The sequence below is a fragment of the Miscanthus floridulus genome, chromosome 15 (genome assembly GCF_019320115.1).
Source record: "Miscanthus floridulus cultivar M001 chromosome 15, ASM1932011v1, whole genome shotgun sequence".
In the NCBI taxonomy this organism is placed as follows: Eukaryota; Viridiplantae; Streptophyta; class Magnoliopsida; order Poales; family Poaceae; genus Miscanthus; species Miscanthus floridulus.
The window spans coordinates 85,539,544-85,680,600 of record NC_089594.1 but is presented as its reverse complement, the minus strand read 5'-3'; the positions used below and the strand labels follow the sequence as shown (position 1 = coordinate 85,680,600).

The window sequence follows — 141,057 nt, the reverse complement described above, 5'->3', positions numbered from 1 at the left end:
ACCAGACTTGATCTCCTCGGTCAAATGAACTGACCAGAACCTGCGGCCACCGTCTGGTCGCACCAGAGCCAGCGTCCGATCAGTATTTGACCCTCCATTCACTTCCAACTTTCGAACATATGTGAATGAAGTTTGCTCCAAAGGATCTTAGGCATTCATAGGAGCTACCTAGAGCTAGTTTTAACAAGTGTGCACCACACCTAACTCACTAGACTCAACTAGGTCAAGCTACCCGTTCATACCCCCCTTAATAGTATGGACAAAGGAAAAACAAAGTCCTAAACTACTCTAAGTGTCTTTCCAACTCCAATCGACACTTAGAACTAGTTATCCTTAACCTTGTCGTCCATCCTTTGAAAACCGAAACGATTTCCATCAGTAGGGGCATGACAACCTTGATTGCCCAATCGATCTCCATTACCATGACCTAACTTAATTGCCTCTGCAAAACACACATTAGTCATAGTAATCTTGTATTGACATTAATCACCGAAATCCAACTAGGGGCCTAGATGCTTTCAATCTCCCCCTTTTTGGTGATTGATGACAATACCACCTCGAGTATGTTATGGAGTGAGGATTTCTGACGGGTTTGGTTCATATAAGCTTTTGTCGATAAGAACAAAAGAGTTAGGCAAGCTTATATGATCCAAGCCAACACAATGTACTCAAAGGATATGAATTAAGCATGAGTACAAATAACAAAGCTCATTTGCTTCGAAGTTTAAACGCAGAAGCAAAAGCAAATGAGCATTACACAAGTGATATGACATGTAAATAATGTGAAGTGGAAAGCACACGTCATATATCAAAATCACACAGATGGCACTATCACATATATATAATAGTATGCATGAAGGTAAACACACGAATGTATAAGTAATAGTGTATCACACAAATAAAACTCCAAATTTATATAATAAGCTAATACTAGATAACTAGCTCCCCCTAAAACTCACTCTCCCTGAGTCTACATACTCAAACCCTCTCCCCCTTTGGCGTCAAACACCAAAACCTAAGGGTCGGTCGGCGGGGCTGCAGCGGACTGAGTCGAACGCTGAAGTACGTGGAGCAATATGGAACTAAGCGCCATCATCATCTGACCCTAAGCTCTGAACTGACTGACCCTCTGTGGCAGGAAGTGTCGCTGAAGCGGTCTGGGTCTGAGCTAGGGCTGGTGCTGCCTGCGAAGCTGCTAGTATGTCTGTCGTAGGATCTGATGAGGACGACAGACGAGGGGAGCCTCTGAGTAGTCATGATAGCTGGAGCTGTTGTAGATGGACCGGCAGTATGCATATGAGGCGGTGTAGGCATGCCGGTCAACTCGCTAAAGGATGCTCCAAGACTCCTGGAGACTGACGTGTCAAGCACAAATAGCGAGGAAGACTGCTCTGGTGTAAAGCCCGTCTGAAAAGGCGTGAACTATGGGGCAACCACCGATGAGGACAACCACTGGGACACCTGTACAAGAGGTGAAGCAAACTAAACTGGCGGCTATCCCTGACTCTGAAGCCCGCTGGGCTGTACTGCTGGAGTCGTCGAAGTGGTGGCAGGCGGAGCAATCTGGGGCAAAGACTGTGGCAGTGGGGCCCCAAGAGCTGTCACTGCATGCTGCATGAATCCCATGAGCTGTTGCTGCATAAGTAACTGCTGGTGCTGAAGGAGCTGCTGCTGCTGCTAGAACTCGTCCTAACGAGCCTGAAACTGCGCAAAGTTGGCAGCTGTCTCCTATGCCTGTTGTGTCTGGTCCTGCTGCATCCACTCAAGAATAGCTAATCAATGCGAGGTCTGTCTATGGAGCAGGTGGAGCAGAACTGGAGCTACCGGCCTCTACATCATGTCTGCGTGGAGGCATCTGAGGAATAGGCTGGTAGTCGTCATCAGAGCTGTCACTATACTTGCTCACCTCCTGCTGTGCCTCTAGCTCCTCCTCCTCAGTGGCTGCTATCCCTCTGATGATCTCATCCTGCTGAGCTGCGGACTCTAGAACGTCGGGACGATGGCTAGGCTGTCTGGGATACCTGAGGAGTGGTGTGTCTGATCCTCTATGATAGGTTGTAAGCTAGGAACTCTGTGGTGGCACCTGTACTCATCCATCATACCAGGGGGCTTATCAAGCACTATTCTGCGGATGAGGAACGTGATCCAGTGAGCATAGGGAAGCTGCCTACGACCCTTGAATCCCTCAGCTATAGTATCCTCCATCTCTGAAAGAAGGAGGTCCCAGATATCAAATACTGTCTGCTGCATGATGGCATTGAGAAGCCAGAGCTATAAGCGAGTCAGGCCCTCCCTGTATCCCAACCTGGGAAGTAAGTGTCCTCCTGATGATGGCCTCTAGCACTCTCGCTGTAGGAGTCAAGTCACTGGGGTTCCTGCTCGACCCCTCACCAAAGAGGCTCCTTGAAGCAATGTCGCACTAAATTTGTAGGGGGCACCAACCCTCCATGAGGACGCCTGGGAGGCTCCTGCTGTCCATAACAAACCTCATGCATCTTGACAGGCTGCTCCTGTAGCCTCAGTATCTCTCTGGCTCTGCCACTCGTCACTCTGTAGTCTTTGCCTTTGAAAGCAAAGTGAATAAATCTGTGATGTGAATCGATGAAGAGTGAAGCATAAAACTGTCGGACCCAAGATGGTACATATATCCCCGTCCGTCCAATCAAATCTGTCAATCCTGGCAAATATGATAAGTAAGGCCGAATGTGCTCTCCGGCGGCTGCCACAATAGACTCTATCCGACAGACTCTCTGAGATCTGAACACTGCCCCACTGTTGAGATAAGCATTGTAGAAATCTTCCTGCAGTGGCGTGTAGAAACCCTCAGCTGCTCTCTCATCCCTCCTCGGAGGAAACCAAACTTCAAACTCAACAAAACGCAGCTGCTGAACCTGCCTGGCTGTAGTGGCCCTCAAGTCGAGGTGTACCACTGGAGGCGGACCCTATGGTCTGGGCGGAGGGCGTGACCCCCTGTGCTGTGTAACTGGCCTCGGTGGACTGCAGCACTGGTACGACTCGAGCGGCGTAGCTGAGGTGCCGGCTCGATCTCCTCGGTCTGCTGGGTCTGCTGTGCCTGCTCGCTCTCCTGAGTCTGCTGAACTGGCTCCTGCGCTGCTGACGGACCCTCCACAATGGCAACCCATCGTCCTACAAACGTGGCAGTCCCAGCTGGACTACCGTTACGACGCTCAACATCCTCAATCGCAGCTCTCAGTGCTGGTGAAACCGGCTGATCTGCAATGACAACTCCGCTGCGGGCACCACCTCTCTCGGCACGCTCTACGGCCTCTGCAATAGCTGCTGCCCTCGCTGTCTCTGCGTCGGGGTACTTCCGCTTCTTGGATGTCACTTGCTTGGTTGACTTGCCCTTCGATCCTGCTGGCTGGCGAGGCGGGGGCCTCCTATCATCATCACCTGGGCCACCACCAACATTCTTGGTGCGAGCCATCTGAACTGACAAGATGATGAACTGACGCTGATGAAGATCAACAGACAAACTGAACCTCTCGAGGCTTGGCCTCGATCCTAACTCGCGAGCTTGGCATAAGTTTGATGCGACGGAAAATCTTCTTTTTGCATAGTGTATTTTTGAGAAGTATGGTGGGAACTAAACATGGCCTCCGTTGATTCACTGGGTGTGGGTGGTAGGGGTTGACTGATTGGGTACGGTGGAGGTGGAGGGAAGGAGGAGGAGCGGGAGGTGGGGGACGACGTGCCGTTGCCCACTGGGCCCGTGCTGGCAGTGGCAGCCCCACACCTTCTTCAGGCGTCAGGCGAGGGCCAGGGGAGATCGCGGCGCTTTCCAAAATTGGAACTGACTGGCCATAGTTCCACTTCCGAGAGGTGCCAGCATTTCATTTGTATTTGTTAATTATTATTAAATATTAACTAATTAGGTTTAAATGATTTGTCTCGTAAAGTACAAGTAAACTGTGTAATTAGTTATTTTTATTACCTACATTTAATACTCTATGTATGTAGCCAAAGATTTAATGTGATGGTGAGGTGACGGAGAATCTTTGTACTTTTTGCATTTTGGAGAGGAACTAAACGAGGGCTGAAGTTAAAAAAAATGGAACTGACTGAGGTGGCTGCGTTTGAGGTGGTTTGAACTTCCAAACCTGAAAGAGGAGAGATGGAACTTTGAATCAGGCCTTGTTTAGCCCTTGTTTAGTTCCCTCCAAAATTTAAAAAGTGCATAAGATTCTCTGTCACATTCCTATCACATCGAATCTTTGACATATGCATGGAGTATTAAATTTAGGTGAAAAAATAACTAATTACACAGTTTGCTAGTAATTTGCGAGACGAATCTTTGGAGTCTAATTAGTCAATGGCTGGACAATAATTGACAAATACAAATAAAAGTGCTACAGTATTTCTAACGCCTCAGTTTAGAACTAAACAAGAGTTCTAAACTTTGGAAAATACTGTAGCACTTTCGTTTGTATTTATCAATTATTGTCTAACCATTGGCTAATTAGGCTTAAAAGTTTCGTCTCGCAAATTACAAGCAAACTGTGTAATTAGTTATTTTTTATCTACATTTAATACTTCATGCATGTATCTAAAGATTCGATGTGACGGAGAATCTTGTACACTTTTTGATTTTGGAAGGAAACTAAACAAGGGCTCAGTTTTGGCAAAAGTTTCTTCCAGACCCACAAAGCTGAATTGCGTGCAAAAGAGAAATGGTGGTTATGCATCCCTACAACGTCCGACAAGTTGGGTTCCACGAGCTACCACCTCATATCATATAGTACCGACCAAATATGTAGTGAAAACCTTAAAAAAAGTATATACATATATATGTATAGATATTTGTTTTAAAAAAACAAATTTCTTTTGTTTGAAAAAGGAATATGAAAGGTAGATACATCCAAACCTTAAAAACGCTTTTGTTTGATAGCATCCGATCAGACTGCCTTCATAAAAGATAGATACATCCTGGAGAGTGTAGTTGCTGTCCATGAGATTATTCATGAGGTACATAGGAATAAAGAAACCGGAGTGATGCTTAAGCTAGATTACGAAAAGGCTTATGACAGGGTGAATTGGGGTTTCCTTCAGGAAATGCTAAGATCTAGAGGATTCAGAGAGAGATGGATTAGCTAGATTAATAAGGTAGTCAGAGGTGGTTCCATCTATATAAGGATTAATGATGAGAACAGTGGCTACTTTAAACCTGGGAAGGAGTTGAGATAGGGGGACCCTCTCTCCCCCTGTTATTTAACTTAGTGGCAGATGTCTTCTCAAGAATGCTCATGAAAGTAGCTAGGCAGGGCCTGATAACTGGGCTTCTGCCTGAAGTAGTTGATGGAAGCATTATTAGCCTCCAATATGTAGATGATACGCTGTTATTTTTGGAAAATAATCTAGAGAAGGCAGGCACTTTGAAGTGGCTGTTGACCATCTTTGAACATATGTCAGGCATGAAAATTATCTATGACAAAAGTGAGTTGTTGACCATTGGGTTAGATGTGGACTCTACAAATTGTTTTGCTAGAATTTTTTTGTTGTAAAAAAAGTGATTTCCCCATTAAATATCTAGGAGTACCCCTGCATCACACCAAACTGAGAAAACAGGACCTTCATCCTGTGATTGATAAAATTATAAAAAGTATAGCAGGTTGGAGAGGTAGGCTGCTGTCTTATGCAGGCAGACTTACCCTTTTGAAAGCTTGCTTGGCAAGTATACCCATTTATCTTCTTTCAATCATTAAGTTCCCTAGGTGGGCCATAGATATGATAAACTCACATATGGGTCATTTCCTATGGAATAATACTGAAAATCACCATAAATATCATTTGGCTCATTGGTAGTTAGTGTCCCAGAAAAAAGAGGTTGGAGGTTTGGGTATTCCAGATCTAAGGAGCCTGAACCTTGCACTGTTAAGTGCCTGGATCTTTAGATATCAGCTAGGTTCAAATGCTATTTGGACCATAAATATAGGTTAGATAAGCCTAACATGTTCACCTGCCCTGAGGCTGGGGTGTCTCCTTTCTGGAAAGGAGTTATGTGGGCTATGAAAGCTGCTCTTTTGGGGATCAAGTGGGTGGTAGGTGATGGCAGGAAGGTGCGGTTCTGGGAAGATCATTGGATTGGGAACTCTAGTTTGGCGATAGTTATTGGCCCTTGTATGTGATTTGTGATCAGCAAGGGAAATCCACTAGGGAGGTTTGGGATGGGGAAAATCTGATGTTAACGTTTAGGAGGAATGTAGAACTTATGGTTTGAATTGTGCAATGTGATTGAGGATATATCCCTCTCTGAATAGGAGGACCAAATTATGTGGAGCTATACATCTTCTGGTAAATATACAGTGCAGTCCTTGTATGCTGTGATTAACCAGAGAGGAATTGTCCCTCAATTTGTGAGCTCCATTTGGAGAATCATGATTCCCCCAGGGTGCATTTTTTTTTAACGGTTGCTGTCCAGAAATAGATTACTAACGCGAGATAACATGGCTAAGAGTGATCCCACATGTTTGTTTTGCTGTGAAGGTGAATCTGTCAATCATTTATTTTTTGAGTGCTGCATGAGCAGCAATGTTTGGAGTATTGTTTCTGAAATCCTAGGAAGAGAAGTGGGGAAAAGCTATGAAAACACAGCGGGTCTGTGGATTGCTAATAAACGGCATGCTGTCACTTCTGCAGTTCTATGGGCCATTTGGAATGTTTCGTGGACAGGATTGATGGTGTTACTGAAGATCGTGGGTTTGTTGAGAAGATGGATGGCGTTGTTCAGGCAGGAGATTGGAGCGAAAGTGGGGGAGTTTGCAAGTCGTCTGGAGGTCCGAGCTTGCTCTCCTCCTCAGATCCTGTGGAGGCTGGCCAGAGGAGACGAGGGTGTCATCAGAGTTGGAACAATCGGCTGCTCAATTAGTGTAGCTTCGGGTCTTTCTGAGAGCCTGCTAAGTGTGGATGGGTTGCCAAGTTTGAGTAGTAGACGTGATGCAGTTTTCAGGTCTTAGACCTTTTGGCGGGCGCGCCTGGTACGCTTGAACTTTGAATGATGTTGATGTTGGATTTTGATAATACAAAAGCAGGGGACCCTCCCTTTTATCTAAAAAAAATAGAAAAGAAAAAGGAATTTGAAACGATGCACGCCAAAATGACTAGAGTTGTTTACACATGCTACTCCTACGTCCTACGAACCAACGGCGTTGACCAAACTAAACGATCTCGATTTGCCTTGCGCATGTGCAGCTAGCGGTGGCCGGTGGTGGCCAAGTGTGAACGCCTCCGCGATAATGGTGGAGGCGGTGATTTGCTATGCTAAGTGTCGTTTTCTTGTGCATCTGCATCTGGTCATCGCCTCGACAGTGTCTGCAGATCTCGCCGGCCGCCGCGATTTGCTAGACAAAAGTGAATTTGCATTTGATGCATCGGAGGAGAAAGAACTTTTTTGTTGGAGCCTGATCTGATGAAGTGGTGATGATGATCTGAATATGATGCGCCGGCCACCGAAAAGTCCGAAAGCAGCAGCAGCAGCAGCACCAAGCCGGCGGCCGAAAAGGAGCTTACCACATTACCACACTCGGAATAGAAATAAGGAGTCCTTTTGACACTGGCGGATCGGACGGGACGGACGCCTGAAAAATCCAAGATGCAGGGAAGATCGTGTTAGTTCGTAGCTACTACCTCTGTCACGTTCGTGTATGACGTGGACAAAAGCGTAGGCCACGTACATATTATTGTCAACCGCGTGAAGTGTGAACCGCATCTTCAACTAGCCGTGTGTCTTCCTCTTCCCTCCTGATCTGATTGCTTAACGCGATTCGCTTTTCCCCTTCAGCTTGCAAGTTGGAAGAATGGAAACCATTGACTTCACAGAGAATATATATATTCCACGTACTGGTGTTAATCACTCGACATATCCCTGATAATCCGGTCTTCCTCAAATCTCCGTCTCCCGTCCACAGACACATCCCAGCGGCCGCTGCGGCCCACGAGCAGTCGAGACCAATGCCGCTCATCAAGACCCGTGCGTCCGGCGCCGGCGAGGAGGAGTTGTCACACTAGTGCAGCAAGGGTTTTTCTCCCGGTTGGGAAACCCCTTTAGTCCCGGTTTCCCAACGGAGAGCACCAATCCAAAACTAAAGGTACCCTCCTTTAGTCCCGGCTTGGCGCCCGGGACTAAAGGGGGACCTTTAGTCCCGGTTGGAAACACCAACCGGGACTAAAGGGGGGTCTCCAGGGTGCGTTCAACGCCACGCGGCAGGACTTTTAGTCCCGGTTGGTGTTACCAACCGGGACTAAAGGTCCCTCTCTTTTTTTCCTTTTTCTGGTTTCTATTTTTTGTTTCTTTTTTCATTTAATGATTAGTTAGTTTTGATATTAAAATATATTTTCGAATACGCTGCTAATAGTAATATATAATAGTAATATATATGTGTACTTCGCACGCGTAAGTTTTCGTTCGAACTTTGTACATAAATAACAAACGAATATACGCGTCCTTACTTTGTACACCATACTCTATATATATTACAAATGTTTGATATATAAATTGTTTAGGTCCTTAGGAATTCACTCCTCCAGATTTGGATTCCACGTTTCGTTCGGGTCATTGTAGAACTCGCCGTTGGGGTTGATGACCTGGTCATTGAGAAATCCTGCTATAGTCTCTCGAATTGCTTTAAGTTGGTCAAGTCGTATGACTCTTTTCCTCAACCATTCAGTCTTCAATAAAAGTTAAAGGAAAAAGTATTAATATATATATATATATATATATATATATAAATATATATATATATATGTATGTGTATTGCTCATGTAATTACTTATACAAATGAGAGCAATAAAGAAATTGTAAATATACGATCGAAATAATATGAAGGAAAAAGTATTTATATACGTACTTTGAGACGCTCTTCAGGAGTTCTCTTTGAGTACGCCATGATGAACTCGCAAACATAGTATCCGCAGTAGTTGTTACCTTGCTCCTGCCTTAGAACCCACTTTTACGAAAAAAAATCAATTAGGGTGAATTGAAATCATCATATGGTGTTAATTGAATATAAATGTGTAGTTATAGTACTTACTTTGTGTGCGATTACATCCCATGGCTCTTTGCAATGTTTCATTTTTTTTCCTCAATTAACCTTTTTCAAACCCTGCTCCTAATAAAATAAAAAAATAATTTAACCTTTAATAATTGTTGAGAGATCGGCGCCATTATATATATATATATATATATATATATATATATATATATATATGTTGTTATAGAGAAACTAAATTAATTACCCTTGTATAATATCTATCATGTCTTGATACTCCGTTTGTGATTTTCTCAACGAGTCTAAGATTTTCAATCTACTATTGGCCATATCGATGACCATCAATATCCAGTGATTGCTGCATAAACATATATATATATATATGTGTGTGTGAGAGAGGTAACTAGCTAGTAAGGAAATATTGATGTCCCATATATATGATCGACATTAATTACTTATAATAACACTCACTTGAAGTTGTAGGGGAAGAGTATCTTCTTCTTGTCGCGTTGGTTCACTAAGAAATTCATGAGATTTCTCTCAGGTTCTGGCTTATAATCCTTCGGGGGCTTAGGGTGTTTGAATACACCATACGGATCAACGAACCCAACATCATTATCCTTTCTCTTTCTAAGTTCTGTCATCTCATATCTGCATACATGAAAATAGTGAATATATATTGTGAATATATAATAAAGAAATTGTGAATATAGTAGAAAATAATCACACTTACAGACAATAGCAGCTAACGATACTTTTGTCGAGAGAGTCCAGGTGGCATAGTTGGTGTAATTCTGGAAGCTCGACATAGATAATGTCATTGCCACGGAAGTAATGGTGGTTTCTAATTCTGACAGAAATATAGATTTGTCCCGCAGCAGACGCCGACATGTACCACTCGTTTAGCAGGTACATTTGCGTACCCAGTTCATCTAATTTCTCTGGGTTGTATAGACTCTGGCCTGCTACAAACTTCTTGTAAGGATCCACTTCCGGAGCAGATGGTCCTTCAGCGAGCACTTGGGCAAGGTTCAAACCAGTGTCGTGATAAAACTAAAGCAACGACTCATAGCCGCCTACCTCCTCCATTAAGTTTAAGTTTGAACCATATTCGTTAGGAACGATAAGGGGGGGGGGATTGATTGTTGCGATTGTTGTTCGAGTTGTGCAACACCTTTCTCTACTGTCTTCTTTTTTTGCGCCGCCTCATATGACTTGGTGAGAGAGCGGTCATAGTCCGATATCGGTTGTTTCGCGGCGCTCTTAAGAGAATCCTGTTTTTTTTGTTCCACCTTCTTTCTTAGCTGATCCGGAGGTAGGTAGAAGTATGATTTCTCCGGGTTGTCCCTCGCTCGTTGTGCCTGTTTTACACCTTCAAAGAAATCATGCACATCTTTTTGTACTGCATCCTTTAATTCCTGATCACTTTTCTCATAAGATAGTTTTTGGGGAACTGGATGAGTACTTGCTTTCTGCTTCTTTGCCGACGGGCGGGGCAACGGCTTCGTTTGCGGGGCGGACCTCTTAGGGGCTGGCTTCCTTAGAGGCGGGGGAGGCGTTGGAGACTGCCTTGGAGGCAGTGTAGACTTTGGAGGCGGTGGAGGCATTGGAGACCTCGGCGGAGGAGTTGTGGACTTCCTTGGAGGCGGCGGAGGAGTTGGAGATGGTGGGGATGCAGCAGTGCCTTCGAAGGCGTCATCATTGCCCTGAGCACTATGATGGTCGGGAGAAGCAACAACTGGACTTAGGTTGGCGGAGGCCCTGCTTTGTGAGTACAAAAAATAATGAGATATAAGTAAATGCTTATTATTAGTCATGCCCATAGAAAATTATCAAAAAAATGTTTTGTTAACTTTTGTCCGCACCTAATGTCTGCTGGCGGTGGAGCAGACGCCCCAGGGATAATGATGTAGCGCTTGCGCCATAGTATATATGCTTTCTCTGCTTCTCCTAGAGTCTTCTCTCCATCACCTCTAGGAATGTCAAGAACTAGATCCTCATAACCTTTGCTCACTTGGTCCACTACAACCCTAGCATATCCAGGTTGTATTGGTGCCCCATGGATTCTTGGTGTCTTGGTAGGGTCTGGAGGAGTAAAAACACCGACAGCGACCTTGATTGTGTCATTCCCCCTTGGAACATGTAGCTCAATTGATGTCATTGGAATAGTGACATCATCCACGAGGAAGCGCAGCGCTGCGTCATCTTGCTTTGGCAGCTCAGTGGAAGCGCAGCTGCTTTTCAACTGACCAGGGGGGCTAATATTAACATTCATTCCTGGCTCTGATGCCTGCCTCTGAGCACTCATTGCTATCTACACTTGCTTTCTGATTTCTTCCTGCATTCTTGCTTCCATTGCTTTTTCTCGCTCCTTTGCTTCAAGCACCATTTCCTCCAACACTGCCACCCGCGCTGCTTGCTCCTCCTTGCTTCTCTGGCGGCTTCGGTAGGTTTCCCTATCATCAGGAAAACCATGAACCCATGGAGTGTTGCATCCTAAGCCTCTGGTTCGGTCAGTGTGTTCAGCAGTCCCGATGGCATACGTCAGCTCATCCTTCTCTCTATTGGGCTTGAACGCACCAATCTCTTTGGCTTCTATAGCAAAAGCCAATCGGCGTGCTGCTGTTTCGAGTTTTGGCCCATACACTGCTCGACCGGTCTGTGGGTCGAGTCTTCCCCTATGACCGAAAAACCAATTCTTCGAGCGTAGGGGCCACTTGGCTAATTCTGGTTCGATCCCCTTGGCAATAATGTCCGCTTCTATTTTTTGCCACTTCGAAATGGCAGTATCGTAGCCACCTGATCGCATGTCATGGTGGTATACCTTTTTTCGGGCATTCTCTTGGTTCCTTCTCACCCGTGCCTCACCCTCTTCTGATGTCTTGTACTGTACGAAAGCATTCCAATAGGCCCTCTGTTTCGAGATCGGGCCCTTAGCAGTAACCCAATTCGGCGTTTTGTTCTTCTTGATGTATGTGTTGTATAGGTATTTCTTCCAAGTCTGGAATTGTGTGGCCATCTTCTTCATAGCCCACGATCGAACTAGCTCCTTCAATTCATCATCGTTGATATCATCATAATCATCCGCTTACAACGTGAAATGGGCAAGGATATCATTCCAGAGCAAATTCTTGTCAACATCAGGGACAAAACTAACATCAGGCTCGTTGATCTTTTTCTTCCATTCACGGATACTGATCGGAATTCTGTCCCTTACAAGGTACCCACAGTGTTCCACGAATTTCCTTTTATGTGGACCAAGTGGTTCGCCTGTCTCGATCTTGAATTCCAATATTATGTACCGGCCCTCCAGTGGTTTCTTCGGTCCTCGAACATTTTTGCTCTTCGCCATTGTGGTCACCGATCCAGAGGGCTACATATAAAAAAATAATAAATAAATATCTTTTGTACACAGAAATATATACAATATTCCACATATAATATATATTTAGTATATATACCTCGCCTGTATTTTCTTGCAAAACATTTTCTTGCTCATTTTCAAGAGCTAGATATTGACTTCCGTCATCAACATCCTGCGTATCACCTCCAGCAATAATATTCATCATTTCTTCATCCATGTTGTCTCCCGAGGCAGCCATATCTAACAAATTTAACAAAATCTAAGTCACATATATAAACAAGTCATATATATAAACAATTCATATATGTAAACAAGTCATATATGTATAATTCGCCCTAGCGAGAACGACAATTCCCCCTAGCGAGAACGACGATTCGCCATAGCTAGAACGACAATTCGCCCTAGCGAGAAGGAAAAATCGCCCTAGCGAGAACAACGAATTCGCCCTAGCGAGAACGACGATTCGCCCTAGCGAGAAGGGCGAATCGTCGTTCTCGCTAGGGCGAATTCGTCGTTCTCGCTAGGGCGAATCGTCGTTCTCGCTAGGGCGAATTCGCCCTTCTCGCTAGGGCGAATCGTCGTTCTCGCTAGGGCGAATTGTCGTTCTCGCTAGGACGAATCGCGTCGTACGTTGCTACGCATATACAACACAACGGGGCGGCGTTGCTCCGCATATACAACAACGGGGCGGCGTTGCTCCGCATATACAACAACGGGGCGGCGTTGCTCCGCAGTTACAACATACACTGCATACACACAAGTCATATACCATACACACAATGCAAGTCATATACCGTGTGCTCGGCGGTGAGCTTCGGTGGGCGTCGGGGCGGTGATGGCCGGCGTCGAGGGTCGGCGTAGGGTCGGCGGCGTAGTGGTAGTGGGGGCGGTGTAGGGTCAGCGGCGTAGGGTCGGCGTAGGGCCATCGATCCAGGGCGGCGTGTCGGTGTGGCGTGCGGCCGTCGATCCGGGGCGGCGTGTCGGTGTGGCGTAGGGTCGGGGCGCCGGTGGGCCGAACCGGTGGGGGTCGGGGGCCGGCGCGAGGTGGAGGAGGGGCGCCGGTGGGCGCGAGGTCGGGGGCCGGCGTCGGGGCGCCGGTGGGCCGAGCCGATGGGGGTCGGGGGCCGGCACGAGGTCGAGGAGGGGCGCCGGTGTCATCGAGGTGGGCCGCGTCGGCGAGGTGCATCGTCGGCGTCGGTGTCGGCGGCGGCGGCGGTAGACTTAGGGCAGTGGGGAGGAGGAAGAAGAGGGGCCGGGCGGGCGCTTATATAGGTGGAGAACCTTTAGTCCCGGGCTCAACCACCAGCCGGGACTAAAGGTCCTTTAGTCCCGGGCGTTCACAGGGCCCGGGACTAAAGGTCCCTGAGGGGCCGGGGCGGGAGCAGAGGAAAATACCTTTAGTCCCGGGCGCCGCCACCAGCCGGGACTAAAGGTGTTTTGGCGGGCAACAAACATGCAGTTTCACTGCCCGCCAATTCATTAGGATTTTATTTTGCTTTATTAAATACAATTGACAAAATGTTTGTTAAATGCACAGAAAATTAAATACAAGGCATAAAAATGTTTTTAAAAAAATATAGATTCTATTTTGCTTTATTGTACACAGCAAAATTCTGTGACCTAAAGTTTTAATTTTTTTAACAAGTTTTAAAACATAATATTGTGTTTAAATTACTATTTCGATAATGCAAAAATATAATGTTTAATTAAATTCAGAAAAACTCTTGTGTTTCGACTGGAAATTTGTTTTCACATCATTTGAACGTGACATTATCCCACCATCAAACATAAATTTGTTTTCACATCATTTCAACGCGACATAATCCCAACATCAAACATAAATTTGTTTTTCACATCGTTTCAACATGACATAACCCCACATTCAAACATAAATTCACAATTATTACATAATATCTCAAATACACACTATTGAACATCAATATATATATATATATATATCAAGCGGGCACAGTAGTGAACTTCTTCTTGACGTAGGTCCCTTGGTTATGATCGCGCCATAACCATGGAGTGTCCTCATCGTTTAGCTGGATGCTAGGGTCTTTGTTCACTGTGAAGGGTGAAATTCGGTCATCCTTTTCATAATCTTCTGACATGTCTGACTTGTCTTCGATTCCGACGATGTTTCTTTTTCTTGAAAGAACTATGTGGCGCTTTGGCTCATCATTGATTGGGTGGTTGTCGTTTTTCCCTCTCTTCGGTTTTGTAGACATATCCTTGACATAGAACACCTGAGTCACATCCTTCGCAAGGACAAACGGTTCGCCTTTGTACCCAATATTATTGAGGTCCACTGTTGTCATTCCATACTGGTTGTCGACTACTACGCCGCCTCCAGTCGTCTTTACCCACCGGCACTTGAACAAAGGTACCTTAAAATGAGATGCATAGTCCAGTTCCCATATCTCCTCTATGCGGCCATAATATGTTTGCTTGTTCCCACTAGGGTCGGTGGCATCTATGCGGACACCACTGTTCTGGTTGGTGCTCCTTTTATCTTGTGCTACTGTGTAAAATGTATTCCCATTTATCTCATACCCTTTGTATGTGAGGATATGCCACGATGGCTGCCTAGCCAACAAATACAACTCCTCATCAATACTCTCATCACCCTGACATTCTTTTCGCAACCAGTCGCTGAAAGTTTCCATGTGCTGACGCATAATCCATGCTTTAGACTTCCCTGAGAACTCAGATCGGAGGAGGTTCTTGTGTGTCTTGATATACGGATCTACCAAGGCAAAGTTCTATAGAACTGTGTAGTGTGCTTTATTGAAATAATCATCACCCTTACCAATCTATGTTTTCTTCCCTAGTGTCCCCTTTCCACTTAGTCTCCCCTCGTGTCGCGATTCAGGAACACCAATCGGGTTAATATCGGGAATGAAGTCAACACAGAACTCAATGACCTCCTCTATTCCGTAGCCCTTGACGATGCTTCCTTCTGGCCGAGCACGGTTATGAACATATTTTTTCAGGACTCCTATAAACCTCTCAAAGGGGAACATGTTGTGTAGGAACACAGGACCGAGAATAGTAATCTCCTTGACCAGATGAACTAGGAGGTGTGTCATGATATCAAAGAAGGAAGGAGGGAACACCAACTCAAAGCTGACAAGACATTGAACCACATCATTCTATAGTTTCGCTAGATCCGTTGGATCGATTGCCTTCTGAGAAATTGCATTGAGGAATGCACATAGCTTCACGGTGGCTAGACGTACATTTGGCTGTAGAATTCCTCTTAATGCAACTGAAAGCAATTGAGTCATGAGCACGTGGCAGTCATGGGATTTTAAGTGTCCAAATTTCTTCTCTGGCACATTTATTATACCCTTTATATTCGAGGAGAATCCAGACGGTACCTTAATGCTATCTAGGCATTCAAACAAGTTGTCCTTCTCTTCTTTGCTAAGAGTGTAGCTGGCAGGACTTAAGTACTGGCGTCCATCATCTGTCTTCTCTGGATGCAGGTTGTCTTGTTCTTTCAAACACCGCAGGTCCTGTCGTGCTTCAATTGTGTCCTTAGGCTTCCCATACACGCCCATGAAGCCTAGCAGGTTCACACAAAGATTCTTCGTCAGGTGCATCACGTCGATCGCGCTGCGGACCTCTAGGACTTGCCAATAGGGTAGCTCCCAAAATATGGACTTCTTCTTCCACATGGGTGCGTGACCGTTGGCGTCCTTCAAAATAGGTTGGCTGCCAGGTCCCTTTCCAAATATTACTTTCACATCATTGACCATATCGAGGACGTCCTCACCAGTTCGGTTACGAGGCTTGGTCTGGTGGTCTGCCTTACCTTTAAAATGCTTGCCTTTCTTTCTTATGGGGTGATTTGCAGGAAGAAATCGTCGATGCCCAAGGTACACGACCTTGCGACACTTTTTCAAGAATATACCTTTCATGTCACCAAAACAGTGCGTGCATGCATTATATCCCTTGTTTGATTGTCCTGAAAGATTACTTAGAGCTGGCCAATCATTGATTGTTACGAACAACAATGCTCGCAGGTCAAAGTGCTCCTGCTTGTGCTCATCCCACACGCGTACACCTGGCTTGTTCCACAAAAGTAGAAGTTCTTCAACTAGTGGCCTCAGGTACACATTGATGTCGTTGCCAGGTTGCTTTGGGCCTTGGATGAGCACCGGTATCATAATAAACTTACGCTTCATGCATAACCAGGGAGGAAGGTTGTAGATACATAGAGTAACAGGCCAAGTGCTGTGACTACTGCTCTGCTCCCCGAAAGGATTCATACCATCCGTACTTAAAGCAAACCTTAAGTTTCTTGCGTCACTTGTAAACTCGGGGAATTCTCTATCGATTGCTCTCCACTGGGACCCATCAGCAGGGTGTCTCAACATATTGTCTACCTTACGGTCTTCTTTGTGCCATCGCAACAACTTTGCATGGTCTCTGTTTCTAAAAAGACGTTTCAAGCGTGGTATTATAGGAGCATACCACATAACCTTGGCAGGGATTTTCTTCTTGGGACGTTCGCCCTTAACATCACTAGGGTCATCTCGCCTGATCTTATACCGCGACACGTGACATATAGGGCATGCATCCAACTTCTCGTACTTCGTGCCACGGTAGAGGATGCAGTCATTAGGGCATGCATGTATCTTCTGGATTTCTAATCCTAAAGGGCAGACTACCTGTTTTGCTTCGTACGTAGTGCTGGGCAATTCGTTATCCTTCGGAAGCATCTTCTTTTGGATTTTTAGCAACTCCACGAATCCCTTGTCAGATACACCATTCTTTGCCTTCCATTGCAGCAATTCCAATGTGGTACCTAACTTTTTCTGTCCCGCATCACAAGTTGGGTATAGCAATTTCTTGTGATCCTCTAGCATGCGGTCGAACTTGATCTTCTCCTTTTCACTTTTGCATTCTCTTTGTGCGTCACGAATGGCCTGACCAAGATCGTCAGCGGGCTCCTCCTCTGCCCCCGCCTCTTCTTCAGCGGGTTTCTCCTTTGCCCCCACCTCTTCTTCAGCTTCCCCCATTGCAGTATCATTGAAGGCACCATATTCAGCAAAAATATCATCATCGCCCCATTGTTCTTCTTCACCTTCTTCCATTAAAACTCCGGTTTCTCCGTGCTTCGTCCAACAAATATAGTTTGCCATGAAACCCGACTTGAACAAGTGTGAATGAAGAGTCTTTGAGTTAGCATATTCCATCGTATTCTTACATACGGCACATGGGCAGCACATGAAACCATCGCGTTTGTTTGCCTCGGCCGCACGTAACAAAGAATGCACGCCGTCCATGAACTCTTGTGAGCGACGATCAGCATTGTACATCCAATGCCGACTCATCTGCATTACATGACATAAATACCGTATTAAAACCTAGAACATAATTAGTTAACTATACAACATGCATACCACCACAAAAGCTATAAATTTAAGAAAGCCTCGCTACAATGTAGACAATCCCAACTACCACTATAAACACTAAAGCTAAAATGCACTTCAGCGGAACAAGGATTTCGCGACCAATCTCAACTAAAACAAACAGATCTCCCGTTTGTTCAACATCTTTGGGCTTCTTTGGCTGGATCACTGCATCATTAGCCACCATATCTGCCTGTTGTGCAAGATATTTTTGCACGAGTTCAACATATTCTTCCACCCAGTAGAAGCCTAAACATCCAGTGTCATCCCACTGAAATTAAAACATAAATTAGAACTTTAATCACAACCATCATGAAAATAGGTATAAACTAACCATAGTCATTAAATACGATAAAATAACTCACATTGCGATCCGGACACTTATAGAAAATGCGACCCTTGTTCGGACCCTCCTTCTTCACTCGGTACTCCATCACAATCTTCGTCTCATCACAACACTTGCCGCATGCAATGAGTGGGAGGCCCGGCCTAAGTCGCTTTGGGAACCCATGAGAGGCCGAGGACCCAGAAGCAGTTGCCATCTACTCTCTATACTCATTTTTTAATACACTATAAATTTCTCATTTTATAATCAAATAAAATTAAAAAAAAACTCTAAAATTCTCTATATCTCTAAACAATGAAGTGTGCTATGCATGCTACAAATGAACGGTGAATACTAGTTTTTAATAGCTACTTTAACCTTCCTTAATGTAAATATGCAAACTTTAAGTGATTTTGAGCTCAAATTGCTTACAAATGAAAAAAAAACCACAATAAAAAACCATATATATATAATTATATATAGTGAACAAAATGAGATAAGACAATGGTGAAACATGAGAGTTTGAAGTTGGTAACCTTTAAAACCGAAGAATCGACGGAGGAATCGAAGAAATCGACGGAGAATCGAAGAAGAATGGATGGAAGAGCGAGAACACTGAGCTCTCGGGTGGGCTCGGGGAGGAAGAAGCTGGCCGGTATATATAGGGTGGACCTTTAGTCCCGGTTGGTGGATCCGACCGGGACTAAAGGTATGTTTTCAGCCACGGGCCACGCCACCAGCCTGGACAAGAGCTTTACTCCCGGTTGGATCCACTAACCGGGAGTAAAGGTCGACCTTTAGTCCTGGTTGGTATATCCAACCGGGACTAAAGGTCCCCTGCCACAACGACCTGGCGCAGGAGCCGTTGGGCAGGGACCTCTAGTCCCGGTTGGATCCACCAACTGGGACTAAAGGTCTCTCTAGTCCCGGGCGCAAAAAATGCCGGGACTAGAGCCTGATTTGGCCCTTGGATCAAAGGTCTGTTCTCTACTAGTGTCAAGCTTGGCAGAGGTCGGACACGTGTCGACATCGGAGGGTTTGGTGGTTTCGTCCTCAAAACCATCGGAGGGGTTTGGTGGTTTCATCCTCAAAACCATCGGATGCAGGTTTACGGGTTTGGGCCTTAAAACCCGGGCGGAGGTTCCGATGCGGAACGGACGGCACGTGGCGGCATCGGGGAGTTCGCGTCGAGGCGAAGCTACCGGTGAGAAGGCGCGGTGGCCGTCGGATGAAGAAAGAAAAAGTTGGACGGATTTACATCTGGAGCGTATTTGGGTTGTGTGCTTCATGTAAGGGCGTTTTTGTCTTTTGACGGGCGCCTATATATATGTGAAGGGGCTGGTTGGGCAGCTATCCTTGGAGGGTCACTCTCATTTGTGTAGTTTGAGAGGAGGCTAGGGTTACAAAGTGGAGTGTCTCTTGTTCTTAAGCTTTTTGTCATCCTACCTTTGATTTGGCTAGGAGTGGCTTGTAACCTGACCTCATGAAGTAATCCAAGGATCAATTTCGTGCTCCACTTATTCTCCTTTCTAAATCTGAAGTTTTTCCTTTTCCATGATTTTCGGAGCTATTTTAGGGGATTTTTCGTTCTTGCTTCGTTTCATCGTTTTCATTCGTTCTTGTTGCCTTGGATTGATCTATGACATGAGTTGAAGCTTTTCACCGAAGAAAATCTACTAATTCCTCACGAGATCGTAGATCCGAGCAATTTTAGTTCTTGACCTAGTTTTTGGGATTTTTCCTTTTTCTTCGATTCGCGGAGTTAGAGTTTGTCTCGGGCCATGATTCTTTAGAGATAGCCCTTCTACTCCCTTGTGAACCCTCGTGCAAAGTTTCAAGTCATTTGGAGTTGATTTGATCGAGTTATGGCTTGAATTTGATTTTTTCCGAGAAACAGCTCGTTCATACCAGATGCGTCTGGTATGACCTAGTACATGTCTGATATTTCAAACTTTGGAGTTTTGAGCTGAAATTCGGTGGAGACCTTCCCTTTAGTGTCTAAGAGCTATGGTTAAAATTTCATGATTTTTTGACACCATTTGATGGGGTTCTGGATTTTTCTCTCTCTGTCAGTGTAGTGCTAAAAAATACCAGATGCATACCGGACATGTCCGATATCATACCGGACATGTTCGATATTTACAGTTGTAGGGCTGAGTTTTTTTCAATTTGCTCGTTTGGGCTCCGATTTGTGTTCCGTCTGTTGCGTTGGGTTTCTATCATTCCCACTTTATCTAGGTGCTCTTACCACCGGTTGATTTGGGTGTCCGAGATTTGGGACCTTGCTTCTTCTCAATAGAAGTGGAGAGTCCCGGTTTCGTGTCTAGTCCTCGTTTCTCGTTCCGCTTGATTTTTGTGGTGACCCGCTGTGTTATGAGATCCGGTCCTTCAATAATGCTGTTTTCAGCTAGTTACCTTGGCATCGAAGTAAGCATGCATCTGACTTATGCAGTATGCAGTAGGATATGTTGTAGTATTTGAACTATTCCTTGTAAACCAAGTTTGCTATCTCTCTATATATAATGAGCTAGAATAAGCGGCTAAGGTCAAGCCGCCCTCTGGCAGAACAAATAAATCACTTGTGTGTGTCACCTGGTCAACAGAATTGTGGTTATGCAACTCTAATATTCTATAGCAGTTCCATGATATGCTATAAAAATAAGTTGTTTACACGGGAACCATATCATGCATGCCAACCCACACCATAATCGACCAGACGATCTCGACACGTGTGCAGACGTGCAGTAGTGCCGTTTATATATGATCAAGTTGCATTGGCGACTCAGTGATTGATGCTCCTCCTGTCGGTGCCGGCCACTGGCGGAGCAGATCGAAACAAAAGCTGACTTGATCTCGTTCAAACCGCGCGCACAGCAGCCGATCGAGCAGAGCGTCGTGCCACACGAACGACGCTGGTGCGTGCCGGACTGCCGGCGGCCCTGCGAATTGTGTTGTGATGAGCATGTCGGCGGCGTCGCTGTCCGTCCTCGCTTTTCCCTTAGCTTGCAAGCCATTGACTGGGGAGTTTGGTGGTGGCGGTCAGCGAGACAATCGCCATCACGCGTTATATTCCCTGTCATCTTGTACTACAGACAGCCTCGTCCTTCATTCCGGTCGTCTTCCTCTCCGTCTCCGTCGTCCACGGACAGGAGAGAAGGCCGTCGGCGGGGCCGCGAGCAGTCGAGCACAAACCAACCGAGCCATGTCGCCCACCCCTGCGCCGGGCGCCGGCGCCAGCGAGGAGGAGTTGTCCACGGAGGTGGTGGTGGTCCGGCACGGGGAGACCGCGTGGAACGCCTCCAAAATCGTCCAGGTTCCGTCCGTCCTCGATCGCCGCCCCCTCTCCTCTCCTGAGTCCTGAATTCCTGATTACTGCATCTGTTCATGCGTGCGTGTGTGTGTTTTGAATGACCCCATCCCGTCAGTCCAATCATACTCCCAAATGTTTGGCGGATGGTTTCTACGCAAGCTGGTTGGTGCTTATGTGTTGTAGAGAAAACGTTGTACCATATATACCTGATAACATGGCTGATAATTAAGTTCAAATGAACAGGGCCTAATGTTTTCATGTCTGACAAACACATATCTGAAACTGCAACTGCAAGCTGCAAGCTTAGCTTCTCTGATCAAACACATATCTGAAACTGCAACTGCAAGCTGCAAGCTCAGCTTCTCTGATCTGCCTAATAGTAGCTAGAAAACAACGGTACAGTATCTCTGTACAGTATCTCTATACACCTCCTGCTCGGCGGCGCCTATCGGCAGTCGTTCGTTGGAGAACAAAGTCCTCGAGGACGTCTTGGATGACGATGACGAGGACGGGGAAGAAGACCAGGATGAAGATGCCCCTGCGTCCACCGCCAAACTCCTCCGCGCCTCTCTCGTCGACCCACACCGGACCATCGATGGTGCCGGTAGGAGCTCCACCCTGTCTCCTCTCGCCGCACCCTTCTTCCCAGCCAAGCCGTCGGCGGGCAGATCCAAGGCTCTGCGTTGGATGGAGCATTCCAACGACCGTGACTTTGACTGCACACCCTCGGCCGGCCAGTCGCCGTACCTGGAAACTGCTCGCCGGGCCATAGAGGTGACGGCCTCCCCCGTGTCTACGGTGCCATGTGTGGGGGAGACCTCGCCTGCACATCTGGTCGCCATCACCAAGAAGCGGTGGCGCCGTAGTCGTAGAGCCAGGAGCAGGGCAGCTGGCCCTGGTCCCCCAGTGGCGCCCCCACACCCGGCCGCTCGAGTACCCGCGCACCAACGCCTCGGCCCGCGGGGCTGGGCGTCGGCGCTTGGAGGCCATCAACGTCATTGTCGTGAGCCAGGACTTGAGTGAGCCATGACTGCATGAGACGTTCGACGGGCCCGTATCCCCTCGGAAGTGGGAAGCGATGGGCGAGCTCATGCCTATGCTTGCAAAGCGCTGGAACGTTGCCAGTGAGGTGACGCCCTGAGCTATCGCCACGCGTCGGGCCTTCCTCCCGTTTTGGTCGCGCCAATGGTTATTTAGTTAGTACAACCTAACGACTCCGTCACTTTGTGGCGATTTGTGTTTGTGTGCCCTCCATGTTAGATATGGCCCCTCGCCGTGACTAGCACCGGAGATTGTAAAACTCTCTGATTCCACTTAATGAAGCACGTGCAAATGCAAATGCACGCTTTCGAAAAGAAAAAGTGTCAGGGGTCGTCTAGTGGGCTGTGTATATACCACACAGGCCCAAGACGGCAGGGGACAAGCCCATACAGGCCCAAGGGGGCAAGGGACAAGCACTACAAAAGAAGCAAGCTGCAGCAGTTGAGGAGGGGGGACAAATTATCTGAACATTACCTTTTACCCTTACCTTTAGTTCATCTTTCCCAACTCTCCTCCTCTCTATCCTCAGATTCTCCTGGGTATGTACTCGGATTTGCTACTTGAATCAAGTTATTTGTTAGTGAATCCAGTTAGGTTGCTAACATTAAGCTCGTAGCCTGCACCCGTTGCCGTTAGATGTAGGAGATGACAAACCTACTGCTATTGTCACTAATCCTTACATTCAGTAACCGCATGTCATGTTTCCCATAAACTGGGAATTCTTACCCAACCCATCCTTCACCAATGACCAGGGACAACTGGATCCGGAGCTAAATGAGGCTGGCAGGCAGCAAGCCGTCGTGGTAATGTTTTGTTTCTCAAACCGCTATGCAGAACGTGATGAATATTATCCCACTATTCTAGCACTGACATTATATTTCTGGCCACAATCTTGTAACTAAGGTGGCCAGCCGTCTGTCGAGCGAAGCCAGGCCTGCCGCCGTATACTCTTCTGACTTGAGGCGAGCCTCTGTGACTGCTGAAATCATAGCGGGAGCTTGCGGTGTATCAAATGTAAGTGCTCTTTTTTGTTGTTGTTTCTTCCAAGAAAGAATAGAGTGCATACGGTACATACATTTGTATTCCCCCGCCCCCTCCCTTTTGTTTTGATTTTCATTAAGTAAAAAAGGAGTTCTGTCACGGTCAGTGTCAAGTTATGGTAATCCTAAGATTTACCAAAACACACACCCTTCACTTTCACCAAACTCGCACATGGTCGTTATAAGTACACAATAAACATAATTAACTGTATGTACCGTGTCAACAACAATTTTGCACGTATGTCTCACAGGTGGTGTTGAATGAGGCGCTTAGAGAAAGGCACATGGGATATCTCCAAGGTCTCACGTGGGACGATGCCAAGGCCCTGGCTAAGAGTTCAGATTCTTTCAGAGGCTTTGATATCTACAAGATGACCGAGGGTTCTGATCCTGACAGCAGAAATCAAGAAATGCCCGTAAGTATATGCAGCTTTGTCTGTCCAAATTGAAATGGTAACTATCGAGTTGTACAACTATTGTGCGATTTGTTGCTAAACCATATCTGTAGACTGTAGTTATGTACTTATCAAAACTTACGCTGATGTTCAGGGTGGTGGAGAGAGCATGAATCAGGTGAACGAACGTTGTGTCTCCTACTTGAATAAGATTGCTCAACAACACATTGGTAACCAACAAATGTCCTCATCTCCTCGTTTGGCTTCAAATAGGCTTAACAATCACAAGAATCTATGTTACATTTCACTGCCTTGGCCCTCTGAATATCTGCTAACTAAACTAAAGCTTCAAATAGGCTTACCAACAGAATACATGCTCACTCACTACAAGTTCTGAACTCCCAAATGTTTTGGAATCTCTGCTAATGATGCTATTATATACTACATTAATAGGGGAGCGAGTGGTGGTGGTCTCCCACGGCGCGGCCATACTTGGGCTCTGCCGGCACGCTAATCCACTCAACAACTTCACGAGCAAGGACATCCCCAACACTTCGCTGAACGTTTTCCGTATCTCCGGCGTCACCGGGCAGTGGACTCTTGAGAGGTGGGGAGACGTGAGCCATCTTGGAGGAAATCAATTTTAGTTCCGCTGCTCATGCAGTCGTCATACGTACGGTTTCAGAACGAATAATTGTGTGGATTGAATCGTCTTCGAAAAGTTATTCTGTGATATTGTAACTTTATTTGTTGCATTGTTTAAAGAAGAACCAGTCGTACGTAATTGGATTTTGAAATTGCATTGAGCTACGTTTGGTACCGATCCGTAAAAACTTTTCAAACCAAATTAATTAAAGATGTTATTAAAAAAAAGTTGGCTCCTGCTGAGGGAGAGAGAGCGTTGCATTGTGGAGGTGACTACTTCCCCCATCGTCCGTCGCCCGTCGCCACCGCCAAACCAACCGCCCATGCCGCCAATCCACCATTCATGCTAATCAACACGTACCATAATCGACCGATCAGACGATCTCGATAAGATGTGCGGTGCCGTCGAGGACAAGTCAGTGTGTCCCCTCCTCTCTCTCTCTCTCTCTCTCTCAGCTACACGTGCGTTGTGGTCAAGTTGCATTATATTGGCGACTGATTGATGCTCTATGGCCGGTCACTGGCGGAGCAGGAGTGCTCTCTCTGGCCTCGAAACGTTCATCGGGCATCGCAACACCAAACGTTTGCAGGCCTGAAGATGGAAACATATCGGTAGCTAGCTCTGTGCACGTTCGTGTGAATTGTGTCTGTACGTGTCAGCAAAGTACTCCTTCAACTTTGCAAGAATGCAAGGCATTATTGGCTAGGGTTGGGGTTTGGTGGTCAACTAGACAAAGCACCATCACAAGCAAGCGCTATCACAAGAGACACAGAGGATGTGCTCGATCAGCATGGTGGAGTGGGTGTCCTTAACCTTAAACCTGGTCCTCTGATCTGTTGGACCATCCAGAGTTCTTCGTCTCTTTCGGAACGTATAAGTTTTTTTCTCTTCGTTGTATCCTGCGCTGTTTTATCAAAATAAACCGATTCATGGATGTTAGCTTATGTTCCGTGAAATTCTTATGCTCCAAAGTCATCATAATCTCCTTCTTCTCTGGTGGAGTAGACACCAGGATTTGGAGAGTTAAGCCTAAGTGCTGCTCTATAATCATATCTAGATATCTCTATCTAGCTACTTACTATTCCTACTAATTGTGAACACATGGTTGAGACGTGTCTATGTGTGTGTGGTGAATGATTGACACATGTGTGAAAGGTTTGAGGTTTTTTCGGTTGAGTCATATTTTATATATGTGCTTGATTATGCTAATGGCTAACCGGAGGTGTTGCGTGAGTTGTGTTGTATCGTGTGTGTTGTGCAACATGTCTCTTGGCTTGTGGTGCGTAGGTGTGGAGCTCAGAGACGGTGGTCAACGGCAAGGTAAAGGTCAAGTAGAGACGTGTCGTGCCAACAGACCGGGAGTGGTGAAGGGCAGACGCAAGGCTTGGACCGAGGGACCAGGAGGCCGGGTGACTAGCCGCAGGTGCTGACACTTGGGGACATCGACAAGCGCAAGTGTACATGGGTGATGAAGACGGCGTCGGCCAAGTCAAGGTGGAGGCGATGGCGTTGTGGCACTTGGCGGAGGCCGGACACACATCTACATGGGAGGTGTAGATGGCGTTGGTCGAGTCAAGAAGGAAGCCGATGGCGTCAAGCTTGGCGGAGGTCGGACAAGCATCGACATCGGAGGGTTTGGTGGTTTCGTCCTCAAAACCATCGGAGGGGATTGGTGGTTTCGTCCTCAAAACCATCGGAGGCGTGTTTGGTGGTTTCGTCCTCAAAACCATCGGAGCCGTGTTTGGTGGTTTGTCCTCAAAACCATTGGAGGCGGGTTTACGGGTTTGGGCCTTAAAACCCGGGCGGAGGTTCTGATGCGGAACGGACGGCACGTGGCGGTATCGGGGAGTTCGCATCGAGGCGAAGCTACCGGTGAGAAGGCGCGGTGGCCGTCGGATGAAGAAAGAAAAAGTTGGACGGATTTACATCTGGAGGGTATTTGGGTTGTGTGCTTCATGTAAGGGTGTTTTTGTCTTTTGACGGGCGCCTATATATATGTGAAGGGGCTGGTTGTGCAGCTATCCTTGGAGGGTCACTCTCATTTGTGTGGTTTGAGTGGTGGCTAGGGTTACAAAGTGGAGTGGCTCTTGTTCTTGAGCTTTTTGTCATCCTACCTTTGATTTGGCTAGGAGTGGCTTGTAACCTGACCTCATGAAGTAATCCAAGGATCAATTTCGTGCTCCACTTATTCTCCTTTCTAAATCTGAAGTTTTTCCTTTTCCATGATTTTCGGAGCTATTTTAGGGGATTTTTCGTTCTTGCTTCGTTTCATCGTTTTGAGGTCGTTTTGATTCGTTCTTGTTGCCTTGGATCGATCTATGACATGAGTTGAAGCTTTTCACCGAAGAAAATCTACTAATTCCTCACGAGATCGTAGATCCGAGCAATTTTAGTTCTTGACCTAGTTTTTGGGATTTTTCCCTTTTCTTCGATTCACGGAGTTAGAGTTTGTCTCGGACCATGATCCTTTAGAGATAGCCCTTCTACTCCCTTGTGAACCCTTGTGAACCCTTCTGTATTTGTCCCCCTTTCTTTTCGAGATCGTGCTTTAGCACGTTTTTGATTAAGTAAAATAAAGGAGTTCTGTTACAGTCAGTGTCAAGTTAAGGTAATCCAAAGATTTACCAAAACCCAAACTCTTCACTCTCACCAAACTCGCACGTGGTTGTAGTTACACAATAAACATAATTAATTGTATGTACCATTTCAACAATAATTTTGTACGTATGTCTCACAGGTGGTGTTGAATGAGGCGCTGAGAGAAAGGCACGTGGGATATCTCCAAGGTCTCACGTGGCACGATGCCATGGCCCTGTCTAAGAGTTCAGATTCTTTTAGAGGCTTGGATATCGTCAAGATTACCGAGGGTTCTGATCCTGACACCAGAAATCAAGAACTGCCGGTAAGTATATGCAGCCTTGTATACCATATTTTCAGTAGTAGAGTTGAACAGAACCGCATCATTTGTCATTGTGCACTTTGAGCCTTGCCAAAGATCTAGCGTTTGGGTTTGTAATATTTGAGTTCACCCTCTTGTTCACAAGTCATAGTGGCCTCTTTTTAATTAAGATTCAGATCTTGAATTGACTGAAGACCATATCTGTAGCTCTAAATAGAATGTTTCCAACCTGATGTTGCTAGTTAAAACTGAATAGAATGTTCAAAACAACACAAGTGTCCACTTAGCCACTTGCAGCGATATTATGCTGAACCCATGTTTGTAGTTATGTACTTCATCTGAAGGTCTTAATCAAAACTTACGCTGATATTCAGGGTGGAGAGAGCATGAATCAACTGAATGAGCGTTCTGTCTCCTACTTGAATAAGATTGCTCAACAACACATTGGTAAGCGGCAAATGTCCTCATCTCCTCGTTTGACTTCAAATAGGCTTAACAATCAGAAGAATCTACGTTGCATTTCACTGCCCCCGGCCCTCTGAATATCTGCAAACTAAACTGAAGCTTTAAATAGGCTTGTACAACAGTTAGAACAATCTACATTACATTTCACTGCTCCCTCACTACAAGTTTTTGAACTACCAAGTGTTTGGAATCTCTGCTAATGCTGCTATATACTACTCTAACAGGGGAGCGAGTGGTGGTGGTCTCCCACGTTGCAACCATACTTGGTCTATGCCGGCACACTAACCCACTCAACAACTTCACCAACAGAGACATCCCCAACACTTCGCTGAACGTTTTCCGTATCTCCAGCGTCACCGGGCAGTGGACACTCGAGAGGTGGGGAGACGTCACGCATCTTGAAGGAAATTACTCCCTCTATCCCAAAATATAAGAACAAAATATAAGATATTTGACTTCTTTGACATCAAGTTTGACCGCTCATCTTTTTCAGCAAAATATCACTTCTTTTGTCGTAGCTTCCTTTATTAATAAAAGCTCTTAAAAATGAGTTAAATTAGACTATTTTTTCAAACAAAATTTTTGAATAAGACGAGTGATCAAATTTAGGGTTGAAAAAGTCAAACATTTTATAATTTATGATGGATTGAGTAAATGACTTTCTTGAGGACTCGTTTGGGGGTGACGGGCCTTGGCATAACAAGTTCAGTTCAGCTGCTCATTCAGTCGTACGGTTTATATAGAACCAATAATTGTGGATTGAATCATCTTGGGAAAGTGATTCCGATATTGAAACTTTATTTGTTGCATTTCTATATAGCTACTTTAATAATAAAGAAGCAAAATTTTCGGCCATTTTTTCGTCTATCCATTTGTTTGGTCCGTCTCCCTCTAACTACCGAACAATAAAGAGTTTATTTGTTCCGAACTTCTATATAGAATAACATATGCTTATACAAATTAGAATAGCTCTTGTCTAGCACGATAGGAAGTCCGATTCTAAAACATATTGGGCCCGTGCTCATCATATGTGTTAGAACAAACTCGTGCCTAGCGATGATATTGTAATATATATTGGTTTTCATTGGAAGGACATGTTTTTCTATAAAGGAACGTACAAACACCTATTTGCGGGCGTTAAGGACACAATCTCTGCTGGAAAAAGGGAAAAAACAGAATGGCCGTTGAGGACACGATCAGTAAGGAAGAAAAAGAAAAAAAATAAATAGTCTATGTCCTATAAAAGCTGCCAGATGTAAGCGGGCCCAGTCTCGAGGAGGCGGGACGTTACAGAATGATATCAGAGCCGACTCTCACGGTTTCACGAGCGCGTGTGTCGCAGTTGCGCAGGCATGGTGCGCATGGCTGGTGTGGATCCGGCGTGGTCACACAGCATGGCACATGCGCTGGCACTGGACACATGGACGTGCCCAAGAGAGGACGCTCCTGGCTTGGGGTTGATCGACGAGGACGTCGATCTCTTAAGGGGGTGAGGATGTAACACCCTGGCCCAGGGCTTAATAGGATTAATAGGATACTCATAACAACAAGTTGCAACTTCTTTTCTGAAAGCCTATCTGCAAAAAAACTCTAAGGTTAAGCGTGCTTGGCCTGGAGCGATAGGTGACCGACCGGGAAGTTCTTTCCGGGTGCACATGAGTGAGGACAAAGTGCGCAGAAAAGACTGGTGTTGGTCTGTGAGGACAAAGGGACATTACAATAAGGGCCTGCCTTTCTTCAGGCTCCTGAAGGCGTCCACCAAATTTGAGTGGTCGGAGGAAGCCGACACTGCTTTCGCTGAGCTTAAATAGTTCCTCACTACACCGCCGATTCTGACATCTCCTACCGAGGGCGATACGTTGCTTCTATATATCGTGGCTACCAGCAGGGTTGTCAGCTCGGCGGTCGTTGTCGAATGACCAGAGGTCGGACATGTATATCCGGTCCAGAGACCAATATATTATGTTAGTGAGGTCCTCAATGACTCCAAGGCTCGGTATCCTCACCTTCAGAAGCTGCTCTACGCAATTATGATCACGTCAGCTAGAGAATAAATTCTATGGTCTGGAATGGCACCATGTACTCCGGGCTGACAACAAAGCAGCCGATGAGCTATCGAAGTTAGGGTCAACCCGAGCACAAATCCCACACGGAGTCTTCGTCGAAGATCTCCAGAAACCATCGATTCCAGATAATGAGTCACTGCAGACGTTCCTCATGACAAGATCGAAACCGAGCGCCTTATTAGGCGAAGTAAACATTACGTTCTTGTCAATGGCGAGCTCATGCGTAAGAACGCAAGGGAGGAGCTGTTACAGAAGTGCGTCTCCCAGGAGGTCGGGCTAAAGATTTTGCAGGATATTCACGGTGGCATATGTGGTAACCATGCAGCGTTCAGAACGCTGGTCGGCAAGACTTTCCGAGCTGGTCTCGATGCCGAGAAACTGGTCCACCACTGCGAAGGATGTCAATTTTTTGCTAAACAAATCCACGTCCTGGCGCATGAATTGCAAACTATTCTGGCTTCCTGGCCCTTTGCATGCTAGGGACTGGATATGATTGGGCCTTTCAAACCAGCCCCAGGAGGTTTCCGTTGGGTCTATGTCATCATTGACAAGTTTTCCAAGTGGATAGAGTATAAGCCCTTAGTCAAAGCAACGGCAAAAAAGGCAGCAGAGCTGCTCGACGATGTTATCCACCGCTTCGGTCTCCCTAACTGCATCATCACCGACCTGGGCTCCACGTTCACCGGTAGCGATTTTTGGGACTTCTGTGATGACAGAGACATTGTTGTCAAGTACATGTCGGTAGCTCACCCCAGGGCTAATGGGCAGGTCGAGCGTGCCAACGGAATGATCCTCGACGCTTTGAAGAAAAGGTTGTACAGAGAGAACGACAAAAATCCAGGACGATGGTTGAAAGAGTTGCCGGCTGTGGTCTGGGGACTACGAACCCAACCTAGCCGTAGCATTGGCGTGTCTCCCTACTTCATGGTTTTCGGCTCCGAAGCCGTCCTTCCGGCTGATATAGCGTTCCGATCTCCTCGAGTGGAAAACTATGATGAAGATAAGTCCAGCGAGGCGCGAGAATTGGAGGTCAATTGTGCAGAAGAGAAGAGGCTCGATTCCTGCATCCGTACTGCTATGTACGTAGAAGGTTTGCGTCGTTACTATAACCGCAATGTTAACAACAGATTTTTCGTGGTCGAAGACCTCGTATTACGCAGGAAACAAAGGACTGAGGGAATCCATAAGCTGGTCACGGAAGTCACGAGGCCGACCTCTTATAGGCTCTGCGACCTGGAAGGCCGGAGGGAACCAAACTCGTGGCACGTCGATCAACTACGGCGTTTCTATGCCTAGTTCGTTTCAAAAGATATGTATTCTATTTCTTTTACCTAATATGTTCAATAAAGTGCTTGCAGATTTCATCATCGCTTTCATTTATGAATCAGAGTTTTTCATGACCTGTCTACAAATACATTTTTAATATAGCTATGCCGACCTCTTTTGCTCTAACATTCGAGTCTCCCAGAAGTGGCTCTGTCTCCGACTCCATTCCACGCGTGCACGAGCGTCCGCCCTCTACGCTGTGGGTGATCGGCAGTAGCTCCTCGGGGAGGTCGGCACTCTACGCGTCGCACCACCGGCCAGCTCCGGGTCCCACGCTATGAGTTGTTCCACTAAACCGGGGCTGGCGCTGTTCTCATGTTTAGACAAAACGTCGCGCTACGCTCTTCAACGTTAAAATCAGCAATAAACTAAGTTTTTTCGCTAATACATTCTACGCTTCGACATATACTTACGTCGTCCATGCGCCGTCCTAGCCATACTGAGTACGCTACGATGTCCGTGTCGACACTGAGTGCTCGACTGCGCTACGACTAAGTTGTTGAGACACCGAGTGCTCTTAACTCATTTACAGTCAATTTACAAGCACTGAGTGCTTCGCCAAATATATAAACAATGCTTACAATCATATTTTACATAATATCGACATGTCAGCACTAATGTTTCTCATGTGGCCCAAGGCCCTAATACAGGTGTATATCTCCAACGATGGCCTCGGCGACCTCCCTGGATTCGTCGCGCAGCTCGCCAGCTCTTTCTTCGCTGGTGCCAGCAGCCACCCCTGCGGCAAACCTGTTCAGGTCAACCGTAGGGTAGTGCGACCGCACCACCCCGAGGACGTGGGAGGCCACATAGTGGCGCGCTTCCTCCACAAAGCCCTTAAAGTTTCCCAGCGAGTTCCGGCATCGTTCGACAATAATCATTGGATTCGGCAGCCCTCTGTTACTAGCTGAGGAGGTGTTGTCCATCTCAATGATATTGAGGAGAGGCGTCACTCCCTCCTCCATTTGCTGGGCCTTATCTTGATACCACTGTACTTGCCGCGCGAATTCGTCGAATTGTCTCTTGTTGCCTGCGCGAACGGCGGCAAGCATGAAGACCATGCTGAGTATGGAAAAACAGGACTAATATGGCACAACTGAGTTGGCCATGACGTACCTTCCAATTCGGCGGCAAGCCTCTCCGCGGCTGCTTCGGCTCCCTCCTTTTTGCCTCGAAGGCATTCCAGCTCCAGCTTGAGGACGGTGGTTTCCACGGCGAGGTCTGCAATACCATTTGAGCCGCACATTCATCCAGACAAGCGTGAAATCGGAAGACTACTATTGCAGACCTATTTTTTCCTTCTCCAAGCGAGCACAAGTTTCCTCCATTACAGGCCTCTCCGAAGACAGTGCCGACTCCTTAGTTGCCACCTCAAGGAGTTGTTCCTTCAGCTCTGATACTTGGCTTTTCAGCTTAGCCACTTCGGCTTTCAGTGCCTCGTTCTCCTTGAGGGTCGGCTCTATGGAGTTGTAGCAATGTCTGGTGTATTCACTGTTCTTCTCCAGGTCCTGCGAAATAGCTCGGCGCTACTTATCGTGGTGACAAGATCAAGCAAGAACTGTACCATTTTGAGTTCTCAACGCCTTACCTGCACTTGAGTGTACAGTCTTTGCATTGTCCGGCAAATAGCACGAGACACCGACCCTTCTGTGCCTGCCTCATGGCACACCCACTCGTCAGCAGTTTCTCTCCGTGCCACGAACACACGGTGAGGTCAGTCATCTTCGGCATGCTCTGGTGGCTCCACCTCCTCGACGTCCGCCCCCTCTTGGGGTGGTTCAACCCTGGCAGCAGCGGTGGCTCTGGCAGCGGTTGCTCGAGGAAACAGGTCGGCTCCGCCCCAGAGGTCAGCAGCTGGCACGCTAGCTGAGCTAGTCTGTGCCCCTCTTGCCTCTGGGCGTCTGGCGTTCTCCCTGACCTATTCCTCCGCGTTAACTGTTCGTTCTACGGCTGCCTGTTACAACATACAACAATTCAAGGATTTTCTGCCAAGACAACAAGTTTTCACTTTTTCAATCAAGATGTCTATCACCTTAGGTATGGAAGATTGTGGTGCATGATCACCATCTGCTACCGCTGCGGCTTCCTCCTGTCTAGGCGGCGTCAGGGCCCTGGGCGGACTCCTCCTTGCCTCCTCGACGATGGGCCGCGGCTGTTCTGCGGCAGTCTCGCGCTGCCGTTCTGCGGTGCCAGCAACCGAGCTCGGTGCAGGTCTAAAGGAGATGGGGACCTCGGTGGACGCTGGTCTGCAGATTTAAGGATGATGCGCAAATCATTCAGTACTCGATATCAAGTTACAACTGCGAACAGATGAAGCATTTGATAAGAAGACTTACACCGAAGATTGTGTGAACCTGGCGCCGAAGCGCCGACCTGTCTTGCTACCACCACCAGAGCTCCCCTGTCCCTGAGTCTGTTGCACAGGAGGAGTTGGCTCGTGTCGCTGTGGTGGTGGCACACCTTGGGCCGTCGGTGTGCTAACGGCCTCCGTGGTTCGTGGCGGCTCTCTCCCCGGCGCCACACTCGATGATCGTGGTCTTGCTGCCGTTCCAGCTGAGGTCGGCGTGACTCCCGTTGTTGTCCTCTCTTGTCTAGCTGCAGGCGCAGGTCCCTGCTGGCTTCTCTGGGTCGGGGGCTGCTGGCCAGTTTGCTGGGGCCTTGCCGCTTCCTGCAGTCTCGACCTGGTCGGCGACGCCGATGCCGTTTCCTCCTGCCCCGGCAGGTTCATGCGAAACTGCTGAGACAGTGGAATGGTGTCGTCGTCATCTTCTTCGCCAGCTCCCGACGGCCGCGACCTCTTACGGCCGCTGTCTCCACCAATGTTCAGGGCACCGCCAGTGCGCAGGCGGCTACCCGTCTTGCTGGGCTGGTCTGCACCCTCCACCACAGGACGCTTCTCGGCAGCCTTGTCGGTGAAACGCTCTGCGATGTTCTCGAACTGGACCCCGTCATGGCGGTCCACCCCTTGCGGCCAGTCTTCGTCTGGCAGTTTGGATACATACACCGCCGCTCGTAGCTGACCACAAACCTTCATATGTGAGATGAATATGACAAGCAGAAAATCAGACGCAGATAAAAGACTGATGACAAACAGATCTCAACTGCGGCGGCGGATCACCCAAGTGGAATGCCCGAGGCATCCCATCAGGCACGGTGTACCCTGTTATGTTGAACACCTGGCCCAGGCGCTCGTTGAGGTCGGCATTGGACAGATCGCCATCTGCCTCTCTGGTCGGGTCCTGGCTGCCAGTATACTCAAACATGGGATGCACCCTTTCCTTACAGGGCTGCACCCTCCGGCTCATCCATACGCCCGCCACATATATGCCGTCAATGCAGCGATCATACATCTTGAGCAGCTCCTGCACCTGATCCAAGTTTCTTGGCAGGGAGGTCCACTTCTCATGTTGCTCCGGGATCTTGGTCACGTCGCACATCACCACTTCGTCAGTTTCTGCAGTGCCAACGTAGAACCATTTCTTGAACCAATCTCTAATGGAATTGTTGGCCCGGATATTCAAATATTCTGATTTTTTGTCCTCCCGGAGAACAAAATACACCCCCACCGGCGATCTGAGATCTGCCGGCCACTCCTTTCTTCTTGACACAATAAAAGTACCGCCATAGATTGAAATGGGGATAAATTCCCAGAAAGCACTCACAGAAGTTGATAAAGATTGACACAGCAAGGATTGAGTTGGGATGAAGATGACATAGGGACAATTTGTAGAACTTGAGGAGTCTGCGGAGGAAGGGATGTACTGGGGTGCCGAATCCGCGAAGGTAGTAGTCTTCGAAGACTACGAGCTCGCCCGCCTCTGGCTTCGGGTAGCTCTCCATCGTAATCCGCCATCCGCCGATGTTCTGCTCCGGCAGAAGCCCCATTTGCACCAGCCGGTACATGGATGCGGCTGTGCACTTTGCCTTGGTCTTCATCAGCTCCTTCAACGGATCGGCTCTACGCGGCGCCATTCCTCTCTCCTCTCTCCAGCGATTGCAAGCGAGGCGGAGGGCGATTGAGTTGGCGGCGGCGGAATGTGTTTTGGTGGCTTGCGGCAGGGCCAAGGCGCTGAGCAGATTTAGGTTTTCTGCCCGTGAATCGCGGCGGCGGTCGCTCGATTTTGCGGGCACGGCTGCGGTTGCTACAGTTGGAAAGGTGAAGCGACGAACGCGAGAAAAAAGCCGGCGATTTTGGAGAAGAGCTTTTATATTGCGCGGCGCAACCCTTGGCCTTCCAGGGTTTTTGGGAGCGCGCGCGTACACATAGACTTTGCCTTACAAAGAATGGGCTTTCTTTCGGCCCAACAACGGTTGACCGGCCTTTGTGTAAACAGCAGTGCATTTTATTTCTCAACCGCTCCATCAAAGACGTCGAGCGGGGCCCACGAGCAGAGCTCGGGGACTGGCGTCCAGCCTGAGGCGTGGATTGCCTTGCGAGCAGAGCTCGGTGTAACAAACCGGGTTTTTTTTTAAGCCAAAAAATACGAATTTTTTAAAAATTTTCATGCAACGTGTGAAGCATGTAGTCGCTAGGTCAAACTAAAGACAATTTATAAATAAATTATTGCATACATATAGTATTGTTTGTAAGAGTGTGCCGGAGTTCTTTAGATGAGTTAGGGTTTTGTGTCGGAGTGCACAGTCTGTACCAGATTCTCTCTCATTCTCATAGACCCTCTTAATTCCATTTGAGTCTCTCCAAAAATTCTCCTAATAATTTTTGGAGTCATCTCATGCCTTTCCACATCCTTCCTAAACTCCATATCCATATAAACATGTAAAGGGAAAAGATCCCCTTTTTCCTTCTCCCCTCAACTCCCTTTTATTCTTCACAAATCTACCTCTCTCAAATTCCTCTGATCAATTACTATGACTTGATGCTTGCATATTGCCGACCCTTGGTATGGATCCCCACCACCCTAGCTGACCCTTACTGGACCCCACATAGAAGCCCTTGGTTTATTTAGAAGGTAGAAAATAGAAATAGAAAGGAATAGAAAAGGGAGGAGAAAAAGGAAATGGCCAAACCAGCCCAAGCGACATAGTCGGCCCAGCTCGCCTCCTCGGCCTGTGACCACCTCACTTCCCAACCGGCCTCTCCCACTTGAGCTGGTGGCCCAACCCTTCACCCCATCCTCTTCTGGCCCACGCGAAGCAGCAGCAACAACCAGACCAGGCCGGCCCAGCTCCTCCCCTTCGGCCCACTCGCGCGCGCACGGCCAAGCGGCCCAGCAAGATCGGCCCAGCTGCCCCTTACGGCCGCCCCTCTCACCCCCCTCACGACGTCGCTGGCAGGTAGGCTAGCCGGCCCCCACCTGTCATCACTTTCCCCCTGGTCCCCCTCGCCTCCTCTGTTCTGGCATACAGCAGAGCACCGGCGCGCATCGGGCAAGGAGCACCCAAGGCCACGCCCCGCATCCGAGCCGTCCGGACCTGACCACCAACCCCCACGCGCGCCCGGATGCGGCCACGCAAGCGATCCATGGCACCACGCCCTGCCCCAGGTCGCGTCGCGCTGCGCATGACGTCGTCGCCATGGCCCATGCCCGCTGACGCCACCCGCCTCCACTTTTTACCGGCCGTCGCTCCAAATTGGAGTCGCCAAGGCACCCAGAGCCCCGCGCCGTACCCAGAACCCTAGCTTGGAGCCTCGATCGCCCTCTGATCGATTCCCCTTGTTCCATCCACCGTCCGTGGACCCGCCATAGCCAAACTCGGGTATAAAACCCCCGAGCCGGAGCCCTAGCTCTCCCATGCCCCCGCCGCCGCTCGATGGCCTCGCCCGAACCACGCCTTGCCACAACAAGCCGAGAGAAGAGGAGAAGGGAGAAGGAAAGGAGGAAGGAGGAGGAACTAGGTGAAGCGCAGTGGAGCACCGCCGCTGGAGCGCCACTCGAAGCCCGTCGAAGTGGAGTCGGCGCCATGTATGACTACACCATCGCGGGCTGTATGGAGCACCGACGCTGATCGCCCATGACTACTCGCCACAACCTTGAGTCTACACCCCCTCCTGCCCAGACCGCAAGGAAGTAGAAGAGGAAAGAAAGAGGAAGGAGCGTCAGAGCCGTTCGTGGTAGCCGGAGCCGGGGACGATGCCGTGATCGTCTTCTTCCCCGTCGCAGCCTGCACAGCACCGCACCAACCCGCCATGGCCCCAACGCGCCACCGCACCTCTTCCCTACTGCCCCAAGCCCCACGATAAGCCCCCACGCCGCCCCTATGCTCGCCGTCGTACTTTTGCCATGAGCACCGTCATGGTCTCCCCACTTGGGAGGCCCAAGGGTCACGCTGTTGTGCACCATCGAGCACGGCATGCTCACAAACGCCTCCACAAGCCAAGATGCTGTCCTGCCGAGCCTTGGATGGCTCGGGAACACCAGCGCCACCGCCCTGTGCCCGCCACGCTCGCCATGGCCAAACCCCGCCATGGCGCTGCTCCGTTCCAGCCCTACCACAAAGACCTAGGCGTTAGGAACGGCCTCTTCGTCCTCGCCCTAATGTGGGACACACCCTACTCTAGCCCCTAGCCAAAGAGGAGCCCAAGTACCCCGACTAGCCTCCACCTCGCCGACGCGGATGCGCTCCAGAGCGTCGCCGTGCCGTGGACCTTCCCGCCATCTCCGGCCACCTTGTGATATGGGATCTGGCCGTAGAGTTTCGCCTCGACCTTGCGCACCTAGCCATGTAGACGATGAAGCTGATGACATACCCGAACCCCCGAACCACCGTTGCCGGGATCTCGCCGGAGCTCCACCATGCGTCGAGGCACCGAGCGGACTCCGTTGCGGAGTATGGTCGTCGGCGCCGCCACCGAGGGCCCTACCTTCACCCCAAATTGGACCGCAGGAGCCACTCTGGCTCTGATTTGCGATAGCGCTGCCTCGCAACTATCCCGCCACCACCTGCCTTAGTTGCCGAGCCGCTGCGTCATGCGTCGGCCGCGCAAAGCCCCAAGCTTCCACCCTGAGCCATCGTGGCGCACGTGGAGACCCCGCGACTACGTACCACCCAGCCGCGAGACACCATCGGAGCTAGCCCCGCTCGCCCCGCCACCAGCGAGGCACCGAAGTAGAAATAGGGGAGCCGAAATCCCTCTTCCCATCTCCACATACACTGGGTGCACGGTGCACTGCACGTGCCTGCGCCCGCTTGGACATAGTCCATCACAGACCGTCCTTGCGGTCCATGGACCCGCATGGCCAAGTCCACCATGGACCAGCCCCCGGTGCACCCAAGCCTGATATGAGCCCAACATGCCACATGGGTGGCCTACCTGCTCGACACGTGTCCAGGCCCAGGCCGGCCCAACCCGGCCCATATCCGGCCCTGATCCGGCCCATCCAAGCCCATTCTAGGCCTAGCTCGTTGACCGTTGACTGGGCCCACCTGTCAGTGACCAGTGTCGAGGGCCCACCTGTCAGCCACTGTTACCGCTGGACCAATCCTGCGCTGCCACGTGTCAAGCCCTGGTTCACCCCTTCCTTTTTCTTTTTTAGAAAATGGATTTAACTTCGGAAATTCATAGAAAATTCATACGACCTCAGAAAAATGTAAAACCAGTTCCCACATTTTTCTAAAATCAAGCTCTACACCATGGACATGTCCTTGTCTACCCGTTTTATGCCACACAATGCGAGACCGATACTCGCCTCTCTTTTGGACCTACGGTCTGGCCCTACCGTCTTGCGAAATGCCTTCGTCGCCAACCCTAGCTATGTTTGACAGTAGTAGGCACATCTTAGCCAGTTGCTACCATGCTCGGCCAGCCTTTGGCCAACCATAGCCACTTGTAGCCAGCCGTAGCTAGCCACAGCGAGTCATAGAAAGCCACAGCTAGCCACGACAGGCCGTAGTTGGCCTTAGTTGGCCAGAAGAAGCCACAACCCTCCGGGACAAGTTACAACAGCCCTTGGCCCTCCACATCTTTGCCGCGAAGTCAAATCCTGGTTGGACGCCATTCCCGATGCCGATGAAAGCCCTTCCTTCGCTCTTTCATACACTCGATCTTACACCTATCATTCACGATCTATGCCTATCTAAATCCACATATGCCATGCCCTTATGTAGGTTCCCTCATTGCTACGGAAATGTGCTACTCCATTCGTGTGGTCGTGTCTTAGCTCTTATGTTGGGTTGTCGAGATTCTTGTTCTTATGTTGTGTTTGTTTGCCTAAGGACTGTGCCTTCAAGCCGGTCGAGGGATCATACCTTGTTCGACCATTTCGATCGTGGGTTTGCCCCACCATGGCCGTAATGGTGAACGTAACTCGCTCCCTCACTTTTAGTTGTCTTCGACGTACTACAATTATTAGTAACCCGATTCGACCCTAGAACTTGGCCATTGTGGACTGAACATTGGTACGGATATCACCCACACACAATGAGCCCTTGTGGCCTAACCTAGTAGGCGAATCGGGATACGATGATCGTAGAACGACGGATGACAACTCGTGTAGGTGAGCTCATGGCCGTGAGATGCCTCACCATGACCATCGGGCTCTACCTCTTTTCACCTGTGTTTATCCTAGGCACCTTATATGATTGCACCACCTTGACCATAGCATTCCTTCAGATCTAAGCAGTGACAACCGCATCGCTGTGAACTATTAGAATAGCCTCATGCCATTAGCTGCACGATCGTGGAGCCCTATGAGTTGGTTTGGATCGTGGGGCTGTATCTCTTGTTTCCAACCTTTGTCCGTTCCATGACAAGTTGGTCGAAAGGGTGCAGATTCCATTCTTCCCTCTCTCTTTGGTTCTCAATCCTCGTCGATCTAGTAATAGGTGGATTGAGCCCCTTGCTTGTTTGGTGTTTATTGCACTCTTGATTCCATCCCTTTGGTCCTCATCGGCTTCTATGGCAAGTGGGTCAAAGGAAGGCGAATCTCGTGTTCTTCTCTTTTGGTTCTTTCGTCCTTAAGCCCTTGTATGTTTGTACCCAATTGGACCATAGCATTTCTATGGTTCTTGTGGTGACAACCGCACCGCTAAGAACCCTAGGGTGTCTTAGTGCATTTAGTGCACCTAGGTCTTGGTACCCTACAAGTGAATTGGGCACTCGTGTCCTTTTGTGTGCCGCTCCTTTCCGATGCCCCGTCCTATGCCATGATGTGTGTATTGGAAGGAGTAGACCTTTGCCATGCCTTTCTCTCTTGCTCCACCCTTTCTTGGTCCTCGTCAATAACAATGGCGTACGGATTGAGAGAGACCAGAATGGTATAGCCGCTCCTTTTGATTCACGTCAATCTCTATGATGCCCGGATCAAAAGACCGTGAGCCATGGTGTTTGCTTAGGATGAGCTGAGTTCTTGGCTATTTATCTTGAAGTCGTATAGGTCGACCATAGTTGGCCCGGGAAGTACAGGCTAGGCCTTGACTTAAGCTCATGCTTAGTGAACAACCACTCCTGTTTCTTTGGCCCAGGGATCGAACATCAGCCGAGAGGGCCAAGTCATTTCCTCTTTGTGTCCCTTCTAGGTCTTGTCACCTTTGAGGAATATTGTTTGTTCTCTTGCCTTATGTGTCACCCTGCGAGGTAGTCACATTGAGGTTAATGATGAACGGACCGAAACCTGATGGAGGAGGAGAACATGATCGACGATAGGACCTTGGGAGGAGGAGACCTTGCTGATCGACTACACCAACTAATGAAGATTTGTACCACTACTACCTCGACATCGCAGGTGTCATGGCAGCGCCTTTCTCATATAGAATCCTATTAGGCATTGCAAAGTAGAATTGCTAGCGCTTTACTTTATACAAATGAACTATGATAGGTTCCATGGTAGAATTGCTTGAAAGCCATTACCTTGTTGCAACCCTTACCCTTGCACACCCGCTGATAGGCTAGACTCGCTTGCCTCATGCTACTTACTGCTTACTTCTACCACGCATTATATCTGTGATGCGATGCATGGTGGAGGACTATTTGTGAGTGGCTATGGCACTTGGTGTCGATAATATGGTAAAATGTGATGATAATCGGGGAGAGTGTTGTGTGTGTCTTGAGTGTGTGGTGAGGGTTGAGTCGACCGGACAGGAATGCATGATGAGTCTTGGGATGAGTCTTGCCGGGGAATGCGGCCTGGGCATCCCCACGAGAGATACCTGTGGTGGGTACAAGTTGTTTGAAGGGGTCTCGGGGTAGAGAGCCTTTGTGGAGCAAAACCCTAGGAAGGAGGTGTCGTCGAAGCATGGGGTGTTGGTTATCCCCATGAGAAGATGTCCTGTCTGGTCAAACCTAGGAATTGATGGGCTGGTAACTGGACCATAGGAATCCTTTGCTTTCTACCCGCTCTCTAATGGGGGGAGACGGCCTAACTCTTGGTAGAATGGTACCATTACTGCTAGGTTGTAAGCGGACAGTGTAGGGAGGTACGGGCGAGGCACCCACACCCTCTCGAGACAACATAGTAGCCCCCTTGGCCTGGTACTATGTCTCACATTCTCGACGGCCGGGGTTGAGAGGCAGGATGGTATCATTCTAGGCTTGTGGCGGTCGGCATCTGCCTAGGTGATCTAGAGCATCGAGGATGGCTATCTGGTGGAATAGTGAAACCTCTGTAGAGTGTTTGGTTGATCGATCGATACATATGCTGACTTGTCGGCTATGGACCTTTCCTGTGTTCTGCTGCACTAGACTAGTGAGATGAGTCTTCTATCTCCCTCTGGGTGTTATTACCTTTCGGCCGTGGGCCGTTGAGACAGGCTCGAGAGGGAGTTGAGCCTGCTGACTTATGAGCGAGGTGTGGTGAGATGTGTGTGATTGGGGTGGGAGAACGTGTGTGGATGAGATGGATTAAAACTTGATGAACTATTATTATAATATTGATGATACCTACCTAGGAAAAACACAGCCAAATAGTAGGATCACCAGATCCCTTTATTTTCCCTTTTCCACTAAAGCTCATCGGTGCTGACCATGGCCTGCACACATCTAGCGGTGTGCAGATTTCCTGGTCTACAGTGAGGTAAAGGTTGGAAGGATTAGGTGGTCTCGTTCCTACGCTCGAGTTTGGTTCAGGAGATGAAGTCTACGCCCGCTGACATTCTACGCTAACTCTGATGATATCCGTGAAGGAGGAGCCTTCACCTCGAAGACATCTTGTATATGTTTCTGCTAGATTAACCATGTATTAGGTGTGATGTCAAGTGTTGTAATACTTTGTAACTTGTAATCTCTCGATGTATGACTGTAATATCAACTGATATATGATAATGTGATGGAGTGATCTCTTGGGACTATCACATTATAACTCAAATTCGTGGATTTTTCCTTCGTGGAAAAATCGAGGTCGTTTCAGCTGGTATCAGAGCCATACTTGACCTTAGGACAAGACCTTTAAGACCAAACACTAGTGTAATAGCTAACCATCTTATCTGTAGTAGAGTTATAGTTGCTAACACTTGTCTCCCTTTCTCTGCCTTGAATTCTGAAGCTAACTGACCTTCCCTTTTCTGAAAAGTTGACCTTAGGTAATATACCACTTTTTTCACCCACGCTAGAACGATAGATGTGTGAGACTTGAAGGCTTAGGAGTTTCCTTAAGTCAACACTATGCATATAGGAGTTGTAATGCTACCTGATTGCCTGGATCTTATGTTGTTGAGCTTCTTGTGCTTTTTGCGAGTTTTATTATATGAGTGTAGGCTATAGAAGCTATTTTATTTACATGTGACTCCAGGACCCTGGCTAACCTAGCAGGCTATAAACCAAGACCGCCATATGACTAGGCAAATGACCTTAACTACCAGTTGGGGATATGAAATCGATGCATCATATCTTCACTAGTCCATTTCAAAATTGTTTTCGGATTTCAACTCAATGCATTTTTCAAAACTTCTCTCCCTCCATTTTTGGTTGAAATGTCCCCTCTTGAACAAAAGAAATTCTATTTCAAAGGAAACAATTCCAAAACTCTGAAAGATTTTCCCTTTTCAAAGGAAAGTTGTTTTAGTTCCATCTTCAACCTGTTTTGAATTCAAATACTATCTACAAAATGATTTGAAAACCAACTTCCTTCCAAAATGTGTTACAAAATTGTTTCCAAAAGACAAAAGTTTTGTTTTTCATCCCTACCTTCAACAAAATATTTTCAAACCAAGTATCTTTCGCTCAAATTTTGTTTTAAAAAGATTTTGATTTAACTCGAAGAGCCAAATCCTTTTCAAATAAACTTTGTCTTCAAAATGGATTGCAACTCATTTACCAAACAAAACACTTGTAAAAGGTTTGTTTGCAACTTTTTCCAAGAAAACTTAGCAAAACCAAATAGAGCTTTCCAACACCAAGTTTCAAAAGTGTTTCTTTGAAAAAGGAGGGTTAAAAAAAATGATTGCAAATGCCATACCTTTCAAAATAAGAAATGATTTTAAAACCATTTTGAGAACCAGCTTTGTTCAATTTAAACAAAAAGGTAATAACGTTTGTTTTGAAAGCTAAACCAAGATTCAAAACCTCTTGATTTGAAATAACCTTAAATAATAAAAGAAACTTTGTTTTTGTATTTAAAAACGAAGACATTCAAAAGATTTTAATTTCAAACCTCGCATTTATTTTAACCCTTTCCAAGATCCCTTCTAGACTTCAAAAATTTACAAAATCACTCCAATTTTCAAAATAAGGTTTCAAAAACTAACCAACCGATACCCGTTGCCCAACACCATGGAGTTAACCAAGCCTAGATAAAACCCAAGATCTACAGAATATGGTAAAGCACCTTGGATACCTTGTACAAATTTGGATTGAGTTATCGAAGAAAACAAAAGGACGACAATTCCTTTTGCAGGGTTCCACATAACAACTACCCTGATCGAGAAGCGTCATGACAAGTATGGACTCAGGAAGCAACACCCCGCCTCTTCACCAATCGAGCAACACCTTAATCTTGGGGACGAGATTCCTGTAAGGGGGGTGGACTGTAACAAACCGGGTTTTTGGTGAAGCCAAAAATATGAACTTTTTAAAAATTTTCCTACAATGTGTGAAGCATGTAGTCGCTAGGTCAAACTAAAGACAATTTATAAATAAATTGTTGCATACATATAGTATTGTTTGTAGGAGTGTGCCGAAGTTCTTTAGATGAGTTAGGGTTTTGTGTCGGAGTGCACAATCTGTACCAGATTCTCTCTCATTCTCATAGACCCTCTCAATTCCATTTGAGTCTCTCCAAAAATTCTCCTAATAATTTTTGGAGTCATCTCATGCCTTTCTACATCCTTCTTAAACTCCATATCCATATAAACATGTAAAGTAAAAAGATCCCCTTTTTCCTTCTCCCCTCAACTCCCTTTTATTCTTCACAAATCACCGCTCTCAAATTCCTCTGATCAATTACTATGACTTGATGCTTGCATATTGCCGACCCTTGGTATGGATCCCCACCACCCTAGCTGACCCTTACTGGACCCCACATAGAAGCCCTTGGTTTATTTAGAAGGTAGAAAATAGAAATAGAAAGGAATAGAAAAGGGAGGAGAAAAAGGAAATGGCCAAACCAGCCCAAGCAACAGAGTCGGCCTAGCTTGCCTCCTCGGCCCGTGACCACCTCACTTCCCAGCCGGCCTCTCCCACTTGAGCTGGTGGCCCAACCCTTCACCCCATCCTCTTCTAGCCCACGCGAAGCAGCAGCAACAACTAGACCAGGTCGGCCCAGCTCCTCCCCTTCGGCCCGCTCGCACGCGCACGGCCAAGCGGCCCAGCAAGATCGGCCCAGCTGCCCCTTGCGGCCGCCCCTCTCACCCCCCTCATGACATCGCTGGCACCTGGGCCAGCTAGCCCTCACCTATCATCCCTTTCCCCCTAGTCCCCCTCGCCTCCTCTGTTTTGGCATACAGTAGAGCACCGACACACATTGGGGAAGGAGCACCCAAGGCCATGCCCTGCATCCCAGCCATCTGGACCTGACCACCAACCCCCACGCGCGCCCGGATATGGCCACACAAGCGATCCACGGCACCACACTGTCGATGGGGAACCCTACGGGCCCCCCAAAGACCGTATTATAGGGAAGTGGGCCTTGGTAACAAGGCCCACAACCCAACCGCCAAAGAAAAACATGGAGCAAAGCAACATGTAAGACCAAAATTCCAACTCGGACTATCCAAGGAAAGGCGCCCAAAGCATAGCTTAGGACTCTGACCTTGTATCCGAGTAGGACACAAACAACTCCTCTCAGCACCTGGACTATAAAGGGCTGGTGAGGATACCCCTTGTAAACAACGAAACACATACCCAACACTCAAAGCAATACGACACAAACAGGCTAACACTGAGTTGGATGCAAGGTTATTTCTCGACCAAGTCGAGGGCCTGAACCAGTATAAATCGTGAGTCTCTTTACGTAACCGCCAAGTTCCACTATTCGCCGAAGCCCGAATAACTGTCCTAGGTACCCCCGTGGCAGGCTATCGTTGGTAAAACATCGACAGCTGGCGCGCCTGGTAGGGGCTTTCGACGAATTTTTTCTAGAGAGCTCGACGGACCTCGACCTCAAGATGACTTTTTCGGCGGGAACAACCTTCGTCTTTGGATCCTAGATCTTCGAGGCTGACGACGATGGCAAGCTACGTACCCGTCTCCGAGAAGAAAAAGAATTCGATGACAAAGTTGAATACGAACTCGCCGAGAAGATGACGAAACTCTTAACTTCGGATCCAACTTGGAATGAGGAAGAAAGCAGATACGAAACTGACTCTGAGAAAGGGATACAACCCAACTCCGAGACAATCTTCACAGCACAAGAACCAAGCCTAATTGAACTCGGAGATACAACAACGATCATGAAGGAATACAACTCGTACAACTCAAAGAAGAACTCGAGAATGTACGGACTGCACAACGCGGCATCAATCTATCAACACTTTACCCAAGACAAGATGAACTCAGCAAGAAAAATACTCCTGGAGGGAGCACAAGAAGGAATGATCATGACAGTTACCCCACAAGACTGTGTGGTGCGTTGGTCGGGTTCTTTCACCTCAAGCAAAGCCCAGACTAGCACATACGTTGAAGAACTACCTTATCAAGAGGGAAAAGAACTCCGATCCAGCTTAGAAACTATCGATAGCTCAACCGAACAAAGGATGAAATACCGTACAAGAAGAGCTCGGAAGAGGCACACTATATACATGGTGGAGCAGTTAGAACAACCCTTGGAACCACCACAGATACCAGATATAAAATCTTCAGATGAATTAGAAGGCAACATCTCGCCAGATGAAAAAAGCGACAGTAACGAAAATGATGAGCAAAGACTAACAAGACTAAAGAAAAATAAATTGAAGGCTGGAAGGAGGAACATGGCCAAATAGAGGAAGCAAATCTGAAATAAATACAAGGCGGAACTAACAGAATACAATAGAAAGAAGGCAGAAAGAGAAGTCGCAAAAAGTACAAAAAGGGAAAGAATTAAAGAATTAACAAAAGAGTTACACACCCTCACGAATAACGGAAAGACGAAGGAAGACCATAAGAAAGAAGTTGGGGAATCAGAAAAACAACCCGGCAAAGAAGTTCCACAAGAGCCACAAGGGGAACAACCACCCAAAAAGTCGATTTTTCAGAAGCTAGGAGAGAATACTAACATTAATGGAAGGCAAGAACATTACCCAAAGCTACAAGAAAAAGGTAGACCAGAGTTGAGTCAACGATACCCGGAAGCATCAAAAAGATTTGACAAAGAAGACGACTACGGAGAATCCGAGTTTAAAGAAGACAGATCCTATTATAGGAGGGCAAGATCACCAGATTATGAAAGAATAGAACCATATGACAGATTCCCTTATTTCATAGGAAGGCTACAAACATTGAAGCTACCACACAAATTTAAGCCAGCAAATCATTCCAAGTATGATGGCAAAGTAGAACCAAGACAATGGCTAAGAGTTTATTCCCAATCTGTTGAATTAGCTGGAGGAGATGATGACATCAAGGCTCTATTTTTCCCAATGGCCCTCGAAGCAATGCTGCTACAATGGTTTAACAAATTAAGGCCAAGATCAATCAGGTATTGGGAAGACTTGCAAGAAGCTTTCTGCAACAACTTCGCAGGCATTATTACCCATCCAATGACCACAGCCGAGTTAAAAGGAGAGGAGAAAGTCTAAGGGAATACTATAGAAGATTTGGATAATTCAGAGCTCAAGTCCACGCCATTACTGACAGAGAAGTGATAGAGGCCTTTTCGGAAGGAATCCTGGCAAATTGGCAATTCAAGGACTATTTTAATGAAAATCCAAGAACAAATGAAGACTTCAAAAGGGTTGTTGAAAAGCTAATTTCATCAGAAGAAAGAACCCGGCATAGATTTGCTAGAGACAACCCGGAGAATAGAGAAAGACCCGATTACAGACAGCAAGACAAAAGGCCAAGGCAGGACAACATGGTGGCAACCATAGATAACAAGAGAAGATACAGTGACAATAGCAATGATAGCAACGGTGGCAATTACAATGGCAACTACAAATCAATGCCTTTTGGGCTAAAAAATGCAGGGGCAACATATCAAAGAGCAATTCAAACTTGTTTGAGGAATCAAGTTGGAAGGAACGCAGAAGCATACATTGACGATGTGGTAATCAAGACAAAAGAACCCGGATCATTGATAGAAGACCTTGAGGAAACTTTCAAGAATCTAAAAGCATGGCAGTGGAAGCTAAATCCCACAAAGTGTGTTTTTGGGGTACCATCAGGACAACTACTCGTATTTCTAGTCAGCAACCGAGGAATTGAAGCAAGTACAAAGCAAGTTAAAGCCATCATGGATATGAAACCTCCAAAGAAAGTTAAAGACATATAGAAGCTTATAGGGTGCATGGCAGCACTCAACAGATTCATCTCCCGGCTAGGAGAAAAAGGGCTACCTTTTTTCAAAATATTGAAAAAATAGGAAATTTTGAATGGACAGAAGAGACAGAAGAAGCATTTCAAAAGCTTAAAGAATACTTGGCATTATCACCAGTAATGACACCACCAAAAGGGAAGACATGATGCTATATATGACATCAACCAAGAACGTTGTTAGCACAGCAATTGTGGTTGAAAGAGAAGAACCTAGACACGCATACAAAGTGCAGAGACCAGTCTATTACATAAGTGAAGTACTAACATAATCAAAAGTGAGATACCCACACATGCAAAAGCTACTTTATGCAGTATTGATATCATCAAGAAAGCTGAGACATTATTTCCATGAACACAAGATTACAGTGGTAACCAATTTTCCACTCCAAGATATTCTACGCAACAAAGATGCAACAGGTCGGATATCAAAATGGGTAGTAGAACTCGGTGCTCTCAACCTAGACTTCAAACCAAGAACAGCAATCAAATCTCAAGCATTATCCGACTTCATTGCTGAATAGACAGAAATCAGTCAAAAAGAGCCCAAACCAATACTTGATCATTAGAAAATGTATTTTGACGGTTCCCTAAAGTTAGGAGGAGCCAGAGCATGAGTACTATTCATATCACCAGAAGGGAGACAGTTAAAGTATGTGATACAAATACTTTGGCAGGCAACCAATAATGAGGCAGAATATGAAGCATTAATACATGGTCTAAGAGTTGCAAGCTCACTTGGGATCAAAAGACTACTTGTCTACGGTGATTTAGCTGTAGTAATCAATCAAGTCAACAAGGATTGGGATTGTACAAAAGACAATATGGACGCATACTGTGCAGAAGTCAGAAAATTGGAGAAAATTTTCCAAGGGCTCGAAATCCATCATGTACTAAGGGATTCCAACATTGCAGCAGATGTGCTAGCCAAATTGGGATCAGATAGAGCAAAAGTACCACCTGGTTTATTTGTAGAAGAACTCACAGCTTCATCCATCAAACAACTCAGGAACACGGAAAAAGAGAAGGAAACAACAGATCCAATGGAAATAGATCAAGCAGAAGAACCAGACCAGTCAAGACAAATCATGGTCATACAAAATGATTGGAGACAAACATACATTGATTTTATCAAAGAAAAGAAACTACCCGAAGAAAAAGCAGAAGCAACCCGGGTTGTACGAAGAAGCAAAAACTACGTCCTGGTGGGAGACAAACTATACAAAAGAGCAGCATCATCTGGAGTACTACTTAAATGTGTTCCAACAGATAAAGGAAAGGAAATCTTGGATGAAATCCACTCAGGATGTTGTGGAAATCATGCAACCTCTAGGACACCGGTCGGCAAAGCATTCAAAACCAGGTTCTATTGGCCAACAGCACTCAAAGATGCAGAAGAGCTCATCAAAACATGCAAGAACTGCCAAATGTTTGCCAGGCAATCACATGTGCCCGCTCATAATTTGATATGCATACCACCAGCTTGGCCTTTCTCATGCTAGGGGCTGGATCAAGTCGGACCACTCAAGAAAGCAAAAGGAGGCTTTGAATACATATTTGTGGCAATCAACAAATTTATAAAGTGGATTGAATACAAACCTTTGGTCAAATACAATGTAAAAAAAGCAGTGGAATTCATACAAGACATCATGCATAGGTTTGGCATGCCCAACAGAATAATCACAGATCTTGGTTCACCATTTAAGCAAGAGAATTCCAATACTGGGCAAAAGATTGTGGAATAGAAATTGATTATGCATTAGTAGCACACCCACAAGCCAATGGACAAGTTGAAAGAGCAAACAGACTCATATTACAAGGCTTAAAACCAAGATTATATGAAGATTTGAAAGATTATGGTGAAAAATGGATTGACAAGCTACCAAAAGTAGTATGGGGTTTAAGAACCCAGATCAGCAGAGCCACCGGCTATTCACCTTTCTTTCTGGTCTATGGATTAGAGGCAATATTACAGCTGACTTGATATGGCTATCTCCAAGAATCGAGCAATATGAAGAAGGAGAAGCAGAAGAAACAAGGCGGTTAGAAATTGATTCAATAGAAGAAATAAGAGACAGTGCAATAATCCAAAATGCAAGATATCAGCAAGGACTACGAAGACATTATGACAAAAGTACTTAGCCCCGATTTCTAAAGCCAGGGGACTCAGTATTACGACTAATCCAGAAGAAAGATGGACGACACAAACTACTCAGTCCATGGGAAGGACCCTTCATCATGAAGAACGCAACAGGACCCGACACATATGAGTTGATGACTCCAGATGAAATACCAGTGAAGAATACTTGGCATATCAGCCAACTCAAAAGATTCTACAATTAGTACAACATATTGTACTCAAGCTTCAAGAGAAATAAAGCAGAAATTCTTCAAGAAGAATGACTTCAGATATAAGCCATGTCAAACTGACAAACCAACCCGTAATTAGGTTGGGGATAAAAGGGGCATCCCTGTTAACATCCAACCCAGAAACGGTTGCGCTACATGGGCAATTTTGTCACTCAACCATATGGAGATGGTTTGACTGACGGCCAACGGCCAAATAGCTTCTTGGGTAAGGAGACCCAAGCTAGCATTTGTCACTCTACCATAAAAGAGATGGTACGACTAACAGCCCTGTCCAACGGACAGAACCAACCCGTAATCAGGTTGGGGAAAAAGGGGCAGCCCTACAGACAGCTTAACCCGGAAATGGTTGTTGCTATACGGGCACAATCACTTACCCCAAGAGCTGGTACGATTGCTTATTTACCCTACAAACAGCCAACCCAGAAACGGTTGTGCTATACGGGTCCGATCGCTTACCCCAAGAGCTGGTACGATCATTTACTATGCCCAACAAGTGGTGCTATCTACAAAAACAACTCGGTCGCCTACTCCAAGAGCGGTACGATCGACTACTTCGCCCCAAGAGCGGCACAATCACTCCAACAACTCGGTCGCCTACCCCAAGAGCGGAACGATCGACTACTTCACCCCAAGAGCGGCACAATCACTCCAACAACTCGGTCGCCTACCCCAAGAGCGGCACAATCACTCCAACAACTTGGTCGCCTACCCCAAGAGCAGTACAAGCGACTACTTCGCTCCAAGAACGGCACAATCACTCCAACAACTCGGTCGCCTACCCCAAGAGTGGTACAAGTGACTACTTCGCTCCAAGAGTAGCACAATCACTCCAACAACGCAGTCACCTACCCCCAAGAGCGATACGATCGACTACTTCACCCCAAGAACGGCGAAATCAACAAAACAACTCGGTCGCCTACCCTAAGAGCGGAACGATCGACTACTTCGCCCAAGAACGAGACAATCAAGCAACTACTCGGCCGTCTACTCAAAGAGCAGTACGACTGACTGTTTCGCCCTAAGAGCAGCACAAGCAACAATTACAACTCGGGTGCCTACCCCAAGAACTACTCCGCCCCAAGAATGGCGTAGATCTACAATACAAATCGGTTGATTACCCCAAGAGAAGTATAATCAACTCCTTCAACTCTACTACATCACCAAGAGGAAACAAGCTATGGCAAAGCACGAAAAAGGCACAAGGAAAGACATGGTGAAACCTGTCCATATCATTCAAGGACAAATCAGAAGAAAAGAAAGACAGGATGAAGCCTGCTCACATCTTAAAAATTCAGAGACAAAGTATATTACAAGGACATCAAAAGAAAGTTGACTTTTCATATCTGTTCAAGAAGACAGAGGAGAAGGAGGAAGTACATTCATTTGATCAAGAATTTGGTCTGATAGACCACTAAGCTCTACTTTGGCCTCCTCCCACTGTCTTGAAAACTCAGCTGTTATAGAAGCTTCAGTAATCCGCTTAAGAGGGGCATCAGGGGCAACAACCTGGACATATGAAACCACATTGTTGATAAACCGGTGAAAGCCACCCTTCACAAAATCATAAAACCAGGAAGAAAGCTCCGGTATTATGCCTCCAAGGCCTAGATCTCTGTCTTCTCGCCGACAGACTGAAGCAATGATTGGAGCGACTACAACATAAAGATCCCGGAATTGCTCATGGGTAGCCTTCAACTTTGCCTGCAGATCTTGAACAGATTTCATGGCCTGAACAAGATCTCGGTCAGCACCAGATCGTATCAACTTTGCCTAAGCAAGAATATCTTGGGCATCTTTTAACTTCGAATCAGCAAAGGTACTTACAGACTCAGCCTGATTTTGTGAAGTACGGAGGGTGTCAGTCATCGCCTCCCTATCCTTCAACCAAGCTTCTTTTTCACGAGCAAGAACTGAAAGGAAGCAAATCAACAACTCAGAAGAGAAAAAAGAGCAAAACCAAGGGAAAAGCAGTCGGTCAACAAAAGATAAACTTACCAGCTAGTTTCTCCTTCAAGTCAGAATTCTCAGCCTGAGCGGAGTCACGCACCTTCTCAGCCTCAAGCACCTTGGCATTGAGGGCGGCCTCCGTCAGAGCACGCTGCTCCTTCTCATAAGTCAGAACAACTTGAGTTTGAGCCAACTCATCTTCCTTTCTTTTCAAATTAGCCTCAACAAGGGCAGTAAATTACGCCTCATGAGGACCGAACAAGACATCCTGATCTTGAAGTAAAGACTGCAAAGCAAAAAAAAAAGTGAGACAGAAGCAGAAGAAACCAATATCGAAAGACAAAAAGAACTCGGATACCTTGAGTTTGGGGCCATATGCGCCCGAGAAGTTCTCCCATAAAGAAAGCAACTTGGTTAACCGTTCAACTCGGCCAAGTTGAGCCATTTCCTCTCCTACCCGAGTTAGCAGAAGAGAACCCGGTCCAGATGTTGACGGCCGACCAGCATCAGCAATAGAAGCAGGGGGTAGTTATCAGAACCCTCACCCACTGCCGCATCAACCCGAGTTGCAGCCTCAAGAGTATCTAGAAGGGATGACCCAGACGGCAGACGAGCAGCAGCAAAAATCCCCGAAGGGCTATCCATAACCCGGCGTTCCTCATGGGAGGACACCAGGGCTCCAACATCCTGCTCCTCAACATGTGGCTCAACAGGAGCAGCATAAGGAGGAGAAGCTACAAAAAAGAGAATTTGTTCAGCAAAAAAGAGACTAAACAAAAGGCAAAAGTACAAGACAAAAAGAAGCTGACCAGCAGCAGAATCTTGCAAATTATCCCTAGCATCAAGAGCCAAGGAGGAAGAAATACCTTCTGAAGACCTGCATTTGAAAAAAAGAACTCGGATTAATCAAAGACAGAAGCAAAAATTATCAGAACAAAGAGAAAAGAAGCCGGAGCTTACTTGATAACCTTCTTGAAGCTACCTGCCACCCCCGAGAAGCCAAAATTCGGGAGTGGCACGTTGAACAAATCATCCTCAACCACCTCAAAGGAGGGGATTGGGATGGCCTATGGGACAGAAGCAGAAGAAATTGTCACATTTGGGACACAAGGAGCCTGTGCACGACTACAGAAAAAAAGAACTCAGTCAGAGCAAATCTTACAAACACACAAGGGCACTCGAGAAGTAAAAACTTACGAACGAAGATTAAGGGGGACTTCATCATCAGTCACCTCCTCATCAACAGCGACAGACTGACCATCTATCAGAAGACAAGAAGAACTTGGATGAATACACAAAAGCAAGACAAATCAAGACAAAGCCAGGAAAACAACTCGGGAAAGGCTCAGCACAAGCTCACCTACGAGAATATTACCTGTTGGAGGATGTTGACGAGTTGAGCGTCGCCTCTTGGGCAACGACTGCTTAGAAGCAGCCTCAGTCCGCCGCTTCCTAGATAACAAGATATATTAAGCAATCCGAGGATCAGGAACATACTCAACATAGGAGTGTTGACCTTCAAATAAGCCAGTAGACAACCTGGCGGAAGAAGAACCTGGCCCGGTGGCAGCAACTACCACAGGACCGGCAACAACATCATCATCTTCATCTCCTTCTTCGGTGGGCTCTTCAACGACAGCCCCACCACCAGCAGCAATAGCTATCTTGAGCTTAAAAGCTCGGCCAAAACCCTACGATAAGAGATCAGGCAAAGTTAACAACATATGCAAATTATAAACATTAAAAAAAGAACTCGGCGGATCATACACATACCGCAGGAGGAGGATGAGCAGCATCATATTCATCAACCCGGGCAGGCATCACAGAAACACCCCCCAGAATACGCCCCAGACCTTCAAGAATCGTCTCCTCAGTCAACTCAGCATCAGCAACAAGCCGAGAAGGATCTGAGGGACCAGTATATTCAAAACCATGGTGCACCCTCTGCATAAGAGGCCGCACCCGGCGACGCAAAAAACTAGCAACTATGCAGTTACCAGTTAAGCTCAACTGCTGCAAAACCTTAACTCGGGCGAGTACAGGCTTGAGGGCAGCAGTTTCAGCAGCAGAAAGCTTATCCTTCCAAATTGGAAGAGGACTCGGAGTCACAGAAAGATCAGAAGAAAAAGAAGGAGACAGTTTTGGGACATAAAACCATTTTTCAGCCCAATCTTTAACAGAATCAGAAAGAGTAAGAGAAGAAAAAGTCACCCCTTGACGGGTTTGGATGAGGCAGCAACCAAAGAAAGGAGGATTCTTAGAATCAGAGAGCCGCATGCGAAAGAAGTAGCGAAAAAGAAGAAGACAAGGTGGAATTCCAAGAAAAACTTCACAAAAATGTGTGAAGGCAGATAGAAAAAGAACCCCGTTTGGGGTAAGATGGTGAACTTGAATCTGATAAGATTCAATAAATTCTAACAAGAAATCAGACGGGGGATAACAGAGGCCCGCCCGCATAAAAGGAATAAAAAGAACAGATTGATCAGGAGAAGGAGACGGAATCAAATGCTCACCAGGGGAAGAGAAATTAGAAAGAAATTTCTCTTGGATGAGCCCATGGGCAACCAGCAAGTCCAGCTCCGCCTCCTGCGTCGTCGGTTTCGGGAACTGCTTTTGCATCCGCCTCATGGCCATGAACTCAGGATTGTCAATTTGCTTGAGAGTTTTCTCCTCGTCGACAAACTCACCCTTGTCCTTGTTCTTCTTCACCATCAATTGAAAGCAAGGGCCAGATGCAATAGCAGCAGCAGCAAGAGATTTGAGGCGACGGATGCAATGCTAGGGTTTTCTGAGAATTGGAGAATTTTTTCACCGCAAAGGCAAATGGAGCAACAGTAACAGGGCAGTCGTCTCTCACAAATAAAAAGATAGAAAAGGAGGCACCGGTTTCGTGCGGTAAAAATTTTCAGGTCGCCCTTCCTCCCGTGCGATACCGCATTACCGCGGCGCCGGCAGGTGGGCCTTCTCCCCGTGCGAGCTCCCGCATCCTCCAATCACGGTCGCCTGGTAAAAAGTGATCCCCGGCGAAAAAGGAAACCGCACTGAATCAGCTCCATGCGCTCCGGATCTCCACTCCCCATCCCGCACGGTCTTCAGCAGTGCGGCCATCGCCGCCGGCTCCTCGCGACCCCGCTCCAGGCCTTCACTGCAGCGTCCTGCGATCCGCGTTCTGGGACTCCGTCGCAGCCGAGGCCGCCGCCGGTGACCCCCGTCCCGCGCTCTGGGCCTTTACCGTTGCGTGATGCAGCCCACGTGCAAGGATTCCACTGCAGCCGTCGTCCCACAGCCTGCCTCTGCCACTACGTCCGCCACGCAGCGGCCTGCGCTCAGGGCCTCTGCGGCACTGCTGCCGCTGACGTCGGCGCATGGGTAGGCTTCAACTATGCAGCCGCGGCGCCGCCTTCTCTGCTGACGAGGTATGCCATCTCTTCTCTTCCTGTTGTGTGATGTTCTCTCCAAAGTGGCTCCCTGCTCTCCTTGTGTGTTAGGTTGTCTCATGGAATTTGGTCGGCGCTGTGCTGCTCCAGGTCTTTCCTGGTATGTCGTCGCTCACCGCCCATCAGCTGCTTGACAAATTGCCTGCAAGGTTTGTGCCCAGTCCTTCTCTCCTCTTTTGATCTCCATCAACAAGTTCCTGCTTCAAAATTACTATTTTCCCCACATCTAATCCAATCACAACGCCATAAACTTCCTCTGTTCTCCACAGCCGGAAGATATTCAGTTCTGTTTCGTGTCAAGACCAATGGGAGTGTCCTATAGTAGCTACCAGCCCTTAATAAATGGAATGAAATGAAATTTGTCAAGGCCGATGGGAGTATCATGCACTCATGCCCGCCTTGCTTGTTCAACCACTCGGCATCATCCATCCATCCATCCATCCATCAATGAAGGCAAGGCATTGGAACTGGCACATATTCCTCTCAACCTCTCAACTGACAGCAAACACCACACCAGCAGCTCTTCTTTAATTCGTGGTCTTCTTGGCAGATCTTATTATTAACCTTTCTGTTGAGTAGATGCAGTAAGGTAACAATCACAACACTACCAAGAAGCATGATACTTTCCCTGTTTTGCATCTATATTAGATGCAGGTCGTGTGTAGCTTGTTATTAAGCATTAAGCAGTGCAGATAATTCTCACAACATTACTAACCAGTGCAGCTAGCTCAAGTAAAGCTCACGTGTCACGTGTGTTATGCATTGTGCTTTTATAGTGTCGAGGAAACCTGTGAATTAGGTCTTTATTCACATGTTTGATGCTGCGAGATAGAAAAAGATCTACATTCAGATTAGCACACTGAAGTCATTGCCTGAAACAAATTAACATTCAGATCAGCAAAACCATTGCAATTTTCAGTAATTTAGATTACCAACAAAATGTTGCAACCCTTTAACCACGGTGGCATGATTGGTTATATTTTACTAAATCTTGGATTTCATGAATTTTCATTATATTCACAGGTTTCGACATTTCGATCTGCCAGCTGACGAGTTCCCATTCAAATTCTCCTACTAGAGCCACCAGTAACCCCTCATCTCGTGCAGGTACTATGGAATTTTCCCTTTTGCCTAATTATCAAATTAGTCAGGATATAAATGATTCACTGTTTTTTTGCTACTCTACGAAATATCCAATTGAATCCTTGTGCTTGAACTAGATATGCACATTTTCTAAATTCATGCCATGTCAAGTGTATATTCATTTATCGTTATGTAGGCAATTTTCTTGCAGTACTTCAAAAGCTCATTGATAATGTGGGAATTGCAGGACCGGATGTTTGCAAGTAACTGGGTTAGTTTAGAAAAGAGGGACGGAGAGCATAATTTACCACTAGAACTTGTGGTAGGTTCTCTTACATGGCTCATTATATTCAAACTTTGCCATGATATGTTTTTACATTGTTCTTGATTCATTCAAGTATAAGTAAAAGCTATTGGTTGCTTAGGAGATACTCCTTTTTATCTGAAGAAAGGTGCTTGGTCAGTGAGAAACTTATTTCCTGAGACTTCAAGAAACCAAGGTTTTTGATTGCCATGGAGTGAATAAATTTGCCACCTGAAAGAACTATTGTTGCCAACCAGGCAAAGTATTGTTTGTCCTTAGGCAAAGAAATGTACAATGTTTCATTTTAACAAAAAAGAAAAATACTAGGCATGCTGTATAGTTTTCAGTTAAAGGAAATTTACTGTTCTCAGTCAAGTAGGTGGAGGGCATGTGCGAGTGCGAGTGCGAGTGCGACCGGAGGGCTGGGTGCTCCGTTAATCTTGTCTAGATACATTGCTTTCCCTTATGCTGTGTGTGCTTCCTTCACCAGGTCTCAGCCAGATCAAGGATGGCCGGGAGGTCACCAAGTATCTCATTAAATAACAATATGTGTGCGCAGGTACAATCCTCTTCTACAGGTCAGTTTACTCTTGCATATCATAGATATTGGACGATATGCCTCTTTTTAGTGTGTTAGTATACTTTGCCTGGACTTATGAAAAGAGTCAAGGCCATCTAATTATGAAAAGAGTCAATATTATGAGTGGATGCTCTGAGTGAAAAATAATTCTCAATTAGTTTTTGAGTCAATGAAATTGAGCTGCTCAGTTTTCTCGGGGAAAAGAAGATAATGGAGCAATAAAAATGAAAAAGTTAGATATTATAACAAAAACTCTGGGCAAGAATAGCCTAGAGGAAACAGATATATTGCATCATGTGTTGCCATGACTTCCTAGATACAACACATTATTCAAAGAACTTTATGGTTGTGCAAGAAAGACATGAGTTATGGGTTGTACATGACCCTGATTATGAAGCTACAAATCAACATATATCAGGTATTAATTTACATAACTAGAATTGACATTATTAGAACACATTTGGAAAGATTTGATGTTTCTGGCTAAACTGAAAGGAATTACGCACACTTGAGCTTTTGTGAATCTTTTTTTCTGGCTAACTAGAATTGTGCACAAATCAACATCTTATGCTGCTAACTTTTTGGCAACACCACAGGCGAGTTGTTGGAAAACCGTCAGAAGCCACACTGGAAGAAGCCACTGGGGGAAATTCTGAAACTGAACTCTGATGGCGCTTGCAGCGAGGTGAGGAAGGATGGCGGGTGGGGTTTTGTGATCAGAAATGACCGAGGCCGTGTGATTAGAGCAGGCGCAGGCAGGGAGGAGTTTTTACTGAATGCCTTTCATGCAGAATTGTTGGGCTGTGTGCTGCGGGGCTGGAGGAAGGTATCCGATTGGGAACTACACATTTAATCATTGAAAACCGATGCTTCCCTTGTTAAAGCAGCGTTGGAATTAGCCGATTACAGGTTGTCGGAGGTAGGAGGTATCATAACTGAAATAAAGCTTTGTTAGCTACAGATTTCCCTTCTTGTACTGTTAGCGTTTGTAATCGCGTGTGTAACAGGATCATGCACACTCCTTGGCCGCATTTGGTTGTAAATTTCCCAGTGGACAGTTTGCCACTTGGAAGGGTGTCCCTCACGAAGTTGAGGATATTGTGACCAACGATTTGACTGGTGTACATGAGCAATGAAAAGCACCTTGATAAAAAAAATGATTGATATGCAATGACCCTGAGAACATAGTTTATTTGGTCACGTTGAAATAGTTAACGAAAAGTAGAAAACTAATAGGTGGAGTCAAATGCTGAAAACAAATAAATATTGTCCGGTCAGATTTGACTATTTGATTTTTTTTTCTTTGTTGCTCACAATATGGTGCTTCTTCTTTAATTTTCTAGATAATTGGCAAACATGAGGTGAATCTGACGAGGGATAAAATGCCTAACTTGCGATGAAAAGTTCCATGCTTAGAAACAAAACATAATCCATGTTTGGTCGTTTGATTTGGAATTGCACATCACGATTTCTGCTATATGCTTCTTTTATTGCATTGAAAATTTCTTGTTCCTCGTGACTGTTAATTTCACGAACTCTGTTTTTTTTTGACTAAATATCACTTTAACGTGGGTATTTAGTTTCACAGTATCATTATCTTTTCATGCGATCCATATGTTTATAGCTAAAAAATTTAGTTGTCCCGTAGCAACGCACGGGCATGAACCTAGTTTTTATAAAGGGAAAAATACACGGCCCACGCGACCCTAGTGAAACGGTTACCAAAAATTACCGTTCCGCAATCAATGGCATGCACAACGGAAAAGGAAAGCAACGATCCATTCAGATCTCAACGGTCAGATGCCAAAACTGTTCACAGGGAAACAATGCAGAAAAAGGATACAACAAGTCGGTAACAGCACTACACTACAGCCAAAGCATGCAGATACAAAGAAGAACTCGGACACAGTGGCAGACAACTCGGCCTTCAGCAGAGACAATCTTATTCATTATTTCCTGATTGGAAGAACATTGAGATTACAACAGAGTACAAGATCTGATAAATTCAACAAAGAAAGCAAAGGAAATCATTCTAGAGTGGCAGCAAAGAACCTAGTGGAATTCGAGGTTGCAACCCTCCGCACCAAGATTCGATATTGCCAAGCAGGATAAAACAACCCGGACGTACTTTTCTCCAAAGGAAAGATGCACATCTAGATTGCTATAGATGGCAGAGGCGGCACCCACAAGTCATCCAAGATTGACAAAAGAACTCGGCACCTCCTCCCAAAACGTGCTGATCTGCACCGGACTGAGCCAGCCATGATGGCACAGCAGAAGACAGAACAATGGCTGATCTACAACAAACTGTCGAAGAACAAGCCGGACCACGCGCCAATCATCACTGTAAGGAGAGCAAAAAGGATAGAGGGCAGGCACTTGAACACCAGGCAGCGCAACATGCACCACCTATATCACAAGTCCTACACCATTTGCCTCAATGCCCCTTACAGCTAAATACCACCTCGAGACTAGCCTGCTACTAGTCTCAATCACAAGACCTACACCATTTGCTAACAGAAGGGATAGAAGAGAGAGAACAAGCCCGGGGGCTCATCAAGTTCGCAAATTATAATACACATGGTTACAAGGAAATAGAGAGAAGACTACAAGCGAGACAAGAACAAGAAGCATCACACCGACAAGTATTTATAGAGCAACAACAGGTGCACATACACCAAGTCTAGGAAGAAATAAGATTCTAAAAGGACAATCCTCATGAGTCACAAGGACTACAGTAAAAGTCAGGCATGACCAGACTACCACGAGGGAACAATACATACCCAGGGCAGTCACAGTACAAGATAAAGCATATCCGAGAGAATATGCAACAACAACAGTACAACCCGTGAGGACATGCATTGAATTGTTCAACAGCCAGATTAACAGCAGCAAGGATCGGTCAAAGAAACAACCTGGAACCCAGAAAAGAATCCGTCATCACAAGAAAAGCAAGCATCAAGACAAAACGGAATTGGAGAATACATTCATCTTCTCAATTACAAGGATACAAGATTACACGGTTTACAGAATGACAATAAGAAGGAGTCTCTAAATACCTTGATAAGTAACCCTGAGGAATGCGACTACTACAAAAGACCACAAGTCACAAAATACAAAGATAAAACCAAGGCCACAATAGAATCACCGTGGTAAAGAACAAGAGAACCCTGGTTAATGCCTAGCAGAATAAAAACAACCCAGATACACTACAGCTACAGAAGATGAAGCAAATCCTAGGTTGTGGACAGGGAGACAGCCACGTCCTGGACGAGCACACCGATATGGTCACCTCCAACTCAGGGTCAGCCAGCAGGAGTTAGGTGTAAGCATTGACCGCCAAGAAAGTGGAGCGCACCACATCTCCCAACCCAAGACCAGCAACAGCGACAACCCGAAGATTGAAAGGCAGATAGAGCAAGCATGGAAGCCACATCACAAGAACTCTTCTACCTGCTCCCTCAAACTTCTCAGGAAAACCTCCCCGAGGGATTAGTCTGCTTCTAACCCCTTTCACAAGAACTCTTCTAACTGCCAACGCGAAAGTGATCAAGTATACAAAAGCCCGGGGGCTGCTCAACCTCACACACCAGTATATCTATGAATGAAGAAAAGATTGAAGAAGAAATTTCCTACTCAAGGCCGAATCACAACCAGCAAAGAAGGTATTTATAGCAAGCCGGAGGCAAGCAAGGCTAAAGATCACGAGAAAGAAAGAAGAAAAGAACAAAAGAGCAAAGCAACAAAGTCAAATAGTGCCCAAAAGCAAGATTCCTGACAAAAAGTAAAAAGAAGATGCTCAATCATGGGTATACAGAACCCATCTGTGACCAGCAAACGACAAAGACCAAAGGAGTACAAATCAAGAACCTTCTTGTCGGTGTTTCGGACCAGGGGATCCTCAACCGACTAGTGAATTTGTTCTACGTGCTCCCGATCCCAGATGGTGATGCAAAGAGACATAAGATTTATACTGGTTTGGGCAATCGGTACCCTACGTCCAGTCTGAGAGATCGAACTTGTATTCCTTGCACTGAAGTGCTCGTAGTAGGGGGTTAAAAGCTAAGGGAAGGAGGGAACTAGTCCCAAGTCTCGGCAAGGTGTTGTGTGGGCCGTCTGAGACGTTGCTCTCAAGCGGCGGGAATATGTGCGTGTGTGTGTTACAAGGTGTTCTCTCCCCCCTAAGTGGTCCAAGTCTTCTCCTTTTATAGTTGAAGGGAGGACAAGGACAGTACATGTATTACTATGCGGCGTCATGCCAACAGGGGCGGCATGTCCAAACCCTGGTCGTCGGAGTGGTCCATCCTTGGAGTACTGGGGCGGCGTGGTCGTCCCATCATATCCTGTGCGTACCTTAGAATGGGGTACCCCAAGCAAAACATCAAATGGGTCACTAAAGTCCCATCTAAAAAAATAAAAGCTAGAAGGTAAGTCGTGGGCCCCTCACCCGCCACGATCGAGCCCACTGGGCCCTCCCCCTCCTCGCCTCGAGCCTCGAGCAGGAGGTCTCGGCATCCCGACGCAAACTCCGCTTTGTGCGAGGCTCCCCCAGGAATGCCTCGGAGTGGACGCGGCGGCGAACGTGCCAGCCACCGTGGAGGGACTGTACGCGAGGCCGAGACTTTGGTCGGTGCCGAGGCTTGCACTGCGGTGGGGGGGTCTCGGCAGGCATGAACCCCAAGATCGCCGAGGCCCTGGTGTACAGTGCTGAGGCCTTGGCTGATCATGGGTACAGCGTTAGGACACAGTGGCTGGTAATCCCCGTCGTACCCTGTCCCAGCCGATATGGCGCTGATCGTGGACACAGTGTTAGGACACAGTGGCCGGTAATCCCCGCCGTGCCCTGTCCCGGCCGGTATGGCGCTGATGCGACCTCGGGTCGCGTCGGCCATCCTGTGGCGTTAAGCCACCGTCCGGCTGAGATTGCGGGAGTGGTTGAAGCATTAATGAGACATGACGCGCTGTCGAGAGGATCGGCCGAGGCGGGGGGCGATGGACTGCGGACGAGCCAGCCTCGAGCGATACGGAGAATGAGGCCTCACACAAGACGGAGATCAGGCTCCTTGCCGAGGCCTCGCGCGATACGGAGAACGCGCCTCCTGCCGAGGCCTTCTGTGGAGGGCTTCGGGCGAGGCGGAGACGGCGTTCCCTGCCAAGGCCTTCCCTAGGGAGCCTCGCACGAAGCGGAGTTTGCATCAGGATGCCAAGACCTCCTGCTCGAGGCCCGAGGCGAGGAGGGGGAGGGCCCAGTGGACTCGATCATGGCGGGTGAGGGGCCCACGACTTACCTTCTAGCTTTTATTTTTTTAGATGGGACTTTAGCGACCCATTTGATATTTTGCTTGGGGTACCCCATTCTAAGGTACCCGATAGTAGCCCCCGAGCCTCGGGGGGAGTGCGTGCACTCCCCCTGGGGTTTTGCCGAGGCTTGGTTCATACCTACCCCGTAGGAATTGGGGTTTGTTTTTTTTTGAGGTTCCGGTGGGTGCACGCGAGCGCACCCGCCGGGTGTAGCCCCCGAGCCCCCGGAGGAGTGGAGTTACTCCTCCAGGGGCTTTTTTTATTTTCGTGTCTGGATGAGTAGTTCTTATTGCATTTGCCGAGCCCCCAAGCGCAAGTTCGGGTTGCGGGGGTCTCGGCAAGGCTGCAGGAAGAAGCCCTCTAGCCTCCGCACGGAGCGAGAGGTTCGTCAGGGGTCCCCTAACTTTGGGTATGATCCTCACGCTTCCTTTCGCTCGGAAGGAGGGGTGGAATGTGCCAGGCTACCCTCAATGGGCACGAGCGTGGACACTTCCAGCGAGCTGTTAGCGGGTAGTCCGAGTGGAGGCCTGAGCCCCGTTCGCTGGGGGACGGCTAGTGGTCCAGAGACGCACTCCAAGAGTACCAGGGGGTTTCTCTAGTGGGTGCTGAGGCCATTCGCGGGCCTCGGTGGCTCGGTGCCTCCCTACGGTGGGATCCCATTTGGATACTTCCCCGCCGGTCTCGGACACGACTTAGGGCGCTCCGAGCGACCGTTTGCTCGGGCCTGGGCCATTCATAGGCTCGCCCTGATGTCGTCCCTGACTCTGTTGCCCTGGGGCGGCTGTCGAAACCTTTTGGAGGCCCAGCCTTCGAACCCCTGGACCGTAACGGGCTCGGTGCCCTTTTATCGTGTTTGTAGCGAAACCTCTAGCGCGGTTTTGGACTGTTTGTCTTTGTTTTGGGTGTTCTGGCCCTTTCATCTGATCTTCACATGTCCCTTTCGTTCAGACGGAGGGTTATTTTGCCGAGCCCATTCTGGTCTCGGCAAGGTTGCAGGAAGAGCCCCTAGCCTCTGCGTGAGAGGGCCGTCGGGAGTTCCCCTGGCTTTTTATACGCCCCTCGCGCGTGATGGTTTGTTTGCCGAGGCCCCTTTGGGCGCGAGCCCGGGTCGTGGGGTCTCGGCATATTTGTAGGGGGAGCCCCCTAGCCTCTGAGAAGGACGTCGGGGGTTCCCCTGACTTTTTTATGCGACCCTCGCGCTTCCTTTTCGCTCGGAAGGAGGGGTGGAATGTGCCTCGCTACCCTCGATGGGCACGAGCGGTGGCACTTCCGGTGGGCTATTATCGGGTAGTCCGAGTGGAGGCCCGAACCCCGTTCGTTAGGGGATGGCTAGCGGTCTAGAGACGCACTCCAAGAGTACCAGAGGATTTCTCTAGTGGGTGCCGAGGCCGTTCGTTGGGCCTCGGTGGCTCGGTGCCTCCCTACGGTGGGATCCCATTCGGATACTTTCCTGCCGGTCTCGGACACGACTTTGGGCGTCCCAAGCGTTTCGCTCGCTTGGGTCTCAGCCTCGTATAGGCTCGCTCGCAGTCACCCCTGACTCTGTTATCCTAGGGTAGCTATCGAAACCCTTTGGGTCCAGCCTTCGAACCCCTGGATCATAATAGGCTCAGAGCCCGGTTCCTTCCTATGAAAGGAACAGGCCATGGGAAATATCTTCCCTATTGGCTCGGCCGCGGGTGGCGCGCCTTTTGAGGCAGTTTCATGGGGAGGCGAAACGACGCCTGTTGCCATAATGGCCGAGCGCGACGTGATGGACGGGACGTAACTGTCCTCGCATTTAATGCGGGAGACATGGGCGCGTGGGCCGCCGAAATCGGCTCGTGGTTAACCGCGCCGGACGGGGGAAAACCTCCCCGATTTGGTCGCCCGCTCGTTTCGCCTGCACCTCTACATCCCGGCCCAACTCGCGTCCCCCAACCGCCGGTGGTACACGAGTTGGTTTTACCTCCGCAACGACGACGGAGGACTTCCCCCTTATACTGGGCGGATTGTGGGGAGTTGCCCGGAGAAATGGAAGTGGGGCATCCCGAAGGTCGACCAGCCCAAGCTGGAGCCACTCCTAGAGGGGCTGGCGAGGCTGCGAAGCCATGGCCTCACGGTCACTGTGGTCGTGGCCGCCTTCCACCGTCGGAGGGTGCTGCCGCTGATGGCTCGGCAGCGGCAGCTGTTTGAGATGAGGCCGGGTGAGCCCGTTGAAGGCACCCGAATGTCTTCCTCCGCCCTCTCCGATGAGGAAATTCACCGTCGGGTGGGGGAGACGGTAGATGCGAAGTTGAGGGGCGGCAACCTGACTCCCTTCGCGATGCGACCGTCGTGGGGGTTCCTTTCGCTGGTAAGTCGAGTGCCGCTGTGGCCTCTGAGCCTCTTCAATCTCCCTTCATCCTTTGTTTCCTCATGCGCGTTTGTTGTTCCTTCAGGGGGATGAGGGACGTGCGCTCCTCCCCGCCGCCCATTCCCGAGGACGCGGGGCAGCGGGCGATCAACCGCGCTCATGCCGACGCGCAGAAGAAGTGAAAGGACGCTAAGGCGGCGAAGCGCACGAAGCACATCCTTGCGCGCGAGGCATTGGATAAGCGCCGCCGTCAGCAACGGAAGGATGGTCTCCCATTGGAGGAATCCCCGTCGACGTCGTTGTCGACGGAGGCCTCGGACGGGAATGACAAGGGCGAGGGAGGGCGAGGTCCCCTGGACCACCTTCCTGATGTCATGGAGGTGGCACCCAAGGCGTCGGCAAGCAGCCCGGCACCCCCGAGAAGGGGAGGAGAAGCGGACTCGGGGCCGGTGGTTGCCCACTCTAGGGCCGAGGCCAATACGCCCGAGGCGCGGGCGTTAGGCAAACGCGCCGTCAGCCTAGTAGGCTCGGCGGTCGTGGCGGAGCAGGTAGCGGTGGAGGCAATGCCACCGCCCCCGCAGAGGACCGAAGGGGCGCCGGGGTCCACTGAGGACCGACCGGCGCCGATGGATACGGATGCGACGTCACTGCCGCTGCCTCCGCCGTTGCGGATGAGGTTTGCTGTGGCGAAGCGGGGGCCGCCCCGTTCTAAGTAAGTGTATTTTTGGCAGGGTCGTAGTGTCTTCCGTTCGCTTTTTTGGTCTCGCGCTGACCCTGTAGGTTAATTTTCTTTAGTCGGAAGCGGCCTGCGGATGACCTCCCCTTGGCGCCCCTCAAGGCGCTTAAGGCGAGCCCCGGCTCCTCCGCCCACTGGGTGGCGGAGGCACAAGCCGCCATCCAACGTGGCGCGGCGTTGGCGAGGGTCAACCCATAGGAACCGGCCGCCCAAGGAAGGGTTGCCGAGGCGGCCCCTACATGGTCGGATGGGGCCGTCGTGCCCTTTGTTGCCGAGGCTCCCGGGGCCTCCGAGGCTGGGGCAACGGAGGCCCAGGCGCCTACGACCGCCGAGACCGCAGTGTCTGCGGTTGGTGTTTCTGCGTCTGCCGAGGCCACAACGGCGGAGGCCGGAGCCCCTGATACCGCCGAGGCCGTGATTGCAGAGGCCGGAGCTCCCAAGGTCACCACGGCTGTCGTGATGGCGGCGAGGCCATCTGTGCAGGAGGCAGAGATGTAGGCGGCGGAGGCCTCGACCGTGCCCATGGCTCAGGGCCCACCGTTGTTGCGGGAGAGCGCCCGAGAGACGGAGGTCTATCCGATCTCCTCCGATGATACTTCCTAGGCGCGGGAGGTGGTTGGCGCCGAGGAGACCGATGCCGTAGAGCAGCCGGTGCCGCTCTTGGGCGAGGGAAGCTCGGCCCTCGTGCGGGTGCGACCCGAGCCCCGCGGGTGGGATCACCCGCGGGTACTGTGGCGGAGCCGGGACGACCCTGAGGGGGAGCCTCTGTTCGCCCTCGAGGACACGGCCAAGGGTAGGCGCTGGAGCACCTTCGAGCAGTACCACGAGCTGGCGAAGCGGTCGCTACGGACAGCACTATCCGTGGTGGCCGACGAACTGCCCGGAGTCGCCCAGGTTCGTGTTTTCCTTTCTCGCGTGACGTTGTTCTTTTCTCGGTTTTGTCGCAATCGACGACCTCTGCTCTGCCTCCTCAGGAGCTCGAGACCCGGTCCCTCGGGAAGTTGGTCTTCCTCTGGCGGGAGAGGGGAATCTGGGACCAGCTTCAGCGGCAGAGGGGCCTTCTTGCCGATGCTAACGAGCTCCTATCGGCACGAAGCACGGAGGTGGAGGACCTCCGCCTTCGCTGTGCCAACACGAGGGCCGAGGCGGCCACAGCTCAGACGCAGCTCGCCCCCTTGGTGGCGCAGATCAAGGAGCTGGAGGAGGAGCTTACCCACGCCGTCAGCGATCGGGATGCCTTTAGATCCCGGGCTAAAGAAGCGACGGCCTCGGGCAAGGCCCTCGCCGGGCAGCTGGGGGTAGAGGAGAGTGCGCACCAGCTGACCAAAGGCACTTTGGACGAGGCCCTTGCTTTGGTTGAGGCCTCGCAAATCAAGGCTATAGTTTTGAGGGGGACGGTCAAGGGTGAGTTCCAGTCCCCTCGTTTCGTTTCCTTCTCCTTATGTTCGCTCCCTAACTTCTTTGTATGACGTAGAGCTGGGGAGTGAAGCTTCTAGGGCGGCGGCCGAGACCCGACGCTGGGAGCAGAAGGCCAAGGGTGAGTTCCGTGGGCTTCTATCCTTAACTTGGGTTGTTTTTTCTCTGGCTCGACCTCATTCCATTTTCCGCGGTGCAGAGTCAGAGGCAGAGTTCGCTCGGGCCACCGAGGCTTCCAGCGCGGTGCAGACAGTGCTCAACACCGAGATCGAGGAGCACGAGGCGCTGAAACGTGCTGCCCTTTCTGCCTATGAGGCCTTGGAGGTCGAGGGGGTTTAGTCAGGCAGCTCCCTTAGGAGTCGCTTGATTGCGCTGAGCAGCCAGGTGCGCGAGCGACTCCGAGGGGCGCTGCACACGGGTGTCAAGCGGGCGATGGCCGTCATCTCCTCTCACTACCTTGGCATCGACCTCCCGGCCATCAGTGATGGCTATGTTCTACCTGATGATGACGAGGAGGCCAACGCGGCGGTCGCAAAGCTGATGGAGGCGGTGGAGGGCCCTGGCACGGCGCTGGCAACGCTCTTCGAAGAGGAGGTGGTTCCTCCCCCACCATCTGCCGGTGCTGAAGGCCCTGAGCCTTAATCTGGGCCCCGGGGGCTATGTAAAGATAGAACAGGGGTTATTTTTGTATCATAACGTTTGTGGCCGTCGAGGCCCTTGTTTCTGAAGTATTTATGTTTCTTAGTTGTTTTCTCATGCTTCCGAGCCTTTGTCCTCTGTTGCTTCTGATCAGATTTCGTTTTGCAAAATACCCCTTTGGGGCCTAAGCCGTCCCTTGAGCGAGAGGTAGTGAGGGAGTGCCGTAGCCCAGGGGCGTAGGCCGTCTCACGACTCTACTGGCCTCTTGCTTAGGAAACAGACCTTGGTCCGAGGAGTCTTTACAAACAATTCGTCAGAGCCTGCTAGAGTCTTGGCGTAGGATTTTTTGCGAAAAACAACTAAAGAATAGTGCATGGGACCTAGGGGGAGTCCCCCATCTAGCCCCCGAGGGAGGCTTGGTTCTGCCAAGGCAGAGCCGAGTCTCCCTTGTCGTGTTGATCGTATTGCCAAGACCTACGATGGGCTCGGGGGGTTTCTCGAAAAATAAGACCAACTAAAGAACGCTTTTTAATTGTATTTCGGGAAATGACATATACAATGCTTGGAAATTTAGGGATAAAAGCAACGTAGCTGTTCTATATTCCAAGCGTTGGTGAAGATTTCGCCCTTCTCGTTGGCCAGCTTGTAGGTCCCGGGCTTCAGTACTTGGGCGACGATGTACGATCCTTCCCATGGCGGGGTCAGCTTGTGACGACCCTTGTTGCTCTGTGCTAGCCTCAACACCAGGTTGCCTACCTTCAAGTCTCGGCCTCGGACGTGTTGGGCCTGATAGTGCCGCAGGCTCTGCTGGTACTTGGCCGAGTGTAGTAGCGCGACGTCTCGGGCTTCCTCCAGCTGATCAAGGGCGTCCTCTCGGGTGGTGCGGTTACTTTGCTCGTTATAGGCTTGCAGCCTCAGGGAACCATATTCCAGGTCGGTGGGGAGGATGACCTCAGCCCCATAGACCAGGAAGAAAGGCGTGAATCCCGTGGCTCGGCTTGGAGTATTCCTTAGGCTCCAGATGACCGACGGGAGTTCGGCGAGCCATTTCTTGCCAAACTTTTTCAACCGGTTGTGAATCCTTGGCTTGAGGCCTTGTAGGATCATGCCGTTGGCACGCTCTACTTGGCCGTTGGTCCTTGGGTGTCCTACGGCCGACCAGGCCACACGGATGTGGTGGTCATCGCAGAACATCAGGAACTTTTTGTCGGTGAACTACGTCGCGTTGTCGGTGATGATGGTGTTGGGGACCCCAAACCTGTGGATAATGTCAGTGAAGAACAGCACCGCCTGCTCGGATTTGATTCGATTGATCGGACGAGCCTCGATCCATTTGGAGAACTTATCGATTGATACCAGTAGATGGGTGTAGCCCCCGGGGGCCTTTTGCAGAGGCCCGACCATGTCGAGCCCCCACACGGCGAACGGCCATGTGATGGGGATGGTTTGCAGGGCCAGGGCCGGGAGATGTGTCTGCCGAGCGTAGTACTGGCATCCTTCGCAGGAGCGTACTAGCTTGGTAGCATCGGCGACCGCCGTTGGCCAGTAGAACCCTTGGCGGAAAGCATTCCCTACGAGCGTCCGAGGTGCCACATGGTGCCCGCAGGCGCCTGCGTGTAAGTCCCAAAGCAGGGCCTGGCCCGCCTTGGCACTGATACAACGTTGGAGGACACCCGAGGGACTTTGCCTATACAATTCGCCATTGTAGAGGGCGTAGGTCTTGGCTCGGCGCGCGAGCCATCGCGCTTCGGTCCTGTCGTCAGGGAGATCCCCCTGATCAAGCCAACCGAGGAACGGGACCCGCCAATCCGCGTCCTAATCTATCTGCAGAGGCTCGGCGTTGACCTCCATGACCTCGGGCTCGGTCGAGGGGGTCTCGGCAGCAGAGGGGGCGTCGGGCTTCACCATGGGCTCCATAGGTGGGCCCTCCTCTGTTGTCGAGGTGCAGCTGATGGAAGGTTTGTGGAGGTCCCTGACGAAGACGTTCGGGGGGACCGGGGCTCGCGCCGAGGCCATCTTTGCTAGCTCGTCGGCGGCCTCGTTGTATTTCCGCACGACGTGATTTAGTTCGAGACCGTCGAACTTATCTTCTAGGCGTCGTACCATCTTACAGTAAGCCTCCATTTTGGGGTCGAGGCAGTTTGACTCCTTCATCACTTGATCTATGACGAGCCGCGAGTCGCCTCGGACGTCGAGGCGCCGTGCCCCAAGCTCGATGGCGACTTGCAAGCCATTGATGAGGGCCTCGTATTCGGCCACATTGTTGGAGGCGGTGAAGTGGAGCCGCACCATGTAGTGCATGTGTACTTCGAGGGGCGAAATGAAGAGCAGGCCCGCGCTTGCCCCAGTCTTCATCAGGGATCCGTCGAAGTATAGGGTCCAGCATTCCATCTGAATTTGAGCAGGCGGTAGTTGGGTATCTGTCCATTCAGCTATGAAATCGGCCAAGACCTGAGACTTGATCGCTTTTCGAGGCGCAAAGGTCAAGGTTTCCCCCATAAGCTCAACAGCCCACTTGGCTATCCTGCCCGAGGCCTCCCAGTTATGAACTATCTCGCCCAGGGGGAAGGATGATACCACAGTCACCGGGTGCGACTCAAAGTAGTGGCGCAGTTTGCGCCGGGCCAGGACTACAGCGTAGACCAGCTTCTAGATGTGGGGGTAGCGTGCTTTGGTCTCGGAGAGCACCTTGCTGATGAAATAAACGGGTCGTTGGGTGGGCAGAGTATGCCCTTCTTCCTGTCTCTCTACCACTATGGCGGCGCTGACCACTTGGGTCGTTGCGGCGACGTAGAGTAAGAGGGCCTCGTCCATGGCCGGGGGTATAGGATGGGAGGATTGGTGAGCATCCTCTTGAGTCTATCGAGGGCTTCCTCGGCCTCGGGGGTCCAAGAAAAACGCTCGGACTTTCTCAAGAGTCGGTACAGAGGCAAGCCTTTTTCGCCGAGGCGTGAGATGAAGCGGCTCAGGGCCGCAAGGCATCCCATGACCCTTTGCACTCCCTTGATGTCTCTGATTGGTCCCATGCTGGTTATGGCCGAGACCTTCTCTAGGTTGGCTTCAATGCCGCGTTCCGAGACTATGAATCCCAAGAGCATGCCTCGGGGGACCCCGAACACACACTTCTCGGGATTGAGCTTGATGCCCTTCTCCCTAAGGCATTTGAAGGTTATCCTTAAGTCGTTGATGAGACCCTCGGCCTTCCTGGTCTTGACTATGATGTCGTCTATGTAGGCCTCGACGGTCTGCCCAATGTTGTCGTCAAAGACCTGGGTCATGCATCGTTGGTATGTGGCACCTGCGTTTCTGAGGCCGAAGGGCATCGTGACGTAGCAGTACATGCCGAATGGTGTGATGAAAGAAGTCGCGAGCTGGTCGGACTCTTTCATCTTGATCTGATGGTAACCAGAATACGCATCGAGGAAAGACAGGGTCTCGCACCCTGCGGTGGAGTCAACGATTTGATCGATTCGAGGTAATGGGAAGGGGACCTTTGGACAGGCTTTGTTCAAATCGGTGTAGTCTACACACATTCTCCATTTCCCATTTTTCTTCTTGACCAACACGGGGTTAGCCAACCACTCTAGGTGGGTCACTTCCTTGATGAACCCGGCCGCCAAGAGTTTCTGTATCTCCTCACCGATGGCCCTGCGCTTTTCCTCATCGAAGCGGCGCAGGTGTTGTCTCGCGGGTCTAGATCTGGCCTGGATGTCCAGGGCGTGCTCGGCGACCTCCCTTGGTATGCCCGGCATGTCCGAGGGACTCCATGCGAATATGTCGGCGTTCGCGCGGAGAAAGTCGACGAGCACGGCTTCCTATTTGATGTCAAGGGAGGTGCTAATCCTTAGCGCTCGGTCATCGGGGCAGGCGGGGTCGACCGGGATGAGTTTGGTGGTTTCCGCGGGCTCGAATGCCCCCGCGCGACGCTTGGAGTCAGGTACCTCACCACTGAGTTGGTTGAGGTGGGCGATGAGGGTCTCGGCCTCTGCAAGAGCCTCGGCGTACTCGATGCATTCGACATCGCAGTCATACGCATGTTCGTACGTGGACTCGACCGTGATGACGCCGCTAGGGCCTGGCATTTTGAGCTTGAGGTAGGTATAGTTGGGCACTGCCATGAACTTGGCGTAGCACGGCTGCCCCAGGATGGCGTGGTAGGCTCCCCCGAACCCGACTACCTCGAAGGTGAGGACTTCCTTGTGGTAGTTGGAGGGGGTGCCGAAGCAGACAAGAAGGTCGATGCGCCCGAGGGGTCGCGTGCGCTTCCCTGGCACGATGCCGTGGAAGGGTGCGACGTCGCCTTGGAGCCTTGACCGGTCGATCTCCAAGAGCTCCAGGGTGTTGGCGTAGAGGATGTTGAGGCCGCTGCCTCCATCCATCAACACTTTGGAGAGTCGGGTGTTGCCAATGATCGGGTCGACGACCAGTGGGTACTGCCCGGGATTCTGAATATGGTCAGGGTGGTCATCTCGATCGAAGGTGATCACCTCTCGAGACCAGTCGAGGTACTGGGGGGTGGCCACCTTGACCGAGAAGACCTCTCGGCGTTCCCTCTTGCGCTGCCATGCCGTAAGGCAGGCGGAGGGCCCACCGAAGATCATGAAGGTGTTGCGTACCTCGGGGAACCCGTCGTCCTTGTCTTCGTCCTGGCCGCCGGTGCCCTTCTGCTTGGCGTCATCGTCGGGGAGCCCGAGCTTGGCGTAGTAACGCCGCAGCATGGTGCAATCCTCAAGAGCGTGCTTGACCGGGCCCTGGTGGTAAGGGCAGGGTTTCTTGAGCATGTCGTCGAAGGGCCTGGGGCCTTTGAAGCCTCGGGGGTTCTTGCGTTCTACGGCTGCGACCAGATCAGCCTCCAGGACCTCCTGTTTCCCCAGGCGCCCCTTTTTCTTTCTCTTAGGGAGGTGGGAGGCTGAGGCCTCGGGGGCCTCGTCCCTCCGCTTACCCTTGGTGTTGGTGTCGGGGAAGATGGCTCCGACAGCCTCTTCACTCGAGGCGAAGCTGGTGGCGATGTCGAGAAGCGTGGCAGTAGAGCGCGGCACATTCCGACCTAACTCTTGGACCAAGTCCCGATAAGTGGTGCCGGAGAGGAAAGCTTAGACGATCTCCGAATCGCCGACACTAGGCAACTCGGTGCACTGTTTGGAGAAGCGCCAGATGAAGTCTCGGAGAGACTCGTCCGGCTTCTGGCGACAGTTCTTAAGGTCCCAAGAGTTCCCAGGGCGCACGTATGTGCCCTGGAAGTTCCCGACGAAGATCCTAACCAGGTCGCGCCAGTCGTGGATTTGCGAGGGAGGAAGGTGCTCGAGCTAGGCTCACGCCGAGTCCGACAGGAGCAAGGGGAGATTGCGGATGATGAGCAGGTCATCGTCCGCGCCACCCAGCTGGTAGGCCAGGCGGTAATCGGTAAGCCAGAGCTCCGGGTTGGTCTCGCCGCTGTACCTTGCGAGATTGGCTGGCTGCCAGAACCGGGTGGGAAAAAGAGCAGCATGGATGGCCCTGCTGAAGACCCGAGGGCCTGGCGGTTCAGGGGAAGGACTGCGGTCCTCCCCACTGTCGTAGCGACCACCCCGGTGTGGGTGGTAGCCCGGAGCGGGCCCCTCGTTGTCGTGGCGTCGTAGCGTGCTGACCACCTCATGGTCTCTCTGCACCTCGCATCGATTGCCGAGGCGGTCCAGAAGCATGGGGACCCTGTGGGCTATTGGCGCTCGGTCGGGCTCGGGGCGAGCCGGGGCTTCCCTCTCCTACCGAGGCGGTGCCGTGGGTAGGTTCGAGGCGCCCCCATGCCGTCGGGAGATGGAACTCTCAGCCTACTGAACCGCAGCGGTCTCTAGGAGATCGTGGAGCTCGCCGCGGACCCACCGCCCCTCCGTGGTAGAAGGCTCGGGCATTGCGTGGACTAGCATTGCCGCAGCCGCGATGTTCTGGCTAGCGCGATTGAAGACTGGGGGTTGCTCACTCCCTTCGTCGTCGTGGATGCGGTGATGCACATCGCGGGCCCTCCGTCGGGCTCCCCCGCCTTCGCCGCGGCCTCGCTGTTCTTGTTCGAGAGTGTCTTGAAGCTGCTGCAGAAGGAGTTGGTCTTGTTCGACCTTGGCCTGGAGCTCTCGGAGCTGCTCTAGGTCTGGGCGCTGAGGTCGTGCAAGAGCAACGTTCTCATTTTGTACGGCCGATAGGGCAATGCGTGGGGGCGTGGCGGCGCCCGCCCCTGGGCGAAGCGGGGAGCGGCTACCTGCCGCCTCATCCTCTTCGCCTGCCCTCGGCATCCCGAGCCCAACGTGGAAACACTCGCGAGTGGGATCATAAGTGCCTTCGTCGTCGGAGTCGGAGTAACCAAAGCAGTAGTCGCTTGTGGCCAAGAACTGGCGCAAAGCCCCAGAGTCGTGGAGCCCGGAGAAATCCACTCCGGGCCATGCCGCGTCCTCATCCGAGGAGTCGGTGTGGGTGTTTAGGTCGAGACCGAAGCGCTGGCAGCGCTCTGAGGGATCCTCGTGAGCGGCAGCGTATGCGTAGGCATAAGAAGCGGCGGCATTTCTCAACCCAAAGGGGTATGGGGATGGTGCCGTCGCCGGATTCTGCTCCGCCGGGGTCGGTTCTTCAGGGAGTGGGGGAGCGGAGCTTGATGACGGGCATCGCCGCGAGCCACCGGCGATTTTCCTTTGTCCAAGCTCAGGCCAGACAGGTCCCCAGCCAGGGACCCCGTACCAACAGCTGGTCGTAGGATATCGGCGGGGAGTGGCGTGCCGCCCCGGGTTCGCGTAGCGTCGGGGTGGCCTTGCTCGCGTCATGCCTGGCGAGCGCGGCGAGAGCGGCCGCCCGAGCGCCGCCTACGCCTGGGCTACCGGTGCGTAACTTCATCGTCGGACGGTGGGGCTCGAGGAGTGAGGAGTACCATGTCGTACTCATGCCCTAGAGACATGAACTCTAGGCTCCCGAACCAAACCATGGTGCCGAGACGCAATGGTCGTACGGGGTCTGTCATCTGGCACCTGCTGGGATGACGAAACTGACACGCAGAGTCCCCTACCACGGTGCCGACTAGTGAATTTGTTTTGCGTGCTCCCGATCCCGGATGGTGATGCAAAGAGACACAAGATTTATACTGGTTCGGGCAATCGGTACCCTACGTCCAGTCTGAGAGATCAAACTTGTATTCCTTGCACCGAAGTACTCGTAGTAGGGGTTACAAGCTAAGGGAAGGAGGGAACTAGTCCCAGGTCTCGGCAAGGTGTTGTGTGGGCCGTCTGAGACGTTGCTCTCAAGCGGCGGGAATATGTGCGTGTGTGTGTTACAAGGTGTTCTCTCCCCCCTAAGTGGTCCAAGTCTTCTCCTTTTATAGTTGAAGGGAGGACAAAGACAGTACATGTATTACTATGCGGCGTCATGCCAACAGGGGCGGCATGTCCGAACCCTGTGGCCTGTTCCTATGGCGGCGTGGTCGTCGGAGTGGTCCGTCCTTGGAGTACTGGGGCGGCGTGGTCGTCCCATCATATCCTGTGCGTCGTGGGAGCCCCGGGAATGCCTCGAAGTGGACGCGGCAGCGAACGTGCCAGCCACCGTGGAGGGACTGTACGCGAGGCCGAGACTTTGGTCGGTGCCGAGGCTTGCACTGTGGTGGGGGGGTCTCGGCAGGCACGAACCCCAAGATCGCCGAGGCCCTGGTGTACAGTGCCGAGGCCTTGGCTGATCATGGGTACAGCGTTAGGACACAGTGGCTGGTAATCCCCGTCGTACCCTGTCCCAGCCGGTATGGCGCTGATCGTGGACACAGTGTTAGGACACAGTGGCCGGTAATCCCCACCGTGCCATGTCCCGGCCGGTATGGCGCTGATGCGACCTCGGGTCGCGTCGGCCATCCTGTGGCGTTAAGCCACCGTCCGGCTGAGATTGCGGGAGTGGTTGAAGCATTAATGAGACATGACGCGCTGTCGGGAGGATTGGCCGAGGCGGGGGGCGACGGACTGCGGACAAGCCGGCCTCGAGCGATACGGAGAATGAGGCCTCGCGCGAGACGGAGATCAGGCACCTTGCCGAGGCCTCGCGCGAGAGGCCTCGCGCGATACGGAGAACGCGCCTCCTGCCGAGGCCTTCTGTGGAGGGCTTCGGGCGAGGCGGAGACGACGTTCCCTGCTGAGGCCTTCCCTAGGGAGCCTCGCACGAAGCGGAGTTTGCGTCGGGATGCCGAGACCTCCTGCTCGAGGCTCGAGGCAAGGAGGGGGAGGGCCCAGTGGGCTCGATCGTGGCGGGTGAGGGGCCCATGACTTACCTTCTAGCTTTTATTTTTTTAAATGGGACTTTAGCGACCCATTTGATGTTTTGCTTGGGGTACCCCATTCTAAGGTGCCCGACACTTCTACCGGCTTCTTCTCAACAGAAAAGAACCCGGAGAAGGCTCGGGGGCTGCAAGTACCCACCATAGAAAAATACATTTTCAATTTTTCGACCCTCCAACTTTTTGTACCAAAAAACAAGAGGCTCGAGGGCTACACTCAATGAGTGCAATTTTTTGCAAAATTGCACTGGCTGCACTCAAAGGAAAAGAACTCGGAGGACATCAAGACAGAAAGATCCTCTAGCTTTTTGTGCCAAATAGTAAGAGGCTCGGGGGCTACACTCACTGAGTGCACTTTTTCAGCAAAAATGCACATCAGCCAAAAGAAGAATCAAATAAGACCATCTCAAGATTTCACTTCAAGAAGAACCCCGATCAAAGTCTACAACAACTCGGCCCTTGAAGCTCAATCATGAAATGCTTGGGGGCTTGTCGATGGGGAACCCTACGGGCCCCCCAAAGACCGTATTATAGGGAAGTGGGCATTGGTAACAAGGCCCACAGCCTAATCACCAAAGAAGAACACAGAGCAAAGCAACGTGCAAGACCAAAATTCCAACTCGAACTATCCAAGGAAAGACGCCCGAAGCATAGCTTAGGACTCTGACCTTGTATCCGAGTAGGACACAAACAACTCCTCTCAGCACCTGGACTATAAAGGGCTGGTGAGGATACCCCTTGTAAACAACGAAACACATACCCAACACTCAAAGCAATACGACGCAAACAGGCTAACGCCGAACTGGACGTAAGGTTATTACTCGACCAAGTCGAGGGCCTGAACCAGTATAAATCGTGAGTCTCTTTGCGTAACCGCCGAGTTCCACTATTCGCCGAAGCCTGAACAACTGTCTCGGGTACCCCCGTGGCAGGCTATCGGTGGTAAAACATCGACAGCTGGTGCGCCAGGTAGGGGCTTTCGATGAATTTTTTCTCGAGAGCTCGGCGGACCTCGACCTCAAGATGACTTTTTCGACGGGAACAACCTTCGTCTTCGGATCCTAGATCTACGAGGCTGACGGCGACGGCAAGCTACGTACCCGTCTCCGAGAAGAAAAAGAATTCGATGACAAAGTTGAATACGAACTCGCCGAGAAGATGACGAAACTCTCAACTTCGGATCCAACTCGGAATGAGGAAGAAAGCGGATACGAAACTGACTCTGAGAAAGAGATACAACCCGACTCCGAGACAATCTTCACAGCACAAGAACCAAGCCTAATTGAACTCGGAGATACAACAACGATCGTGAAGGAATACAACCCGTACAACTCGAAGAAGAACTCGAGAATGTACGGACTGCACAACGCGGCATCAATCTATCAACACTTTACCCAAGACAAGATGAACTCAGCAAGAAAAATACTCCTGGAGGGAGCACAAGAAGGAATGATCATGACAGTTACCCCACAAGACTGTGTGGTACATTGGATGGGTTCTTTCACCTCAAGCAAAGCCCAGACTAGCACATACGTTGAAGAACTACCTTATCAAGAGGGAAAAGAACTTGGATCCAGCTCAGAAACTATCGACAGCTCAACCTAATGAAGGATGAAATACCGTACAAGAAGAGCTCGGAAGAGGCACACTGTATACATGGTGGAGCAGTTAGAACAACCCTTGGAACCACCACAGATACCAGATATAAAATCTTCAGACGAATCAGAAGGCAACATCTCGCCAGATGAAAAAAGCGACAGCAACGAAAATGATGAGCAAAGACTAGCAAGACTAAAGAAAAATAAATTGAAGGCTGGAAGGAGGAACAGGGCCAAACAGAGGAAGCAAATCTGGAATAAATACAAGGCGGAACTAACGGAATACAACAGAAAGAAGGCGAAAAGAGAAGCCGCAAAAAGTACAAAAAGGGAAAGAATTGAAGAATTAACAAAAGAGTTACACACCCTCACGAATAACGGAAAGACAAAGGAAGACCAGAAGAAAGAAGTCGGGGAATCAGAAAAACAACCCGGCAAAGAAGTTCCACAAGAGCCACAAGGGGAACAACCACCCAAAAAGTCGATTTTTCAGAGGCTAGGAGAGAATACTGACATTAATGGAAGGCAAGAACATTACCCAAAGCTACAAGAAAAAGGCAAACCAGAGTTGAGTCAACGATACCCGGAAGCATCAAAAAGATTGGACAAAGAAGACGACTACGGAGAATCCAAGTTTAAAGAAGACAGATCCTATTACAGGAGGGCAAGATCACCAGATTACGAAAGAATAGAACCATACGACAGATTCCCTTGTTTCGCAGGAAGGCTACAAACATTGAAGCTACCACACAAATTTAAGCCAGCAAATCATTCCAAGTATGATGGCAAAGTAGAACCAAGACAATGGCTAAGAGTTTATTCCCAATCTATTGAATTAGCTGGAGGAGAAATGATTGCAAAACATTGAACATGTGTTGATTTTCTTCTCCAGATTCTACCGGTAGAGATACCAAAATATTTGCATACCAGGCTATTGGTTTGCTTGCCTCTCGCATGCCAAATTTATTCAGGCATGATATTTTCTTAAAACTTTCTTGGCTCTTGTTTCATTTATGTTATATTAAGGAATGACGTTTCTACCTCTATTATATTCCAGTGATAAAACTGACATGGCCATACGACTCTTTACTGCTTTGAGATTGGAGGATCAATCTCTTCGTTTGACAATTCAAGAGGCGGCTACTTCCCTTGCTACAGCATATAAGGTAACTTTGGAGAGCATGTTGCTTTCTTCAAAGTGTGCTTCACAAAGATGATTTTAAATTGTCATTAATTGATCATTTGTACAGTTTTTTTTTTGGTTTAAATGGTTGATGCAACCTGTAAATGCTAGCTTATTGTAAATGGTTGATGCAAAGAAGTCCATACTAAAACCTTTTGGAGGCAAGGAGACTTCAAAATATGTTTAGGCAGTTTCCATTTTTTAACTTCTGATCTACTCTCAGATACCTTAGCTGAACAATTCATATGGTTACTTTGGGAATACTTATATTTTGATGTAGTAGTTTTTAGAGACCAGAGATGTGCAAAAACAACTGTTTTGCAAAAAGATGTCTAGAGTAGAGTTTCTATTACTCCAAAAGACTACGTTTCAGCAGTACCATGTTTTTCAAAACTACAAGGTTTGTTGTATACAAACACCACAAAGTTTTTCCGAAACTAATGTATTTTGTAAAACCATGGTATTTTTTTCATCTAAAACTCCACAAATACTTTGCATCCAAACAGGGCCTTAGGGTTCACAATTACATATCAACCCAGTGGGGCATGTCATGTGTGTTGGTAACCCTTTATGCTATTGCTCGCAAGTAAAAGTGAGCTTCAATACATTAGAACGTAATTGATGCTTGTCTAGCAGGATATTTTAGTGTTTCACAACAAAGAGAGGATATTTTAGTGTGCACATAAGATAGAAACAATAAAACAGAGATTTTCCATCATCCAGAACAGAACCAATAGCAATTGGGTACTGGCTTTTCATTTTGCAACATTTTTGCATAGTTTGCGCTTTGTTCTATTTGCTGCATCATGACTTTACCATGATTTCTATGCATCTTATTTTTTTCTCTAGCTTTAATTGGAGAATTATCAGTTAAGTTTACTCTCTTTTTTCTTGACCTTGATATCAGCGTGCTTCAACGATAGTACTGAAGGATCTTGAGGCGCTTCTTCTGGAAAATTGTGAAGCGGTAAAGTTGTTGTTCTTGTCATCATAGGCTCTCAAACCACTATTGTGCTAATCCTTTGTTCTCAACATTTATATATGGTTTCGTTGGTGATAGTCTTGAATGAAAATAAATTTTAGTATGAGGGTTGCAAGATCAGAACCTAAGTCTTTGCTTTAGGAACTTGAAAGAAGGCTGGTGCTCCATTTAATAATAAATTGTGTAATTATTCAAAACAATCTGTAAAGCTCATTACATGATGTAACATGTGAATATTGCAAACTAACGAAGTAATTTTATCCTGGGTTATTGACCAGTTCATGCGAATAGAAAAGCACCTTCTCTTCACCAAATCAGTTTGATTTTCTGTATATGATATTTCGATTTAGATTTATTCCAGCCACTAATACTATTAAAGTAATATGCAAAAGAAGTTAAAAGTTCAAACAGCTGATCTCAGGAAAAATTTCTGACCAAATTTTTACTTCAAATAACCATGCCAAATTTTAGTATTCAGAGATGTTTAACATTTTAGCTTTTCTGAGATATTTTCATAGCCACCTAGGCGAGAAGTCAGATTTTTTATCCTTCAACTATGACTCAAATTCTCAGTTTAGATCTCATCTTTGGAGTCGAAACATAACTTGTCCCACCCTTTTCTAAGTGATCACAAGTGTATTGATATCTCATGTACATCCTTGAGAACTTATCGCTGATGGCTTACTTTGTCATACTTTCTATCGTGGCAGTTTTTATGGGGTGGCTAGTTTTCTTTTGAAACTCCTATGGAGTAGACATAGACTAATTACTCCCAAATTGCAATATCTTATCATTTCTAAGGGCCTAACCGAAGGATTTCTATGCTCTTATTTTAAACTTCGCGTAATTGCTTTATCTTACACATTTTTGTTATATAATTTTTTTCTTAATAAAGGAGCAAAGTGAGGTTCGCTTTTCTGCTATAAGATGGGCAACAACATTATACGATACGCGACACTGTTCAAGCCGGTACATTTGCATGATTGGGGCTTCAGATGATAAACTTGACATAAGGTTGGTTACAAAAGATATTGGATATACATTATTTTGGCATAATGCTTTGATGTTATGGTTGCTTTTCTGTACTATTTTAGAAGTTTCCAAACATCAATTGTCACAACATTGTTGATGCTTTTAGTGTTCGTTCTAACTTTTTTCTAGCTACGTATCCATGTAATTAATCATAAGGTTCACTCATTTTGTAAAAGTTGCCCTATTGCTATGCATGCTCGACTTATCCTGCAGAGTGCAGGCCATATTGGCATTCTTCTCTTCTCCTATACAGTATTCATGAAATTAGCATTTTTTGTTTCTTTTTATGGAATTGCAAGTTGAATATAAACTATAAAGACTCCATTGTCATTTGAGGTGATGCTGTATACTATCATAGACTTAGTTATACTTGTCACTTGCCAGTCAGTAAAACCATTAGATTGAATTCAGATTGTGAAATCTGCTAGATCAATAACTGTTCACCTGACTCAATTTCATAAACCCTTTTTGCTGCACTCGACAAATGTTTCTCATGTTTGGATGAAAGTAGCAACGTCCTTCAGTTCTGACATTTTCGAATGACTTGAGAATAATTGGTGATCTTGCTTTGGCATTTGGTATAATACATTTTTGCGAACAAGAAATTCTCGATTATGATGCTGATACTTCAGCAGATTTTATCAATGCATGCCTTTTTTTAAGTTGTACATGTTTGGCATTTTCAAATGACTTGAGAATATTTGGTGATCTTGCTTTGGCATTTGGTACAATACATTTTTGCGAACAAGTTCTCGATTATGATGCTGATGCTTCAGGAGATTTTATCAATGCATGCCTTTTTTAAGTTGTACACATGTTTATCCTTCTATGTATCTTATTAGTTCTGTTTTCACAGGGAAATGGCTCTAGCTGGTCTAAATCTTATGAATGATGGGAGGCAATCATCTGCAGGGTCTGGTGATTTCAGCTATCCTGATGTAAAGGAGATGATAAATTATATCTGCTGTCAGCGACCTCAGTTGCTGGATTCTGATGAGCAGAGAAATGGAAAATTGCTTTTCCCTTCAAAAACATTTGTTTCAATGATCAAGTTTCTGATGAAGTGCTTTGAGTCTTGTGATAGCTCAAATCTTTTGCAAGATCCATCTGATTCTGCTGTAGCAAAAATGTGTGTCGTCTTAGAACATGCCATGTCATATGAAGGGTCTAGCGAACTGCATGCGCTGGCCTTGAAGTCATTGGTTGACCTTTCTTCTCGTGAACCAAAGGTTTCCATTTGGTGCCATTTATCAAAATAAACTTTCATGTTTTCCTCAGATTTTTTGTAAACTTGCACTTTATACTTGCAGTTGGTATCATTGCGGTATGCAGAACGCATAAATTGGCTAAGAACTCTTTTGGGTCATGTTGATTCTGATGCTCGTGAAGCTGCGTCACGCCTGCTTGGTATTGCTTCTTCAGCTCTTTCAACCTCTTCTGCACTAAGTCTTCTGTCTGAGCTCACTTCAACACTGAGTCAAAACCGTCCATCAAGGTATGAAAAAACTTTAAGACTGACATGTCGTTGGTGTTGCACTGTTGCCACACAATTTCTGATTCATGTGACTATTTGATGAATTTTGCCAGATTTGAAAATTACCATGGAGTTCTGTGTGCGATTGGGTACCTAACAGCTGGTGCTTTGAAGCAATCTTATGTACGTTCATTTTATTCATTCTCCTAACTTTGTAGCTTGTTTACTGATTTCATTTTCTCTGATGTGTCTTTATGTAAAATTTGGCATGGTTTCTTAGATTGCTCTGTCTTGAAACTGCATCTTGAATATACTTATCATATTTGCTAGAGTGACTTGATATTGATACTGGTAGAATTATTGTTCATGAGAACCTGTATGTTTCTCTAGTATTGGTAGTTGGAGAGAGAAATCGAGTAACATGTGGCAGAATGAATGTTTATCTAATTCTCCATGTCACTAAGACATGAACAGAAAAATAATATGGGGAAGGAAGAGAGTTAACACTTTTCTTATTACAAGTCAAAATGCTTTATATTGGAAGATTAAAAGGAAGTACGAAGAACACATTTCTGATTTATTTGTGTCACATCAATATTTGATTATTTTCTCAGAGCAATAGAAGTACAGAACATTGCGAGATTTTTTTTAAGTTTCTCTCTCATTCTTCATCCACACTTTCTTGAGCATCAATGCTTGGTTGTGCAAGTAGATAGCTTTGCTAAACATTACTCCCTCCTTTTATAAGACGTTTTGGCTTAGATTCAGATGCATTGTTTTTTATATGTATCTAGACATAAGTGTATATCAAGTGCATAGCAAAAGCTACATATTTAGAAAAGCCAAAACGTCTTATAATTTGGAATGGAGTATAGCATGCTAGAAAGGGTGGCCTATCAGTGTTGGAAGCTAGGGCAATAACTGCACAAGTGTAGAAGAAATAGTTGCACCATTACCCTGTCACACCCAATTTTAAGAACAAAAGAGGATGTATAAAAGTCTTATATGCACCCCTGGAACGGTGGCACACACAAGGAGACAAATTGTAAAATGTACCATCACAGTGTTTATTACACAGCAAACAAATATTCATCACAAAGATCCAAATCACACATTAAACACAATAATAATCCAGCTAGCACACAAATAGTTCACACACACTTAAAACTTGACTCGACTCAGGATACTAATAACGTTCCTATTACAAAGGTTTCATAAACTTAAGGCGCGGTGTCGTTCTTGGTGGAGGGCTCAAAAATCTTCTCATACAGCTTGGGACGGCCTAGTTCAGCGTTAAGGCCATCAATCTCCACCTGGTATTCTTTGTTCAAATCTTGCGCCTTCCGCAGCTCTTCTTCTAAGGCTCCCACCTTATTCGCAAGCTCTCGGGTTAGCTCAACGGTTACCTCAAGGGTTTTTGATCCTCTATCCACAACCTCTATTGTCCAAACATTTTCCTCCGCAAGATAGCATGGATAATACAGGAGCCCATCATGCTTCGTAGCATCAGAGAGACGGCCACGGTAGAAGGCAAGTGCATTGAAGGATGCATCCTCCATGCTTCTTTCCGCGGTAGCCCGACTCACATGGTGGATGAGAACCGCATCTACCTTGCGAGCATTCGGGGTCCTGATCCACAACTGAGTATCCCAGGAGGAACTCATCAGAGGGTGACTGTGCTCCGTAGTGTGATACTCTAAAGTAGCTTGCAGGTCTGGGTGGTAAAACTCCATCGTCATCATCAGCAAGTCGTGGTAGAAGGCATTGTCATCAGGCTTCTTGATGCTTAGCTTGTCGGTCCAACCTATACACGACGGTGGCTGAAGTACTTCATCTTCATCATCACTGGTCAAGTCAATGGCCTCCACACGTGCTGGGGACTGAGCTATCGGAGTTGGTGATGATTGAACTTCTTCATCTTCAGCCTTCCAGTTCCCGGGAACTGGAGATGAAGAAGAAGTTCAATCATCACCAACTCCGGGAACTGGAAGGCTGAAGATGAAGAAGAAGTTCAATCATCACCAACTCCGATAGCTCAGTCCCCAGCACGTGTGGAGGCCATTGACTTGACCAGTGATGATGAAGATGAAGTACTCCAGCCACCGTCGTGTATAGGTTGGACCGACAAGCTAAGCATCAAGAAGCCTGATGACAATGCCTTCTACCACGACTTGCTGATGATGACGATGGAGTTTTACCACCCAGACCTGCAAGCTACTTTGGAGTATCACACTACGGAGCACAGTCAGCCTCTGATGAGTTCCTCCTGGGATACTCAGTTGTGGATCAGGACCCGAATGCTCGCAAGGTAGACGCAATTCTCATCCACCATGCGAGTCGGGCTACCGTGGAAAGAAGCATGGAGGATGCATCCTTCAATGCACTTGCCTTCTACCATGGCCATCTCTCTGATGCTATGAAGCATGATGGGCTCCTGTATTATCCATGCTATCTTGCGGAGGAAAATGTTTGGACAATAGAGGTTGTGGATAGAGGATCAAAAACCCTTGAGGCAACCGTTGAGCTAACCCGAGAGCTTGAGAATAAGGTGGGAGCCTTAGAAGAAGAGCTGTGGAAGGCGCAAGATTTGAACAAAGAATACCAGGTGGAGATTGATGGCCTTAACACTGAACTAGGCCGTCCCAAGCTGTATGAGAAGATTTTTGAGCCCTCCACCAAGAACGACACCACGCCTTAAGTTTATGAAACCTTTGTAATAGGAACGTTATTAGTATCCTGAGTCGAGTCAAGTTTTAAGTGTGTGTGAACTATTTGTGTGCTAGCTGGATTATTATTGTGTTTAATGTGTGATTTGGATCTTTGTGATGAATATTTGTTTGCTGTGTAATAAACACTGTGATGGTACATTTTACAATTTGTCTCCTTGTGTGTGCCACCGTTCCAGGGGTGCATATAAGACTTTTATACATCCTCTTTTGTTCTTAAAATTGGGTGTGACATACCCCCTAAGTAACTAGCTCCTAGCGTCAGTGAGCCAAAACTACTTTTTTCTTGAACATGCAGGAGAGCTCATATATATTAAGAAGAGAGAAGGGGTTTGACCTTTGGAGAAATCTTAACACACACCCACTCCTAGGCTTATGAAAACAGATTCTCAAGTGCTAGGTTGGAGCCTGGACCTGTCTGATAGATGTCTAATTTCTATGTTTTGGATACTTTTGCTCACTCCACAAGTTTGATTGCCTATGATGCAATTAATTTGGCTGCCACCATGCGTCTTAGAAAACTTTTTTCCTAACACATATTTTTATGGATGCAACTAATTTGTATCTTTTTCAATTGAATTTTTTTAATTTTTTGTATTTGGAGTGCATATGCAGATATCTGAGGATATGGTAAAAGTTGTTGTTGATATTCTTGTAAAAGTAGTTATCTCTGAAGGTTCGACATTAGCATCTGTTGCAATGGAATCTCTTGGCCACATTGGTCTGCGTTGTGCATTACCTTCCATCAACCAAAACTCTTCTACAGGTTAAACTTGTTAATCAAACCTATACTGCTTATGAGTTGTGCTATTCACCATCTATGATGCTATTTATTTTAATTATGTTTGCCTTCAGGTACACTATTAAGCGTTCTCCGTGAGAGGCTGACTAAGCTTCTTTCTGAAAATGATACTAAAGCTCAACAGAAAATTCTGGTATCATTGGGGCACATATCTTGGAATGAGATGTCCTTTCCTCACCTGAATGATGCATTAGACTTGATTTTTAGTCTTTCACGTTCTAAGGTAATCGCACAAAAATCCAAACTTTGCAGCTAAACTATTACCACTATTCTTTTGAATAAATAATAACATTCTTAAATTATGGTTGTTCAGGTCGAAGATGTACTTTTTTCTGCGGGGGAGGCTTTATCTTTCATATGGGGAGAAGTTCCTGTGACAGCAGATGTGATACTGGAGACAAACTTTGTTTCCCTTTCCCAGGCCACAAACTATCTTACCGGTGATGCATCTCTAGTCTCGAGTAACTCCTATGAAAAAAGTGGTTGTGAAGAAGCACACTCAGTTGCACGAGAAGAAATTATTAAAAAGTTGTTTGAATCACTAATTTATAGCAGTAGAAAAGAAGAACGCTGTGCAGGTACTGTCTGGTTGGTCTCACTGACGATGTACTGTGGCCGACATAAAAAAATCCTAGAACTACTTCCGCAAATCCAGGTTTGTCAACCAAGAATAAGATACCTAGATTATTACAATGACCTTTGTACATTTTTAAACTTTTCTCTAAACTGCCTCAGTGCATTAGAATCTGTAATCATTAAACGGTGATGTGCATATGGTATTTTAGTGCCAGTAATATACAGTGACTTAGGAATGGAAGCTGACTTTGAGTAGAAGTACATTAGATGTGTACCCCACTTAAAAAACTGAACTAGCTTTTGATTAATTTTGGGAGTTCTTACTAGGGTTTATGTGCCAATCTATGACTGTATTTCAAATTTGCGCTTTAGTGTGGTGCCAAAAAGTAGACCTAGGGTATCTCACCTTTGATTGAAGTGAGCTGAACTGCTTATGAATATACTGGTGAAATATACTTCTTTCTTCTTCAGCTAGCACAGTTGTTGCTTGGAGGATATAGGTCACCTTAGTTATAGTTTAGTCTAATATCTGATTGCCTTATTTGTTCAGATAATGTTTCCACCAGAGTTCTTCCTTCTTTATTTACAAATGTAAATTTCATTTCTTTCGCAGGAAGCCCTTTCACATCTTCTTGGTGATCCAAATGAGCTTACGCAAGATTTGGCATCTCAAGGCATGAGTATTGTGTATGAGCTTGGTGATGCATCTATGAAAGAGGAGCTGGTTCATGCTCTGGTGAACACACTGACTGGCGCTGCAAGAAAGAAAAAAGCCATTAAGGTTCATATTTTTTCTCAATTATATATTTTTCCTTAGTTGATAATGTTTCACCCTAAGGTAATTATGTTTTATGCACTGCATTAGTTGATGGAGGATTCTGAGGTCTTTCAAGAAGGCACAATTGGCAATAATCCTACTGGAGGGAAACTTAGCACGTACAAGGAGCTGTGCAGTCTTGCCAATGAGATGGGGCAACCTGACCTGATATACAAGTTCATGGATCTAGCTAATTATCAGGCTGCTCTCAATTCCAAAAGGGGTGCTGCTTTTGGATTTTCCAAGATAGCCAAACAAGCTGGCGAGGCACTTCAACCATATCTGAATACCTTAATTCCTAGGCTTGTCCGTTACCAACACGACCCTGATAAAAACATCCAGGTATCTAAGTTTGCACACTCATCACCATATGTTCCGTTTTCTTTGTTTACTTTTTATTGGACTGAAATTAAACTATTTGGTTGACAAATGTACTCTTGTAAAACTACATATAACCATGTAATATAGTTAGTATGATGTTGCCATTCTTTTCGTACAAGAAAGTAAGAAGCTGATGCGCTAAGCAATGTTGTCATCAAACAGCTCGACTAGTTAAGCATAACTTGATATTGATTTCCTTAGTTTAGTACATTTAAGTTATGCATGTTTATATGCTGGTTTATTAAGGCACTATGATGACTTTCAGCATTATAACTAAACACTTTGTTTCCACATTTGTTAGTTATTCTATACTGTTCTATACTTTTCTATCCTGTAATCAGATTGCAGATAAGATTTCCTCATGTTTTTCTTGTTGTTGAGAAAATTTATATTAAATTTATTTAAACACTGCATGAATTTTGCATTATAACTCATTGAGATTAGCTTTATACCACAATAATAGTTTTCTAGTAGTCAATGTACTCCCATGCACAATCATAGTTCCAGAAATCATTATTTTCAAGCATCCTTTACTGTGAGTAGCAAGGTTTTGGTATAATGAACATCCATGCAACTAGTGCTTGAAATTAAGTAAAACGTGGCCTTGGAACTCGGATCAGAAAAATAGATCAAACATATCTACTGATGAGTAACTGATATACATGTCAGCAGTCCTCTTATCCTTAAGAGGGTCCCTCTCAGCAATCAGTTATTGCACTGTTTTATGGTTGTCATTGATATACATCAATAGGTTATCTTATTGCATTCATATTTCTTAATAAGCTCATAGAGCCTTTCCTCGGAGCTAATAGTTCCAGCTGCACCTTTTAGGATTCAATGGTACACATCTGGAAGTTAATTGTTTCAGATCCGAAAAAAGCAATAGATGAACATTATGATGCCATAGTAGAGGATCTATTGGTTCAATCTGGATCGAGGCTTTGGCGCTCACGAGAAGCATCCTGTCTTGCACTTGCAGACATCATCCAAGGTCGAAGATATAGTCAGGTAACATTCATGGTGTTATGGAAATTCTGAATAGCTCAATATTTCATTTGACATGAGCTATATTAAAGTGTTTGTATGAATCTGACTTTGAATTTCTTTTCAGAACAATTACAACTTCACCTTTTTATTTGTTCTTTAGGTTTGTAAACATTTGAGAAAAATATGGACAACCACCTTCCGTGCAATGGATGACATAAAGGAAACTGTGCGAACTGCTGGTGACAGTTTGTGCCGAGCCGTAAGCTCATTGACAATTAGGCTCTGTGATATATCACTAACTTCTACTTCTGATGCAAACGAAACAATGAACATTGTGCTGCCATACTTGCTTTCTGAGGGCATACTCATTAAAGTTCCAAGTGTTCAAAAAGCTGCTATTAGTTTGGTCATGAAGCTTGCTAAGGTATATTGATGGAATGATGGTAAACTTTAACAAGTTTAGTTGCAATATCTGCCATATGATGAGTTATATTGAAACCATGCGATATTTCACCAAGTTTGATGATTTTTTCTCTGACAATTGTGTTTCAAGTTTCAACTCTAACATACTGACCACTGAGTGAACAATAGATCATAGCACTTTATCTCTATTCATGTCCTAATCAAACATCAAATTTCCTCAAGGTGCTATCGAAGAGAAACTTTCTATTACCTCTACTTTCTAAGCAATTTCATATGTTTATTCCACATAAATTGCAGTTTCTCCAGTTTCTTGTTTGGATGTCAATAGCCTAAGCATTAGCCTTGTTATACGAACAATATTTGAAAATTCAAACAGGATTGCCATTTTTATGCCGTTGGCACTTGGCCGAATGCTTCAAGAGTATTCTAACTTCTTTCTTAAAGTAAAGGAACAGAGATTCCCTAGAATATGTTAAGTAATGTTATGAAAGGAAATGAATCAAAAGGAAAGAAACATGAAAGGTTCTTATTACCTACGGTCAAAATAAAATTACTACTTTGCCTATGCACAGACTACAGCTTCTAGCTTTTGCTCCTCTGCTTATGTAGATGCCATCACCAAATAATTAACTAAAGATGATGTCTTAAGCTCATGGCTTCCTGATGTCTTCAGGGTGCTGGTCCTGCCCTTCGTCCTCATCTGCCGGAACTTGTTAGTTGTATGCTTGAATGTTTGTCAAGTCTGGAGGATCAAAGGTTGAATTATGTTGAGGTATGCTAATTTTCCCCACTTCTATAAGGACTGATGATGATGATGTTGCACGTGTATATCTGACAGATGCGATATTTTACTCACTCCTGCCTTTGGATCAAAGATGCATGCAGGGAATGTTGGCATCAAAACTGATAAGCTTGAAAGCTTGCGTATAGCTGTGGCTAAAGATTCTCCAATGTGGGAAACTCTTGATATCTGTATAAAAATTGTTGATAAGAATTCACTTGATCTATTGGTTCCTCGCTTGGCTCAAATGGTTAGATCAGCTGTTGGCTTAAATACAAGGTTAGGATTGCCTGTACGATCTTATTCATTATATCCTCAAATGCTTCATTTCTCACTACTTCAATGTTCCTTTCTGTCTGATTCCAGGGTTGGTGTTGCTAGCTTCATAACCTTGTTGGTGCAGAGGGTCATGGTTGACATCAAACCATTCACAACAATATTACTGAAGTTATTGTATAGTGCTGTTCTGGAGGAAAGGAGTTCTACCGCTAAAAAGGCTTTCGCGTCCTCTTGTGCAACTGTTTTGAAATACGCTAGTCTTCCCCAGGCTCAGAAGCTTATTGAAGATACTACCTCTCTGCATTCAGGTGGGAAAAACGATCAGTTATCTGGTGCAATTCTTATTAAAGCCTACTTGAGCAATGCAGCAGATATTCTTGGTGGATATAATGCGGTGGTTATCCCTGTAATTTTTGTGTCGAGGTATGTGAAGGACACATTTGTCTACCTTGCATTTTCTTGACTCCTAGTATTTCAAATATTCATAATGCCTTCAGTTTAGTTGAAATACAGAAACCTTTCCATGTGTATAAACAAAACTTTGTTTCAGGTTTGATGATGATAAAGACACCAGTGCTTTATATGAAGAACTTTGGGAGGATATTCCTACTAGTGAAAGAGTAACCCTAACACTATATTTACCAGAAATTGTATCTCTTTTATGTGATGGCATGTCATTGTCATCATGGGCTGGTAAAAGAAAGGTACAGTCCTATTTCATAATTTGCTTGTCCATATGCATATCAGATAATAATAGTTAAAAGTCCTGTACCTTGTAATATACTTACTGTACAGCCTTCTCCTTCCAGTCAGCCAAGGCTATAAAGAAGCTATGTGATATTCTTGGAGAACCCCTATCAGCACACTACCAGAATATTCTCAAATCACTTTTGAAAGAATTGCCAGGTCGATTCTGGGAGGTAATTCACACTATCATTCATTTGTTCATGGAATGATAAGTGGAGTATCTGCTTATACATTGTTTTGGAAATTTATCCATGTCTTGGTTGTTGGTACATAATTAATTTTGTTCCCTTACATTTTTCAACAGGGAAAAGATGCTATTCTGGACGCATTGGCTTCATTGTGTTCTTGCTGTCATGTTGCTATAACTGCAGAAGACTCCAGCTTGCCAAGTGTTATACTAAATGCTGTGTGTGCTGCGTGCAGTAGGAAATCAAAATTGTACCGTGAAGCAGCTTTCTTGTGTCTACACAAAGTATTTTTCTTCAATTCTCATTTACTTTTCGGAACCCATTTTCACTAGCAGATGCTGTAGTGTTATTTTTTGTTGGCCAGCGTTTTCTTTAGTGGACCAAAATTTTCTTTAATAAAACAAATTTTAACTGTTGCAGAAATGTACCTTTTAGCATCATGCTAAAGATTTATTAGATTTTTCTTGAGGGTGTTAACTTATTTTGCCATTTTCTGTCCGCAAGGTTCGCAAAGCCTTTTAGTTATTTCAAAATTTTAGAATTGGTACCATTTACCTAAGGTTTTTCTTTTTCATCACTTTTCAGGTGATTGCGGCATTCAGAGATCCAGGATTTTTTAATAGTGTGTTTCCAATGTTGTACGAGGTTTCTAACCAATCTGTCATTTCGAAGACAAAGGTCTCTGCTGGTGCTGGTGAGTCATTATTTTGAACAATTCATTCAGTTAATGACTATTTTTACAAAACCTTTTGTGATTGAGAATACCCAATGCTCTCTTTTATATGTATAGCTATTTTGTAGGATAACACATTTTTTTAGTTCTGAGGACCTTTTCAAGAATAGCTTGAAGCTTGATGAGGCACTTCCAGAATAATACATTGATGTCCTTTGTGTAGCAAAGTTTCATTTGCAGAGAAACTTAGGATATATATAATTTTCAAAATTTTCTCTAGTATGGAATATGATCATTCTAATTTGCCGAATTTGTTATCACTGATTGTCTTTCTGAATCAATAAGTGAAGCCTCAACTAATCCTGATCTTACTGCTAATAAATAGAACTGAAATACAACCATGTATAAAATTCCTGGTTAAATGTATGATATAGTAGGCATGCAATCATCTTATATAATTTATCTCTATTTTATCCCAAATACTTGTTTCACTCCTTTAAAATTTATGTATGGGTTCTTTTCTGCAGAACAAGATGAAAGTGAAGGTGCTTCTATTCCTCTGGATAAAGTGCTCAATTGTGCAACATCTTGCATCAGTGTTGCTTTTCCACAGGACATTATCAACCAAAAGAAGATTATTTTAGAACTAATATTGAATTCTCTCTCACCTGAGGAGAGTTGGCAAGGTATGATATATGGGATCTGTAATATAATAATTCTAAACATCTTTTGAATACTTCTGTCCCATGGTTGCAAATTATCATAGTAACGCTTATATTTTTTCCATGAACAGTTAAACTATCGTCCTTCTTGTGTATCAAAGAGTTGTGCCTGAAATTTCACAGTTCTGGTGATAGCAGCACATGGCCTCAAGACACAGCTTCCTTGGTTCAGGAGGTATATCTTGTAGCTTGTTTGTCTCTATATTCAGCTTCAGGTTGCTGTTGGTTTTCGTTGCTTCTGACAAATCTTTTCTGTTTATTTTTTCAGTTATTTCATTTGGTATCACCAAAATTACTAGACTCCATAAGATTAGTAAAGATTGCTCAGGTAATTTTCTCTATGTCTAGGCGCTTATGAGAAGGGCTACAATTGTCTCTTCATGGATAAGGGTGTGGAAGTCTCTAAGAGGGAGGATTCTTCTATAGTCTTTACAGGCCGCCTCAAAAACAAGCTTTACCTAGTTGATTTCAACAAAGGGAAGGCTAGACTTGAGACCTGTTTAGTGGCTAAATCTAGCATGGGCTGGTTATGGCACCGCCGACTTGCTCATGTTGGGATGAGGAACTTGACCAAACTCTTAAAAGACAACCACATCATCGGACTAACCAATGTTCAATTTGAGAAAGACAGGATTTGTAGCGCTTGCCAATCCAAAAAGCAAGTAGGTGTACCTCACCCACCAAAGAGCATCATGACCACTACACAACCATTGGAATTGATTCACATAGATCTCTTTGGACCGGTCGCCTACCTAAGCATTGGGGGTAACCAATATGGATTAGTAATTGTTGATGATTATTCCCGCTTCACTTAGGTGTTCTTTGTTTTTGATAAGTCACAGATACAAGAGAAGGTGAAAATCTTTGTGAGAAGGGCACAAAGAGAATTTAGCCTTCTCATCAAGAAAATAAGAAGTGGCAATGGAAGTGAATTCAAAAACACTCTAGTAGAAGAATTCCTAGATGAAGAGGGCATCAAGCATGAGTTTTCAACTCCATATACCCCTCAACAAAATGGCGTAGTAGAGAGGAAGAACAGGACACTTCTAGATATGGCAAGAACAATGCTTGATGTGTACAAGACATCGGATATCTTTTGGAGTGACGCCGTCAACACCGCTTGCCATGCAATCAACCGCCTCTACCTACACAAGAAATACAAGAAGACTTCATATGAGCTTCTAACCGGTAACAAACCAAAGGTGTCATATTTTAGAGTCTTTGGGTGCAAATGCTTCATTCTAAACAAAAGGCCCCAAACCTCTAAATTTGCATCTAAAATTGATGAAGGCATTCTTCTTGGTTATGGATCAAATGAGCACGCCTATCGTGTCTTCAATAAGGCCTTGGGCAAGATTGAAGTCACGGTGGATGTGACATTTGATGAATCTAATGGCTCTCAAGTAGAGCAAGTTGATTCAAGTGTTGTAGGAAAGGATGATCCACCATGTGAGGCAATCAAGCAATTGGCCATTGGAGATATTAGGCCATAAGAAATTCAAGTCAATGGTGATGATGATCCTCAGGATGTTGCTGCACCAATTTCCGCTGACGTACTCCACAGAGAAGAGCAGCACACACCTGTTGACAAAAGGCAGAGCGGCACTGGCCTCGGCTCCGGCTTGGCCCCCGGAGCAATCCACTCCGGCCTGTTGGGGTCGGAGACCGGGCAGAGAAGACCGTCGTCGATGAGCGACTGCAAGCGTCTCCGCAGACATGTCGAACGAACCCCAAGGATCCGCCTGGAGGACGACAGCGCCACCAGCCATGGGTACGGTGGAGAATGCGACTACGGTGGTAACACGTGCTCTCGCTTACTCTCTCTCTCTCTCTCTCTCTTCTCCTCCCCCTTCTCCCTTCTTCTCCCCGGCGCTCTCTTCCGCTGTACCTAGCAACCGCTCGAGGGCAGAAAGCGCAAGTGCAGGCAGAAAAGGTAAGGAGGGACAGGGGCACGGCTCATCACGTATTTATGAGGGAGAAGGCGAACGGGCGGGCGATGAAACCGGGAAGATTATCTCCTAGATCTGGCGTAGTTAATGCGGATCCAATTAAACCGCCCACGCGTCCACCTTTTTCTCATTAACCGCGCGCGCACGTACGGTAAGGTCCCATCTGCAGACACCACGTCATGACAGGCGCCGTTCCGTCTCCCCGAGGAACCGCCTCAAAAGGTGCACCCACCGTTGTCAGCCGATGGGAGGGGAATATTCCCCACCCGATTCCTTTCAGACTAAGGAACTGGGCACCGAACCCGTTACAGTCCAGGGGTTCGAAGGCTGGGCCCCCGAGGGTCTTGACAGCCGCCCTAGGACAAACAAAGTCAGGGACGACTAAGGGCGAGCCTGTACATGGTCGAGTCCCAAGCAAGCGATAGCTTGGGATGCCCTAAGTCGTGTCCGAGACCGGCAGGGAGGTCTCTGAATGGGATCCCACCGAAGGGAGGCGTCGAGCCCCTAGGGTCAATCGAACGGCCCTAGGACCCACCAGAGAAGCCCTCTGGTACTTTTGGAGTGCGTCTCTGGACCACTAGCCGACCCCTATCGAATGGGGCATGGGCCTCCACTTGGACTTACCCGATAACAGCTCACCAGAGGTGTCACTGCTCGCGCCCTCCGAGGGTAGCCTGACATACTCCATTCCTCCTTCCGAATAAAAAGGATGCGTGAGGGCAGCACAAAAAAGACAGGAAGACTCCTGATCGCCCTCTTGCTCTGAGCAGAGGCTTGGAGGCTCTTCCTACAACCAAGCCGAGGCCCAGCGACCTAAACTCGCACTCGGGGGCTCGGCAAACGCGATAAAACGACTAAGGAACTAGGCACCGAGCCCGTTACGGTCCAGGGGTTCGAAGGCTGGGCCCCCGAAGGTCTTGACAGCCGCCCTAGGACAAACAAAGTCAGGGATGACTATGAGCGAGCCCGTACATGGCTAAGGCCCAAGCAAGCGATAGCTTGGGATGCCCTAAGTCGTGTCCGAGACCGGCAGGGAGGTCTCTGAATGGGATCCCACCGTAGGGAGGCACCGAGCCCCCGGGGCCAATCGAACGGCCCTGGGACCCACTAGAGAAGCCCTCTGGTACTTTTGGAGTGCGTCTCTGACCGCTAGACAACCCCTATCGAATGGGGCATGGGCCTCCACTTGGACTTACCCGATAATAGCTCACCGGAGGTGTCACTGCTCGCGCCCACCGAGGGTAGCTTGGCATACTCCACCCCTCCTTCCAAACGAAAAGGATGCGCGAGGGCCGCCCAAAAAAGACAGGAAAACTCCTGATCGCCCTCTTGCTCCGTGCAGAGGCACGAGGGCTCTTCCTGCAACCAAGCCAAGACCCAGCGACCCGAACTCGCACTTAGGGGCTCGGCAAACGCGATAAAACCCCTCACTCAACAGGGAAAAAGTCCCTGAAGGAGTAAATCCACTTCTCCAGGGCCTCGGGGGCTACACCCGGTGGGTGCGCTCGCGCGCACTCACCGAGGCCTCGAGCACAAAACACAATCCCGACGGGAGCTGCTGCGAGCCAAGTCTCGTCAAAACCTCAGGGAGAGTGCTTGCACTCCCCCCAAGGCTCGGGGGCTACTATCGGATACCATAAAAGGGGTACCCTAAGTAAGAACCGAAAAAAATGCTTAGACCTTGTAAATATCGAAGCCAAGAGACAACCACGAGGCCTCGACTGATTCTTCGATTCGCCCGAGGCCCACGCCGCAAAGCCTCGGACGAGGTACCAACTCTCCACCTCGCCCGAGGCCCCACTCGAAAGGCCTCGGACGAGGTATCGATTCTCCGCCTCGCTCGAGGCCAGCTCGGCAGCTACCCTATCCCCGCCGCCTCGACCGGGATGTCACGTCCAACTAACGCAACCAACCACTCCCACGACGTCAGCCAAACGATGGCTCGACGCAGTGGAGTGATCGATGAGATGGGAGTCGCATCAACGCCATGCCATCCGGGACAGGATGGGGCAGGGGTTACCGGTCGCTGTGCTCAGCACTATGCCCACGACTGACACCCATGCGGCACTGTTCTACCTAACCCCACCTGCTCTGACGATAGTGCGGCGTGGAGAGTCATGTCCGGGTCCCTGTAGTCTCGGAATCAGCATAAAAGACCAACTGCTCCCTCCGAGCATCGGCTATCCACTTTCGGGCTCCTGTAGCCTCGGGACTCACGCCCGTCGAGCCCCCCCCCCCGACAGCCCAGCCTCTGCATCGATGGGGCCTCGGCTCTCTATGTTGTCAGCACTCTGGGACTGGCACGTCACCCGCAGAACGTGCCATACCCTGCGTCAGGCTACAGGAGCCCCCACGTCGCGCACAAGGCCTAGCTCCTGTAGCCTCAGAATCGGCGTACCCGTGCCATCGCATCAACCCGGCCTCGGCACTCCGCGCCGGTCAGACACACAGTAACCAGCTCGCCTCCAACAGAAGAAGGCGCGCCTGCCACCACAGGAGCTCCCATGTCGCATGGGATCAAGCATGACCAGCGCGTCGCTCCAGTGCTCCGAGGACAAGACCGCTCCGTCGACCATGCCGTCACAGTGACAAACACAGGGCTCGGACATACCACCTCCACCCACAAAACGCCACATAGCGAATGCATGTATCGCCCCTGTCCTCCCCTTCAACTATAAAAGGGAGTGACCGGGGCTGTTTCTGGGGGAGGACGATGGGGCACTCATGGAGACATCGCTTAGATAGACACACACGCACAAGCAATGAGCAACACTCTATAATACGCATGCTCCCTCACTGTAAGAGATCAACATCTCAAGCAACCCATGCCGCTCCACGCGGAGACCTAGGACTAACTCCCTCTCTCGCCCTGCTTGTAAACCCCTACTACAAGCATCTTGGTGCAAGGAATACAAGATCGCTCTCTCAGACTAGACGTAGGGCACCTACTGCCTGAACCAGTATAAACCTTGTGTCTCTTTGCATCACTATCCAGGATTAGGAACACGCAGTACATTTTCACTCATTGGTTGAGGACCCACCGGTCCAAAACACCGACAAGTAACAAACGAATCCCATAGTGAAACACGAATATCAAGTGCCTCTACATGCAATCACTCAAGCAATATACTTGAATTCTCTCCCAATCTCATAAAGATGATGAATCAATGATAGAGATGAGTGGGAGGGCTTTGGCTAAGCTCACAAGGTTGCTATGTCAATGCAAATGGCCAAGAGAGTGAGTTTGAGCCGGTCATGGGGCTTAAATAGAGAGCCCCACGAATAGAGCCGTTGGGCTCCTCACTATAGCCTTCTCAGGGTGATCGGACGTGCCGGTCAGATCGACCAGACGCGCGGCACCCCAGCGTCCGATCAACGATCTAGATCCATGTGTCTCCACTTCAAACGTTGATCGCCCGATCCCAACGGTCAAGAAGGCCCGCGTGATCACTTAAGTGGCGACCGAACGCACTCGAAGGGCGACCAGACCCACCGCCACTGCGTGAGATCAAGTGTGCCCACGCTGCCACTAAACTATGACCGGACGTGCCAAGCCCCTCGGCTCCACGGCGTCAAGTCACTTTCAGAGAGCTCCCTGAGCGGCAAAACAACGACCGGACGCATTAGGTCCAACATGACTAGACGCGCCCTGCATCCGCTCCTCACTGCTTCGCGAAAAGGATTGCGGCAGCGTACGTCATGTATGACCGGACGCACTAGCAACGAGTCAAGTCACCACTTGTGCCTACATTCGGTCAGAGACCGACATCGCGCCCTTCTCTGCTACACTGACCGGACGCACCGAACCCCGAGTCCGGTCACTACGAACACTGCGTCCGGTCAGTGTTTTTCAGTGAAAAACACTTCTCCAACTTAGCCAACTTCTCCACCCTTGCTCAAATGTGCCAACCACCAAGTGTATCACCTAGTGCACGTGTGTTAGCATATTTTCACAAATATTTTTAAGGGTGTTAGCACTCACTAGAATCTAAATACATATGCAATGAGTTAGAGCATCTAGTGGCACTTTGATAACCGCATTTCAATACGAGTTTCACCCCTCTTAATAGTACGGCTATCGATCCTAAATGTGATCATACTCACTAAGTGTCTTGATCACCAAACCAAAAAGCTCCTATGGATATCACCTTTGCCTTGAGCTTTTTGTTTTTCTCTTTCTTCTTTTCCAAGTCCAAGCACTTGATCATCATGTCCAGACCACCATCACATCATGATCTTCATTTGCTTCACCACTTGGAACGTGCCACCTATCTCATAATCACTTTGATAAACTAGGTTAGCACTTAGGATTTCATCAATTCATCAAAACCAAACTAGAGCTTTCACCTCTCCCGTCTCCTCTCCAAATCCAGTGTCGTCCCATTTCCTCTCCTTTCTCATCTCTTCTCTAGATCCAATGCCATCCACTGGCCGCGCCGTCCTTCCTCCGTTGCCGTCTAACTTTCGCCCTTCCTCCGACGTCGGTAGTCGTCTACCGTCCGCCCGTCCTTCCTCCACCATCGGCCGTCATCCGCTCTTCCTCCGACGCACGCTGGTAGCCGTCGGCCCGCCTTCCGACGTCGGTCGCTGGCCGCCCGCTCTTCGACGTCGGCCGCTGTCCTCCCCACTCCTACACTAGCTAGAAGCAAGCCGCGAACACACCATCCTCCCCACGTAGGCCGCCGTCTCTAGCTCCCCTCCACCTAGGCACCGGAGGTTGGCGGGTATGCGGGCATGCCCACGGATACCGGACGCGAGCACATAATGCTGCCTATGGGGGTGGCGGCCGTGGGTACACAATTTTACTCGTGGGTGTGGGTGCGTGAGACCTGTATCCGTGGGTAAAATTCTCGTTGTCATCTTTAGTTCTTGCTCGTAAAGCAGTCGGTTCGATTTTTCATCGTAAAAAAATTATCTCTTTACTAGTTTGCTCAAAAACTAGTCGTGTATGCTTCTATGAAATTGAAGTAATCTAGCCATGGATGACTCCTGTGTTAATTTACGGCATTAACGGTATTTATTTTTGCTAAAAATACTCTCCGTATGTCAGGCATTTTCTTTTTTGAGAAAATATCATATTTGAATATTCGTCTCGGTCTGAAATCATTTAAGCTAACGCTAGTTGTGGATCGGCGGCACTGTATGGATGGGTCTAGAAGATAGACACACATAAATGGAGTTAAACAATCTAGAATAACTTAAATTTTATATTAAAAAAATTGAACCTTCGATACCTTGTATTTCAGGTTGGTGGAGATAGTACTGTAGGTACATCCCAACGACGTACTATTATAGTACAGATACTATAAAGGTTTGACAGTTCATCTTCTTTGCCAGCTGGAATTGCTGTCTGTATGCTTTACTCTGTCTCCCTCTTATTTCGGAGTAAAGCACATTCTCTGTCACGCTTTTCATTAATCAGGAGGTTCGGCGTTACCCGTCGCTGTAAAGGCCCATCAGATACGAGAATCAACTGTTCGACTAATGGTTTCTGCAGTTGATAAGATAGCCGATGCTGTTTTGTTGTGAGAGAAAAATATTATACCATAGATAAGTTTAAGCGAACAAGGCTTCATCATCAATAAAAACATGAACCAATGAATGATCAATCTCACTATCTCAGAACGTACAAAGCACTGGGCGTGGGTCGTCTGAAAATTACTGAGGCCGTTCTCTATGGAAACCATTTCTGCGTAGTGGCAGTCTTTGCAAAAGTATTTTGTCATCTTCTGGTGCTGAGTTATATGTAACTCCATATAGCGCCGGGAATTGGCGCAAGGAGAACGCTTCAACCACTGTTCCGTTTACTGTTCGTCAATCAGCCGTCTCCACGTGCCTCGTGCGTGTGCCCGCCTGCATTTGCTCTCTCCTCTCGATCCTACTCTTCCTCTCCCCCCGGCAACCGCGTGCCCGGATGCCGCGCCCAGCCACCTCGCCATCGCCACCCTCCGTGTGTTCCATCCGCGCCGGCGCCGGATCCCGCACGCCTGCCACCACTCTGCCTCCACAGCGCATGCAGATGGTGCCCCCGTCTGCCTCGCCGTCGGCCACTACTATAATCCGTGGCCCCATTGCTACGCATCAGGTCGCCCTCTCTATCTTCCTCCCCTAGATGGAGCAGCAGTCGGCTCCACATCCAGCCTCCTCGCCTTCTCCAACCAAGGTACTCTCCCCCTCTCTCTAATTTGGTTCGGCCTGTCTCTGATTGCTCCTACTGGGTGGACAGCGCGTTCGAGGTGATAGCCATCCACTGCAGCACCTGGACGTCCCCAATGAGGTGTTTGGAGGAAAAAGAAATCTAGGGCGCCACTGTCACGGCCGTGACGTCCGATTGCAGCCTGGCTTGGTCACAGAGGGCGACATCCTCCACGTTATTAGTGACTATTCCGGTGAACAACTACAACACGATGTTTTCTATTCCTTTACATGAGTGCTACTTCAAACCACGTATCTACATGTGAAATCTGCAGGCTCCTAATGTGGGTGGGTGAAAGGTCCTTGTTTGGTTTTGGTAATTGAGTGACAACTTAGGTGGACTAATTGTGTTTATGTGAGATACACAGGTGATTAGTCCACAGGTACATGTGTTGTGAGCAACATATGCCATGAAGGTGAAAATGGCTTGGAGATGTTGCAAAGCTCACACATGTGATGATGAAGGAGCTTAAATGCACATGAGACATGACATTGAGTCATGTGATCAAGGTGGAGAAGATCAGGACAAGACTTGGCTTGATGGACCGGTTGCAAGCGTGAAGGGCAAGTCGAAGGCTTTGGAGTGATGGACCGCGTGGCGGTGAAGCTTGAGCAAGACTTGGCGCCGATGGATGATGGCAACGGCAAAGAGCAAGTAGAGTCAAGATCGATGAACCAATATGATCATATGATGATATGAAGTAGATCATATCATTGTTGATCGTGTTGGTGCATGTGTTGCATCAACATTGAAGGAGATGGAATGGAATGCGCAAGGCAAAGGTATAACCTAGGGCATTTTATTTCACCGGTCATAGGTGTGTAGAGAAGTTTATGACCGGGTTTAGGATAGATGGCCGTACTATCAAGAGGGGCAAACTTGTTTGCATATCGGTCATCTAGTGCCACTCGAGTGATCTAACTTTGCATTGACGCTAGGATCGAGTGGCGTGGCAAGTTGAGTGGCTAACATCCTTTGGGAAATGATTGTGAAAATGCTAACACACATACACATGATGGTGTACACTTGGTGGTGTTGGCACATTTACAAAGGCGGTGGTGTTTGCAGGGTTGAGATGGGTTTGGGTCCCTCTCTCCCTCCCGCCGAGCTTGCTCGGCGGGATTCGGCGCTTTCGGGAAAATGGAATGCCTATTTTCTATTGCGCCGGATGCAAATTCTTGGTGGTTAGCTCATTGGAGCAAGGGTGAAGAAGTTAGAGTTGAAAACGAGTTGGTCGCGAAGATGCTAGCGTCGGTCAACTGACCGGACGCTGTATCTGAATGCACCGGACGCTGGCAGGCTGCGTCCGGTCAGGCTGACGTACGGTGACGCAGTAGCTGGAGAGTGACCGGACGCTGGCTGCGTCCGATCGCGTTCGACCGGACATGTCCGGTCATGCTCGGGAGCTTACTGGAAACGACCGGACGCTGAGGGTCCAGCGTCCGGTCAGTTGAGTGCTGCTGCGTCCGGTCAAGTCAAATAACCGTTGGAACCGGGACACGTGGTCGTCTACGAGCGACCGGACGCTGAGGTCCAGCGTCCGGTCAACACGACCGGAGCGTCCGGTCAGCCCGACCGTTGCCCAGTGAAGGGGTAACGGCTAGTTTAGCCCTTGGGGCTATAAATAGAAGTGGCCTTCGGCCATGGCTGGTGCTGAGCACCTTGGGGGACTTTGTGTTCATGCTTGAGAGTGCTTGGGAGCCCTCCATCACACACATACTTGATAGTGATCATTCGATTGTGTGAGTGAGCGATTCTAGTGCGATTGCATCGAGTGGCACTAGGTGATCGAGTTGCAAGCCGGTAGTGCTTGTTACTCTTGGAGGTTGCCACCTCCTAGACGGCTTGGTGGTGGTCTCCGTCGAAGCGCGCAAGAAGCTTGTGCGGCGCTCCGGAGAAGTGCTTGTGAGGGGCATTGTGCTCGCCCCGCGGGAGCCGCGAAGAGCAACTCTAGTAAAAGTGTGTCATTGAGCTACCCTCACTCAAGGGGTTGGTTCTTGCGGCGCCCGACGTGCGGGCTTAGCGGGTGATGCTAATTAGCCGCCGAACCACCAAGTGAGCGGTCGACACAACGGGAACTAGCGTGTTGGCAAACACGTGAACCTCGGGAGAAAAATCATCGTGTCAACCTTGTTCTTCCTGTTGGTTTGCATCCCCGTTACACAAGCTTGCGTTTACATTCATATACATTAAGCTTGTGTTGTTGCTCTTGTAATTAGATAGCTTGTGTAGCTTGCTAATTACCTTCTTGCTTGTGTAGCATAGAAGTAGCTCCCTTGCGTGGCTAATTTGGTTTTAGTAACCTTGTTAGTCACATTGCTTAGTTTGTGTAGCTAAGTATTTGCGCTCTCTAATTAGGCATTGGTTGCCTTGTTATTGAGCATTACTAGTGAGCATCGTTAGCTTTGTGCTTTTGCTTACTAGCATGTGTAGGAGCTTCCTTGTCGCTTAAAGTACTAGTGGCATAGATTTGTGTAACCTTGCTCCTAGAATTGTTTAGGAGAGCTCTAGCTAGCCCGACACCTTTGTTGCATAATTGTTATCTTTGCAAGGTGCTAGTGAACACATATAGTGGGGTATAGTCTTGGCTAGACCGATAGTTTTAATTCCGCATTTGTATCGGTTAGCCGACGCGATTAAGTCATAGAAAAGACTATTCACCCCCCCTCTAGTCGCCATCTCGACCCTTCAGTGGGCAGACAGAGGAAACTTTTGGCAGCCTTCCTCACACGCCATCAATGTGTTTTCTGAAATTTAGGCCATGTCAATTTGCTATTTTCTGGGACATGGACTGGCCAACCTTTGTTTATGTTGTTGTATTATCTATCTTCTTGCAGAAATAAAATTTAACCAACATGTTTTTCCTGAAAAAAAAATTGGTCTGCTTGTGTGTTCTGAACTTTCATTTTGATGATGCTTCATATCTACATGTTTGATTCAGTTTTCAATGCATTTCAGGGGTTGACAGTGTTGGTGACGATATTTTGAGTTCTGATGGCAATCCATGGCCCAGTGCCTCCATGCTACAAGCTTAATTAGAGCCCACAGATTAAGGATTTGTCAGCGGAAATTTAGACATCAACAGTCTCCACGGTACATGCTTAATCTAAAGCCCACATATTAAAGATTTGACAGCGCAAATTTCCATATTCACATACATTGCGGACATGACCTAGCATCTCTTTTCCCAATTAATTCCTACTTGCATAGCACATAGTTATCTCCAATATTTTAGCAAATAATGGTTTCATCTTATTTCCTAGGTTGTGTCGATTGATTTTTTGCTTATGTACAACTCATCCATATGGTATGCAAGCCATCTTGCTACCAGTTACCTGCTCGGTCCATTGCTTCATGGTCTCACTTTGCCTGTTTAACATCTCTGCAAAATATATTTTTGTGCTGGCACCTGTTGTTCAGCAAATTTGCGCATCAAACTCTTGCAATTTTGATTTTGTGCCTTCCAGCTTACCTCTATTGGATAGTTGGTATTCGATGAACAACAGTTCGGTAAGTAACATTTTCCTGTTGTATATGTTGTAATTGTCGATCATGCATTTCTTAGGCCCTGTTTGGTTGGGCTTTTGGCTTTGGCTTTTGGCCCCAAAAGCCAAAAGCCCAACCAAAGGGGCTGCTTTTGGAGGGTGCTTTTTCAGAAGCAGCTGCTTTTCTGTAGTTCATTTTTGAAAGCTGGTTTGACCCTGCTTTTGGCTTTTGGCTTTCTGCTTTTCGAAATTGGTAGAATAAAAAGCTCTTCCATAGTTATTTCAAGAAAGATAAAGATAAAAGGTATATTTTATACTTGTTTAACCAAACAGCTTTCAGCTTTTCTACAGCTCACAGCCCACAGCAGCTTTTCCATAGCTCACAGCCCACAGCAGCTTTTTTCCACAGCCACAGCCCAACCAAACAGGGCCTTAAATCTTTAACATAGGTTGCCATTTTTTGTGGTTACGCTCTTGGTTTATCTGATCCAAATGATTATTCAGTAAAAGGAAGACTTTTCCTTTTTTCTGTTTTGATGCACCTGAGGTAGCTACATATCTGGCCTGTAGTAGTCTGAGATAACTTACGTAGTTTTGTATTACCAAAGTACTCAGCAGAAAGATAGTTCTGTGTTGGACAATTGTACATCATTTTTCCAAGGAAGGGTGTGGCCTCAAATGGCATCTACAATATTGCTGCCAAGCCAAACGCTACTTGCATCAGGCATCGTCATGCCTTCCTATGGTACTACATTTACCTGCACTTTATATTCATTTTCTGTTCTGAGCAAATATAATTTATCTCATAACACCTTATGATACATTTTAATTAGAATTAGTTACTACGAGTTCTGTCATGGATCTAGCTGTGGAACAGAACAGGTTATCAACCATGCATTTTTTGGGCATGGAGCAAGGCTGCATGAGTGCATGACCCTTTTTTTGTCCAACTAATATAAAAGAAATTTTAAAAACACATAGTGGTTTGGTTTCTCATTCACTAATCTAATAATTATGGCGCTTCCTGCTTTGTGCCTCATTAGGACGAAATCAGACATGGATATTGACTAGCTGTACACGCTCATTTTAGGAATTGATTAGATGCAATTTAATGTAATAACATTAGTGACTGACCTGTGGAATCCAATCCTTGAGAAAAGGTACAGTTTGTGTGCTATGACCAGTTCAGAGTTATCATTGACTCATTCTTTCTCTTTTATGAAACCGTTCTTACAACGCTAACCTTTTTTTCCTTGAATAGTGAATGAAATTTCTGCAGACTAACCTCATTAACAAGGTACTCAATTTTGCACATGAGACGAAACCAAGTCATTGTCAGATGGGACCTGGAACTAATGGCTTACTAGGTCGCTTGATGAAGAATAGACACGGTCTTATATGATGTTTTTGCCAACACTCAGTCCAAGAGTAACCACATTTCCTGTAATCTTCATCTAAATTATACAATGAACTAATGTCTCTGTAGTTTATTTATGTTTAATTTAGTGTTCTGCATTGCAAATTTTATTTTCTACTGTTTTGTACGCCGCCCTATTGTATCGCTGGGACTATATAAATATAGTCAATTATTCATAATGGTTGTGTAAAGCATAGATGAATTAGTCTTATCACATATGTAGTCAAGTGCTTAATCGGTCTTGCATGCACATTTGAACAGCCTGCTAGCTTCCGCTTGCTGCCATTAGCGCGAAGCCAAAACGGGCGCGGCGAAGCGCGCCCACCGTCCTAGTTATTATATTTACAAAGCAAAAGCGTGCGTGCATGTTGGGTTGTTAGCCCATCTTTTCAGCGACCTCTTCATGGATCGGAGCAGGAGAGTCCAGTCGGTCCAGTGCTTTGTACGTTCTGAGATAGTGAGATTGATCCTTCATTGGTTCATGTTTTTATTGATGATTTGAAGCCTTGTTCGCTTAAACTTATTCGCTCGGTTTATCAGTTATGATATAACGTTTTTCTCTCACAACAAAGCAGACATCAGCTGGCTTATCAACCTCAGAAACCATTAGTGGTCCTGATTAATGAAAAGCGTGATAGGTAACGTGCTTTACTCCGAAACAAGAGGGAGACAGAGTAAAGCATATAGACAGCCATTCCAGCTAGCAAAGAAGATGAACTGTCAAACCTTTATAGTATCTGTACTATAATAGTACGTCGTTGGGATGTACCTACAGTACTATCTCCACCAGCCTGAAATACAAGGTATCGAAGGTTCAATTTTTTTAATATAAATTTTAAGTTATTCTAGATTGTTTAACTCCATTTATGTGTGTCTATCTTTTAGACCCATCCATACAGTGGGCGGATCCACAACTAGCGTTAGCTTAAATGATTTCGGACCGAGACGAATATTCAAATATGATATTTTCTCAAAAAAGAAAATGCCTGGCATACGGAGAGTATTTTTAGCAAAAATAAATAAGAAGACATATTGTTATAACTATACAAGCAGTAGCGCCGTAGCTAAGTAGCGATGATTCATAATTCACGCCATGAGCTAGCAATATAAAATGATATGCAAATTTCGCAATAAGTGACTGAGACGGACGAGGATGCAATGCAAATGTCTAAAAAACCGAGCAAGTAAATAACTATAGGTACACTAGAATAAAAATGAATCTCAGAATCAATCCATAAAGCAAAAAAATGGATAATAATCAATCTCGGAACAAATCTCTAGATTGAGTATCTCTAGTCTCGAGTTTTTTTTAATTACATATTACCACGTAGACGTCCATAACTTGCACGTACAGTCACCCCTATAAACACACGTACGTAAACCCTACCTCTATAAGCACCTAAGTCGGCAGATCTTAAGATTCACGAAGTCATTATAGTTCTATCAGAAGAAGCCTAACCAACTGATCTATGACCAGTTCGCATCTCTAGTCTCTAGTGAATGGCACAAAATCCGTTACTAGAATCATCAGGGCCGAACGGGTAGGTTGGCCAGTCCAGCCAGCCCAAGTTATATGATGGACCAAATTAAAGCCTAATAGAATCGGTGGGGCTAAAGCCCAATGCATGCAATCAGCGTGGGTGGGCCAAAGGCAAAGAAGGCCTTCATTCCTTGGTTACGTTCCTAGTTCTTTGTATGCCAGGTGACGGCCACGCTAATTAGCGAACGTGAACGATGAGACAACCTCCGCAACTTTCCTTTTTTTTGTGGCAAAAAATAATTTCCGCAACTTTCCTTTTTTTTAAAGTTTTCTATTTTTGGCAAAAAAAATTCCACAACTTTTCCTTTTTTGAAAGTTACAACGTTATACTCACAAACTTTGACGTATAACTTCTAAAACAAACTTCAACATATAACTTATACACAAGATCGACTTCAACATATACCTTCAACATGACAAAGTTACGCACATAACTTACTACGTGACAAAGTTATACGCCGAACTTTTGTGTATAACTTGTTTGTATAACTTAGATACCAACATAATTTCTTACAAAAAGCTATAAAAAATATTAAAAAAAACTTTTATGTATAACTTAGATATATAACTTGATGAATGACTTAGATGTAAAGTTGGACATATAAGCTATATTTAAGAACTTAGATTTACAAATTAATATCATAACATATTAAATTGGTACTAGAAAAAATTGTTTGAAACATATGTAAGTGGGGTCTAGTTTTGTTCGTCTCGTCACGTAGAAAACATCGGTGAAACGGAATTAAAAACGGACGCACCATTCAAAAGCTATAGTATTTTGAAATAAATATTTTTGCTTTTTATTTTTAAGTTGACGTCACCTGCATGGGGAAGCGTGCGGGGAGAGGAGTGGTTTCACCGGGTGCTGGCGTGGATCGTTGGCTGGGATAGAAGGGGAGGGGACCGCAGTGGGTGTTTCGCTTGATTAAAGACGGGTGAACGTTGGAATTGGATGTGGGCTGGGCTGGGCTGGGCTGGGCCGGGCCGAAGACAAACACGCCTGCAGCTTGAGTGAGGGGGTGTTTGGATGAGAGCCTGGATATTTGTTGCCTGGCGGAGCCTGGAAGTTGCCTGTGCAGCGTTTGCTTGGAGCCCTGGTCTTCAGGCTGGACCAGGCAGCCAGCGCGCTAGCCCAGGCGACCGAAAATGGCTGCCTGGCTGCGGAGAGAAGTTGCCTGGTATCACATTCACTTTAATCATCATGCTTTATATTTATATATAGTAATATATTTATACAATTAAACATAATACTAACGGAAACAAAATAGTACTTTTTGCTTTAACGAATCAAGTGGACATCTTCTTCCGCGTGAAATTTATTACATAAATAGAATGGAACTATAGAAGTATACTTGTCTTTTTGTCCTCTCTAATAAAACAATACAGAGATCTGCCATCGGAAATAATAATTTTGAATTAATTTTTTAATAAATAAAAAATAATCCTCACATTATTTTTTTCAAATCCAGATTAAGATTTCTTATATTGATTACTTATTTTTTATTTATCCTCACATTATTTAATCAAAAGTATTAAAATCATATATTATACTAAAAGACATAATTTATCAATATATTTCCTATTTAATCTTATTAAACGTGACTATCTAATATTAAACACGTGACAACAATTTACTAAATTATATATTTTGGTTAATCAGATTATAAAAATACATGTTAACTATACAGAGATAAATAAAAAACACATTAATTTAAGCATATTATAAATTAAGAAAACTCACTTATCTATTTTTATTTTGTCACCGTATGTTTATTTGTGTATATTTGAGGTATTATTAATTAAGAAAATAAATTAATTACCTCTCCAGCAGAAAAGAAAACACATGATCTCTATTCATTAGCTTTCTCAGGCCAGGCATCTGACCAAACGAATAACTCTCAACTTGCCTGGCTAGGCAGATTCTCTCGGAATTCCAAGCAACTCTCAGGCAACACTTTTCTCAGGCAAGTCATCCAGGCTTTCAACCAAACAGAGGGCGTGACGTACGGCAGCAGTAGCCGGTAGGTATACGTCGTCGTCATTGTCGTGGTTCCTGTTCCTCGTCTTCAATCTTCATCATCATTTTGAAGATGCAGGAGGTTGGGCAGTCCAGTCGGTTGACTGCAGCAGACGCACCCGTACGTCCTTCATCGTCGACCCTGCACCACCTGCAGCAGCAATAGGAAAGCTGTGTTTCACAACAGGGGAAGTTAACAACTACGGCCGTGTTTAGTTCAGCCGAATTGGCGCCGGCAGGAATTACAGTGTCGTTTTTTTATTTGGTAATAATTGTCTAATTGTTGACTAATTAGGCTCAAAACGTTCGTCTCGTAAAATACAACCAAACTGTGTAATTAGTTTTTGATTTTGTCAACATATAGTACTCCATGCATGTACCGCAAGTTTAATGTGACGAGGAATCTTCTTTTTACATAGTGCCAAATTCTAAAATTTAAAGGGAACTAAACATGGCCTATGTACTATTTACCTCTGTCTAAAAAAAAAAGATGTACTACATAGTTCTGGGTCTGGTCAAGGAAAAACTATCTTCCATCCCCACCAGCTAATATAGGTGGTTCAATTCAAATGTTGTTTTACCAAAATACATATCCATGCATTTTACTACTGTCCAGCTAAAATTAGCTGTTAATACTTCATCAATTGGTAGGAGAGGATTTTGGTCGATTGACTATATTAATTATAGATAGTTGTTATTAGCTGGTGGGTTTAATTACTTAGCGAATAAGATTATATGTTACATGGATGTCAGCTAACAATACAATTAGCTGTATCTGTTTAGATCCATCATATCCATCCTTATAATTTTTAGCAAGCTCTAACCCAAATAGGATCTAAGTATAGTTACATCCTTAACATCTTTGAGATATAGGTAATGGTAGTAGATGGCTGCTCATCTTTCTATTTTATTTCATTCATTCATCTCTTATATATATTCTCTTTGAAGGAAGAATTATTTTATACGTAGTAGTGTCTGCAATCTTCTCGTTTTCTTTCTCCCAAAAAAGAAAACATCCTTGCATGAGTTGGAATTTCATGAGCAAGAACGCGTCCACTTTTGACCAACAGAAAATTAAATAAAAAAACAAGAAAGGTATACATATTGGACTAGCTATAGCACTAGTAACACTTTATTATATATAATAATAATAATAGCATAAAAGGCAGTACTGATCGTTATTTGTTCAGTGGGCAGAAAGAAATGGGAGTAAATAAGACCTCGTTTGCTTGATGAATTTAGACGAATCTGAAGAAATTTATAAGAGAAAAACATTATTTTAATAAAAAAACGGATCAAACCGGATTTAAGAAACGGAGCCGGTGCTTAATTGCTTCCTGTTTCCCCACTGTAGCTGGCGTAGGTAGGCAGAGCCCGCACGTCATTAATAGGCTACGACGTCACCTCACCCTCTCGTCCTCTTCCTCTCAATCCGTTCATCCATCCATCCATAGCTTCCATCGCCCAGCCACCAGCAGCTAGCTACTAGCGGCTCACCAAGCTCTGCCTCTCGCCTGCCGTACGTCCAGGCCGCCATGGATCCTCATCCGCCGCCTCAGCAGCAGGAGAGTGGGAAGAAGACGGCGGAGCTGGACCCGGTGCTGCACTCCATCGGGTTCGAGATCGAGGAGGTGTCGCCGTCGCAGGTCACCGGACGACTCCCCATCACATCCAAGTGCTGCCAGGTGCGTAGCGGGAGTGCGTCGTCGTTCGTTCTGATGATGGTGACCTGATGAGCTAGATACCGCCTGAATCGATCATTCATCCTCCGTCATCTGTGCTGTGCTGGTGCAGCCGTTCCAGGTGCTCCACGGCGGCGTGTCGGCGCTGGTGGCGGAGGGCCTGGCCAGCATGGGCGCGCACATGGCGTCGGGCTTCCGGCGGGTGGCCGGCGTGAGCCTGAGCATCAACCACTTCCGCAGCGCCAAGGTGGGAGACGTCGTCCTCGTCCGCGCCGCCCCGATCCACGTCGGCCGTTCAACCCAGGTACGTACGTACACGGTTATTATTAGCCCCGCCGGCCGCCGCCGCCGCCGCCGCCCGGCACAACACCACTGGCGACCACATACCATTCCGTTACGTTCATTCGTCTTGTTGTTGCTTATTAATTAAGTAATTATTTTTAGCTAGCTAGCGAAACGACGACCGTGCCTAAGTTAAGTTAGTTAGGCACCCACAACCACATACGGCAATACTAACTTTTTAATTTGCCTCCCGGCCACACCACCTCCTCACGCTGCCCTGCATTTGTCGTCTCGTCTCATCCGTCTATGATAGTGATAGGATCATAGTATCTACCAAGATCTTCTTATACCATGTTTGATCAGTTTCGTATTCTTAAAAACTAGTTGTTGGCTCTAATTTCTAAAATATGGATTATGAGAAGAAAAAAAACTCGGTTGAAGTGTTTGGATCCTCAGTTTTTAAAAATCTAACTTTATTTATGGCTCTAGGGTCACAAGAAAGTGACAAAAGCTGGATATTAACAGCTTCTTGGTTTTTAAGAATTTAACAAAAACTGACAATAAAAACCGGCCTATTTAGATCTCACCTAGTTTTCAAAAGCTATATTCTTAAAAAGTCACAAAAAAACCGAAGGTTTCAAATAGGGCCTTATACTAAATAGTAAATACACTGATATCCATCCTGACCACATTCATGCAAAAAAAAAAAACTATATACGTATATAGTACCAGCCTAGTTTGAAAATTCGAATGAGGTACATGCATAGTATGGTATTTACCTCCGGTTTTGATTATATAATATAGGCCACATTAGTTATTTTTTCCACTTCATTCTTTATTGTACTACTACTATCGTACACAAATATGCCTGGATGGGGATATGGGACAATGACGACTTTACACGGTGGCACCCTCGCCATCCAATCTTATCCGTATCGACGACGACAACAATGTAGATGATGACCACACAATGATGCCAATTTTTGATAAAGAAAGAAAATCTAAATGGCAATCTGACACGTGAAATAGTCAACTACGGAGTACTAGTATAGGAGGGAATGTATTTCTCAAAAGCCATCCAACTACCCTTTTTGTTTATGATATGATGACACGTCTCTCGACCGCTTTTATTATTATATATAGCAACAAAGCGTATGTACTCCTTCCGTAAAAAAAACAATTTAAATATAAATCTAGATAAGTAAGCATCGTACTATGTTTTTGTATAGAGGGAGTATATACATATAACAAGTTCAAAATGAAAGGTTCACACATTTTCGGAGTGCACGCGCCAAATTCAATTAGGGTCTGTTTGGATTCCACTAATACAAAAATAATTTGTAGACATGCCTCATATTTATTCCAAGAATGATATACTTACCAAACTGTTTGTAAATATCCTAGGGAGCACCGTAGCTTAAAAACCGCCCCTAGAAATATATTTTTAGGGGCGTTTCTATTAAGTAAACCGTCATCGAAAATATGTATATTTTTAAGGGCGGTTTGTTTAAGAGAATCGCTTCTGAAAAAAATGATTTTCACCTACAAATCGATTTTCAAAGGCCCCGACTAGTTAACCACCCTTAAAAATAACTAGAGCACAAATAAAATAATAAATTGTGAGCTACCTTTAAAAATAAATCTTCTGAGTTGTGGTTGGACCTCTTGGCTTCCTGTCACATTAAAAATAGTTGTTTTATTTTTATTAGACTCTAAATGATTTTTAAAAATTGTAAAAATTATTTTAGTTACGGTTGCCGATAGTGAATTTTAACCGTGTCTGAAAATCACTTCTTTACTTCTTTTTACAATCGATGGCATAGTAGCGGGTTTTTAAACCGAACCAGAAGATCGTTTTTTACGGTAAGAAAAAATCATTTTTTACTAGTATTTATGAATGGAATGAAACCAAAATCTAAAAAGTACTTCTTATTTATTATTAGATTGTATTTCAATTCATCTTAATTCCTGAGAACCAAACAGGCCTTTAGTCGTTGTATTAACCCATCTAATTAGTTCTTGAAGGTTTCCATCTCCTTCCTCTTCCAAACAGCAAAGTAACGTGCTGATCGTGTTCATGTTGTTTTAACTTGAATGTATATATACATATATTTTTTTCTTCATACCATTACTTTCTATAGGAGGTAATATGTAATAATAACTATTCAAACCGACAGTTAATAATAATTACTATTTAAGAAAAATAGAATAACAAAACGGACCCAAACAAGAAGTCGGTAGGCCCAAAAGAGGAACGGATTTAGCCCACCAAGAGCCTGTTCCGACTATTCAGTACGTGTCCTCCTTCCACAAAACATGCATATTGATCTGATGCCATCATCTCATCTGTGTTAATGAATAATACTGTCTGTCCTTGGATTGCAAAGTGGCACAGCAAGGACAATATGAGCTCGATCGGGCTATTAAATCAATCGGGTTTTGACTAGTACCATATATTAGTGATTTAATTAGTTTTTATTGCATGCATGCAATGCAGGTGTGGGATGTGAAGCTATGGAAGCAGGATCCGTTGACGCAGGGGAAGAAGGGGCCTCAGATCTCCGAGTCAAGGGTGACGCTGCTTTGCAATCTGCCCGTGCCGGACAACCTCAAGCACGCCGGCGATGCACTCAAGAAGTACGCCACCGACGCCGCTGCCGCCGAGGCCCCCAAAACCACCACCTTCACCAGCAGATTGTAGATATTAGTATATCACAAGTTGTTAATTAAGTTGAGCGATACAGAGATTTATTGATAGTACAATTGTACACCTACAATGCATGATGGCACTTATGTGTTGGTGTGCTCTTCCTCTGCTTGCATTTCTCGGCTAGCTTAATTAATAATTAGCTTTTGTATCGTATTGATTTCCTGTATATTCTGTTGCGTTTTTCGTTTCTAATAGATAGATAAGTAGACTAGATAAGTAGACTACATGATAGTACATATGTAACAGTGGTGGAGCTCGTCAATTTCCACGCCTAGGGACATTTTCAAAGTGTGTATAATTAACATCGAATCAAAAATACTGTATACACGAGAAGTATATATATATATAATATGACTGCATTGATTGATGTGCCGAATAGTAACAATATATCAGTACAACATACCACTTGCTCTAGTTTTGAGATCGTGGAGGTAACGTAACGTTTTCACCCGAGACTTCAACTATTTGTACAACATATCTTCATCTTTGATGCTTGCAAAGACCTAATTTAATCTCCTAATGAATAAATCACGTACTCATTATTAAACTTTTACATCGGGGAGTCCAACAGTTAGGATTTAAGAAAGAGGAATTCACCAAGGTTCATGTCAGCTGTGAGCAGTCGGTCAGGTGTCTGCTTGCAGCTTCTTGGCTTTCTGCCATCCCTGCCCAGTGCCCAGCTTGCTTTGCTGTCGCCGGACAGTGCGGGTGCGGCGGCTATCAGCTGCGGCCAGGCGGGCTAGCCGTCCAACACGCCTCCAGACGCCGTGACCTCCCCTAGCGGCCTGGCGTTGGTGGCGACCGGCCGGCGGCCGCGGCTCCTCTACCGGTCTTGCCGGACGGCGTCTGCTGAGGAATGCCGACGAGATTGCGGCGCACGAACGGGAATCGCCGGAGGGAGGCGCTTGTGCTTTCTGTGCCTGGGCCGGTGCAATTTGGCCCAATATCTAGTGACAGTTCTGATTGGGCCAGAAAATCTATAAGAAGGTGTTTTAGGCCACGGCCTAGGCCCATATCTGTCCCTAACTCGATATGAAATCACGCACGTGCGTGCTTCCTGAATCCTGAATGGATTTGAAATTCATATATCGGCGTGAGAAAGAAGCGGAGGGTTAGTTACATTACAGTTTGTGTGCTAGATATGAATGGCCTAGGACGACATCACAGCTCCAGTTCGCCACTCGATCTCTGGATCCATCGACCATGGCGGCGGCCGGCGGAGGTGGTGCTGCTGCCCTCCCGCTGCGTGCGCGGCGTGCAAGTACCAGCGCCGGCGCTGCGCGGCGGACTGCCCGCTGGCGCAGCTACTTCCCGCACGACCGGCCTCGCGTCTTCCGCAACGCGCACCGGCTCTTCGGCGTCAGTAACATCCTCAAGACGCTGGACCGCGCCGGGCCCGACCCCGAGAGGCGGCACGAGGCAATGCAGTGCGTCGTGTACGAGTCGCAGGCATGGGACCTCTACCCGTCCGCCGGCTGCGTCCCCATCATCCACGGTCTGCAGCGCCGGATACAGCAGGCGGAGCACGAGCTCCGCCGCGTCCACGCCGACCTCCAGGCCTACCGACGAGCCGATGCTGCCATCGTCGTCGTCCAAGGCGGCGGACGACCACCCGTTCATCGCCCCGACAGCTTGGACGACGGCGGCGCCGGCGTCCGCTACTCCTCGGCCGAGGCGATGTCGTCGTCGTCCTCTCCACCTGCACCGCGGCCGCCGCCGTTCCAGTTACAATGGACGGCGGCGATGGGTGAGGACGCCGAGGGCATTGCCGCTGCTGCTCGGGCACCATTTATGTACGGTGGTGGTGGTGGTGATGAGCAGCAGATGATGATCAACAACGCCGTCACTTCCGACGACGGCAACATTGCCGCGGTGGCACCACCGCCGCAAACGCTGCCGTGGACCATACAGCAGCCACCGCAGTACGAGCATCCGTTCTTCGTCAACGCAACGACAATGCTGCCCCAGTTCCATTACCAGCAACAACCCATCGTTGTCTCCTCCCCGCTGCCGGCGTTGCGAGACGACATGATGAATTACTTTGCTGACGGCATGAACGGTGAAAATGATGAGATGCCTCGTGAATCTAGGTAAATAGTTACTAAACTCATCTTACCTTAGACTCTCTCAATTCTATAAATTGTTTTGACTTTTTTATATTCCATTTTGTTATGCATCTAGACATAATGTATGTCTAGATACATAGTAACTTCTATGTCCCTGCTAGTTGAATGAAATCGTCTCGTGGTATATGTCCAGTACGGATTCTTCGGGTGAGAAGGCGATACCTAAGATGAAGGATAACAATAATGGCTTCATCATCAAGCAGGATGTTGATTCTTCCTCCACTCTTCCTGCTGCTGCAAACAAAAGTTAATCACGCTGCGAGTTCACAGAACGTCATTCTCTTATGAAGTAGGAGCAAAATAACTTCTTCTATTAGTTAACTTGCTAGCTAGCGCAAGTATTTTAGATTTAGTAATTTTTCCGTATCTCCCTAGCTAGGTCTGCTCTCCGGGCGATTCCAGGTGTGTGTGCTCATGTCACCAATCCTTTGTTTGTTTTGTATGAGCATTCAATTTCTTGTTGTTTGTACTTGGATCGCACTCCCTATTCCTAATGTTAATAATGAGTTAAATTTATTGAAGGTTTGTTAATCTGTAAATGGGTTTTTAGTTAAATCCATCAACTTGAGAAATAGATTGATTTGATCATGGTCCATAAACTTTTAAAGTCGTCTACCGCTGGTTCGTGCCAATCCCCTGTGAAACTAGCGTTTGACGTATCGTGCTGACCACGTACTACGTTTAATTTCTCGATCCTCTTTTATTATCTCTCTCCCATGGTCTTGCCGTGCATTTCATTGAGCAGGTCTATGTGCGTAGCCTTTGGACACACAATCAAACCTCCACACTGAGACCGATTTGTTGCTCGCACTATATAATAATTAGATGATGTGGCTAGCCTATAAAACAATGCACTGAGATTGACTATTCTGTTCAAATTGTAAGTTGACGTGACACTGTGGTGACTCTACGTTGAGACTGCATGGCCACGGATGCCTCTGACTTGGAGTTTCTTCTCTGCTTTGCTCCTATCATCGTCGGAGACCTCCAAGTTGATGCAGGTGGCCGACAATCCGGTCAGCAGCACACAGGGAGCGGTTACCTAGACGTGATGTACTCCTCTGTTTTTTTTTATATAAGTAATCGTTGTTGACCCCTGTGAGTAAAGAAGAGCGGGCATGAACCGCTGGTGTACCTCCTCACATCGTGAGCCTCCATTGTCTGCTCCAGCCCAATACACAGACAACCCCCACTGCACGCCAGTTATCCATAGTGGTGATGGTGGCCACGACTAGACGTGATGTACTCCTCTTTTTTTTTTTTTGGTTCTCTTCTCTACTTCTCTAGTACTAGAAAATACATCCGGTTCTGGATCTTCATCCATGCGTGGTCGGCCACCCAATCTCTCTATGGCCCTAGTTTCACTGTGCCCTCTCCTCTATGGTGGCCCCACGCGACTTGTTCCACTGTACCGACTAAGACAACATGGAGCCTGATGTCTAGTTGTTACCCACTTTTAGGGTTGTTGCTCGCCACATACCAAGCAAGCTTGACACCCCAAACCGTCGTCGCTGCAAAATCTGAGATTTGTTGACGTGCCACCAGTGCAGCCCGCATGATCGGGGAAGGGAAGAGGAAGAGGGGCGCTGCAGTGGGAAAGGAAGAGAGGGATAGGAGCACTACTGAGGTAAGAGCACGAGTGTCTCACATCACCGGAGGAGGGGAGGGGCGTCACCAAGGGAGGAGCACCGGATCCTCACACCACAAAACCCACCATCCTATTTACCTTCTTAGCCGCCACACCTATCCCCGCCTTTGACACCGACTGACGAGAGTCTAACATAGGGGTATGTCAATAAATATGCTCTAAAAAGTTTATCAAATGTTTGAATTATATCATTTCATATAAAATCGATTTGTCCGTAGCACTGCACGGGCTAATACCTATAAGAGAAATGAATTCGGCATCATCTCTTATATTTAAAAGAGTTAGACTACTTATTACAAAAATCTTGTAATAATTAAGAAGGTCTAACTCACACCTTAATTTTACCATTATTTTGACTATCTAAATGGCAAAGAATTGCATAGCAAATGTCTCTAGCACTTGACAGACATTAAGAATGTGTTTCTTGTCAAATTCATCGTGCAATAACTGCACTTTTATATTGACAGATGATGTTGTACTCGAATATAGCACATGTGGTCACGCACATTTTCTTCTGTTACGAATATGGATTGTTTCTAATCAATTATATAGATTTCTATAATCAATTCTAAATATATATTGGTTGTGTTGTATATATTACGTGTTGGAGTGGAATTCTGTCATATCCATCACTAATCCATGTTTGCCATTTGGTGAGGAGCTGAAGCTTCTAGTACAATAGCGACCACCGACTGTCCCCTTGTTTTAAAAAGACTCCAATTCTATATAGGAGAGTAGTGGGGAATTTAGGAGGGGTCCATGCTCTCCGGCAGCGGTAGGGTAGCCTCGCTGCCGCGATGTTGGTTCCCTCCTATAGAAGCAACATCCAATAATAAATTAGAAATGACACTAGAAACTTGGTTCTAACCGGCCGTCCATGGCAAACTTCATGCCTGTGGCCACATCTAGGCCGTACGTCTCGACCTCTAAGCCTATGTCTTCATATTTGGAGCAAGGAACATACACATCAACGATGCTGCCCACCACGGGGCTTCACGACAACACTACAGCCACCAACCATTTTGCCGCATAATGTGGCTATGGTGATATATCGTCCCCGTGCATGGAAAAAGCTCTAGATGGAGAAGACACATGAGGAAAGAAGCTCGCGACCGGAAGGAGTGGGCTTGAAGCTAGTCCATATGCTATGTTATATTGGATCTCATACTCTATAGATAGGGGGTGAAGCTTAGTTAAGGTTAAGGTGGGCCCTGCCCCTCTTGCTCACCTTAATCCCCCATTGTGTAAACCGTAATTTCATTACCATTCCTTGGTATTTGGAGCTCAATTACATAGACGTACTGTCCCCCTTATTGTTTCACCACTATCCATAGATAGATGCACTTTTTTGGACAAAAAAATTTTGAATTATGAATTATAGTTTACGAGCATTTGGGTCTCTATTGGGTTTTGCTAAATGGGCTTGGTTGTTATAAAAGGTAAAAGGATACAAGTAGTAGTATTTGACTTTGACTAAACGCCACGGACCACGAATGACTTGCGAAAGAAGTAGAAGGGCGGGTCCCCAGGGACACGGTGGCAGCTGCTGGCCCAGCCACTGGCAACGGAAATATCCAAAAGGACCCCTCGCATTCCGGAGCCTATAACAGATGAATCCTCTCACATCAGCTGTTTGGGATTCTGGTTGTTGGCTTCCTCTCCTCCTCGGATCCTTCCTCCCCACCGCGCCGGCTAAGCGACGGGCGGCGACGCAGCCGATCCCCACCCACCCACCCACTCTCCATGGACACGGGCATGGAGTTCTCCTCCTCCGCCCTCCCTCCTCCCGCCTTCTGCTAGGAGCGGCGCCGCGGAGCCGTGTGGCGTGGCGTGGCGTGGCGTGGACTGGAGATCCAGCTCCCCCAGCGTGGACCAGGGCGCCATCCGTCCTCGATTTGGACTTGGATTCACCTCGCCTTTTCTCTTCCTCTCCCTGGTAAGGAATCCCTCCCTCCCTATCTTGCTTTGCGAGCAGGGTCAGCGCTCGAGAAAAGATCAAATCTTTCCCTCTGGGTTCTGCTCAAAACGAAGGGAGGGGGAAAAAAATCCTCCTTTTTGCCTCTTCTTCGTTTCTTTCTCTCCATTCCGTTCAGTTTGTACCGGATTGCGTGCTGTACTGCGAATTTCTGTTTGATTTCCTCTCCAAGATATTTGGGGGTACATGACGTTGGCTTCAACTCAATCACGTGCGGCTCCGCGTTGTAACGGAATGTTGTACATACAGTATGCATCTGACAGCCATCCTACAATGTTGCATTGCGGACTCTACTTGTTCCCCCCAAAATTCCATTGATTAAATCCATCCCTTGTTTAGCTACCCGACACCCTGATTTGGCCTATTGTTCAGTTATTAGTGAGCAAAACAAAGTACAATGGTTTCTAGAATCAAACCTGAAATGCGCATTTTGTTTCTTCTTCTTTTGATTTGAGCAGCACATCAGCGAGCCATAAAATCTTCATTAACGATGCATGTTTTCTTTTCGTTTCTTCCTACTTTGATATGAATCACAGTATGCGAGAACGTGTCAATTGTAATTGCAGTGAACCTTCGCATAGTAAAATACCAAATGATGGGATCCTTCTCAACTTCATATATATATTCCGTCGCCTTGTTTGTGTTGGCCATTTTGTCATCATAGTGAAGACCTGCATGCATACCTCTTATGCAAAACAACAACAACAACTTTTGTAGTGTTCTCTTGTAACTTTTGTTTGCTAATATGTTGCGGAGCTGTTTTCGCCTGGGTGCTACTACTTCAGTTAAGGTCACCTTTTTGTACATAAAAGCTGAATGACATTAAGGCCCCATTTTTGGACTTTGAACTGAAACCTGCACACTCTGAGGTCTTTCTAGAGTTAACATGCAAGCCCAAAAGGTTCAAGCTGATGGAAAAACCTCCTTACAGGGGCCAAGTAAGTTGGCTTATCAGTCATGTTTATGTTGCGAATGAGCTTCACCAGAAGATGCCTTAAATCTGGAAAAATGTGTGTTGTTGGGCCTTATAGCCTGCAGCCCATTTTCCAGCTGAACAAATTTATGTCCTTGCTTGACCTAACATTCAACTTGTCTTCAATTTTTGCCATGCTGCTTATTCGAACCTTTTTCTTTCGGCGTGGTTTTTTGCCTTGTTCGCTTGGCTGATAAGCCATGGCTGAAAGTACTGTTGGCTGATTTGTTGTGAGAGAAAAATATTGTTCGTTGGCTGAAAAAGTACGGCTTATAAGCCAAGCGAACAGGGCGTCTATCTTTTGCCGAGTGACTTTTGGTTTGTAGAGACAACCTTGTTACTAATTGTGCTCCTATATCTAATTGTGTTAACTTAGAAATTCCATAATTTTCTTGTGGAAGTGCAGGCCTAACATTGGTGACCATAATAGGCTTATTGACTTGATTCTACTGGTTTTATTTATAAACAGCTAATGGTATATCCTAAATAAACCTTATATGTTGATTTGCATCAATGTTTTCTTTCAGGTCTGCCATTGAGGGGTCACATGTGTTTCAGTGGCGGTTAGAAGCCTACAACTCTACATTGCCGTGAAGTTGTGGTTGGATTTGTTAACCGGTATTACACTCCCTTCTTGCCTGCCACCTCTTTTCTCCTGTTCCTCTCTATGCCCCCCCCCCCCCCCCCGAAAAGGCAGCAAGAGATTTGCCGTTATATTATTAGCAGCAGAAAAACAAAAGGAGGTTACAGAATTAGTTCCAACTCAACGACTCACACAGGACCAGGACATCCTTATGCTAATACCCGAACATAGACATGCCCCCCACAAAAATAACACTCAGCATCTGAGTCAATATTCCTCGCCTTATATGAGTTGATACCATATCTGTTTGCTTCATATCCTTCACCAAAAATTTACTGCTCTCAATTTATAATGACAATTGGCTGTACAAAACGGGTATAAGAAGTAGCACTATAGGCCTTTTATACATAATTTCTTTTTTTGTGTGTGTTTTTCCTGTTTGAAAACATATTTTATTTGCTGACGTTTATGCTGTCATGGTTATTATTTGGATGACAAGTCTCATCATCGCTAATATTGATATTATGACTAGTCATTACTACTTTAGCGGTTTGATTGTCATCCACTTGCATTTCTAAATCTTACTGGGTTCTTAATCTTCAAAATGGATGAAACACCACGATGTAATATTTGGTAATTGGTATCTTCTGTGCTCTTATCCCTGTTCAGCCATAGCAAATAGATACTTGAAAATTCCATGGTTAAAAAGAATCTTAACCAGCATTGCTGGAATATAAATCACAAACCTATCGTTCACTTGAATTGTTAATCACAATGTTGATAGATTTCGTATATCCACATGGAGGTATGCATACTGCTCTGAATGCTAGTAAAGAGAAGTACCTGCTACAACTTGCAATATGCTGTTTGATTTTGTTATTTACTCTCGGTTGGCAATATCTTCATTTCTTTGACCTGCTATTGTTTTTAGTTTCTTATTCTTTAGATTATGTCAAAAAATAGCCTAAACTCAAAGGAGTGTGTTATTTTGACCATTTTATATAAATGTTATGAATCATTTTTGAAATTTAGAAATGAAATATCTAGGTGTTTGTAATTTTAAGAGTTCTTACATATTGTGAACTAACTTTGCAGTTCATGTTGAGGGCAAAGCAACTTGGCACCCTAACTCAGTGTGCACGATCCTTCTATCTTAATGGATCAAGGTGCGGTGGCACAGATGGAGCTTCATGCACATGCCCTGAGGATGAGACTTATGCTCCAAAAAGGCAGACTACAACTGCTATCGAGCAGAAGTCTCATTCAACCCACAGAACATCTGTGAAGATTCAGCCTCCTGTACAAGATGTTATTGGAGCTACTGGCCACCCAGCTCCATCTGTTCATGCCACTACCTCACCTCCACCAGGAAAGGAGCCTGCATCTAGTAACAGAAGCAATCGTCCTCACGATCATCAGCAGATTATAGGAAGTGATTATGTACAGCCATCTAAGCAGACAGCCAGAAGCATTTCTCAATCTGGAATTGCTGGAGCTGGTGTATATTCTGAGCTGGTTAATTTCAGGTCCTCATCTAATAATGGAAGCACTGATCAGGCTCCACAGATGGGTACTAACTATTCTTATCAGATTTTATCTGATAGCCATTCTTCTAATAACAGGGCACAAAATCAACTTAACTTTCCTGAGGGAAAGATGGCTTATAACCCTTCCGTAAACAATGAATTCGGGAAGGGGTACCCAAGAGCTGGCTATGCAAAGCCAAAGCAGAGTTTCTCAGGACCATCTGTGATGGTTTCCAGTTCACCATCACAAATAAGGAGTCAAGGGCATCCTGGTCCACCCTATGCAAAATATCATTCTAATCATTTCAATTCAGATGCCAGGCGAGATGAAGTACAAACTCGGAACCCATCAGGTCCCAATGTTTTTAGTGGTTCTGGCAACAAAATTCAGGGTTCTACAGGAACAATAAAAGTTCATAGTGGAGGACCCCAATCTAACTTAAGATCATTGAAGTCATTGCGGTCAGTTGATCAGTACTACCACACACTGCAGCAAATGAAATGGGGTCCAATGACCGAGCATGTTCTGGATAATCTTCATTGCAAGATAGATGCGTTCCAGGCAAATCAAGTACTCAAGCTGCTTCATGACCACACTGTCGCTCTTGGTTTCTTTCAATGGTTAAAGAGGCAACCTGGATTCAAGCACGATGGTCATACTTACACAACCATGATAGGCATCCTTGGGCAAGCCAGGCAATTCGGTGTTTTGAAGAAACTTCTGGATGAAATGAGCCGAGCTCACTGCAAACCAACTGTGGTGACATACAACAGAATAATACATGCATATGGCCGTGCAAATTATCTTAAGGAGGCTGTTAAAGTATTTGAGGAAATGCAGGAAGCTGGTTACGAGCCTGATCGGGTTACATATTGTACATTGATTGATATCCATGCTAAAGCTGGATACCTGGACATTGCAATGGATTTATATGGCAGGATGCAAGAAGTAGGCCTGTCACCAGATACATTCACCTACAGTGCCATGGTTAATTGCCTTGGTAAAGGTGGTCAATTAGCGGCTGCTTATAAGCTTTTCTGTGAGATGATTGAAAATGGCTGCACGCCTAACCTTGTTACTTACAACATTATGATTGCACTCCAGGCCAAAGCAAGAAATTATGAAAATGTTGTTAAGCTGTACAAAGACATGCAGGTTGCTGGGTTCCGTCCTGACAAAATAACTTACAGCATTGTTATGGAAGTTCTTGGTCATTGTGGCCATCTGGATGAGGCTGAGGCTGTTTTCATTGAGATGAGGCGCGATTGGGCTCCTGATGAGCCAGTATATGGACTTTTGGTCGATCTCTGGGGCAAAGCCGGCAATGTTGACAAAGCACTAGGATGGTACCAAGCAATGCTTCAGGATGGTTTGCAGCCTAACGTGCCTACCTGCAATTCGCTCTTGAGTGCTTTTCTGAAGATGAACAGATTTCAAGATGCCTACATCGTGCTCCAGAACATGCTTGCTCAAGGGCTTGTTCCATCTGTGCAGACTTATACCTTGCTGCTCAGCTGCTGCACCGAGACTCAGGCACAGATAGGTTTGTGCGGCCAGCTCATGACCATCACTGGACATCCAGCTCACATGTTCCTGCTGTACTTGCCTGATGCAGAACCTGGTGGCCAGAACGTCAGGGATCACACCAGGTATTTCTTGGACATGATGCACAGTGAGGACAGAGAGAGTAAAAGGGGTCTAATGGATGCTGTCATAGACTTCTTGCACAAGTCTGGTCTCAAGGAGGAAGCGGGCATTATATGGGAGGTTGCTGCACAGAAGAATGTGTACCCAGATTCTGTGAGGGAGAAGAGCTCGTCGTATTGGCTCATCAACCTTCACTTGATGTCTGAGGGCACGGCAGTGACTGCTCTGTCCAGGACACTTGCCTGGTTCCATAGGCAGATTCTGACATTGGGCACTGGCCCTGAAAGAATTGACATTGTCACTGGCTGGGGCAGGAGGAGCAGGGTAACTGGATCTTCGCTGGTTAGACAATCGGTTCAAAAGCTTCTAAACCTCTTTGAATTCCCATTCTTCACCACCCGTGGAAATACTGGCTGCTTTGTCGGCTGCGGGGAGCCACTCAACAAATGGTTGCACAATCCTTATGTTGAGCGCATGCATTTATTGTAAGCTTGCAGTGAGGTCATTGGCCAGGCCAGAAATTATGGACCTATTTAAGCAGGCACAATTTTGTGGAAGGATCAGCTTGGGATGAATAAAGATGTGCACCATATATAGTTTGCTCCATAGCATTTAGTCAGGTCAGGTGTAGTTTGGTAGCCGAATAGTCTATGCTTGGAAACTATTTAGTGTGATTGTGGTAACATTTAGAGATGGCATTGTTCGTTTAGCATAAATTTCTCTCAATTAGCCAGTGAGGATTACTCCATCAGGTGTTCCGTGTTCCAATTCTTCATTTTAACTTGAGTGACAGGTTGACAGCTGCTGCTGACAGGTAATGTTGTTGATGAACAAGTATTGATTATTGAGAGTTGAGACAGAAGAATCATAGGTTTCATAGCTGGATGCACATTCTGATCGGTCAAGTACAATTCACAACTTGATCAACTAGATCGTAACTATTATCATTCCAGATTGCACTTTGTACACCTACATTGTAACTACTATCATGCAGTCATGCTATATGTACCCCATCTTAGGTTAGTGTTACAATTCAGTAGCAAATGTAGCTCCCTGATCCTGGTCATCTTGGAATATCCTTATCTTGATTGCATATTTGTCGGTATCCCTGAATCATTCCCAGATAATCTAAGGAGTCTCTTTCATCACTCAATCCATTTCCTTCTCTGATACTCCCAGTTACAATTGCAAACATGACTGCTGCTCTGAGAGATTGCTAGTCGATGCCAGTGTGCCTATGCTTGTCCCAGCTATATACCCACCGGTCCATGCATTCTGTGGAAAAACAAACAACTAATGCTGGTTACAAACCTTTTTCTTCTCACTTTAAATATGAACTACTCAATCAAGTTTTCATTGCCAAAGTTTGTGGTGAACCTATTGATGTTTTAACAAAAACAATATTCTAACGGAATTTGTACGGCTTACCTGAAAATTGAATCCGCCTGTGACCCCATCAACATTAAGAACCTAGAGCAAGGCCATCCGCAAAAAGTTAAATAAACTTTAAGTTTGCTGCTCCAGAATGTCTCGACTTCAAGAACGATATATTACCTCTCCTGCAAAGAACAGATTTGGCTGTTTCTTGCTTTCCATAGTGCCAAGTGATATCTTTAACGATAGGGAGGTAAGTTAGGTCTATATGCAAGTTGATTTCATGTTCAAGAAATTTGCAGTTAATGATTAGGAACCTCTGAAATTGGAACACCTCCTGCAGTCACAAATTCATCTTTAAATTGGCCCTACATATGATATAACTCACAGTGAGTTACTGTTGATATCCTTTACTAAATGACTGACAAATTTCAGTTAGCATATTATGAAATATCACACACCTTTCCGACAACCTCAAACATCCATTGTTTCAACCGAAGGGCTATTGCGTTTAGATGATTATTTGGCATGGAGGCCCAGTGTGTATCACCATTTAAACTCTGCAAATGTTAGACTTTCCTGATGAAATCATCTAATTAAATGGATAAGCTAAGCACTATTCAGTAATAGTATCACCTCCTGTTCTAGCAGGAATCTCCAAAATCTCTTCACCAGGCCAAACTCCGTGGGGAACGTGTTATTCACTTTGTGCTTCTGCAGTTCAAATTCATCATTATTTATTTATGGAACTGTTAGAATATTTCTCTCATGATTTTGAAGGTCATTTAAAACTTTGGTAAAAGTATTCTCTCATGAACTGTTATTATTTGTGCTGGCAAAGTCAAAGATCATCTCAGAAAGCCAAATAATTAGTAGTAAGACTCAGAACTATTGCAGCACTTTACTCGAGAACACTTTTTTCAGCTCATCAAAGCAAAGGCAACTCAAGAGTAGCTAAACCAGCAATAGATTCAGATTCTTTTGAAGATTTATGGCACTAACTTAGTAACTTCAGTGGGTAAAGGAAATACTAAGAAAGAAATGGACCGCATGCTGATCTTTGTACTGGAATACGATGCGCTTCACGTCCTCGATATGAATATCAGGTACAAAGTCAACCATAAGCTTTCCTGTGTTGAGAGAAATATATGAGGAAAGTGGATACTATTGAGTGTACAGAAAGTCAACCATCAGATTTCTTGTTCTCAATTTAATGTATTTGGTGATAGACATACAAAGAAACTGAAAAGGAACATATCAGATGAAGAGGTAAAACAGCAATGCTTGGATCACTAGAGAAACAAGAAAACAGGATATGCAACATGTTTGTACTCAGCAGGTGCCATAAAAGGTTAGCAGAAGTATCAAACATTTGAATTTATGAGGACAAACAAGAAACATTCTAAATGATATAATAAATTTAGTATGACAAAGTACTGGTCCATAGGTGCCCAAAAGCTCTTAAGACTCTAAAAATTTCTAACACAAAGAGTCAGATCATTAAGAATTTTGCTAACATGCATAATTCCCTAAATGATAACTCAGGAAAGTAAACCATTGCTAGAAAGTAACAAAAATAATAACGGTAAGTGCAAGGGACTCCCTGGAACTCTAAAGAAAAGAAGAATGCAAGGGAGTGTTCTGGATCTACTGAATACAATGATGATCACAGACTACAAAACTAGAAAAATATAACAAGGATGCCATTGCCCCCAATTGTCAATCTAGTGAAAGTCCTGTATACTTTAATTGCATCATACCTTGGTAGTTGCACTGATGTAGTTCACGTGCTCCCCATGCCGACAACCGCAGCACAACAGGCCCACTAAGCCCCCAGTGTGTAACTAACATAGGCCCAGTCTGTAAAGACAAGTTACTTGGTGTAAGCGATGTGTATAACTAGTTGGCTACCTCTCTAAGAACCAGCCAAATGCTGAAAAGAAATGGCATGTTCACCTGAGTTAATTCGGGAACACTTTTTTGAACACCATCCAGCTTTAGTTTTGCTTTGACTATTGGAAATGTAACCTACATAGCAGAAAGAACAAGGGGTAAAAGTCATTGCCGCTCAGTACTCCTGTTAGAAACAAAAACCAACTGCGATGAGGCTTCCTTCTATAGGACACAAGTCTTGATGTTAATCATGTTCCTCCTCAGTAGCAAATAAATTATGGACACTAGTAGGCAGGTAAATCGAGTCGCGGTCTCCTCGCATTGCACAGGCGAGAGTAAGGCTTGCCACTAACACTCTTCCCTAGACCCCGCACAGAGCGGGAGCTCTCTGCACTGGGTATGCCCTTTAGTAGGCAGGTAAACGGAGGAAACTCATGTAATTTGGCTGCATGACTTACAAATTATCACTATTTTATTACTAGATAGAGTAATTCTTAGCATGGGAATTGAAACAGCTTCTGTGGATGCATACCCCAGCGAGATCAGCCAGCCGCTTGTCTGCGATTTTAAATGTGAACAAGCTGGGCACTGGTGCAATAATGGAATGACCGAGCTGTGCAGCAATTGAATAACCCTACAGGTAAGCAAGATGTTAGGGGTGTAACTTCCTGCCCTATGATACGGTGACAAGATATGAAGATACAAAGCGAGGGGCAAAAAGGAATGCCGATACCTGTTGGCTGCTACCTGTAGCAACCAAGACATAGTTAGCATTGATATAATCAACAAAATCAGAGGTACGCTTCTCAACCTTGAGAACAAACTTTCCATCTTGAGCAACAGATGCACTAGACACAGCTTTGCCGGCCTGCAGAGAAACTTCCATTTGGTTTTGAAGTGGTCAGGGAGTGATGGGCGGTAGCATGAGGGGGAAATTAACAGGAAAGGTAATTAATTAGCAAGAGGTACCCCCAAGCCTTCTTGCTTCGTTCAGTAGACAGTCTACAACTGAAGCTGAATTGTCAGTGACAGGGAAGACTCTGCCATCGTCCTCCGTCTATGAGATGGCAACCAACAAGGGGAAGGGAGCAACATTAGCAACTAGCTGCGGAGGAATGCATACAGAATACAAAGATTCTGAAGCAACTAGCATGCTACCTTAAGCTCGACACCGTGATCTGTGAACCAGCGCATGGTATCCTGCGGACCGTGAGCGGTAAAGAAGGATCCTCGGAGCTCCTTGTTCCCCCTAGGGTAATTTCTCGCCAAGCCCTGCAAACAACACAACAATGGGCACTGCTGATATGTTTGCAGCAACACGAAAATGGTAGTGACAGGCCGGATGGACGGCGTGGGCACCAAAATCTAGGAATACCAGGATAGGAGTAAGAGGCGTAATTTCTCACTACCGCGGGCTCAAGATGATGGCCATTGGTTACGTTGCAGCGGCCACCGCCGGAGATCTTGACCTTGGACAAGAACCTGCCTTTCTCGACGACCGCGACGTTGAGGTGCGGAGCAAGTGTCTTAGCCCTTATGGAGGCGTACACGCCCGCCGCGCCGCCCCCCACCACGACCAACGACGGCTGCTCCTCGTGTTGCCCCTGCACAGATGAGATGACACCAAGCTCAAGCGTTGTAGGGGGGGACATGAAAAGAGCTTGGCGGCGACAGGGCACATGGGTCTTACCTGCTCGTAGGTCGAGGTTCGAGACGCGGGGATAGAAGAGAGACAGCTCGTCCTGCAGAAGGCGGTGGCCCGGCGAGAGGTGGTGAGGGTGGGCTGGAGGCACGGCGGCCATGGCGGCATTTCGACGAACAGCTCCGCTGCTGCTATCTCTCTCTGCCCAGGTGACCTGAGGTGGGCGCCGCGCTACCCCGAGAAGAATCACATCGATTAATTGGGCCCACCCTTGTATCTAATCCGGCCGCTTGCTGAGGATGATTTGGCACGGGATTGGGCCGGGCCTGCTTCCTCCAATTGGGCTCCATGCTGCACTTGCCTGCACGCCATCCAGCGTCTGAAACGAGCCCGGCCCAATAGTTACTCCACGCCTTCATGCGGCCTTTCTCATCCTTTCCGTTCGGCAGCGCAGCCGGCCGCGGAATCCGGCGACGTAGCTGTCGGAAGCCGAGCAGCGAGCGGTGGGTGGGGCAGGTTGCTGCGGGCGACGGCGCAGTAACTGCTCCGATTTGTCGTCCAAGGTCTGCCCTCTCCTCGCCCCGCGTCCAAATCCCTTCTTCTTCCTGCATCTGCCCCCCCATCGTGGTTGGGCTTCTGCATCAGCCATCTACGGCTCGTTCACCAGTTGTGGTGGACGACGACGGAGGAGCTGCTTCGACTGTCGTTGAAGGCATCCCCTCTCTCCGCCGCGCGTATTAATCGCTTCTCCTTTTCTGCATCCGCTCTGACGTAGTTGCGGCTCCTGCAGGTGCCATGCGCGGCTCCTTCAGCCATCCCATCCATCTGATTACCAGCCCTTGTTAGATCAGTTGTCTCTTTCCATTGAGCATTGTCTTGTGAGTTCTCAGCAGGCACAGCCTTCCAGCCATCCCAAGAATCTGATTGCTTTAGCATCTGAAATTGCCCACCGGTGTTGCAGCCAGATTACTCCAGGAGTTTTGTGCGGCAGAATTCGGTGCCTTCTTCTGCTACATTGTTCCAAGAATCATTCTGTGCATTATTCTTCTGGATTGTCACATTACTCCATGAATATTGCTGTGAATCAGGATCATTTATAGTTACTACTTTTTCCCATGAACCATCCTACTGTTGTTATTTTGCGAGTTGCACTGTTAATCCAGGAATCCTGTAGTGCATCAATGCCCCTTCTACTTTTTCAGTTTCATTATTAGGTAGCTATTTCAGCGCTTCACCTCCCATAATTGGTAGGTATTTCAGTGTTTTGTTGAGTTCTTCTTTTTCAGTTTTAGAGGTTCAGTTTCATCATTTTGTTTTGAGTTTCTTTCTAGTTCGCTTTTAGTTTCGGAGTTTCAGTTTTCAGTTTTAGTTTTCAGTCATGTTTTTGAAATCTTTTAGTTTCAATTTTCAGTCAGCTTTTTAGGTTCGAATATCCTCCTAAATCCTACGTATCAGTTGCCTCACCTACAATGTATAAGTTATTACAAAAGGATAGCCATTGCACATATAAGTTGCCACAAAAGAATTTATTCAGTTTTTTTAGTTCCAGTTATCGGTTATGTTTTTTTAATGAATTTTTAGTTTTAGTTTTCAATCAAGTATTTTTTCAGTTTTTTTGTTTCATTTTTTAGTCAAGTTTTTTTTAGTTTCAGATATCAATCACTATTTTAAGTTAGAATGTCTTCCTAAATCCTGCATATCTGTTGCCTCATCTACAATATATAAATTGTTACAAAAGGGTAGCCATTACACATATAAGTTGCCACAGAAGAAGAATTTGCCTCCTAGTTTTAGTTTCCAGTCAGGTTTTTTTTCTAGTTTTTTTTTAGTTTTAGTTTTCAGTTATGTTTTTTTAATGTTTATTTAGTTTCAGTTCTCAGTCACTCTCTTAGGTTCGAATGCACTCCTAAATCATACATATTAGTTGTTTAATAACTTACTCTCTAAGCTGGCACCTAGTTCGAATGCACTCCTAAATCATACATATTAGTTGTTTAATAACTTACTCTCTAAGCTGGCACCTCATGCAATGCTTCTTCTAATAATTTGCCTCTCCGGATGCAGCTTATCTTATTTTAGGTTGCTACTCTTGTTTTTTTAATAAATGTTCCTCTAATTTTCAGCTAGTCATGTTTCCTGACTTATATTGGTTTTATAACGACTTGCCTCTCTAGTTGGCAGCTTATGCAATGCTTATTCTAATAATTTGCTCCTAGGTTGTAGCTTGTCTTGTTTTGCATCGCTACTCTTATTTTTAATAAATGCCCCCAATTGACAGCAAATCAGGTTTTCTGGCTTTTTATAATGTGTTTTATAATAGCTTGCCCCCTAATTGGCAGCTTATGCAATGTTTATTTTAATAATTTGTCCCTCCAAATTACAACTTATCTTGTTTTGGTTGGTTACTCTCTTTAGGGGTTAGTATCTTTATGTAAATACTATATAAAAAATTATTATATTTCCCCATGGTAACGATCGATGTGCATACCATGTAAAAACTTTAGTTTATTTTTGGAGTAGCAAGTTTAGTTTACATGATAGCAACTTCTTTCATAAATCTCCTAGTATATTTTTACACATGTATTGCTACTAAATTAATTTTTTTTCGAAACATAGTCAAGAGGGGTCTAGTTTTGTTTGTCTCGTCATGTAGAACATACCTGTGTAGACGAATTTGAAAACAGATACACAATTCAAAAGTTATAGCTTTTTAAAAAAAAAATAGTTTTTTGGAAACGTGCAAGGGAGTGATGGAGCATCAGCTGTAATTACTGGACTCGTCGGCTTATCGCAGTCCATGGAGAATTGGAGACGATGGAAGCTATAGAAACTATGTAAAAACTTTAGTATATATTTGGAGTAGCAGCTTTAGTATTACATGGTAGTAACTTATATATAAATCTTCTAACACATATTTACACATAAATTGTTACTAAAATAAAATTCTTCGAAACATATGTAAGTGGAGTCTAATTTTATTCGTCTCATCACGTAAAACATATCCGTGCAGGCGGAATTGAAAACGGATACAATATTCAAAACTTATAACAATTCAAAGAAAATATTTTCGTTTTTTGGTTTGCGTCAGCATGACATGCAGAGTAGTAGGGCTGTCGGGCGCCATGCATCACGCAAGTGGAAGTGACCGCCTGTGAGGCTCGGTCGCGCGCCTGTGAGGGACCTGGCGTCGCGCGCTACGCGTGTGCGCGACGGGTCGCGCCTTATCGGCGTCCCAAAAAAAAAGCTCTCCACCGACCTTTTCTGTGTACCCTCCCGAGGAAAAATTATTGGTGACTACTAATTTCTTCTAAATGTATTATTAATATCCCTCGAATTTAAGAGATTTTGTAAGTATATTTAAATACAAATCTATTTGCATGTTTCCAAACTAAATAATTTAGAGTTATTGATGTTTGTAGTTTTTAAGACATGATCAAATCTTGTCAACCGATATGTTTTTTTATGACAGGAGGGAGTAGTAACTAGGATTTGTAACACTGTGCCCCACACATTTTTTTGCTTTCCAAGTATAACACTCGCATATAGATTTTCTCCTTTGGTATCTCCATCATTTTTCCATAACTAGGATTTGTGTGTGTCCCTTCCAGCTTCCACAACGTTAGACATGTGACATGCCCGTGTACCTAGAAACAGTTCCTGTGTAGCAATGGAGAGGGTAGTTGGATCAGTGTAGGTGGACCTGATTTCAGTGATGCCAGTTGGATCACTGGAGGTGGGCCTCATTACAAATCAGGCCGGCCTACTGCAATGACCCAAAGAGTCGTCATCCTGTGTGCCTAGCTAACAGCACGACACCTCTTAGATTAAGATTAATAATACAGTCCTCTGCTGGCTTTTTAGACACTTATATTCTATCTATATCTATATCTATCAGCTTACTCATATAATAGTTGGTTCACCTATGACCACCTCTCTCGCATTCTTTTTTGGTTTTTATGTCTAAACTCGCTCGTTTCTCCTCTCCCTCCCCTCAGCATTCAGCCCACTTAGACTGTCTCCAATGGATGACCCAAATCAAAAATGGGTCGTGGATGGTACTGTATCAGGGCATGTTCGCTTTAACTTATCAGCTATAATCTACAGTATTTTTCTCTCACAACAAATCAGTTTCAGCCGGCTTATCAGTCGGCTTTAATACCAGTCGAACAGGCCCTGCCTCCAACAAAATATCTATATGCGAGACCCATTTTATGTTACAGCAGAGGCACAACCCAAATATGAGTATCCTCTCTCATGTAGACTCATTTATGAGTATCCTCTCTCCTGGAGACTCATTTGCAGAAATGGTTCTCTTTTGGGTCTTGTTGTTGGAGAAGATAAAAATGGGTATTGAGCCTTTTGCCTATGATGCTACCTAAACATGGAATGTATCGTGTATTTTAGGTGATGTTGTTAGAGATAGTCTTATAGCCCTTAACTGTCCTTTGCTCAGTTGCTCTAATGCCATATGAACGCAACTGTATAGTGTATCCGCATTGGAAAGATCAGTGACATAGTGTTATCCAGTTCTGTAATAAAATAATAAATAAAGAAAAAGAAGTTGTGGCAGCCACCATCCTTGACCATGCAGACAGACGTTGTTAAGCAGTGAACCGACAAGGTCACCGATGCACGAGTCCACAGTGAATCATACATGGCGCCATCGCTACAAGGGTCTTGTCGTAAGCCTGTTCAGCAGGACGTAAACGATCGTGAATTATTTATTGCTGACTGATTTGATGTGAAGAAAAAATACCATTTCAGCTTATAATCCACGATCGTATACGAGCAAACGAACATACTTTCAACTCCTCCCAAGTAGTGAAAGACACGTCCGACATGAATGGCAATCAGGAATAATCACAGAGATCAAAGTTGCCTCTTCGGTTGCTAACTAGTACAAGGAAATGGAAAAGTAATGGATAAGTGGCCAGGCAGACACCATCTTGCCCAGCCATGAACTTCTCAGATGAGATATCTTTCACCAGGAGATCTTCTACTAGTTACGATGGCAAGAAAAAATAGTAATAAATGTATAAAATAAACCTAGCATATATAGCATCAAATATCCTTTCCAGCAATCACACAGCTCAGAAAAAGATTTGTCCACACAAATCTTGCAGCTAGCCTAGCCTGCCCCAGCCAGTTGCAGCCATCTTGCATTGCACTTTGGCAGCAGGCAACATATGAGACCTAACTACAGTCTACATGCAACAGATCTGCAGATCTGGAAGCAAAACCACATTATTCCAGGGAGGAAGCATCTGCATCTCAAGCTCACCTCCATGCATGCAGGTGCAGGTGCAGGTGCAGGCAGGCATTCATTCATTGAAGCTCACATGCCACACACAGACAGGACACAGCCAATGAATGATACGAGTTTGTGATCTGACTGGCAATGCCTTTGCCCCCATATGATCGATCCATCATTGGCAGGTCAGGTTGAATTGAATTCGACATCAAGAGAAAAGGAGGAAGAAACACATAATTTCTCTTTCTGAAAACAAGCATGCACATGCACCCATTCCCATCAGTGGCCAAAATCTCTGTGCTCTCCCCCTTCAAGCACTTATTTATGGTGTGTTTAGTTCGCGAAATGAAAATTTTTAGATATCACATCGGATGTTTCGAGAATGTCGGAAGGAGTTTTCGGATACTAATAAAAATAATAATTACATAGCTCACCTGGAAACTACGAGACGAATTTATTAAGCCAAATTAATCCATCATTAGCGCATGTCAGTACTGTAGCACTTATAGCTAATCATGGACTAATTAGTCTTAAAACATTCGTCTCGCGATTTTCAACCAAACTGTACAATTAGTTTTTATTTTCGTCTATATTTAATACTTCATACATATGCCGCAAGATTCGATGTCATAGTTTGGGGTGAAAATTTTTGGGAACTAAACCAGGCCTTATATAGCCGAGCAAAGTTCATAAATTGATTGTCATACCATGTGAGGAGAAGACATAAATCAGGGATTACAGAGAGGGATCTGTCTCATTTCAGGTACTTGTCGGTGCTTGCGGTTCGGTTAAATAAACAAAACAAAGAGAAGCCAGCCACCATCAAATTCACACGTCGGCGGGCAAAAAGAGAGAAAAAAAACTTCTTCTGGACAGGCAAAGTTACACTGTGTAGGACTGCTGGATGGTCTCGATGTCAAGCCCCTTCAGCTTCACAACAGACTCCACATGCCCCTTGAGTGTGTGAAGCTCCCGCAGCCTGTAACATAACAATCATGAATCCAATACGCATCATTGTCAAGCAACTTTAAAGATGTTTCTAACTATTGCCTACCACTACCGCAAAAAGGCACTTTTCACCCCACAAAAGCATCTATCAGTAGTAATAATTCATTCATGAAAAGGAAAGGAACAGGGGTGGGCCTAACCGCGTAAAGACTAGCACACATAAGAAAGCACTAACTACTGCTCGTTGTATTCAGGAACAAAGTGGTTTGCGATCTCACCTTGCAATCTCGGCCCTCCTCTTCGCCTCCTCAGCCATCTGGTTCAGCTCATTGTACCCAGCCTTCTCTGGGAACATCTTGGCATCAGGTGCCTGTAGCCCATGGAGGGTCCTCTGTGCATGTGCCCACTTCAGCTCCCTCTCCTCCCTACCGAAGTCCTTCTTCCTTGTGAACGCAATCTACAGAACGATGATGCAAGTAAGTCACACGCTCATGGTACCCAACACTCCGATTGACACATGTGCAGCACATATTACTAGTTTATTACCCTCTGCTCAATGACAAGATCCCACGCTTTCCCGCTAAGAGCATATCTGATAAGGAACTTGATGATATCGAGCGGGAAGTAGAAGATGATGTTGTAAAGCCACACAATACCAGCCCAGCCCCACCCAATGCCTTTGATCGAAGTGAATGCCCAGTCGGCATACACAGCAATCAGTGTAGCAATCTGCAATTAAACGGGAGATTTTAGCTCAATGCAACTTAACTCCTGATGAAGCAGTTCACAAGGAAAGTGAGTAAGAGCTCACCAGCTGCGCAACCAAGAAAGCAAAGACCAGTAGAAACCCTGGGCGCTCGACAAATGACCAGCTCCGGGACCTTGTCACAAAGATGAGGGCTTGGCTGATGGTGCTGACTTGCAGGTAAACAGCAGAGGCAAGCTTTTGGAAATCGTCTTGAGCTGTCTTCTCAAGGCTTTCAACATGAAATATTTTCTGTAATATTTTCACACCAATAAGCAAAAATAAGGCCCTAAAAGTAACATTCTCTAGCCAATCCTCAGTGTTAAGAATAAAATTTTCAACTGAACTAAGATTCATCAAAATCCAAATGCAGTTAACCATTTGCAAGAATCTTACTGGGAAAAAGTTTGTCTTGTATGCAGCCCAAAAGAAGATGACAGTCATCATTGCTTGATATCCACCAAGGACAACTCCAGTTGTGAAAATTTCAGCCAGCTTCCAGCTGTCGGGTAGTGGGGATGGTTTTACACGATCCTTTGATATAGTCATTATGGTACCTATTCATCACATCAAATGGTCGAATAGCATTATAACCTTTTTGGGTTTCTACTTCAACTTCTTTCAAAGACAGAGGGAGGAAAGTACCATCATTTAGAATTGCAATGATTAGGACCATGAATGGGGGGAAATCAAATTTCCAAATGAGGGCAAGGAGCATAAATCCAAGCTGTCAAGATTAAGGGAAAAAGTGATAGTTAAACCGTCAAGCAATATTGTAACATTCTAGCAATATTGTAGGATTCATGGGAATATCACAGACGGTTTTGCTTCTGTTGAATCCAGTAGAAATTTAATCCCAAACAGAATCAGCTTGGAAGTACTGACAGACATATAAGACTTACCACAATACGAATGGTGATCGAGACAGCATAGATCTGACATAATAAAAATGCATTAGTCAATTAGCACAAGGAAAAACATAGCACAGCTGAGAGCATTTCAACTTCTAGCATACCGTGTAATTCTTCATACGCTGGAAAATAGCGCGACTAGTAAGCACAGCACTAATGATCACACTAAGTCCTGGTTCTGTGAGGACAATATCTGAAGCACTCCTTGCTGCATCAGTTGCATCGGCAACAGCAATACCGATGTCAGCTTTCTTCAGGGCTGGAGCATCATTTACTCCATCACCAGTCATTCCACAGATATGCTTCCGTGCTTGCAGACGTTTCATGATCTCATACTTATGTTCTGGAGAAAAATAATAACTCAATTAATCCAGGATAAAAAATTTATGCCTCTTCCCAACAATATTTATTCCTCCTAAACCATACCAGGGAATACACCAGCAAAACCATCGGCTTTCTCGATGAGATCATCAACAGGTAAAGCAGCAATAGACTCATCCTTGTTCTGCCCTAACAAAGCAGAAGAAGGATACATATTTGTACCCATTCCTAGACGACGTCCTGTTTCCTTTCCGATTGCCAACTGATCACCTGAACATTAGAAAATAAATCAAAACACTGGGACCAAGAGAGACAAAGAATAGTATTGTCAGTGTAATGAAGCCACCAGCCCACCACAAGGCAACAGTGTACTTCTATCAGGATATGTTCTATACTTCTATAACTGGAATACTGGATAGGATTATATCGAAGGTATAGACACTGAGAAACATTGAGCTGAATAAATAGAAAGTGTGATCATTTTGATAATATTCAGTTGGCAGTATACCAGTGATCATCTTGACATTCACACCAAGGTTGAGTGCCCTCCGAATTGTTTCAGCACTGTCATGTCTTGGAGGATCAAAAAGTGGCATGAGACCAACAAAGTGCCATGGACCACCAGGACTTTCTTTCCTCCCCTCAGGTACTTCCTACATAAGAAAAACAAAACAGTTTACCGCTAAGACAACATAGGCATAAAACTGGTGAAACTATGCAAGTGGTGCAAGTGATAGACAAATGGACCTCACATTTCTTTAAAACAAAATGGACATTTTCACCAAAAAAAAAGGACCTAAGATGCTGATATTATTCTTGTGGTCAGTGCAATGCAAATAGCAAGACAAGATAGAAGCTCCATTGTCTTCTCACCTGATATGCTACAGCAAGCGATCTAAGTCCACGCTCTGCAAATTTATCAATCACAGCATGGACCCTCCTCTCTATCTCTGACTTGTTGTGAGCCAAATGGAGAATCTGCATCCAATTTATAGAGTATATGGTGTGAGGTTATATGCATGCATTATGCAATGATAAACAAATCCGAATGTAATGCTTTCATCAGGCAATGGTGAGATATCAAGACATCACTGGTTAATTCTTGATTCTTGTTGTACCTGCTCAGGTGCACCCTTACTAACACGATACATTTTCCCATCACCGTCAATATATGTCAGTGCTGTCCTTTTGTCAGTAGGATTGAATGGCAGAAAGTGAACTTCTTGGATGCCAGCGCGTGCCTTCACGAAAACATGGACAAAGAGCCATCTCATCATAGTAAGTAATATAATCATGATTCTCTGCTTCGAGCCTGTAACAAAGCTACATACCTCTTTAGGATCAGCTAGCATCCCAACAATAGCAGTATCAATAGCATCTTGGTTTTCTGTACGAGATGCTCTAGCAGCCATGAGAATCACTTGGTCCTGAGTAATGCCCCTTTCAAAAACCTGCATTGACAAATTTAAAGTTATTTAAAACAGACATGAGAGAGCTAAGAGAATATTAGAAATAGTTGTTTTTGTCTCACCTCAACGAGGTTCTTGTCCACAGTAAGCTTGTTCAAGGTCAGAGTTCCTGTTTTATCACTGCAAAGAACATCCATGCCAGCCATCTCCTCGATTGCAGTCATTCTCTTTGTGATAGCTCCCTAGAGAAACATTATTTAAATTGTTAAATATATCAACAAAGATTCAAGGGAAACAGAAACACAATGGATATTATGATCCATATATGAACCTGTTGAGACAAACGATGGGACCCAATAGCCATAGTTACAGATAGGACTGTCGGCATGGCTATGGGGATGCCTCCAATGAGAAGGACGAGGAGGTTATCGATCCCAGGGCGGTATGCCCTGTGCTGGATAGGATACATGACAATGATCTCAACAAACATCCCCACAGCAATTGAGCAAATGCAGAAGTTCCCAATAGCCGTCAAGACCTGCACCAACCAAGTGATATAATGTAAGCAACGAAGTACATTGACAATTCAGTCCAGAATACATGCATAGGAGATAGGGTGTCCGATATTTGCCTTCTGGAAATGGCCAACTTGGTTTGTGGAGTCAACAAGGTGAGCAGCCTTTCCGAAGAAAGTGTGAACACCAGTGGCAATCACAACAGCTTCAATTTCACCTTGCTTGACCGTCGAACCAGAATAGACACCATCACCGGGACCTTTGGTGACCGGCAGTGACTCTCCAGTCAGGGCAGACTACAACGCAAGAGAAGTTATGAGGAAAAAGATCACTAGGGCTCATCAAAGGCTAAGTTATTGTAACAAGTGATGACAATGTGACGAACCTGATCGACCTTCAAAGGATCCCCCTCAAGGAGGCGTGCGTCTGCAGGTATAATGTCTCCGAGTTTAATACTGACAATGTCTCCTGGTACAAGAATGGCTGCCTCTTCCTCAGTCCATCGACCGTCACGAAGCACCTGAAGAAAGGAAAGTCAGTTCAAACTTTTTGGAAGGGCTCAGCAAACACATGAAGCCTTCCTTGGGAGCATAGCCGAACTGCATAGAGGTGTGTCACTGACAAACCTTGGCTTTAGGTGCGAGACGAGCCATGAGGGCTGCAGCAGCATTACCAGCATTGTTTTCCTCGATAAAACTGATTGTTGAGTTGATGACAAGCAGAGTTATGATACCAACAAAGTCCTGCCAATCTGGTGGCTTCCCCTGATGGCATAATCACAAGACAACCGCAGCTTAGAATACACCAACCATAAATAAAGGTACCAAAGGAAAAGAGCTTGAAAATGGAATTTGAAGCCTGTTAGTAGGTTTGTGTGTCTTACCCCTCCATTGGCAAGGGCAATGGCCATGATTGCTGCAGCCTCCATGACCCAGGAGAGTGGATTCCACATGAAGCCCAAAAACTTGAGGAATTTGCTCTCCTGCGGCCATCAAAATCCCAGCTTTAAGCAATTATTACATGTGTTTTCTCCAGCAAAGTTGGGGGAAAAAAGCACAAGTAGTAGTGACGTGAGTGAAAGCAAACCTCCTTCTCCTCGAGCTTGTTGGGGCCAAAGATTTCGAGGCGCTGCTGCGCCTGCTGAGTGGAGAGACCCTCGCGGCTGCATCTCAGATTCTCGAACACCTCCTCGAGGGGGATGTTCTCCTGCAGAGAGGAAAAGCAGCAGCGTCAGTTGAGTAGAGCAGCACAATTCCTTGGCACAACTTTTTTGAGAAAATTGCCTACTAGTACTACATGTAACGAGTAGTATGCCTCAATGTCTCTACGTCTCTCTAGGATGTAGCAATTCCTAGAGA

General features: G+C 46.3%; 9 protein-coding genes and 1 long non-coding RNA gene across 23 annotated transcripts in view; 7 read left to right on the top strand and 3 right to left on the bottom strand.

The window, feature by feature from the left end:
* The first annotated feature begins 20,687 nt into the window (after positions 1-20,687).
* Positions 20,688-24,724, top strand: LOC136508908 (phosphoglycerate mutase-like protein 4). 2 transcript variants are annotated; one of them, XM_066503690.1, is made up of 6 exons: positions 20,688-21,430; positions 23,221-23,271; positions 23,372-23,482; positions 23,760-23,924; positions 24,058-24,081; positions 24,357-24,724. In XM_066503690.1, exons 1-6 carry the CDS (start codon positions 21,074-21,076, stop codon positions 24,462-24,464), a joined length of 816 nt encoding a protein of 271 aa, XP_066359787.1. In that variant the 5' UTR covers positions 20,688-21,073; the 3' UTR covers positions 24,465-24,724. The 2 variants fall into 2 exon arrangements, with proteins under 2 accessions (XP_066359787.1, XP_066359786.1); XM_066503689.1 differs by having other exon boundaries at positions 24,058-24,133.
* A 7,117-nt stretch (positions 24,725-31,841) lies between these two features.
* On the bottom strand, positions 31,842-34,124 carry LOC136509235 (myosin type-2 heavy chain 1-like). The gene is made up of 6 exons (XM_066504061.1): positions 33,642-34,124; positions 33,338-33,551; positions 32,894-33,259; positions 32,594-32,813; positions 32,422-32,526; positions 31,842-32,335 (listed from the first exon to the last, which is right to left on the bottom strand). The coding sequence occupies exons 3-6, from the start codon at positions 32,918-32,920 to the stop codon at positions 31,947-31,949; spliced, it is 741 nt and encodes a 246-aa protein (XP_066360158.1). The 5' UTR covers positions 32,921-33,259; positions 33,338-33,551; positions 33,642-34,124; the 3' UTR covers positions 31,842-31,946.
* A 21,253-nt stretch (positions 34,125-55,377) lies between these two features.
* LOC136507998 (uncharacterized) lies at positions 55,378-59,031 on the top strand. Of its 13 annotated transcripts, none has more exons than XR_010771825.1 (7): positions 55,382-55,878; positions 55,951-56,048; positions 56,169-56,488; positions 56,923-57,006; positions 57,230-57,304; positions 57,777-57,864; positions 58,463-59,031. XR_010771825.1 is itself a non-coding variant. In XM_066502588.1 (5 exons), the coding sequence occupies exons 1-4, from the start codon at positions 55,517-55,519 to the stop codon at positions 57,827-57,829; spliced, it is 597 nt and encodes a 198-aa protein (XP_066358685.1). In that variant the 5' UTR covers positions 55,378-55,516; the 3' UTR covers positions 57,830-57,845; positions 58,463-59,031. The 13 variants fall into 13 exon arrangements, 3 of the variants coding, with proteins under 3 accessions (XP_066358685.1, XP_066358684.1, XP_066358686.1); XR_010771826.1 differs by having other exon boundaries at positions 55,382-56,048; positions 56,169-56,352; positions 56,450-56,488; XR_010771824.1 differs by having other exon boundaries at positions 55,384-55,878; positions 55,990-56,048.
* A 20,018-nt stretch (positions 59,032-79,049) lies between these two features.
* On the top strand, positions 79,050-81,329 carry LOC136508431 (uncharacterized). The gene is made up of 4 exons (XR_010771968.1): positions 79,050-79,131; positions 79,218-79,326; positions 80,251-80,310; positions 81,221-81,329. It is a non-coding gene; the product is annotated as an uncharacterized lncRNA (long non-coding RNA).
* Positions 81,330-82,217: 888 nt separating this feature from the next.
* LOC136507837 (uncharacterized) lies at positions 82,218-93,395 on the top strand. The gene is made up of 21 exons (XM_066502440.1): positions 82,218-82,586; positions 82,668-82,852; positions 82,945-83,014; positions 86,173-86,323; positions 86,413-86,582; positions 86,673-87,014; positions 87,549-87,716; positions 87,801-88,094; positions 88,965-89,141; positions 89,281-89,544; positions 90,217-90,315; positions 90,419-90,603; positions 90,691-91,026; positions 91,154-91,307; positions 91,413-91,523; positions 91,655-91,822; positions 92,124-92,232; positions 92,739-92,897; positions 93,005-93,108; positions 93,202-93,261; positions 93,369-93,395. Exons 1-21 carry the CDS (start codon positions 82,218-82,220, stop codon positions 93,393-93,395), a joined length of 3,702 nt encoding a protein of 1,233 aa, XP_066358537.1.
* Positions 93,396-110,907: 17,512 nt separating this feature from the next.
* On the top strand, positions 110,908-114,317 carry LOC136508202 (1,4-dihydroxy-2-naphthoyl-CoA thioesterase 1-like). The gene is made up of 3 exons (XM_066502838.1): positions 110,908-111,222; positions 111,332-111,523; positions 113,999-114,317. Exons 1-3 carry the CDS (start codon positions 111,073-111,075, stop codon positions 114,200-114,202), a joined length of 546 nt encoding a protein of 181 aa, XP_066358935.1. The 5' UTR covers positions 110,908-111,072; the 3' UTR covers positions 114,203-114,317.
* Positions 114,318-115,322: 1,005 nt separating this feature from the next.
* On the top strand, positions 115,323-116,721 carry LOC136506575 (LOB domain-containing protein 36-like). Its single transcript, XM_066501487.1, has 2 exons — positions 115,323-116,301; positions 116,471-116,721. The coding sequence occupies exons 1-2, from the start codon at positions 115,415-115,417 to the stop codon at positions 116,586-116,588; spliced, it is 1,005 nt and encodes a 334-aa protein (XP_066357584.1). The 5' UTR covers positions 115,323-115,414; the 3' UTR covers positions 116,589-116,721.
* A 2,890-nt stretch (positions 116,722-119,611) lies between these two features.
* LOC136509523 (pentatricopeptide repeat-containing protein At1g18900-like) lies at positions 119,612-125,793 on the top strand. Its single transcript, XM_066504288.1, has 3 exons — positions 119,612-119,921; positions 121,461-121,551; positions 122,612-125,793. The coding sequence occupies exon 3, from the start codon at positions 122,615-122,617 to the stop codon at positions 125,177-125,179; it is 2,565 nt and encodes an 854-aa protein (XP_066360385.1). The 5' UTR covers positions 119,612-119,921; positions 121,461-121,551; positions 122,612-122,614; the 3' UTR covers positions 125,180-125,793.
* A 36-nt stretch (positions 125,794-125,829) lies between these two features.
* Positions 125,830-130,036, bottom strand: LOC136509524 (uncharacterized). The gene is made up of 15 exons (XM_066504290.1): positions 129,648-130,036; positions 129,367-129,561; positions 129,116-129,229; positions 128,927-129,014; positions 128,691-128,836; positions 128,490-128,591; positions 128,021-128,092; positions 127,825-127,924; positions 127,112-127,194; positions 126,701-126,778; positions 126,526-126,624; positions 126,382-126,432; positions 126,245-126,301; positions 126,119-126,160; positions 125,830-125,965 (listed from the first exon to the last, which is right to left on the bottom strand). The coding sequence occupies exons 1-15, from the start codon at positions 129,765-129,767 to the stop codon at positions 125,870-125,872; spliced, it is 1,443 nt and encodes a 480-aa protein (XP_066360387.1). The 5' UTR covers positions 129,768-130,036; the 3' UTR covers positions 125,830-125,869.
* Positions 130,037-135,518: 5,482 nt separating this feature from the next.
* The window catches only part of LOC136508855 (plasma membrane ATPase 1), a 6,182-nt gene continuing 643 nt past the window's right edge, over positions 135,519-141,057 (bottom strand). The window contains exons 2-21 of the mRNA XM_066503633.1: positions 140,786-140,905; positions 140,583-140,681; positions 140,326-140,463; positions 140,085-140,219; positions 139,816-139,995; positions 139,516-139,722; positions 139,307-139,426; positions 139,107-139,226; positions 138,894-139,016; positions 138,649-138,753; positions 138,284-138,428; positions 137,881-138,045; positions 137,559-137,797; positions 137,446-137,478; positions 137,189-137,270; positions 136,940-137,100; positions 136,610-136,795; positions 136,345-136,527; positions 136,077-136,255; positions 135,519-135,829 (exon numbers count right to left, since the gene is read on the bottom strand). Coding sequence (XP_066359730.1) covers positions 135,733-135,829; positions 136,077-136,255; positions 136,345-136,527; positions 136,610-136,795; positions 136,940-137,100; positions 137,189-137,270; positions 137,446-137,478; positions 137,559-137,797; positions 137,881-138,045; positions 138,284-138,428; positions 138,649-138,753; positions 138,894-139,016; positions 139,107-139,226; positions 139,307-139,426; positions 139,516-139,722; positions 139,816-139,995; positions 140,085-140,219; positions 140,326-140,463; positions 140,583-140,681; positions 140,786-140,905 — 2,817 coding nt within the window. The 3' untranslated portion in view covers positions 135,519-135,732. The remainder of the gene's footprint in view (positions 135,830-136,076; positions 136,256-136,344; positions 136,528-136,609; positions 136,796-136,939; positions 137,101-137,188; positions 137,271-137,445; positions 137,479-137,558; positions 137,798-137,880; positions 138,046-138,283; positions 138,429-138,648; positions 138,754-138,893; positions 139,017-139,106; positions 139,227-139,306; positions 139,427-139,515; positions 139,723-139,815; positions 139,996-140,084; positions 140,220-140,325; positions 140,464-140,582; positions 140,682-140,785; positions 140,906-141,057) is intronic.

Coding starts and splice junctions, on each gene's coding strand:
- LOC136508908 (XM_066503689.1), top strand. CDS start 21,074: ATGAGCATGTCGGCGGCGTCGCTGTCCGTCCTCGCTTTTCCCTTAGCT. Junction 21,431..23,220: donor ACGCCTCCAAAATCGTCCAG/GTTCCGTCCGTC, acceptor ACCAATGACCAG/GGACAACTGGATCCGGAGCT. Junction 24,134..24,356: donor GATTGCTCAACAACACATTG/GTAACCAACAAA, acceptor CTACATTAATAG/GGGAGCGAGTGGTGGTGGTC.
- LOC136509235 (XM_066504061.1), bottom strand. CDS start 32,920: ATGCAAAGACTGTACACTCAAGTGCAG. Junction 32,527..32,593: donor CTTGGAGAAGGAAAAAATAG/GTCTGCAATAGT, acceptor ATGGTATTGCAG/ACCTCGCCGTGGAAACCACC. Junction 32,336..32,421: donor GCTTGCCGCCGAATTGGAAG/GTACGTCATGGC, acceptor CCGTTCGCGCAG/GCAACAAGAGACAATTCGAC.
- LOC136507998 (XM_066502588.1), top strand. CDS start 55,517: ATGCGCTCCGGATCTCCACTCCCCATCCCGCACGGTCTTCAGCAGTGC. Junction 56,049..56,922: donor CTTGACAAATTGCCTGCAAG/GTTTGTGCCCAG, acceptor TTATATTCACAG/GTTTCGACATTTCGATCTGC. Junction 57,007..57,776: donor TAACCCCTCATCTCGTGCAG/GTACTATGGAAT, acceptor TTCCTTCACCAG/GTCTCAGCCAGATCAAGGAT.
- LOC136507837 (XM_066502440.1), top strand. CDS start 82,218: ATGGCTCTAGCTGGTCTAAATCTTATGAATGATGGGAGGCAATCATCT. Junction 90,316..90,418: donor AAAGGTTGAATTATGTTGAG/GTATGCTAATTT, acceptor TTTGGATCAAAG/ATGCATGCAGGGAATGTTGG. Junction 93,262..93,368: donor GATTAGTAAAGATTGCTCAG/GTAATTTTCTCT, acceptor TAGTCTTTACAG/GCCGCCTCAAAAACAAGCTT.
- LOC136508202 (XM_066502838.1), top strand. CDS start 111,073: ATGGATCCTCATCCGCCGCCTCAGCAGCAGGAGAGTGGGAAGAAGACG. Junction 111,223..111,331: donor TCACATCCAAGTGCTGCCAG/GTGCGTAGCGGG, acceptor GTGCTGGTGCAG/CCGTTCCAGGTGCTCCACGG. Junction 111,524..113,998: donor ACGTCGGCCGTTCAACCCAG/GTACGTACGTAC, acceptor CATGCAATGCAG/GTGTGGGATGTGAAGCTATG.
- LOC136506575 (XM_066501487.1), top strand. CDS start 115,415: ATGGCGGCGGCCGGCGGAGGTGGTGCTGCTGCCCTCCCGCTGCGTGCG. Junction 116,302..116,470: donor GAGATGCCTCGTGAATCTAG/GTAAATAGTTAC, acceptor GTATATGTCCAG/TACGGATTCTTCGGGTGAGA.
- LOC136509523 (XM_066504288.1), top strand. CDS start 122,615: ATGTTGAGGGCAAAGCAACTTGGCACCCTAACTCAGTGTGCACGATCC.
- LOC136509524 (XM_066504290.1), bottom strand. CDS start 129,767: ATGCCGCCATGGCCGCCGTGCCTCCAGCCCACCCTCACCACCTCTCGC. Junction 128,093..128,489: donor GGCTGGCTGATCTCGCTGGG/GTATGCATCCAC, acceptor TCTGCTATGTAG/GTTACATTTCCAATAGTCAA. Junction 126,779..127,111: donor AGTACAAAGATCAGCATGCG/GTCCATTTCTTT, acceptor TTTGAACTGCAG/AAGCACAAAGTGAATAACAC.